General features: G+C 37.7%; 2 protein-coding genes across 3 annotated transcripts; both read right to left on the reverse strand.

The window, feature by feature from the left end:
- Nucleotides 1-5117: 5117 nt before the first annotated feature.
- Nucleotides 5118-68780, reverse strand: MON2 (MON2 regulator of endosome-to-Golgi trafficking). Of its 2 annotated transcripts, XM_088530373.1 has the most exons (35): nucleotides 68619-68780; nucleotides 55723-55786; nucleotides 51981-52108; nucleotides 51071-51202; nucleotides 49326-49455; nucleotides 48685-48782; nucleotides 47904-48029; nucleotides 46901-47095; nucleotides 46224-46348; nucleotides 45758-45897; nucleotides 42852-43005; nucleotides 41223-41455; nucleotides 39595-39676; nucleotides 38648-38829; nucleotides 37383-37495; nucleotides 36576-36680; nucleotides 36233-36313; nucleotides 36072-36145; nucleotides 35903-35993; nucleotides 34366-34467; nucleotides 31801-31911; nucleotides 30839-31014; nucleotides 28093-28255; nucleotides 27311-27604; nucleotides 26410-26608; nucleotides 24181-24809; nucleotides 19940-20083; nucleotides 19375-19392; nucleotides 18980-19108; nucleotides 17573-17763; nucleotides 10786-10846; nucleotides 9911-10034; nucleotides 9068-9275; nucleotides 8472-8554; nucleotides 5118-6411 (listed from the first exon to the last, which is right to left on the reverse strand). In XM_088530373.1, exons 1-35 carry the CDS (start codon nucleotides 68727-68729, stop codon nucleotides 6248-6250), a joined length of 5160 nt encoding a protein of 1719 aa, XP_088386499.1. In that variant the 5' UTR covers nucleotides 68730-68780; the 3' UTR covers nucleotides 5118-6247. The 2 variants fall into 2 exon arrangements, with proteins under 2 accessions (XP_088386499.1, XP_088386500.1); XM_088530374.1 differs by lacking the exon at nucleotides 19375-19392.
- A 10949-nt stretch (nucleotides 68781-79729) lies between these two features.
- On the reverse strand, nucleotides 79730-139711 carry USP15 (ubiquitin specific peptidase 15). The gene is made up of 22 exons (XM_088530376.1): nucleotides 139559-139711; nucleotides 124380-124507; nucleotides 120981-121111; nucleotides 118550-118676; nucleotides 114714-114859; nucleotides 112033-112094; nucleotides 102592-102675; nucleotides 95678-95822; nucleotides 91655-91828; nucleotides 90675-90833; nucleotides 89735-89959; nucleotides 87744-87827; nucleotides 87560-87654; nucleotides 87229-87417; nucleotides 86294-86409; nucleotides 85881-86156; nucleotides 85528-85598; nucleotides 85084-85199; nucleotides 83871-84020; nucleotides 83420-83523; nucleotides 82704-82792; nucleotides 79730-81633 (listed from the first exon to the last, which is right to left on the reverse strand). Exons 1-22 carry the CDS (start codon nucleotides 139645-139647, stop codon nucleotides 81448-81450), a joined length of 2946 nt encoding a protein of 981 aa, XP_088386502.1. The 5' UTR covers nucleotides 139648-139711; the 3' UTR covers nucleotides 79730-81447.
- Between the last annotated feature and the right edge of the window lie 1205 nt (nucleotides 139712-140916).

Genomic DNA, 140916 nt, shown 5'->3' on the forward strand with positions numbered 1-140916 from the left:
AGTTATTGGTATCGAAGAGATTTTTTGCACATCTCTACCTTCAGCATATCTCTGTGTTTTCAGCTGAATAAAACTAAAAGGCTCTAAGGAACGGAAGTGTGAGTGCCACTGCAATTCACAGCCAGGAATAAGCAGCCTTGTCTGACAGGCATTCCCACATTTAACAGGGTGATACTGAAACTGCACCTGCTTACGTCAGTGCAGCAGAACTCTCATTTGTAGCTGCAGCTCACTTGCGAACCCCGAGAGTATTTGCTCCCCAGCGCAAGCGCTGTGCCAAGTAACGGTCACAGTCATTTTTATCCGACTTGCGCTTGCCCTAACGAGCAACGTGCAGACAGGTGCCCCTGCCCCCAGAACGGACAAGAAATGCAAAACCCAGAAGAGCAATCTCATAAAAACTGGGGAAGGAAACCCAGGGAAAAACAAACAACACTGGCATATCTAAGCAGTGTCTTAAAGAAACGCATTGCATGGGAAGCACCGACAGGTAAGTGATTTAAATAGATGAGATCAAATGTCCATGAACAGATCTTAATCTTAAACCACTGCCTGTAACTAGTTTAGGGAGAGAGAAAGGAAATGAAGTATTTACTGGGTCTATCTGCTTTGTAAGCAACCTTCATGACTGAATGGTAACTGGCTTTTCTCTGAATAAAAATAAAAAAAATAAATGCACAATGCACCCTAAAAATTAAGGAGAAAATAGCAACTGCTTTATTAGAATGAATTCCTGCTTATGTGCATGGCTTAGGAAGTTCTGATCTGAATAGCAAAGTGAACAAACCTCAAAGAAACAATTTTATGCTGTCATATAGGGAAAACGTGACAATGGTCTCAAAATACAAGGGAATAATATATATATTTTTCCCCCTTCCAAATGAAGTTCATTCTGCAGCTCAGCTTTCTTACTGTCTTACTCTGCTTTCCCAATACAAACTTTGTCTTCCACTAGCTCCCTATCATACAGGATAGGTGGTTGCTACCACAAACAGCAGGGTACTGTTATGGAGCTCATTGCTTTTGTGACAAACACCTAAATGAAATAGGAATTCTGAAGAATTTACTTCTTTCCCCCCACCGCCCTGTGACTATAAAAGGTGACTTTATAAACTTAAGCATTTTTTAAAATGTTTACTCAATTTCATATACAGTAAAAATCCCAGAATCCCAGAATGGTTGAGGTTGGAAGGGACCTCTAAACATCATCTAGCCCAACCCCTCTGCTCCAGCAGGGACATGTGGAGCACGTGGCACAGGGTCAAAATGCTACCTTCAAGAAAAAACAAACTAGAATTTCGGTAGATCTCTTACAGCTACACCTAAATAAATAACATTAACAACAGGACTAAACAATATCCTACAATGTGCATTATGATTCCTTAAGGGGGAGAAGAGAACAGATAGAGAACTTGTCTAGAATTGCTACACTGTTACATTAAGCAGGTCTCACTTTAATGGATATAAACACCAAGGCATACGTAGCACACTATAAACCCAGAGCTACATTCCTCTGTCTGAACAAGTAAACTTAATAAACATGGAGAGGTATTTTATGAGCACAGTGGCCTTTAAAGATCCTACAGAATAATTTTCTTTTTGTCTCAACTGCAATATGAGACAATTACAAGTTTTTTCTTGCAGTTATCAGAAAAAAAACCCAAAACAACCCATCAGGAAAACAAGAGGAAGACCGATGAACTCACCAGAATACATAAGGACACCGCTGGGACAACTTTGCAGTGTCAAGATGTCACCGAATATGAACTTGTAAGAATTCTGTACTCCAAGATGTTGGATGTGAGGCTATACCCTTCAGATTTTCCAAAGCATTAGGTATACTCAGATCCTTTAAAGGAGGCACAGAACAGGCTGCTCAGAGAGGTTGTGGAGTCTCCTTCTCTGGAGATCTTCCAAACCCGCTTGGACGCAGTCCTGTGCCATGTGCTCTATGTGACCCTGCGTGTGCAGGGGGTTGGACTAGATGACCTCTAGAGGTCCCTTCCAACCTTAAGCGTTCTATGATTCTATGATTCAGTCAGCACTGATCAATATATTTTTTTCCCTTTAAGAAGGTAAACATTAGAACCTCCATTGACTCTAGTGAAGTTTGAATTATGCTAACTCACTGCTTCTGAGGACACTGTAAAGTGTATTAACTTATCCACGTTTCAAAGGAGAAACAAATTTCGGACATTATCAGTCCACATTTTAGGAGGAAAGTCTTTTCACCTGTTTTCAGCTAACTCCCTTCGGAAATTTTGATTTCCTCAAGGAATGCAAGTAACCAGTCTATTAACAGGTGCTGATGCAAAATAAATACCCTATGTGTACAAATACAGGCAATACCTAGCCTTTTGTCCAGTCCCCAATTTAAAGAAAACCCACACCCCAGTTACCTTCTTGTGACTTTCTGACATCCAGTGTGACACTGTGAAAATCCATATGCTCCAGTCACGCAGCCTTATGGGGATGAGCTAGTCCCTATGGCCAGCACATGCAGGTCGGCTGTGCAGCACTTCCTTCCATGTGAACCCTCCTAAGGAGGGCTCTACCTGTGACAGAAGGTTGTAGGAGGTGCATGGCCACAAAGCAAAGGAGCAACAGGCTGCAAATTCAAGGTGAACACGCCACAAGACATGAATTTGAGACAGAAAAGGAGGAAACATACTGTTGTTCAAGAACTGCGCAAGATTCTGAACTTTTAAAGAACACCTGTAAAATATGTCAATTACTAGGGCTTGTGTCCACCACATGTAGAGATACGTTGAAGGAAAAAAAAAAAAAAAAAGGCAGTAACCTCACCAAAAATATCTTGCTGTAGGAGTTCAAGGTCACCTATGACATGGTTTGCCACTTTGCAGGAAGAATTAGCTCAACCATCTGTTGGGGGAAGAGCCCACCTGAAGAACCGTGCTGACGGCCAGCGAGGTGGCGCAGACACACGCGCCCGCAGACGAGCGGCCCCGGCCACGTCTGCTCCTCGTCCGGAGCCGCCACAACTCACCGAGAAACAGGAGGAAGGAGGCGCCTGTGCACGGAGCAACACCCTGCTCGACACGGATCGCTGACGACAGACACCTCATTGCTGCGTGTTACCTTTCAGAATAAAGCTCTTCCTAGGAAGCTTCCCTAAACCTAAACACATCGCCTTTTTCCTACAGCTAAAATCAAGACACCCCTTACTTAGATTGAGACAGCGTTTGAGACAAGTTTTCCCAAATAATCTGGTATGTTGGAAAGACTGTCCTGGTAATCTGTACGCTTCCCAAATTTTCACTTCACACTCCTAAACCAAGGTGTTTTTTTGTAAGGGAGGGAAGAAAAATAAAACATAACAGGGAAGTGGCCACACTCAGTAATTTATATTTATCTTCTAATTTCCAAAATACATATTTTTATACAGTCAACTGTTCCCCTTTCTATGGGATTTCAGTGACACAGTACATGCCCCAAGTCTAAAGGTGCCCATGCATCTTACAGGCCTAAGCAGCCTCACTCGAGAACAACGAGGACATGGACTTACAGGATAGTCAATGTCCTTCCTTTCTTCAAGGACACATACATCTATTTCAAGCAAGGTAAATCTTGTAAAAATGGGGCATTTTGCAAATCCAAAAAAAGCTGTTGGCATCAAAAATATTTAGTAAAAGCTATAAATAAAGAAAACGCTACTACTTGAAGTTAGAATTAATATTTGAGTGAGGATCAAGAAGGCACAGGAAAGGGATGATTCTTATTTACAGACAAAATTAGTCAATGAAAAGCCTCCCCTGTAAACCAAGTGACTCTGTAGTTCTCAAACATTCAGAAACATTACAGAAAGATTTAAAGATGGTCAATCTCACCTTGCACACCCCAACCTTGCCTCAGAAAGCACACGTATCATTCATTTGGTCATTAAGAGGAGAAGAAGTGAAGCTAACTCATTGGTATATTCTATTTCACAGCCTTAAAAAGATTAATGCTGCTAAGTATACTAAACTCTGAAGTTTCAGAGAAAAAAATATATATACACTTATATGCTAGATACGCCCTTTTAAAATAAAGACAAAGCTGAAGGAGCTTACTGAAGATCTGATCCATTAGATAGAATATATCCATGCTACCACTGAAGAAAAACAGTGGAACAGAAATGACCTCATCCACAGTTTGGTCTGCATGCCCCTTTCCAGAAGTTCTGGTTAATATGGCATAAACAAAATTCAGACCTTCTCCCACCAAACTCTTTGTTCTTTTAAATGACCTTACAGAGCGTGGTCTAATCTCCACTGGTTGGCACAGCATTTGCCAGGTTTTCACTTCTCCAGAGCTGATAAGATTCTTAGCTGTAGATGGGCCCCAATTCTGCAAAACACAGGGACTGCTCCTCCAAATTAGCTGTTCTGACAGAAACTCCATTCACAGGAAATACTTGTTTCCTTAAAGTGAAATGTGTGTTTCTCTTAAAAACTACTCACGCTTAAAGACCAGGTTCCACGCAACTTTGGTCACAGAGAAACACACAAATTCTTAAAGCTCCTTCATTATTTGTTGTATTTGTATTCACGTAGAGAACCTTTGGAAGGGAGCAGAACAGGGAGGCTAATGGGAGCAAGCTGTTAGCAGCCCTGCTTGCACAGCAACAGTCACACACGGTGCTTCTAACCCAACCAGCTCTTCGCACTTGAGGCTCCTACAACTTTTATATCTGTCACACATACCAGTGAATGTCCCTTTAGCCAGAAAAAGGCTCCAGCCAATGGATAAAATACCACCTCCTATGCACGATAACTGCTTTTACTATCTGCCAACAATCTGAAGGAACAAGAACCTAAAAACCTCTGAAATCGACTCCACAGAAAGGCACCTACCTCTGTCTTAAAAAAAAAAAAAAAAAAAAAAAAAAAGGCATTTGTGCCTTCATATCGTGGTTTGAAAGTACGTGAATATTGAAAGCATAATTCATTAAATAAAAGTTTAACATGCTAAGCTACAATTTAAACTTTAAAAGGAATACTGTTAAAAGTATTTTGGTTCAATAGTGTCTTATGTGAAAATGAAACAGGAGACCTTTACTTAATGCCAAATTTTAGTGCACTCTAAATGAGTAACTATCTTCAAAAATACACTTCTCATGATTTTATATCAGACATAGTTTATAATTAAAATGTTTGAACAATTTGTTTGGTTGAAAAGACATTACAAAACAAAGCACTTATTGAACAAAATATTACAGACAAGTATTTCAGATATTTGAAATCACCTTTCCGTCATAATTCAAAGCCAGTGACACCTGTCAATATGGGCAAAAAAAAGGCAGACAAACTTAATGTATTTTTTTAAAGCAAAGCTACAGCTACAAAGATGGCAAGAGTTGAATAAAACAAACATCTCGAAATACGTATTTTATGAAGTGAGGTATGGTAGTGTTCAAGTGCTACAGTGGACTTCTGCATATTCAACCTTATTTCAGGTCAGCTATTTTGAAGTTTGAGATCAGTTGATCTCTGTTTGCTGCAATCTTTTGTCATAGGACCTCTATGTTTAAATGTCCAATGGCCACAGAGAAGATACATTCAATTTAGCAAAAACTAACAACACCATCAGATATGAATAAGCATATCTGGCAATTAGAAGGCAAACTTTAAGTAAAAATGCAAGCATACAACTTATAATAAATACATTTTCAAGCATGTAACATTATTGGTATTTTTAAAAGAATTTAAATAATAAATGCAACTATTTTATACAGAACTGTACCATTTATTATACACACAAGTATATCAGTTCCCTTTGTTTACAAAGGCTGGTTACAGATAATATGGAATGTTACAGTACCATCTTGCATAAAATTTTAGTACAATTCGTACTTCAAAAAAGGGTGCAAAACACCAGCCTAATAAATCTGACTGAATTGAAATATTTTTAATTACATCATTAACATCATTAACACATACACAACAAGCTGTACATAAGCCCACTTTTCAATCACCACTTCAAGATACTGTAGCAAGTACATTAGATTATAAATGATTCCACTATTCAGTTAAATTTGTTAAAGGTTTGCACTGCTACTCACTCTGGAACCTTTGAGATATAGTTTGTAGTCATGAATTACTGAGCTCTTGTTAGTGCAGTTAAAAAGGCAGTCAACACTGGTTGCCAAATACTAGCCACAAGAGATTTCCTCAGAGAAAGATCATCTGGGAACAAACATTTTTGGATACTTTTTTTCTTTCAAAAATTTAAAAAGAGTTTTATGGGGTCAAGACTCTCCATTCTGTACCTTGGATGCTGGTGGATGCATGAAGTCCTTGAAGGGAACCAGTGCCTCTTTCAGGGCAGAGCACACCTCTGACGAGGAGCAGGTGATGCACTCCACTAACGTTGGGTACAAGGCGATCACCTGTGCCCACGTGTTGGCATCAACTGCAAAGAAGTAAAGAATAAAATTATTTCACTTGCTGATTTCCTACTTTTTTTTTTTTAATAAAAACTACAAAAATCTAAAGGAAGTAGCAGGAAACTAATTCTCCAATGTGTCGAGTAGACCTCCCTTTGAGAAAGCAAGCAATGGCCTTGGCAATCACTGTCATATACTGAATGGGAGAAGCATTTCTCATGCCAACAGGAATTGGAAACAGTCCAGCTGAACCGAATTGGCTACTCTATCCCTCCAAGGAAAAGGCCCCCTCAGGAAGAGCTTTCATTGCCTTCAGGGCACCCCAAGCAGTTGGGGTGCCCTGGCATGGCACTGCCTTCAGGTTTTCTGTCTCCAGACAAAAAATAACCCTGCCTACCCGCTCACACCGTGAGTGAGGCATTACGTTCTCAGGAAAGCCCCCTGGCCACGTTCTGCTGGAAAGGCCAGTTTGGCTTGGGATGGACAAGGCTTTCCCCCTGCCTCCCAAACTTCACTGATAAATGAAAACATAGGGAGATGGAGTGAAGTGATGGGCATGTTATTCTGTTAGAGTTTCAGAGTCCAGTGCAGCTAACTTAACAGAGAGTCGGCATTAAGCAGCATAATGACACTGCCTAATAAACATCTGGCAGCAGCTGGAATATCTGAAACTTTGGGAAAACAGGAACAGCCTATTAATATGGACAGAAGAATATTTATCCAGTAGAGTCTTTAAAAGAAAAAAAACATTATTGACTGTAAATTTTCTGGTGGGAACCATCTATGCAGTTACAGGAGACAAATTTCTTTATTACAAATGAAGTTGTCACCTTCCATTTAATTCAGCTGTTCAAATTCACCCATCAACTACCTAGTTGGGCATCAGTGAGCTAAGGTATCTTTCCTTCTCCATGAGGGAGGCACGGAAAGTGTTGGTGGCACCACTGCCATTTCTGGTCTGGCAAAGACAGTGCAAACATCTCCACCTCTTCCTTCCCATACATTTAAAAATAAATAAAGGTCAACAAACGAGATTGTTTTGACTGGCTGATAAAGAGCCTAAGTTCTGCTTTCAAATAAAAATGTACATTTTGCTTTCTTGGGACAAAAAGAAAAAAAAAAAGCACATTATATTTTAAAGGTTTATCAAAAATATTTAATATGTTTTTATTGTGAAAGGCCTCGACAACACTGCATTAAAATGCTTTCCAAGAGTTTCTTCTCTCTGAGATCACTGGAACAAGGCAACATAATGTTTAAACTAATCAAAATGCCAATGAATTACTATAAAATATCACAAAGTTTCATAAGAAAAAATAAAGCAATCAAAGATATTCAGGTCTGTGTCACTCCAGAGCTTCAAGTAAAAAAAATACTATGTTAACTTGAATAAAAAGAAATTATCTTGAAGAAGAAGAAGAAGAAGAAAAAAAAAAAAAAAAAAAAACACACACAGTTTCATTAAAAGTAGTTAATGAGATTCACACTTGTTATATATGCTGTTTAACCCAAACTCTTGCTCATTCATAAGAAAGACCTAAGATTTGTTTTTCCTTTATTATTTCTACAAATTATTATATCAGGTGTGGGGGCAGGAGGTACTAGAACAGAAAGGGATGGAAGGCAAGACTTGGGTATGAACAGCCCAGGCATTCATTTCACTTGTACTCCCCTTTAACTGCAGGCTGCAGCTGTGGGCATGAGATCCACAGCAACCTAAAAGGACACCATAAGGGGAAAAAGGATCCGGCAGGACTAGCAAATATAGCTATATATATTTAAAAATTCTACTTCTTTTTTTTTTAAGAAGATACCAAGTTCTTTTTAATAACAGAGATAAGAAATGAAAATCTTCTATTTTATTAAGCACATTTTAGGATTTTATACTGTTAGATAAACAGGAAAAGCTCTCCCCTGGCCAGTCTACCTGGCATGTACATATACACAGAATTACAAAATACTGAGTCTTACTAATTACACTTTCCTTTCCAATTTGTGTGAAAATTCTACAGAAAAGAATGAACACATCGCTGTAGTAGATATAATTTTATTTTACTTAGAATCATGTTGTTTAAATGCAACTTACCATTTTCAGGCTGAGTTTTTTTAAGTGAGTCTATCAGAGTACTGACAGCTTTCAAAACAAATATGATTTCTGTTACTTGTTGCCTATAAAAGGAAAAATGCAAACAGTCAACTATACAATTTAATCTCAAGAATACAGATTTTACTTGAAACTTACATTAAAAAGCTGCAATGACGCCTACTGAACAGATATTATGTAACTGTCGTTATCACTGGTTCTTTAAATTTTCCACCATCATAACTGTCACTGGCTAGGATGGCTTTAAATTTAATATTAGAAAAGCAACAGCATACAAATCTCAGTCTAAAAAATACTGATGTACACGATTAACTGGAAAATGAAAATAATTAATTCCATCAGTCTTGTGGATTTAAACGTTCAAAAACATTTCTGTTGAAATTAAAACATAACTAAGTTCACATTTTAAAGTATTTACTCTATTTGACCTAAACGTAGGTCATTTTTTTGTTTCAACAACAGTTACTTGAGCAGTGACTCCCAAGAGCGCTCCTGGATGCTTCATCACCCTTTGGAGGAGACTCCACGTTGCAGGTCAGAGGCTGCTGCCCTTGCCTGCGCGCCGCTGCGGGACATACCGTGGGAGGGGACACTTCCCGCTCAGTCTCTCGTCTTCGATGTAGCGGTGCAGCACGTCCTGCGAGCGCTTCAAGAGCACAGAAAGGGCCATTCTAGAGATGTAGCCTTCCTGAGGAGTCGTGACTTTGTTACTGAATGAAAACTGCAGCAGCGTTTCAAAACACACTTTGGAAAACTCCTCTCTCATCCGAATATCTATTTCGGCTTCTGTCAAAGCAAAAAGTTTTATTTAATTTTTGCAATGTGCATGCTAATATACCAAATGTTGCATCTCAATTAACTTTTTTTTTTTTTTTAAATACAATTAAAATAGCACTCCTATAAATTTTTTTAAAAAATTAACATTGACAAATATTATCAATACATTCTAAGAAAAGGTGACTGGAAAATAATCATAATAAGTGCCCTAAATAGAACATAAAATATGTAACAGTTATTAATGTGCAACCCAGTTATGTCATTAGTTACACCATGTAGCTATGCTAAGATAAAATTAGTTTCTGAGGATTTTATGTCTGTCTTATAATTGTCTAAAATTACCAGAGCTATTTCAACTGGCATGAAGAAAAAAAATCATGCATGAAGTCCAGGAAAGACTAAAGAAATACAAGTACAAAACAAACACAGTACTCATGAGAAGTAAAGAAATAATTAAGAAAAAAAAATCTATATGAAATGCTCTGCAACCTCTATGAAACGGAACGTAAGTTTTAAAATCAGTGATTTAAACTGAATGCATGTCATGAACCTTCAAGTTTTGATAAGAGTAATTACTGTTGTAATTTTCTTTCTAATAGATTTAAAAACCCTTTTAAGTATCTTTTGTCAGTCAGGTACCGTACCTGTAAACGAGGATGACTGAGAATGTATTGAGCCTTTATTGAGCATAGTCATTATTTGACCAACAAATTCCTTAGGAATAAAATTAGCGTACGGCAGTATCTCTGTGCTTATAAGCTGCACCACCTAAAATATAAATATATTTATACTGATTTGTTGGAAATTAAAGTTTATAATTCTAGTACACAGAAGACAGACATATTAAACAAGATTCAATGTTCAAGAAAAATCTGAATATCCATTTCTAATGAAGTCACAAAAATATCTTCCAATGCAATAACCCCCAAAACTGTGGATTTTTGTTTAACAAATTAAAGCTGAACCACTATTTTGAGGGGGGTTCTGTCTGAGTTTCTTAAGCATTTGCCATATGTTCCTCAAATTAAATTCAGCTTTAAAAAGAGAAAATAAGGCATTCAGAGCTGACTTCCATGCCCCTCTCTCCATCCAGTGCAGCATCCTCACCAAGACCCACGTCACATGGCTATAACACGATGTCTGCAAGGAGCATGAAAAGTAATCATCCAAACAGTAGGGGCAACACACGCTAACTGAAGTGCTTTAAATCCCTGGCCTGGCTGTTTCCAGTCAGGAGCGAAGTGGTTTTAACTCTCTGCTTGTTCGTGTACCAGACCTCACAGTCCTGCTAACTGCAGACAGCACAAACAAGACAGCAAGAAAAAGTTTTTAGCAAGCAGCTTCCTACTTTTTGCAAATTCTGGGCTTATGAATTTGTCATCAGTCTTGTTTTTAAAAAATGTTGCCAGAAATACTGAATTAATGATTTTCAAAAATAATTTCAAGAATACACAGACTCTGTTAATGTCACTACCTTGTATGTTTGACAGGATAACATATTTTCCTTTATTCTCCTTACCTCAACATCAATACTCTCATTCTTCTGAAATTCTTGAATTGAGAGATTATCAGGTGGTGTACTAAAAATAAACACATCATATTATACTTTCAAATTCACAAAGTATATCAGGAAATAAAATATGGGGGGCAAAATGCATTTAAAGATCAGTTATTACATATGTCGTTTGCACATTATTGTTATGGTAATGACAAACAGTTTTGAATTAAATATTTTACGAATAATGATGCAGAAAATGTTTTGAAAGAAAAAAAATTTAGTTTAAGAGTTAAAACTGATGGATTGGATTAAGGACTTGGCAATACCAACACCATTACTTTTCATACCTGTATTAATAATCTCCTGTGTCATATATTCAGAAGTTGCAATACCTGCCAGGCTTAATGCAGGAAGGTAATGCCAAGGGATCAGAGTTTATCATAATTCATAATATTCCCAAGATTATGAAAAATTTTTGTAGTTCAGCACTTACATTTAAAAAAAACACCATAACTTTATATCATTTTCCTTCTACATCAATATAATACTTCACATTCATGAGACAATACTTTGTCTCTTTTTTGAGAGCTCAACATGATACATTTGTTGTCATTCTTAACTAACTTTAAAAAGAAATAATCCCATTTTACAAGCAATGATTTTGAAGAATTTCAACATTTTTTGTCATTTATCCACTACATACAGAAATTTATTTACAGATAAAATGCCCAGTTCTTGAACCATGAAATTTAACCACTGCTCTACAAAATCTCACCTTACCTGATTGTAACTTTCGAAATCTTACATTTTTTGATTGGAAACTTTATGCCAACTATCAGTCACACACTGTTTGCTTCCAGGTTCTCTCTCATCCACTGAGTCATTCCTTCTGCTTACTAGACCATCTGGTAAGTTGATCAAACTCTCCAGTCTAACTGAAAATTAACCATTTTTTCCTTTTCTCCATCATGTGTCTGCCAAGTTAACTGATATCCCAAGAGGATCGAGAGGGACCTCCTGTATTGAAAACAATCAGCTACTTCCCAGCTTCTGCTCGAGAGTTTTAGTTTGGATCACATGGTGGCTTTTGAGGTGGCTCCTTCAGACACTTCCCTTTACCAAACCGTAGCTTGTCTCTGGTCTCAGAGTGCAGAACTGGATTGCTTGTCAATTAAAACAAACCAGTAGACATTCACACCACAGGAAGCCAGGCTAGAGCTCCTCTGAAACGGGGCTCAAAGGGAGCGTTGTGTGCGCGAAGCTCCTCGCCACGAGCGGTTTCGCTCCGCACATCTGCCTCGGCTGCACAGCGTTGCTGTTGCTAATCAAGACGCAGTATTTCACGTAGCACTTCTGCCTCCAAACAAGAGTCTGAGAGTAGCGGGCTGAGTGAGAGCTCCGGGCGGAGGAGGGGAATATGGAAGGTGCTTTACTCAACATACTCAACAGACAGTTGAACTCCAAGATTCCGTGTTTATGATCCCACATCGTGGGATTATATTATAAAATATACAGATTCAAAATGCAGTTGGCCAAATTATATATAAAAAAAAATACTATGAATCAGTGTCCTAATACGAACCAGAGTCCTGTATCAGCCTTTGGCACAGGAAGCTTCCAAGCAGCACAAATTGGGAGTTTGGAGGAGCAGCTGAGGAAGCCACCACTACAGAGGTGCTTTGCACTCTTCCTTGGATATCCACTGTCTATCAGAAGCAACATAAACAACATACAGGGAGTCTACATATCTACCTGATCTGACCTCATTAGACTGTTTCTGTTTGCCTGACATAGTGCAGAAACCAGAGTTCTCATGCTCATGTTCCTTTGAAATTTAAAAACGATTGTGAAACCCATGGTAAACTGCAGGTGCTACCTCTCCATCATGACTTGCATAAACACTAGTTTGTGTAGAAGATAATATTCCATCAGAGCTAAGATAATAACTAGTAATATTAACAACAACGATCTGAGGCAAGGTTCTATAAAAGGTCAATACAATTCTAAACAGTAAATTCTCTTCCTTCTTTCAATTTTCTGTTTATCCTTTTAAAACAACTACATATAAAATCTCCAAGCAAAGGAACAGCTTGGGAATTCCATTTGTAAGGAATGGATAGAAATACTGGATTCATGATTGCTTGTGCTACTTCAGCTTACTGTTGTTGTGCATTATTTGTATGTGTTATGATGCATCTTAAATTAAACATTTTTTTTTCTTTTTCCAGAGAAACTGTCCCATTAAGTACACAGAAAGGTCACTCCTGGGGTGGCAGGCATGGATGCATTCTCACATTTCCTAATTCCCGTGCACTGGGCTTGGAGCTCTGGGTTACTTTAACGCAGTTTTATGACCTATCTGTCCCATCATCCATACTGGGTCTGCCCTATATGACTTACTAATCTGGTCATCCACATTTCGTCTGATACACAGGCTACAGACTGCAAAATTCCTGTTAGGTAGCAGGTTCCTCCCAAGTAAAGAGATTTTTGTATGGTTTCAATATGAAACACATGGGGGCCCACTGCTTCTAACCACTGCCTGCACTGGCCAGGGAAGGCTTCAAAGCATCTTGTTTTAAAGGCTATAAAACAAGGAAAATGCATCGTGAGACCTGCTGTGCACAGCAGAGCCCTGCTCTTGAGCAGCTCTCTGCAAAGTATTGATTTAATTCCCTCATGTGAGCACAGACTTCTGCTCTAATAAATTATACACATGCACATTTGTTGAATTTTATTTTATATAATGGCTTGACATGTTTCTAAAAAACCCTCTGGGAAAGAAGCATGATATGAAATAATAAGCAAACCAGTCTTTTACTCAAGACAATTTTGTGTAAATGAAGTTACATGAAATGCATTAATTTTAAAATGTCACTATGGTTTATAATAAAAATCAAGATCGTTGTGACTCCTCAGACATAGCTTGCTAGGAAGAAAAAAATAAAGCTGCACCTTGTTTCTCAGAAGTTGTTAATTCTCTGGCAGTAAAATTTCACTTTATTTACATCAACCTTTTGCTGTATTTTAATTTTCTTGATGCACAAAGCTACAGAGCATATTTCTGCTGTTCTTTGCACCTTTTAAACATCAATGTCAGATTTCGGACATCAGACATTGATCTCCTCTCACGCAGCACAAAACCTGGCTTGAAAAGCTACTCCAGGGCAAAGCCCAGGGCAGGGACAGGCCGGTGAGGATCACTGCTGTAGGCCTAGAGGGTTCCAAGGGCTGTTATTCACAGAGGCCTTTTGCCCAAGCACTGCCGGTTCAGTTCAGTTTCACTAGTGGCGGAGAAATTAGCCCATCTCCACGCACACAATTGCTGGACCATAATGATTAAAAGAATTATGAGCTGAATTGGATGAAAAAGAAGTGTTTAAAGCGCTGGCTAAAAATTGAAAGCATCAGTGAAAAATATAGTTGTATCTATTCTAAGAAAATTTCTGCTTCCTCAGCCAGCTAGGGACTTGAAAGATAGAAAAACAAGTTCACACTGGGATATTTTAATGCACAAGGGAAAAACTAGCTAAATGTGCTCCCCACCATTGACAGGACTGACTGAAATAAGGTATTTAAGTTTTGCAGAGTAGACAATTCATATTTATAATTACACCAGCAGTGCCAAGTCAGCTCTAAAGAATAAGGTTCGAAGATCAAAGAGGAAGATATCTACCTAGTTTTGAATAAAGCCTGGACTGATAATAGCATGGAACATACAGAAACTTAAATAGTGGAAAGTATGGAATATGAAAAGGTGTACAGGAGTAAAGGAGGAAAGGCAAGATTCTTGACAAACATTTCAGTTCCCTTGAAGAAGAATCAGGAAAAAAAATGGATAATGGGAAAATGAAAGAGTTAATTTTCAGTTCTAACTATATTCGGTTCTTAATCACAAGCAGTAGAAACAGCTAGACATATTGTATAGTGCTAAAAATCCAGGTCATGCAGTAATTCAACTAAGTCTTCATCTCCTAGGACGTATCTAAACTGTGTTTTCCAAATTCTCTGAGCCTTTTCAATCCATGCTGGTCTTAAGCAGAGTGACCAGACTTGTGCACTTCTGCATCTGACCTAATAAACCCCATTGAACCAAAGCTCCTCCTACACGACATCGTTGCAGGTTCGAAAGCCATCAAGAGACAAGTGAATCACAGTAAATGACAGTCAACACCACAGACAACAAGAGTAACTAAAACCGAGTCAATCTGACTTAGACCACAGGGATTGCTTCTCATCTGTGCCTTAGCTAATGGATTTTGGCAATACAAACAAAAAATCTAGTGCATACTCCAAAACAAAACAACAACACCCACACAAGTCATTGTTAATAGAAATAGGCCTAATAATACACCTGGCTGAAGAGAAGGACCAACACAGACAGTCTTTAGCAAGTATTTCCCCAATGCCTTTTCCTGGAATTTAATGCCTTGATTTAACAGATACACTTTGGCTCTTGCTTTCAAAATTCTCCAAAATTATTCTTGAACAAGACACCACTATATTTACTGTGTAATTTCTACCAGAACCATAACCAAGAGAGAAAAAAAAAAAGTAATTTTTAAAATTCTGAATTCGATTCACTTTGAAACAGATGCAAGACATTGTACTGCAACTTTAACCAAGTCCATGCCACAGTAATTCAGAAATTCCCAGAACAAAAGGGACATTTATCCTGTTTGTCAAGGCTAGCTGCACAGAAGGCACCTTGTGGAGAAGCGCGGAAGGGGATCAGAAAAGAATTACCTCAATGTGAGGCACTTCCACAGCCATCCCTAGAACGTCCCTTCCATGCAAACGGCAGGAGCGTTGAGGGGATGAGGGGGAGGATGAGGACAAGGAGAAATGGCTGCTGTTGAAGCCATCCTGGCACGAGGCAGGCGGGCCCCCTGCCCTGGCCCCTACGAGGCCACGTGGCTCAGGCTGGCACAGACGGGTCCCCTGCGAAAGGCTCCAAGGCCACACAGGCTCCAGCTATAAGAGGAGCACACACACGTGGGAAGACAAAATTTATCCCATTTACCTTGTATGTAAAATTATAGGATATACCCTGGTATATCCTAGTCAAGACCTGGACCTTTAGAGAATGCAGGCAAGTGCCAGGGCATCATAAACAGCCACAGGAGCACTCTCTTTCCTTTATCTACAGAGAATATTCTCCCATGCAGGAGAGCTGGCAAACACTGCCAAAAATAAATACCAACAAAGACTGTTTTCAGTAAGCAACAATGTTAAAATGGAATTTCTGTGGTGGGGACAACTTTCAAGAAATATATCAAGCACTCAGTGTAAACTAAGAAAACAGACGATATTTTTGGCCAAAAAAGGCAGATGACAGCAAATTATCTTGAAATGCATTAAAGAACTATGATAATCCTATTTCCCCAAACTCCAGCAGTAATAACTTTGGCCATTTAAAAACATACCAAACAGATGTTTCATCTGTTTTGCAGATATGTAGGAATAATTTATTTACTTCAAATAGTAGTACCTATTCACAAAGTAACATCTCAATGAACATTAGTTCAGTACACATTACTGCAGTAATTTGAGAAATCTTCACTGTAAACCCAACACTATTGATTGCAAGCTGTTAGCTGATTTCCTCATCTCAGAAGGGAAGTAATAGCAGCCAAAACCAAAACCAAAATTACTACAAATATTAAATTAAATAGCATCAAAACAAAAAAGTGGATGACTAAATTGTAATTTGCATAGTCTTGATGAACTCTTTAGAGTTCCTCCTACTTACTAATATCTTTCATATATACACAAAGAAAAAAAGTTTTTTTTTTCACTGACTTATCCTATAAGTAAATTTCAAATGTACTGATATTGCAACATTTACAAAAATGGATGCATCTCTAAAATAAAGTCTCATTTTTGGTTGTGTTCTTGGGCAAGCCGCTACTTTATCACTGTTGGTAAATACAGCTGTGGTTGTTGAATTTCTGTGTGTTTAATAAGTGCACACACACAGACCCACACACAAAGCCTATTACTTTAGGTACATAATCACCCTACTGTTTGTTATGAAAAAGAGATTAATTTGTTACTGAAATCAACATTCATGCACACAGCAGAAATCAGGGTGTGTGAGAATTTAATTTTTCATACTCCACATCCTCCCTTGAGGCCCAATTAAACTACTCTTGAAAGGTTTTAATCCACAGGTGTTCATAAGAACTTAGAACAGAAACTCCACATCTGTCCTAAGCATCTTCTGTAATACCCAACCTTCCTTTCCATGCCCTCCTCCCCACCCCTGTGTTGAAAAATATTTTTTTTTCGTAATGTCTACCCCAAACAGTCTGTGCTGTACTGAAATCCACTTTTTGCTCGTCCTCAAGGGAATATTGCTCTAGCATAACTTTTTACCATGTGTTATAGACCTACCATGTCTTCCTGAAGATATATTCTTTAGGCTGAATGGACTCACAGGCTAGACTGATCATTGCAATTGTTTTCTTTGGACTTTCTCAACATACCTGCACGCACAGCTATCAGTTTTTGAGAGATTATGTATGTATCTATATAGCCATGTGTCTAACTATAAATTCAAGTATTCAGCCATTCACAGGAAACATTCTTGGGAGTGTGTACAGAATTCCATGGCCTGATTAGAAAGCTGTGCCCTGTACTCAGAGCTCAGTTGAGCTATTCCTTTTGAAAGCTGCGACCCCTTTTCACTCATTCATTCATTCAAATCACTGCCAGAAATCAAATATCCTCCAACTAAGACTACTAAGGCCTTAGTTAAGGCAAATTGCTTAAGAATGTTTGCCAGATTTCTTAAGAGTATTCTTACCTTTTAGTGAATAAAAAATCTTCAAAAGTATTGGCTAGCTCTGGCCACATACTGTCAAATTTTCCTGAAGATGCATGCTGCCTTGCAACTGGGAGTCCAATAGAAAGAACTTTGAGAAGAGAAGACACTGCCAGTTTCCATGTGCTTTCAGAAGGACAAGAATATTTCAAACTAAGAGGTATTCTCAATGTCTGCAAAAGAAAGTTCAAACAAGATTTATAGTTGCTTAGACAGATCTCTGCAGTACAGCTCAGTAAGTATTTTCATGGGTAACAGTACATATCCTTATCTCACCTCTTTTTAAAATATAACTATAAAGACTATTTGTATGCTATCTGGATAAAGCACGGATCTGTCACCAAACACAAAGATCGGAGCCAGAGTCAATTCATTACTAATTATATTGCAAGTCGTCTCCTAATTTTCTTTTTTTTCTATTACCATCTACCATTTTTATTAACCTGACAAACAGGCTGTCATAGCATCTAACAGATTGCAGGCAGTTCATTATAATGAGTACACTCTGGAGAATTCAGCTTGCTTCCTAGAAAGCTATCCCAAGTGTTTCCAAATAAAGAAAAAGAGAGAAATTGAACATTTTGTAAAATGCAAAAAGCTGAATTGCAGACATCACTGTAAGATATTTGGTCATTACTGAATGTAAAACAAGATGACACATACAAGTTTAAAAAAAAAGGTGGAATCCTGAATATTAAGTCTGCACTATAACTTAAACATACATCAGAGAAGAATAAAAAACAAAAAACAAAAAAAACAAACAAAAAAAACCCACACACACCCAAAATCTTAAAAACCTGTTACACTGCTTTAATATCTGTAGAAGAAACTCATTAATGATAAAACACGTAGCACACATACTATTTGCACTGTTTTTTTGTTTGCTTTTAAACTACTTTCATTATTCACTGAAATCATTTCCTAAAATGGAAATGCAGCCAGAGAAGTCTGGCGATTCCCTCCTAAAAGCCGACTTTTGCTCCCACAACATTCCGCAGCGACAGCAATCGCACGGGGGAGCACTAAGCACACACCAGAAGTGACGGACAGGACACCCGCTCACAGACGCTGCCACAGCAGGGAGCTGCTGTCAACAGGTCAGAGTCTGGTCTCCACTGTCCTCTTCATAGGGTCAAACTAAAGGCCCGCTTTTCAGATACAGGTGCATAAGACTCAAAATCGAAAATCATTATTTTGGGGCCTGATATATCTTTTAATTTTTATCTTAACTTTGGAATACTGGTGCTGACATTATTGTATTATCTAGCTAAAGTACAAAATGTACAGCTTAATCAACAACATCATCAGAAAAAAAATCCCCTCCCCATCTTCATGAAAAAGCATTAAAAAACCCCCCAAAAAACAACAAAAAAACCCCAACTGCTTTACCTTAATAACGTTCTGAAGAACCTTCTCATTCACCACAGCTTTATGGCAAGCAGTCTTTTGATACAAGTCTACAACAACTTCCAATGATCTCTCTGCAAACGGTACATAATTCAATGCTACCCATTCAGCCTAGGGGAAAAAAAAAAAGAAAAATTAGTGCCCCGCATATTAAGATGTACTAGTTAAGGAACAGTAAAGGTGTATTTTGAATCAAGCTCTCTGTTTAATGCATGCAAGGTTTGCTAAAAATATAGTCCAAGCAACAAAATTTAAAAAAATGCAGTCCAACTTTGCCAATGTACTCCACAATAAAGTAAAGTACATTCAAGTAGGAGAAATGTTGCAATCTATGCAAGACAACTACTTTAGGACAATCTTTAAGGAAATTAACTCACCGGTGCAAATAGTTGTATCTAGTGTGATTCCATTGTGTTGCAGGACAAACAGAATAAGAAGAATTAATACATACATAACATTTACCTCTTAGATTACACTGATTGAGATTGTCATGCTTAGTGAAGGGCAGAATAGACAGATTTAAAGAACTATTGAACACGTTCCGCTTCTCTACAGCGCGTGCAATACAAAAATTGGCAGCTTGAAGGAATTACCTCCATTCAAAATTATCATGCCTTTCTATTAAATTGTTACCAAATAGAGTACAAGGGTTTTTTTAGATGAATTCATTGGCTAAATTCAGGCAGAGTGAATGTGTGTATAGTGTCCATGCAAGACTTTTCCTACAGGGAGGAATACAAAAAGTGAAGGAAGGTAGAATTCAAAGGGCACAGAAGAGGGTAAGAAAACAACAACAACAACAACAACAAACACACACTCATTACACAACACACACAGCAAGCTTTTATACGTGGAATAAATGTAGTTTCCTAAGCAATCTCTATCCAATGCCGAATTGTGTGCAGAAGCCAAATAAAAGAAATGAGATTTATTAGAAATTACCTGATTATACTTTGCATTGGCAATATGTTTGGTTTCCAACTGTCCATACTGTGGGGGCTTACAGGAAAACTCTACAAATGCCAAAAGCTGATCAAAGATTGCAGGGTACATTATCTGCATATTCTCTGAGCCCATGCATATAGCCTATACCAAAAAAAAAAAAAAAAACACAGAAAGAAGGGTTAATACATATCTTGAGCTTCACCTTTGAAGAATTTGCCTCAATACCTCTAAAGAGTAATTCCCAGCAACACAAAAGGGAATATATTATAAAAAATACAGGTTATCAGTCTCTTACCTGTTTTTGCTAACTATGAAATCTACTGGTTTTAGCTCACACCATTTTGATTTTGCTGTGCCAGCCTAATTCTAAAGCTGCAAGAACACAAACAATTTTAAAATAAACTGACTGTATAAATGTAAGATGAATACAGTGTTACCCTGCAGAAACTGGACTATGCAAGACCAGGCTCTATAAAACAAGGTGCATAATTTTAACAGGTTGAAGAAAAAATATTTTGTCATTTCATTAAACCAAATATGTTGCAAGATGCCTAGCTATATATAGTATAGGAAATACAGGCATCTCATTTGGACTAATAGAATATAAATGTTTTCCACACAAACTCTGCTGTACCATCACAGCAGGATGTGAGGAATATTTACATCTCAGAAGTTAATTCATAGAGGTTTTTTCATAAGTGGTCCAAATTATCTTACAGGAAGAAACATAAATCAAGTAAAAATGATATGGCTTTAGCTTAGCTGAAACTCAATCTTGCTTTAAGATGGAAAACATTTTAGGAGGGGTATACTTCAAAGATGTCAACAGAATATCATGTTGTCATAAACTAATGATTTCCTGCTGCAATTCAAATCCCTAGGCAAAGCAAGAGCATTTATTTTCGAAGTCTGATGCAAAGTCTGATCCTATGAAGTTATTCCAGTTATTTTCTTTCAGACTAAATGCTTTGCTCTTCCTCCCAAAGTCCTTCCTCTCACAGCTACAAAAAACAACAACAAAAAACCCCTATTGCTCCATAAATAAAAGCCTTGATTGTGCAGTCTTTTTTCTCGAGAGAGAGGTCGGAATCTTTTAATGCAAGGTTGTCCATGACCTGTTGCAGCCAAACACAGCGAAGATGCAGAAACGCCTGGGCGCAGGTCGCGCGCTGGGCTATGTTATATGAGCTATGAGGGCAGAGGGCAGCAAACAGCCCAAGATCCCAGCCCCGAGAGGGAGCAAGCAGCAGGGGCAGGGAAGACCAAGCTGCAAGCTACAACCTATGGCAGGGTGTTCTCCAAAGCCTTAAAAGCCTTTCCCCTTTTCCTCAGCTTTCTGTACGAAACGTGTGGTTTTTGGCCTGGTGTGGGCCTAATGCTCAGGAACCTTAGCCAACATCATGAACGTGGCGGAACACTCCTTTTTCCTGAAAGGACAGGATGCTTTTCCAGGGCTTGAGCCAAACACTTTTCTTTTAATGCAAGATTACATATAGGGAAGAAAAAAATAAAGAAAAAGAAAAAACAAACAATTCCATGGATGCATGGATTAGAAAAAGAACATCCACAAATCTCTTCTTTGCTCTCACACAAAAGTAACTGACTTAAGCAGATCTTTTAAGAATACCTTGACAGCACCTACAGATGACTATCTTAATATTTCTAATGGCAAAATATCAAAATATATTTGCCATTAATGGTACTTTTCCACTTTATTATTGAAGATAAGTGGCACTACTTACACAGGGTAATTATTTACCTAAGCACATGAAGAGCTCAGGAGCAGCCTGGCATAGCGTGTGACTAAGGATGCTGAAAGTATCAAGAGCTGCTTATAAAACAGACTAGTAACTATTGTATTAAGTTCATTAGTTTATATCTTTAAATAAAGAGATATCTATAAACCAAGAATTAATATGCTGCAACATAAACAATATATTCTGCAGATTGTTGTTTGTTGTTTTTTTCCAGTCCCCTGGGTCTGGGACTGTAGTTTTAGAAATGTGTTCTAGAAAGCATTCCATGATTATTTTTTCAATAGTCCAGATCTATTTTACAACTATTATTGCAACAATTACCATGAACAACTGTTATTTTTACAGATCTTAGTGACTAAGCCTTTACTGTCACTGCTGGTGTGTCTAAACAGCAGGCTCATGCCCATCTTGCCGAGAGTGGCAGAATTCAAGTTGTCTGCACCTCAATTACATGCTCGAAAATGAGAGGTTACAGCAATAAAAACCTTCAAAGAATCTAAGTTCTAAGGAAGAATATGAAGAAAACAAAGAACAAGATAAAAGGTCTAAAAGGGGCTCAACACAGAAGTCCAGGAAGAGAGCAAAAGTTCTCTTCTGGTTTGATATTGATAAGGCCCTTTGCAAGTGCAGACAGCCACATCATAAAATCTCTTTATTAAAACAGTCAAGCTTCCTCTTAAAAAGAAAAAAAAAAGACGACGAGAAAAATTTCATGCTCTAATTGCAAAGCTGTTCCAGAATTTCTTAGAAAACCAGAGTCGGCCCAGCCCTTCCTATTACAGCAAAGAAGGAAACTTCATCTGAATCCATATGCAAACATGTAATGAACATTTTGCTTAAAAGAACAGGGCAAATATTAACATAAGCTTTAACTATCAGAGTAGCTTCTCTGTGTACGCTTCAGATTGCTCATTCATTTCAACAGAGGAAAAAGAGACTGTTGTGTCCAGCAAAACTAATTTACAGATGGCCTTGCTCCCCACGAGCCCGGGCTGGCTGCCTTGCTGTGTTAATTCCAATGTGTTACATGACCTAGAGGTCCTTCACAGGATTGACCAAGACCAAAATACATTTTATTTTTTAAATAACATTAGTGCTGCTCTGTAAGTAATATAGCTACAGTGCAGCAGGAAATATTAAATAAGCTTAGAGTACCCGAGACATCCAATTTTAAGCCCATATTTTCAGAATACCATGTTACCCATTTAGACTGCGGATGGATGCGTCTGTTTTTCAAGTTTTGTTTGTTTGTTTGTTGGTTTTATTTTAAGGAAACTTCAACTAAAATAGTTTAAAATCTTGATAAGGCTTTGGGAGCTGAAAACATCTGGACAAGATAACTAGAAAAGAAACACAGAAAACTGAGGAGGGATTAAGTGAGGAAACCAGGAGAGAAGCGAAGAAGGGAAGGAGGGGAGAGCAGGACCTAGATAACACTGGCCTGCAGGAAAGGGCTTCAAGACTACTAGGTTAGGACTAAAATTTAGCAAATATGATTGGTCTTAAAACTCTGTATTATTTTTCTAACCCCACTTCTAAAACAGAGATTTGGTATCAGCTTCTATTCTACACAACTTCTAGCTCTGTTCTCAAAAGGCACTTATGAATATTTGCTAAACATGCATACTACAGGAATGACAGCAGGATGATGATTCTGCCTTGCTGGAGACAGGCCACCCCACGCTAAGCACAGAGAAAACAAGATCCTCAATTGCTGCTTATTAAGTAGCCACCGTGTGTGCTGGGAGCTGAATGAGGCAGCGTCCTGTCTGAAGAAGGGGAAGGAAAAAAGAGACAGCATAGTGATGGCTGCACAGTTAAGTAGAACACACAAAAGCCCTAAGAGGATGAAGTCAGGTTACATGGGTAGTTTTAATTCCAGCATTTCCCAAATACTTTCTTTGAAACAACGCTTGAACTAAATATGTGATATAACAATGTTATTTCTTTTGCACGAAAACATATTCTGAAGGAATCACTACTGCAAAGAGATGCTTCATAATTCCAGAAAAATTCTAGTCACCCTAATTTCTGTATTATGGCAAGATGCTGCACTATCCTTCAGCTACTAGTGATTAAGAGGTAAGAATGTGGTTTACCCAAGATCTTTTGTTTGTTTGTTTTTCATTAACATCAAGATCTTCAAATCAAGATCTCCATTCTTCTACATTTTGTTTACAGCATGACCTTTCAGATTCTCATAAACTTGCACTTAAGCATTGTATTTAAGCAATAGAAACATTTGAGGCATTTCTTCAATCAAGCAAAAGTGCCTTTGATAGAGATTGCACCATTCACTTTTAGGTAGAGCAGCTGGGGACGGCTGCACCAGGAATGGAGTTCCAACTGCTTTAGAATACTCGGTGCCATTGAAAGTAATTAAACAATTAATGTTTAAGTCACTACACTGCAGTTCCAAGCAGAAGAACTGAGACACGACATGGTTTACCCTTCACTATGGGTTTGAAATCACATTATTACCTTTTGTAAAACATCTAAGGCTGTAAGCGCTGCTTCCTGTAAACTTGTCAAAACTGCTTCGGTGTAGGATGGAAGGATGAAAGGAGAAGCATCAGAGCTGATGGGAACTGAAACGGCGCCGTGTAAAATGACACCCAGCTTTTGGAGATCATCCATGCTGAAACCAGTTTTGATGTGTTGGTAAAGAGCTGGGAATATCTGAATTAAAGCTGTAAGAAAAGGCTGACTGGGAATGAAAGTCAATTTATCACAAGTAATTGGAGGCTTTGTACTTTCTGAGCCAATCCTGTACCAGCTGTTCCAGGCTGCCCACCAAAGATTCAAATCTTCAATTTCATCTGTTATTATAGGGGGTTCAGATCCATTATATTTTCCAATTCTTTCGCCTATGGAGTCAGTTCTCATGAAGGATCTGCCAAGACTAGTGGCAGTTGTTGTCCCCACAACCACAGGCACAGAAACGTTGATAGCGGGTGGCGTGTCGGGCTTCTCGGAGTCTCGGACAGGAGAAACAATCTGCAAGATTTCCTGGAAGCTTTTCAGAGCAGCCAAGGAAACTTCGTTATTTTTGCTGAGTGCTGCTGATTGGATATGATCAAGAAGAACATCCCAGGCTTGGGAAAAGTCTCCTATTAATAAAAAAAAAATAATAATAATAAATCAACTTGGGGCTGGCTTTTTTTTTTTTCCTTTGACCTGAGGTCAGGTGACTGCTTCACTGGCTTTCAGAGTATAATACTTCAACTGTAACCAAAGAGAGTTAATGCAATAGGCAAACACACAAATACGAGGATTAAGATCACTCCTTATACCAAAATCTTTTATCTATGCATCACATACCACTACAAGAATTAAGTTTTCTTTATTCTGGAGTCTTGAACAGATTTTTCTTATGCATAGCAAGTGTCTGTTGATTTCAGAAAGATTTAAGCACATACGAGATATACAGAGACAGGCCCATAGTCATGCAATTTACAAGGAATTAATTTTAAAATGTTATGCAAATTATACTCGAGTAAGATTTCATTTGGGAGTATATAAAATTTTTATCCTTTTCAGTTGATTTAAGATTTTCATTAAATTTAGCCCTAAATTTTCTATGCCACTAATTACCAGTTTTCAATAATTACTGCTTCCCTGCAATGTTTCATTATTCATTCAGTTTTATCTCTAGTTTAACATAGTCTCAAATCCATTGCTTTTCTTCAGATAACTGATGATCTTCACAACTGTTATACTGGTATCTATAATCAGTAATAGCCAAAGACCATGATATTAAAAGAAAAAAAAAAACTCATTTTTAGTTATGCATATATTAGCCACATACTATGACACGGTGAAAACACCGAATTGTTTTGAAAATTTATCATAACATCTCTGATATCTATACTGAAGAGAAACATTTGTTCTAAGCAAAACTCACTCGAGGTGATACTGCATTATACATTTACATTGTTCAAATTGTACTTAGCAATAAGTGATAACAATATCTTGGTAAATAACCTGATGCTTAATTTTTATCAGAAAGAAAATATAGGAACTTGAAAGAAAAAGTGAAGAGAAAGAAGTAACAGTATCAAGAGAAAATAAAGAGTACAAAAGTGGAGAAAAAAATTAAGGAAGAAGTAAGCTCACTTCAGTAGCCTTTAGCTGGGGAAGGGACAACAGCATCGTAACTGAAACTAACAGCTTTGTCTAAGATTGAAACAGTGGTTAAATGGGGGCATGAGGAGGGGAGAAACAATCAAACAAACCACCACACTTGAAAGAGCATAACCGTAACAACTTGTATGGAATGAGTCTCATTTTTTCTTTAAGAAATTCCCTTTCTTCCGTTTTAAATGGTTGACTGATAGTTTTGACTTTTTTTTTTTTTTTTTTTAAACTCCACTGACTTTACTGCAGTTCTAGGCACATATGCTGTAACCTTAAAAGAGGAAAAATAGGTTCTGGAAATTTTTCTGATCTTTTGATTATTATGTTACCAGGCTATGATAAACAAAAATTACTTGGTACATAAAACTGTGAACAGTGAGATTTAATCTCAGCTAAAGTGATATAGAAGATGAATTTGATACTTCAAATTTTGGGCTCTAAGGAACACGGATTAAGAGCAGCATGATTTTCATCTTATTTGAGGCAAGACACAACAGAAAGCACTCCCAGTACTCTAGTTGAAAAAAGTATATGGATCTAAAAGTACACTATTGTATCTTTCAACAACTTTACCTAAAGGCTGCAATAAGTATCTCCTGGTGTTAAATATTCTTGCGACTCCAGCCAGGGTTAATACCCATGTCTCAGCCCACTGTTTCTCAGCTGTATCCCTTGAATGATGGATGAGGATGTTGCCTCCTCCTGATTCAATCTTCTCTTTGTCAGCTGTGGTAGAAGATTCTCGAACCCTATCCAACAGGTGAAATAAAACCTGCAAAAGTCAAAAAAGGGGGAAAAAAGCAAGTCTTGAAATAATACATTTGTGTTCCTGCTAAAATAAAAAGAAAATAAGAAATTTATTTTCTATTATCCTTTATATCATTATGAAACCTGGAGAGTTCCCTTATTCTAAACAGCCTCGTCAACAGCAAAGAGGAACAATCAGCCAGATGATCAGGTAAGGGTTACACGAGTGTTCACCTAAGAAGGCTGATGAGAAACAGTATGGTCAGAAGCACGGAGAATAGTGTTAGTACTGATGAAAGGCCAACATCCATTGAACTGAAATAGGGCTCAGACACAATGGGCAACAGCTGATTCAGCTACAGCCCAATTTATCCATAGCCATCACTAACATGACCATGATCCAGAAAAGGGCATTTGATAAATCAAATAAACCCACACACACGACCCTCAAGTGTCACCAGATTTTCACACAAAGGAAGGAGTAATTTATCTGTGCAGGAAAGGAGCATCCCTTTTATACTGCATTGGTACAAGAAAGAAATAACCAAGGTACAAGAACAATGTTTCACAAGAGGCTTTAGGAGCCTCTTCAGGAGCCAAAGAAAGTGCTGTTAAAAATACAGGAGACAGAGAGGCAACTTCTGCTACTGTGCATTGTCTCTAAAAACACTTAAAAGGGCATGCTGTTTTAAAACACGACCACAACACTGCAACCCGCCAGTTGTACCTTCCATATCACCGTGTGCCACGTCGAATGCTGCAGCAAAGTTCCGTGCGCAGCAATGGTGGAAAACAAGGTCTGCCCAGCACTTTTCCTGACTGCGGGGCGGGGATCCACGCAGAGCTCCCCGAGTTTGGCATAGAGACACAACCAGAGACAATCAAACGGCGGCGCGGGATGAAACGGTCTATTCAGCATCACTCCCTTTTCCTCTGCCTGCTTCTGCAAAACTGCTTCTTCTTTGTTTAGCTCCTTTTCAATTATTTCACCTCTTTGGAAAAAATAATCTGAAATATTCCACTACAAAATAAAGAAAACATATTGTTAGAAAACAAAGATATTCTCACAGAAATGTTCTTAATGATAATGAAATACATAATTTATGTTTTTTATGTTTCGGAGTATTTTGCCAAGTACATCAAACACACTCATTGAAGAAGATCGGCATGTAAATACTGCAAGATGCAGAAAGCATATTTCTTAGTTGTAACTTAGTACATCATTATACATGAACTACTAGAAAGGGAAAAAACATTAGAAATAATTTATTGGTGGGCATGTTTGCAACACAGTGCTATTTGTTTTACATAACCATGGTGTTACACAGCATTAAACTGCTCACTCAGGTTATGTATGATTCAAAATGAGTGCAAAGGGAGTTCTGTAATAATTCAGAAAACGGGTTTTGGCTTTCATTTGTAGAACAGACTACAGATTAATTTTCATTTAAAAAAAATTAGAAAACAAAAGCCAGAAGCAGCATCACTGTAGGTTAATATAAAACTCACCAACAAACCAATTGAAGTTAAGCTAATATTTAGCTCTTGATTGTGAAGTCCAAAGCTTCCTGCAACTTCAACAACTATCTGCAGACAAGTACATGGCATTGTTGGAAGAAAGTCTGTCACAACCAACTGAAGACACTGGAATGCAGTCCGTATTAAGGACTCTCTTAAGAAAACGAAAGAAAAAAGACAACACACACACACACTCATTTCAAATTTCTTCAAGAGCACAGAGACTTTTTGAATACAATACCTCAGAATATAGAATTATTTAAAAAGAAAAAATCCTTTTAAAGTTTTCATGATGAATTTGAAATACTTTTAAATTAGTTTTTTTTTGAGATACAATATAAAGCTGAACATGAAGCTTCAAATTCTGATAAAGTATTTTAGTCATATTAACTACTGAAGACCCTCCAACAGTCTTCATGTAGTTTTTTTTATGCAAAGTCTGCTTCTCTGTTCTGAACCTCTAGGACTTGTTAATTTGAAGGTGTAAGCTAAGACATTCTAAAAAAACCACATTAGGCAAAAGAAAGCTTAAGCATTATAAACTTCCAAAGAATAAGCCGCTCTGAACAGTTTCAGGTGTTACAAAATTGTTCAGAGTATGCCAACCAGATGGAAAGGTAAAATAAATGTCTTTACTTTCTAGCAAAAAATGTGTGCCAGCCTAATGGCTGCTTGTATATACGGTCGTACTTGCTTCAGTACAGTACTACGTTAGACAAAGTCTTTTGAAAATCTCTGCCTCTAAATATAGCTTCAAAAATATTTCAGTTTCAGAATTGGATTCAAACACAGAATAACACTACAGTGGGGAAAAGATTTATGACAGAAGCTCTCACAAGCAGGATGATCATCTATAACCAAAAACTTGCTTAGTAAAAGAGGAAATGCAGAAATCAAAAATGTGTGGTGAAGTGCAAATAACACAAAATAAGGACAGCAAAATGTTGCAGCTACGTTAAAATTCATTACAGAATTAAAAAAAAAGTCTAATATTCAACCTACAAAAAAAAAAATCCAAAGGCTTGTAATATAGAAACCTTGTGTCCTTCAGAATATATATTCCAGGAAAAAAAGATAGAATACAGGTGTGAGAGTTATATACTTAAGAACGTTAAATAAAAGAACCACTTTTTCTGAGTAATTCAACATAAAAAAAATCACCACTGGGCCTGTACTGTGTCTCCATTTCTACTCTATTGCAACAGGCAACACAAGACGGAAGTGAGGGGAATGCACAAGAAGCCTCAGGTGGACAATAACAGTGCAGCTAATTGCTCTCTGTTAAAACATGGACTACAGATGGACCCCCATCCTACTGCTGAAAGGCAAAGGATTTCTCTTTGCCATATTCAAGGAGGAAATGCTCAGACACTACCTTCCCTCCTTTCCATTGCACGCATTTATTATGTGAAACGCATCTGAAAGTTCTCTTTTCATCTTCAAAAGCAAGGCCACTAGAACAACCTCAAAACCCAGCTCATTTCCCAATTAGGTTCCTTGCGATACACTTGTGCGTTTGGAGGAAGGCTGCAAAGTTCCTCACACGAACGGCAACTGCAAGACAGCTCTTCAGAATGTTAGGTTGCTCTTAATGCTATGAATGGACACAAAAAGAGGAAATACAGATGCAAGAAACCTAACTTTAGCTTTAGAAATCATTTACAGCTTTATTCATCAATTCTGAGAGAGACAGGGATATCCCACTGAAAAGAAATTCTTCAAAGAAAGAATTCTCTTTGCTTGGCAGGCTACTATGGTGCAATCAATAAGTGACTGAAGTTTCACTGGTGCTTCAAACACCATCTTCTGGCAGCCTGGCAAGAGAAATACAAATGAATCTCTACTCTGGAAAGCAGGATGCCCACTGATCAGAAGGAAAACACTTGGAAAGGAAGTCTAATGATCGATAAATTTAAAACATGGCAAGAGTGCCCATATCTTGTGATCATAACTTCAGGCAAGGCAACATGTTCAGTTGTTTTCCAGGGAAAAGAAGTGGTTTGCCTAATTTTTTTTCCTACTGCAGTTGACATTATGTGGAAAAACAGCGCTACATAGTTGAAGGACATTCTATCATCTTTGTTCTATGAGACTAAGATACAACACAAGACCTTGGTAACATCATAAGACATTTGCCAAGAAGGTAGAGATGTGAGGTCTGAAGGGATCTGAAGTCTGTCTTGAGAATAGGTCAGTGCTGGTTAGAATCCATCAACAACAGTGAAAATGAGACAGCAACCACAGAACACTAACAAATGTGGAAGCAACATGTACCAAAAAAGCATGGTTAAGATGGCACTTGTAAAAAAATAATTACATAAAAATAAAGTTCAGAGGAAGACACATACTGATTTAAATCTTTAAGAAAAAAAAAAACAAGAGAGAAAAATAAACAGCTAAATCATGCAGAATTCTTTGGTGGCACGAGAGATGTGTCCACCATATGGTTGAGAAACTGAATTGGCACAAGAAGTGCCAATACTCCTTGGTGTATGCTGCACGCTGACCAAGGGACAAGGCAGAATATAGCAATACCTTAGTTTTCTGAAAGATCAGTTCACTAAAAGACACATGCGCTACAGGAAAAAATACCAAAACTAGTTTTCTGTTGAGTAAAATTGTTCATAAGCTAAGAACAACAATAAAAAAATATGATTATTAACAGAGTGGTTACGTAAAACAGTAAAAACAGAATTCTTTCTGCTGTTATCTTCATTGTTTTTTTCAAATCACTTACCCCTGATCACTTCGGATTGCCCCCATGACTCCGAGCACCAGTGGCCAACCGGGCCCCAAGCTGTCACCCTGGCTTTGCAAAATCTGTAGCACACATTCCAACTGCTTAATCCTGATATCAGGGTGACTGATGTTTGACAGCTCCTTCAGTGGATTTAATAAAAGTAGCTGCAGTCTCTAAAAGTAAACAATATTTTTAGCTTTAGAATATGCTTTAATTATTTTTATATATAGTACATAAAACCACACAGTGCCAACCAAAGATTCCTACAAGGTTTTTAAAGTTACCTAAACAACTGAAATTCAGTGGCAGACTGCATCTTCTTAAAAAAAGCTGTTTATAAAGGATCTCAGCAGGAAACTTGTATTTTTTTTTCCCACCCGTCATCCAGGTCCTTCAGGGAGGGACCAGGTAACTGCCAGCCGCAGCAAGCGCTCACAGCTGGTATAAAACCAGCATGAAACTTCATAGCGACGCAGCAGGGCTAGACTAAGTGTCCTACTAAACACACCTTCGAAACGACGTCCACTGAAACTCAGCAAGAACATTGGGATGCTTGTTACAAACAGGCTGATTAGCTGTAATTTACAAGGTAAGAAAATGTAATTTTTGCTAGCCACTAGATCATATATTTGCTTCCGAACATTCTGAAATTGTATTGCACTCATGAGGGTGATCCACAACTTCTTTTAATGAATGGGCGCAATGTGAAACAACATCATTCTTGTTAGGCACTTGCAAAAAGAAAGCAGGGAGGGTTCACTGGAGGCCACGAGCTCACTCTCAAGAGGTACATCCGAACGTTACAGCTTTAGGGTTTATAAATCCAACAGTACCATTGCTGTGTGAACACCACCTGCTCGCCGAACTGTAGAACACTTCCCCTAGGAAAGATTTTGGTTTCATATTGATGTTGTGTAAATTCCAGAAAAGTAAAGCAGCTCTTCATAAACTTACTATACCTGATTTTGTGATAAAGGTGGATCATGGCTGAACGTCAGTCCTGCTTTAATAAGAGAAGTTAAAGCTTCTGCTCCCCATTCTCTCATTCTGGAGTTTGGATGCTGACAGACCTGAAAAGAAAACAGTATTTTGTGTAAGGCCATTTTATTTAATTAAGATTTGAATATATTTTATATATAAAAACTGGATATATCAGTTAGACTTTTACAAACAGCTATAATAAAATATTATACAATAATAGAGCAAATATGGCAGTTCTCTAAATTATAAGCATTATGTTTGACAGTCAAAAAGAAAAGTTGTCTTTTGGACAGACATACCTTCTGAATAAGGAAGCAATAGGAAGCAGTGAAAGACAGAAGGAAGCAAAATGAAAATCACAGTAGTTCAATTAGAAACATTCTCCAATGTCAATGTACTAACTGCTAGCTTTGTTTATAATATATTAAAAAGTACTAAAAAATCCAATGCATGCCTGAAACTGTTAGGATTAATTTGGCCTTATGATACTGTAAAATTCAAGTTTCAACCTTTCACATTCAGTTTAACATACCAAGTGCAGACGCAAGATACTAACCACAGTCCAAGCATGTGTTCTTAAATATGCTCAAACACAAGAAGTAACTACATGGTGAATGTAAAACAAGACTTACAAATCATTATTTCAAAAGCTTGACAAAATAATAGTGAGCAATGAACATCTGCTTAAGTTTCAAATGCATTTTTGTTTCTTTTTGTTCTCTGCATCCTCATCAACACAACCTAATGGTTTTGCTATTTACCTGTTGCAGAACAGCGAAACAAATGCACTCCACATATACAAACATAATATGAACTGTACTGCCAAACCTGATATATTTCTGTCAAACAAGACTAAAAAAAGTTGTACAATCCCACTGAACTCTAAACGATTATTTCCACCTGCCCTTCCAGCCCTAGCTTAGGTGATGTGACAATTCAGACCTTCTCAAGGCCTGAGGCAGGGCCATAATGATAGGCAGGTGGTTTAGGATAGTGGATAGTCTCTTCATTAGCCACTAGTCAAAACATGAAGGAGGCTGAAACACAGTTTCTAGCTTCATGTTAAAATAAAACAATAAACAAAACGATGCAGACAAGTAACAGCTACTCTCCTGAATTACTCATTTCTCTTGCTCCATATTAAAAAAGAATCACAGAATCACAGAATGGTTGAGGTTGGAAGGGACCTCTAGAGATCATCTAGTCCAACCCCCTGCTCCAGCAGGGACACCGGGAGCACGTGGCACAGGGTGGCATCCAGGTGGGTTTGGAAGGTCTCCAGAGAAGGAGACTCCACAACCTCCCTGGGCAGCCTGTTCCAGGGCTCTGCCACCCTCACAGGAAAGAAGTTCTTCCTCACAGGGAGATGGAACTTCCCGTGTTTCAGCTTTCACCCATTACCCCTTGTCCTGTCACTGGCTACCACTGAGGAGAGTTCAGCCCTAAGAAAAGAACGAAAGGAAAAAGTTCCTTGAAGACTTAGATTTAAAAGGAAATCTGACAACGCTTTAAAATAGGTATTTTCTCTAAAACTTACTCTTCCTAGAGGGAACATGAATTCCCAGGATGTGGATGTGGGGGTGGAGGAAGATATGCTTTTACTTCAAGCAGTTGGGACTCCTAAATGTCCAAATTTTCTCTTCTGAAGAAATGGTAAGAGTACATGGAGACGAGCTGATTCACACAAATTAATTTAGAGATGACCAATCCTTTACATTGCTTGAAATAATTTTATTACAATCTACTCGTTAAAATATCCAATACTTTATAGAAAGTGTCCATTATTTTTAGGGACCTCTCTCCTTGACCCACTTAAAAATTCAACCTCATCTTCGATTCCCACTCTTCTAAACATCATTGAACAGGCTGAAAACAACTACAGACCCTCACTTGTTCTTAGTTTCCGATTCAAACTCAAAAATTTTGACTTTTTCCTCAATGAAGCATATTTTTCATAGGAAAGCTTATTCAAAAAAACGGAAATACACCTGAAATACAAGATTTGTTTCTATGAGACCAATCAAACTGTTAATTTACATTTACCATTAACAACAACAAAAAACACACACAAAAGAAAACGTCTAGGGAATCCAATGGCTTCAATCTATTTGGCAAAGTTAAAAAAATGTATATTACAGTTCCCCTAGCTAATTGTACAATGTGAAGCCAATATAAAACCTTTTTGTGCTTTACTGATTATAAATCGTATCTGAAGTATTGTAAATTAATATTTTTCACTGTGTTTATAAAACATAACACCAACAGACAGCACCATGAAGAGAAAGCTAGCAAGAGCTATAAAATACTGGGATTTAAGTATTTAAAAGCACCTTTAAATTCAAGCAGTGATGTATTCAAATTGTACAAGCAAACTGCATAAAACATCTAAATAGGATTTAGATTAAACTTTTTTTTTTCTGTTTAATACTTGTGGAAATGCATTTCCATGAGAATTTTATTATCAAAAATTAATTACAAATTAATTTTTAGTCAAAATAGTTAACAAATTAACTTCTGGCATGACTAAGAAAGCAAGCAGTTACCTCCAGAAGATGGCCAGTCAGAGGTCTCCAAAGAATCTCAATCCTGTGCATGTTAACTAGTCCCGTTTCCAGTAATTTAGCGACAGCAAAAAGCGATGGCTCCTTTGTAAAACAGGAGTGGAACACACGATTCTGAGTGAACTGCAGTAATGTTAATGGACTTGGTAAGTCAGAATGCAGCTAGCCTGCACGGCTGTACTGCTGAGTTTCATGAACTGCCCTGACAACATTCACAGCGCGAGCAGCAGGACTAGGCGGCTTCCACAGCACCTGCAGTGCTGCAAGGGAAGCCACAAGGGGGTAGCAACAGAATACCAGCAGGAATACTCTTCTCAGAATACTCTTTTCAGATCTTTTCACCCAGTTTTCTCCTAGTCTGAACAAGGATTCAGAGGTCTTAATATTCCCTTCAAAAGTCTCATTTTTATAAAACTGGTATGAGAAGCAGTGCATACCACACTTGACTAGCAGGACCAAGTCACCATGACTTCTGGAATCAGAAATTATATGTAAATGAACACTACAAGGGTCCCCTTTTGTTTTATCTTCCCTCAGATTTATAAAAGCCTTGCAGGAATATGAAAATTTCCATTTATCAAACATATATACAAATATTTACAATAGACTTATAAAAAGAAAAACAATAATAATAAATATATCTCATTCTGTGATTCACAGAATCTAGTCCAACCCCCTTACCCAAGCAGGGACACCTAGAGCACATGGTACAGAGCAGTTCAAAACTACTGCTGTACTGTAAGTATTCTGCTCTTAGTTGCTGGAATTCACTCTGATTTTCTCTTCTCTTTTTCAACTGATTTTAAACGCCAGCTACTTATTTTAATACATTTTCCTCTCTGCCTTAAAGAATTGAACTAATGCTATAATTATCACGTATTTCAAACAAGTAAGTGTTTAAATCAAACTTTTTTACTTATTTTCTGTCACAATTATCTCTAGTGTAAGTGATCAAGCAACAAGGTTCTGAAACCCTCCTCTGAGATAAGATTACAACTAATAGAAGATACTGCGATTGAAGAAGATTGAATGTATCTTTAACCATGCTGGGCCAAAAGTTGCTTTCTAGGCTGCCAATAATTCTATCATTTTCTCAGGTAAATAGGAATTATCAGGCTTGTTTAATATCAAATTGTCATGCTTATTTTTGAAATGTATTATTTAAAAAAAAAAGTAAAATATTAGCACCTGGGAGAGTATACTGTGCCTTTCCTACCATCTGAGTGTAAAACAGCTTATTCAAATTTTAATCTATCTCTAATCTGATTAACGGAAACACACAGAATTCCTTAGTTAACAAAAATCAAACCAGAAATACAATCAAAATGTTCAGAGGATTTAGCAACTGTATGAACCGTTATAGACAATGTATTTCTGGTTCTTAATTTATTTTATAGTCCAGAATATCAAATATAATACTGTCTTACTATTGGAAGCAGTTGGCTTAAACAAATAGACAAATCTTCTATCTGTCTCACAAAAAAAGACAAGTAAAACGAAAACAAAAAAGTCTTTCTACCTTATTGTTTCCATAGGCCATATCCATGGCTTCCAGAGACAAGGAGCAAAGGGCATTTATTAAGTGATGTAAGGACACATCATCAAGATACCTGAAAAATAACAGCTATCAAAGCATTGCTAAGTTTGATACATACACATTACTTCAAATATAAGATGAGGTCTCTTACTGTGAGCTTTCAAACAGCCTTGAAAGTATGTTGGATATAACTGGCAGATCAGTCATAACTGCTGTAGTAAGAACCTTAAAAACAAATAGAAATTTGTCTTATAGATTGCAACAGAAAACACTGCATAATCACCCGGGTACAGAACGAACAATCGTGCTTACTGTACTGGGCCCTTCCACAGCTCTGCCGGGTTTTAAGGCACCCCCAACACCTGGCTTCAATCCCAGAATCCACACAAGATGCTGAAATACAAAAGGATAAATTTCAACATAGATTTCTATAAAGTGGCAGAAATAAACACATTATTTTAGATTTATTTACACAAAAATATTTAGGTTTCCGATATTTGTGTTTCAGAAAAACCTTTTAAGAGAGGGAGAGGAAACTTAACACTCTTTGAGATAGCGGGCAGCCAGCTGGCCCAAAGAACTCAAAGGAGATACTACAGTAGGTATGCAAGGCAACTCAAAGTGCACATGAGTAGAATCAAAGGTTTTACCACACCTGAAGAGTAGCCAGGACAAGCTGCCACGATGTACCAAGAACAGCTCCATGGCAGTGGGCTAAGTTGAGTAATGTCCTCATGCACTGGATATTTTTTGAAGTCAGCTAAAAAGAAAAACATATATATATATGTATATAATGTTTTATAATGTTTGCAGGAAACTTGCCTTTTAAGTTTAACTAAGTAGCTTAAAGATTACGTTTAAAGTTAGCACTGGTGCAACACATCTATTTTACATAAGTAATTCAATAACTCTCCATCTCTCAGTCTTATCTTGCTGGGGTTGAATAGAGGCAGCAAGAAAATGATGCTACTTCACTGAACTAAGCAGAGAACGGGTTACATATAATAAAGGTCAAACCAGGCAAACTCAAAAGCAAGAGATGCTCCTGACCAAAGAGCAGTCATAAGCAAGACAACCACGATATGGGGAATTGTGAAAACTCGCAGGGAATTGGAAGATCAAAAACACAAGTTCAAGCTGGAGAGCTTTAACGACATCTTGTCTACAACATCAGTCTGTTTTGCAACAAAATTTAGGGTAAATTTTTGTACACAGGCACAAAACAGAGCTGAGATCCAAGGGCTTTCAAACAAAGTAGGTATGAGCTAAACTAAAATTCAGATAAAAGCCCAGAGCAAACTTGCTTTACAATTACAGAGCTTTGCTGTCTAAATTAAGAGCCTATGAGAACACATCAGATGAACAGCACTTTTACAAAGATTATCTGTTGTCTCTTCTGAGACATACTGAGACGTACAAAGAGTCTGTTAAGCAAGACAGATCATTCACAAATTGCACTTACCATCACTGTTCCCTGGGGCTGAAGGGCTAAGGGCTGACCTACTGCTACAACTTGCTGATGAGACTCGCTTGAGGGACTGATCATTTGAACATTCTGTCCCTGAATAGAATATGCTAGAGGAAAATGGAAAAAATCCAAAACTTAACAGCCAGTACTCACTGGAGTAACAATCACCAGCTTCTGACAAACAAATTTATGTGAATTTTAAACCACAGCACTAACTTTACAGTAGCTCATTACACTGAGATCTTCACATATATTTATATTACTACAGTATTGCTTTAGAGGGTTAAACGAATCAGTATTAATTTGTCTCCCATTAACTACAAAGTATGGCTTGCAACTTGTATGTCCAAAGTGAAGTATTTGTGCAAGCACCTACAGGCTGAGTATATGCCTCAACTCTTGTTATCTGTCTAAAATCAGTCGTGCTACTGCTGTATTTGTGCAGTTTGAAAATAAGGGTGTTATATTTGCTATGTTGTGATGTTTTTCCAATACAGGACTACAAGTGACCCTTTTTGCAACTTATCTGTTACCTGTAACTTATCTGAGAGAAGAGTAGCATACCAACCTAACTATGGTAAGATGAAGCTCACTGCTTCTCTCCCTTCAGAAAACTTAAGGAATGCATTACAAAGTAAGCTAGATCTTGCTATTTTTATGTTTATAAACTACATTTGCAACGTGCAAAACTACTACACTTTAGCAGGGAGCAGCAGTTACTGTTAGAACAGTTTCTCCCCTACTCACAATCTAATCACATCCTCAGCTAGGGGGCTGAAGAAGAGATTCTGGTCCTCATTTCCCAGCAAGTGACACCCAGAGGTCTGTATTAGAGATCTACTGTTAGACCAATGTGCAATTAAATTTCTGGCTAATAACAATTCAGTTTGTAAAATCAGAAAGTGTACAGCATCATCTGTACATATTTCATGATTGGTGTAGCATCCACAGGATGGGGAAAGCAGCAATTCACTCTTTTGCAAGCTGAACAAAGCCCAGAACTTAAGACCTGCCATTCGCTCCATAAGTACTAGAGTCACTAGACAACTATAGAAAAGACTGAAGAACATGACTAATGAAGGAAGCTCACACAAAATTAATACAGCCAAATACTTTATGCCAAAGAACACTATATTTACTTGGGTTAGAAATCACATCTTGAGAAAAAAAGTTGGGTTTTGAGTTATTTTAGCATGGACAATACATGAAACGAAATTAAACATATATGAACATATAATAAATGAAATGCAGATGCTTACATTTGCTCGAGAGAGCTGCAGTTGTGCTGTTCAATACAGTAAGGGCATAGTGAGGAGGCAAGGACCCTTTGCAAATGGCAGTGATAAAGGCATCTCTTGACGTGACGAGACCTAATCTTCCACAAAGCGCAGCCATGGTCAATTCTGCTTTTAAAATATTTTCAGTGGCAGCTTCATCAGTGCTGAAAGAACATGTATCATTTAGTAAGAACACACACACACACATATCTGCAGAGACAAGAGCTAACCAAACATGAAAGCTGTGAGAACTCAGGGCTTAAAACTGGCAGCACCACAAATGCTGAAGAGCAAGCATAACTAATCAGCAAAATTCTTTAAAACTACTTCTTACAAAATTGGTCTTTAGTTCTGAATGACTTAGTGCAAAGGAGCCTACAAAGAGGTATTTAACGCTGATTTGAAAAAAAAAGGGTTTGATAAATAAAGACTCTTTGAAAGGGACAATTAAGTTTCCAAAGTTATCTACTAAACAGAGAATCCACTTCAAAGGAAATATTGTGTAGTCTTAACAAGCACTGAAAAAAAATTTTATCACTTTATCAACAGTAATTAAGACTTGAAAGAAAACACTTCAATACAGCAAAACATTCAGTCAATAAATAAATAAATGAGTTTAAATAGAAATCTTTTAAAATTACTTTACTGCTCTCTATATGTTAGAGCTCCATGTATATCACATGTACGTACAACTATCTACTATTGATTTTTATGCTACACATTCAGGGCCTTCCATGTAGTTTACTCCTAACAGAATCACACTCAATCTACCCATCACTAACACACTCTGATATTGACTGCTCTGTACTATGAAGAGCTCTTTCCCATACTCTCTTTATCATATTCTGTCAATGAACTGAGTTTTGAAAGTGCTCACAAAGTGTAACTAGGAGTACATTCTACGGAAGAGATTCCAAAAGACAAAATACCTTGCGTCAAGCAGGAGGGATAATGCAGCAAGAAGACCACACCAACATGCATTCACCATTTCTTCCCAGACAGCTCTGCTAACTTGAAAGAAACGCATACCAAGTTTGTAGCAGAAAAAACAAAACTGAAAATTTTTAAATGAAATATTGGCACCAATGCACAATGCTCATTTAACACCATTTAAACACCTGCATTTGATCAGTATCTATAAGTACGTCAAGGGAGGCCGTGAGGAGGATGGTCCTGGCCTCTTTTCACTGGTGGCTACTGAGACCTAGAGGAAATGGCCAGAAACTAAAGCACCAAAAGCTCCACAGCAGCTTAAGGAAAAATTGCTTAACAGTGAGGGTGACAGAGCACTGGAACAGGTTGTCAGCAGAGGTTGTGGAGTCTCCTTCTCTGGAGATCTTCAGAACCCCCTTGGACACAATCCTGTGCCACGTGCTCTAGCTGATCCTGCATGTGCAGGGGGGTTGGACTAGATGACCTCTAGAGGTCCCTTCCAACCTTAAGCACTTAAGCATTCTATGATTCTATGATTTCAAGCAACAATGCTGAAGTAAAAAAAAAAAAAAAAAAAAAAAAAGTCAGGTGGCATTTACGATTCTCCCAGTTCCCAAAACCGGGTGTTTTATTTCCCTAACGTGGCAGGGCTACGACTTGCTCTCGCTGGCCGCGCTGTCGCCCTGCCAAGGCCTGCGCGCCGGGCGCCGCAGCACCACAGGGAGCTCCACAGCGCCGCGCCCATGGCCACAGCTCCCGCCTGCCCGCTCCTGGGCCTGGGACACGCGGGAGAGCCGCTCCAGGGAGCCGAGCGTTTCCCCATGCACTCATACGGGCTCCTCGTGCAGCAGAATCCCAAGCCCCTGCTGTTTCTGCTGCTAAAGGAGGTAAATTCTTCCCAAATCCTTAAATGACATCTCTCAATTAAGACATCTTGTCTTCTCATCTTGAAACAGGATTTTGTAATGTGATTGTAACTGCCACGTTTTTTGCGTCGGGATCTCTGCTGTGGCCTGTGTGGATCTCAGTGCTGAGCAGAGCTAGGAACACAGGAAGGCAGAGCAGCAGTCCTGCAGAACAGGACACCTATTAGCAGTGCTCTGCCGTTCCAACCACACACATACATGCAAACCAGAACTGCAACACCATAAGGAGACAACATTTAAAATGCTGTATGTCAGAAACGGTATGTAAGAGTCAAGTATCTTTTTACAGCCTATTGCTGTTCTGCTAAAAAAGCTATTTCAGAGACAGTTTATGAACTATTTCCAAATATTTGTTCAAATGTGACTAGAAATGATAAAATTCTACAAATTACTATTTAATGGAAGGCTTTTACATATTATTTCAAAACAATTAATTTAAACAACAAAGCATGAAGTATTTTGGCTCTTCTTTGCATAAAATTCTTAAGGATCTTAATGATGTAGCTGCTTAACGCTTAATCTTAATAAAATGCTTAATCTTAATGATGTAGAATTTCTCCATAATTTCTCCAGAAATTTCGCCAGAATTTCTCCATAATAAACAAATAATAAAAAGGATCTACATATATTACACATACAACTGTCCTAGTAAGATTGTTTCTTGTGTTATAATTTGTGTTACTTGCATTTTCAAATACCTAGGTCTTTCTCCGATTGATCAGATGCAGACTGCAAATCCTGCTGCTCCGAGGAGTGTGCTGGTGATGAGGTTGCCTCTGCTGTGATCTGACCAACTGTTTCAGCCTCTCCCAACTCTCCTTCAATCATTGTTGTGATACCACGGACAAGATCCAGCAAACAGTGAAATGCTACTGACATGGCATAGCCCTCAGGAATTGTAGGTGGCTCTACTTTGTCCAGCATTTCCAAACTTAAAAAAAAAAAAAAAAAAAAAAAAAAAAGGCATGACAAGCAAGTGTGTAACAGTACAACTGTGACTAAAAATCAGTATGAAAATCCAAACTCCTGAGAGTTACAAACAGGCTCAAAATATCCATCCTTGAAGAGTTACAGAAACTCCAGCGAACAAGCTACTTCACAAATTAAGTTACTAATTAAAATAGTAAATGACACTAAATACAATAGTAAACAAAAGAGCAGAAGCTGTGTATTGCATGTAGATCTGCAAATAAATATTAAGACGTTAACACATATAAAAGCGTATTACTGAATGAATTACGCTACTTGCATTTTCGCTTAACTGTTACTACAAAACTACCTTTACAAAAGTATGTACCAGAAAGAAATAAAGCAGCATGGATATTGCTATAGCAACTTGAGAGAAAGTCACATGTTCCATGATTACACCAAGTCCACTGCCACTGGATGATAATTTATAACCAAATACTCATCGCCTTCCATCAACTATGCTGAATGCAGATGTGCATGATAGAGGTTAATTGTATAAAAAGGAACTGCTGACATTATTCACTTCTGAAACCTGGAGCTGATTTTTCTTTTTAAACCTCAAAGCCAATTAAGGGAATCTCTACATTAGAAAAATACTGAGAGCCAGACTTTTTCCTGATTTCACCGAGTATTCTTAACTAAAATCTTGTGGGCTGTACAAATAATTTGCAGTTTGAACAGATGACCCTCAATGGTCATGACTGACATGAAAAAAGACCTTCCATTATTTCAAAAGGCATTGTATCCTCATAGTTATAGCTCTGTAAACTGAAAATACAGTCCCCATCGCACAAAGTCTTTCAAAAAAAAAAAAAAAAAAAAAAAAAAACGACACCTAGCAGGTCATACTAAGAAGCATTCAGAGTCTAACCTGGGTATATAGGATCAATATATTCCAATGCTTGGAATGGCAACTTGTCCAGCATTTATCAAAACATCCTTTTCCTTAAGAACTGCCATAGAGTGGAAGCACTGTGGAAAGCTATTTTCCACCCACCCCCTGGTTTAATGCCTCTCGTTTGCCATTACAGAAGCTATTAAAAGATATTCTAAGATTATTATTTACTAGAGTGAGGCCTCAAACTTAAGAGTTAACACTGCAATGGTGCAGTAATTCCAACAGATGCTAAAGCCATAGGTGATATTTGAATCAGAATCTATAACATTAACAAAACAATGAGGAAAAAAAAAAAGAAAGAAACAGATTGCTTCACTGCACTGACTAAAAATTCATAAAATATCTCAAATACAAGTAGAAATAGCACTTGCATACTAAATATTTTTTTAAAATCCTTATAGAATCAAGTTGTAAATAACTACCTTTAACACATGTTTTTAAAAGGGATGGTGGTACTTACTAGGTAGCTTTAGCACTTCCTTGTACTGTTACGTTCAGGATGGGTATCCAGCTACCTCTGTACTCAAAGGCAGGTAACACAGTTGCGCCCCCTCCCATTCCAAGCACTCCTGGCGCAGCTTGTGCTGAGCCCGCGCTGCCCGACACGTTGCTTCCTGCTCAGAGGAAGGAAATGATAAAATTAACCATCCTAGCAATTTAATTTTAATTACCAAGCATCCTTTTTCTATGCTGATTTTTCACGTTGACATATGGATCAGAGATCACCAGCTTGCTCGGGAGAAGGAATCACTATATTTGTGCTCCCCCTGCTGTCTAAAACGCAATGTTACGTGCAGAGTAAAAGGCACTGCTGGTATCAATTGCTGTTTTCAGTCATAATAAAATATTTTTGTGAAAGGTATAGCAAGCAGCAGCATTCATAACTCTCTATGAACAAACTAAACTTAAATGGCCTCGATTAAAAGTATTTTATATACTTAAATAAAAATATACATTATATACATGTTAAGCGTAGCATCTAAGACCTTTAAATAAAAAGTCATGGATTATTTGAAAAGCTACATGAAGAATTCATGAAATTATAGGAAATACAAATAAGTCACTCCAAGAATAAAGATACACAAACTCAAAAGATTTCAAAAATGCAAAAGCCACATGAGGAAATTCAGTGGCTTAAGAACTGCAGGATTCAAATATTCTAAAATTGTTCTACTCCAAGCTAGAGAAGAATAAACACCAGGGAAGAGCCAACAACATGCCAACCGATGGGCACAAGGCAACTAATTCTGATTCCACTCCAAGAAGTCAAAAAAAAAAAAAAAAGACAAAAAGACTTTAAATATGAAGAAGTCTATAAGTGATCATCAGAGAAGAAACAGAGGCATTAGGAATACTCAGACAGGAAGACAAAAAGGTGAGAAGTTAACAGAGAAAGTTATTTGCAATGATAAGCCCCTGAAATAGCGATAAAGCTAAGGACAAGGCTGTACTGCAGACTAAGGAAAAACAGAAATTTGGAAAGCGGATGTTAAGAATAGTGTATTACATGATGACAACTGCTTTTTTGATTTGCCATAATAGGTTAAAGTAACCCAGAAATAAAAAAAAATGGCTCTACCAGCTTCACACAGACAGCTACTGAACAGCAGCCACTGTGATAAATTTCTACACATAAACAACATCAACACCAACTCGGAACTCAGAACACACCTTTGAGTGAGCGCTGATGTGTATGAGAAAACACCATTTTTAAAATGTTTTTTTAAAGCATAATCTACATCCACAATCCCTTACACAACAGCAAAACTGTAATTCTCTCTAATGTCCAAGGTGGAAGAGAAAAGACCTGCTAACTCCGATGCTTCCTGGACTGCTAGGGCAATAATAAATGACTAGGAGAAAAAGTGACAAAGATGGTTCAGTTCTTAGCAGAAAGGTTTCCTACACACACACACACACACACACACACACACACACACACACGATCAGACAGTTTCCTTCCTTCCTTATCCACAGATCTTGCACATAATTTGGCCTGTCTGTGCGTATTTGTCTAACCTTGATAAAAAGTTGCATACCACTGGTGATGCACAGATTTCTGCCATGAAGAACAGGAAAATATTCATGCTCACTTTTGAGACACTCCATTAGGCAATCTACTTTCTATTGCTTGCTGTTTAAAAGTAAACAGCAGCAGGGAAATACACTGTTTTATTTTGCCCTAATAAAACAGCATTTTGAAGACAAAATTTTTCATTTTCAGGTCTCTAAAAAGAAGTAGATAAGTATTTTTTATATTACGCTTAACTCTGCACCTCAGAGCCTCATTTAGCTCTGAAGTGCTCTGAGTCATGGTTCGTAGACTGAATAAATTGAAGAAAGATAAATAAAAATCCTGAAAGCACAAGTCATACAAATCTACTTTTCCAATAAAACTGTAGCCTGCACCTGCCTTTTCTGCAAAGTTTCCCACTTACAGGAGCTGGGAATCATTTCAGACTTCAGTGATAACGTACTAAGAAAGCTTAACAGCAAAGATTTTATTCTCTTTCAGGGACAAACATATGCATTACAAAATGTTCAAGTTTATATGGTCACTCGCTTGATATATTTATCAATTTTTATTATAGATATATTATCAGAATTACTAACAAATTACTATCTTGTTTAAGAAGGTATGTCTAGAGAAACACTATGAAACTGCTTTTTGTTTGTTGGTGGGTTTCAGAGCTATGTGAAAAGGAAGAGCACTCTAACTCAGATGTGACTGCCCTCAAAAGGATTAAAGAGGAAGACCATTCCTTCTTACAAAAATAAAAATACACTTAGCGAAATGCCCAAATCCTGGCTGCAAGGAATACTAGCCAAATTTCAGTAATGAACTATTTTCTTCATACAGAAAAAGCAAAGACCATCTGTAAAGCCCAGGTCTTCCTTTCTACACTGTGGCTTTCCTAATCCAGTTCAGACCCTAAAAAAAACATAAATAACTAGCTTTGTCTCTCAAAGCTCTTACTACTTTAGGTGCACATACTCTTACATCTCAAAAAACAACATCTCAAAAATTAGGCAAGTAGAGTCAGAAACCAGAAATAATTCCCTCCATTTCCTTCAGAAAAGGAGGGAATTCTGAATCGGGAGCTGAGTCACCCTAGGAGTAGACGCAGCCGTATGGATAATGCTCTGTTGACTGGGGACTAAACCTACCCTAGGCAGGAAAGGAGGATTTTCCCCGGGTAGGCAAAATCATCCACTGTAACAGACCTAGAAACACAAGTTTATTTCAAGCTAGCTTTTCACATAAACAAACGATAAATTGTACTAAGCCAAATGTATAAACTGGAACAATTCTAAATTATAAGAAAAAATTGAAAAATTAAAACTTCAGTGAGAAAGTAACTTTACCTGCTTGATTTGGTGCTGCTGATGTGTTCCCTGTGCTTGTTACAAGAAATAGTGACTGTATGAAGGACCCCAGTGCATTCACAATATCTCGGAAAACTTTAGTGGAATGTTGCTTCATATCATAGGACTGACAAAAGGACCTGTATTTTTAAAATTATAGTATTTCACAAGTTAGACAGCAAAGGCACATTTTAACTGCAAAGATTTAGGTGAACAATAAAATTTACTTTTGGGTAAATGTTTCTTTAATACTGGTGAGGCACAAAGGCTTTGGGATAATCAGATAACTGTAATTCGGCTATTCTGGATAATAAGGATTGTCAAATACTTCCAAAAATTATCTTGATGAGTTTGTTTCCCTTTAAGTTTCAAAATATTTACAGTATTTCAGGAAGTTCTTTCCACCAGAAGAAAAACAGAGGGATTTCTTCACTTCCACATAAAAGTTAAGTTTGAAATATTGTACCTTAATAGCTGAGGCTGCACACAAAGCCTATGAATAGATTCTACTGCAACAGCTCTTAGCCACTGTGGTTTGTCTGCATCCAGAAACTTAACCAGCAGAGACAGAAAGATTTCACATTCCGTTACCTAAAAGACACAGTTTACAGTCAACAAAGTTTTTTAAAAAATGTGTTACAATGAAGAAATGAAAAAAAATTTTTTTTTTTTAGAAAATACCTAAAAATCTGGAAAATAAAAAACAATAGCAGCAATGTATGTGGCATAATAAACGAACAACGTTTTAAATTTATAAATATCTTTTATCAATTTTTTGCCAACGGTTTGTTAGCAACAATTAACAAGCATCACGATCAACATATCGAAAGTCAAAGAAACAACACGCAAGAGGATTAAAAAAAAAACTTAATTGAAAGATGGTCAAGTAAAGGAATTTTTGGCAAATATAGAAAAATCCAAAGACAGTTAACAACCTACTCTAAGAAGCTATGCAAGTAGAACAGAGCCTACAAATAAGCATTTTACAAGCAAACACAAATATATATTAAAAAGATGATATAAATTTCTTTCCTTCCCTCACTATGGGTCAAGTGTTCCCATCAACTAACACTTCATTAATTCAGTACCAGTACATACACAGAAGACCAGTTCTGTACAAATAAAATTTGAACATATTCTTACCAGTAAACTGTAAAACTGCTTAATCAAAACAGAAACTACTCTCAGCAAACGCATACAGATAGGGAAGTAAGGTTTTTCCACTGGTGCTGGGGAAGATGATGTGCTGGAACCTTGTCTGAATTTGATATTTGGGGAGAAGAGCTTTATAACAAGAGGGCATACCCTTTCTTTAAGGAGAAAACTGAATTCTTGATGCTGAAAAAGAAAAATTATTCAAATTATACAAATGAAAAATCAATTCACAGCTTATACCAATGTTCTTCAATTGCTGTATATAATGCTAAGTATCTTATATACATTTAATGTTAAGACCAGGTACTCTGAAGTGACAAAATCACTGTACAAATTACATGCTCTGGAAACCAAAAGCAAGAACCGCAGACATTGTAAAAAGGCTACCAAGAAGCACAATGAAATGACACCCTCAGATTCATACCACACACCCTTCTTGTATTTTGCAGATTATAATAATCAATACACAATAATGCATAACATTTATTACATAATTAACTTTTGAATTTAGCTACTGTCTGTTAAGATGCATTGCTAAAATATCATGGTGCATTGGAACAGATTCAAACAATTCTATGTCACAATTCCTGCTGCTGTGCAGGTGGGGGAAATTAGTGTTTCTGTGGAAATAACGTTGCCACAAACTAAGCTACACAGCTGTATTTTCAGCAGTGCCATAAATCATGCAGGAAGATAAGGAAATAAGTCTTTGGAGGAGATAAAAGTGACAACATGAAACAGACCCTACTTACAAAGCACCACAACTCTAAAAAGGGCATAAACACAGAGGTGAACAAATAAAGTGTTTGGGATAGAAAAAAAAAAGAGGTCAAAGTACACAGTTTATTTCTATGAGGGAAAAAAAAAAAAACAGGCAAAAGCTACAGCTTCTCTTAAGTAGTATACTGACACATTCCCACTAAATTAATGAGGATTTAATTTTCTTACAATGTCAGGAAAAATGCTAATTTTCCTTCCAATAATTACTTACCTCTAAAAACACTTGCGGGAAGTCATTGAGGACAGACTCAAGAAGTTCAAGTCCAAACGTTCGGGTCATTTCTGTCATACCCACGAGCCAGTAGGGAGCATCAGCATTAACTAACTGGCAAAGATCCTTAGAAACAAACACATTAGCTTTTACAGCCTCTTCACAGTCCTTTACTGGGGTAAAGCTTCAAATTTTCTGAGTCTACAAGATAAATCTAAACTGCTACCTCCTTGGTGATACGCAATTATCCACTTGAAATTTCATTTTTCTCGAGTATACCTTTCACATAAAGTAGCAAGCAAAAAAACTTTCTAACAAATTTTAAACTTTGGTTGTATCCCTATAGTAATCATTCCTGCACTCAAAAATATCTCAAGAAAAGTGTATTTGATTATAATGAATACAATCATTACTTTCCACTGTACATTCTACATTTTAATGCCATGCCAGAAACAAGAAAAAAAGACTACAGCATGGTGCTGGGTCTGGCTAAAGCAAAAAAGAACCTTGAAGTTAATGCAGACAAACTTGCTTAGTTATTAGCTACCATATATTCCATTTATTTTCAGTATTTTTTCCTAAGCCACTCTGTCTTCATTTTCCAGTCATTCCTCTGGCTGTAACATTCCATTGCCTGTCACAATAACTGTGCAAAAGGAAGTGCGAGGCTCTGGTTAAGGACCTTATCAATATCCTGACAGAATATTTTTCGAATTCCTGATAACGGTAGAAAAGCATCCAATCATAACTGCAAACGTGCAAGCACATGTCCTGCCCTTACCTGAAAAAGCATATATGCATCTTTAGCACACGGCTTCAGCGTACTGACCGATCTTCTGTTACTGTTTCCTTGAACTGCAACTGGCTGTTCCACAGCATCTGTGGAAAAGCAGAAATGAGTTCTGTGAACACGAAAGAACTGTTCCAAATCAAGGACATGCTAAGTGTTCTTACAAATGCAGATACTAGAAGAGTGCCCAGGTAATTCTTCCTCAAGTTATCATTTATACAGAACTAAAGGCTAGACTGAATACCAAGCTCTTATTTGAAATGAAAGTTCAGAACTCACTAAGAGTTATTTCATAGTGAATAATAAATGGTCTAAATGATCTGCACCTTAAATAACACTCTTGCCCCAAATTCCTTTGGGATACTAATTCTTAAAACTAGTTCCCACAACTATTTGATACAGGGACAGACAGATACAGATAAGAAGAGATCTGGACCTATGCAATAGCTGAGGATTTCATCTCCTTTTTATACAAGTACATGTATAAAATACAATAAAAAAGTTATGTCTGTTCTCTTTCAGCATCTATATGCCTTTTTTTTTTTTTAACTGTCTATCTGAAAAAGATCAATATTTGATGTGGGCTCAAAGAACAGGTTACCACAAGGAAGCAGAATAAGAAACATACCCACCTTTGTATCGTTCATCTTCAGCAACCACTCTCTCAAACACAACAGTAACTACCTGTCGGACTGTAGCTGCTGCTGTGTTATTGGTGATATTATCTTTCGTGAAGTGCAATCGAAAACAAAGTACAATTGCCTGAAAGAAAAGAATTTAATCTTACCTCTATATATCTATCTTTTAGCCAAGAGTCAAGGTAGTCTGGCAAAAAAAAGGTTATCTAAAAAAATGTATTTAATCATTGTAAGTTTGAAAAAATAGAGTAGTTTTGTGGATTTTCCCCATAGATTTTTTTTACTATTATTCATCTCCCCCAAAGTAAGCTAGAAATAGCAGAAAGGTCAAGGAATACACACAGCCTCTCACATCCTCTACTGATTTACATCTCAGTACTTCCATAATCCTGTTGCTTCTGTTGTGTCTGCTCTAAAATGACAATTTTCAGGTGTCGCTGAGGTGGCACAAATACTGTTTCCCAGTGGATTTGACAAATCTTTCAGATACTTCTTAAAAGAAATGTATACTTATCTCAGGTAGAAAACAAACACTTTGTCATTTTACCCATGCTAAGGCTTACATGTTGTTCACTAGGAAACTCTAATAAATTTACAGGGTATTTGCTCTATGACAAAGATGTGTTTTTCTTTTCTTCCCCCTGTCAAAATCTGGGCAAAATTGACAGTATTTTTTGTTAAAAAAAAAATCTAGCTTTTAATGTGCTCAAAAGGACTTGTAAAAGTCCAGCAATTACATCTTCCAGTAATTCCATCACGTGAGCATGCTTCCAGATCAGGATATTAAGACAGACTATTCTGTCCTATAGGAGGGGAGCAAAGTGCTGGCTGCTGGCAAAGACCTTTCCCAGTTACTTGTCACTGCTGGGCACATGTGCCTTTGTGTGTGGTGTTCAAAAGGAAAGATCTTCATGTTCTTAAAGGAACAAAGAAATGAGGAACGCTAAAAGAGGTGTTTGGAAAGTGTTAAAAAACGGTAAAATAAGATGTAGATACCAAGAACTCAAGAATAGCAGGGGCAAAAGGAGTACCTGGAGGCAGGAAAGGAGAGCAAATGAGGAAAAAGATGAGAAGCATACGGCCTTGAAAAGATAGGGGATATGCAGGAAAAAAAGGGGAACTTCAACAGATTGCCTCTTTCCAGAGTCTAGACTAAAACTTAATAAACCTGCAATGCTGCAAGTGAATAGAGAATACCTGCTACCTAGCTGAAGCTGATAAACCCACTTCCTAACGTATTAACATTTTCTTCATCAAATGTTATGGTTCTGCTCTCTCAAAAAACTCTTATGAAAAGACACTATACAAGGCTAAGCAGTTTATAAAGACTACAGAATTTAAGGCTTCCTCACAACTTCCTAAAGGAAAGGGAAATAAGGCTGACAATTGAACAAAAAAAAGTTATTGAAACTAAGAATCCATTGACTTTCATCTATTCATTAGAGAATGAAGGAAAAAAACCTACAAACACAAGAGCATATAACAGAGTATAGATTATGCTGAGGTCATGTAACCCTACTTAGGAAACAGAATCACTAATTCTGGTGGGCTGCAGCTTCTCCAAACATTTGCTTGTCTAATGTAAGCTTGCACTGCGCTATACGCTCCGATTTCTTCAGTTTGAAATCAGACATAAAACTAAAGTCAGCATATCAGAAGGATAAGTAATTACCCAGCATTTTAATTTAAAATACTCATTAGATATTATAAGTCCTAGAGTTACACTAACAAATTCTTACCTTGGACAGTGCTTCATCATGCACAACTGTATTGGTTGTTAGAAGTACAAGAACTGTCTGCAGCAACTTAAGTTCTTCAAGGCTATTTTCCATCAGTTGCCAAAGCATATTAATGATGTTTCCTGCTGCAGCCTACAAAATAAAATATTTTGCACATACAATTATGATCTTAAATACTTCTATGTCATGTGTACACAAGTAGGAAATGCACTTTTATAACAAAATATAACTGAATTTGAATGTTTTTCTATACCATAGTATATTCTGAACATAAAATTAATTTCATTGTCACAAGTTTCTCTAAATAGTTCTAAGAGTTCATCCTCCAACTTTAAACCCTGATTTTTTTTAGAAGTTAAGAAATTTCTTAACATGTAATTAAAATAAATCCAGCAAAAAGACTCCTCAAAATACATTCATGACAGAAAATACCGTAATTCTACATTATGTAAGCACAACTGACGACCCATTTTAATACTATTACTTTCACAAGTTTCTTAACATGCTGTATATGCAGTATCACAATAGATCACATGGCATTTCGGAAAAAAGTATCGCAGGAAATGAGTCTCCGTTATAGGTATTTTTAAATTATTACTATTTTTTTTCCAGAACTAACATACAATAAATGCATCACAGACCATATATGTTCCACTTCTGCAGCAAAAGCATGCAAACTAAAAGTGTTGTTGTGAATGTCACATATTCCCCTACAGAAGTTACTATTCTTTCCTCAACACTTTGTCTGAATGCGCAAAACCCTTTCTTTAAAATTACTATTTTTCTAAAAGTAGAAAAAAGTAAAATCTTGCAGGCTACGTTTGTTATATTTTAGCAGACTCCAAACAAAAGCTATTCACTTATAAATATTTCAGCGTGGAAAATACAGATCTAAGAACATTCATCTTACCTCTGAGACAACTTCATGGGACATGAGCCTTTGTATTGCTGCTAGGCACAGCTGAGTGATCTTTGGTTCCTTCGTTCCACAACCCATTAGAAAAGGCTGAACTACCTCTGAGCTGTTTTCTTTCAAAGCTTTTGAAAAGAGATATGGAAGCAGTCAATTTCCAATACTTTGAAGAATACAATGTAAAATTTGTTAATCATATCCATTAAACACAATAAAAAAGCAATCTCCAGTCTTGGAAATTTGGGAATTATTTTCATACCAAAAAGAAAAAATGACTGAAAAAAGGTAAAAGATTGCCAGAGCTCACCTCAATAATCGATTCAAATAAGTCTCTAACCCAAAACACCTTCTCCCTTGCACACTCCTTCCTTTCTCAATGACCTGCTTTTCACTGAGTGACTTCTTAAAACTCTCTCTAGCCTTAGAGATTCCCAGTCTTAGATGGGCATCCTTTTCTTCTGCTCTACTCCACCTCTGAAGTCAGAAGTGACACAAAGTGTAGCATGAAGAGCCCTGCCAAAGCCTATGGCACACGGGGCACGAGCCAAGCTAAACGCCACCACCAAACTCGGAGGAGAAAGGAGCTGGACTGTGTGAATCCTGGGTCCATACACCAGGTTGTGATTTTTTTTTTGAGAGAGAGAAATGGCAGCTTATTAAGATGAAAGCGTTTCACAAGAAGTGACAAGTTTCACAAATTTGTTTTTTTTTTTTTAAAAAAGAAAAAACTTCACAATTAGTTCAACGAACCACAGTGATATTTTAAACTTTTCTCCGTAAAAGCAATCCGAGACATCTGAGCTAAACGTTACAGAATTAGAAAAGAACAAAATGTTTCTACAAGATCAAAGAAAAGCACGATTCAAACCAACTGAGGGCTTTTTTGATTGTCAATTCATGCAAAGTTGTAAGATTTTAGCGTTTGTTCCCTTTTCAGGTAATACAAGTTTCTTCAAGGTTGAAAACTCATAGTGTTTTTGCACACTAAATATCTTATAAAATATATTTTAGTCTATGTGTAAAAACAGAAAATACATTCTTGAAAGTGTTTTACACACCCTTCTAGAGCATAACTCTTATCACAGACAAACAAAACGTTCTCACATAAAACTACAAGCATCAACTTCAATTTTATTTTGTCTATAGACCAACTTGAGCAAGTTTAGCTCTCAAGCAGGGTTATTATTAAGAACCATTAACAACTGATTTGAAGAAATACAATAAAACAAACATGAAATTAAGAGTTACAAAAAATTTTAATGACATTTTAAATTGAAGCAGTAGCATACCATGAGCTACTTCCTTCGAAAAGAACAAGCTAAAGCAGGTTATGAATGTCAATTTTTATAGGGTAATAGTTCTTAACACATAGGGTAACGGTTATTAGCACAGAGTCTGTTATATTACTGTATTAACCGAGGCTATAGCTATCTGAGCCTCCTCAGGAACTGTACAGGGCAGGAGATAGGTTGACAGAAGCTCAATGAGCCCCAAATTCCTAATCCAAAAGCAAAAATGTCTTCATTAATCAGACTGAATACAAGTCACTACCCATTATACGTTATGCTACAGGTCTCTCTCAATTCCCTCTGTCCCGCTTTATTTTTCTTTTTAAACTACCATGCAAATAATCCCCCTTTTTAAACTGTATCCACCATCATTATTCTTCAATGAAGAATTCCTTGATTTTCTCATTAAAATGATAAAATAAAAATTGGCTAATAAATCTAAAAGCAGAAGTAAGATCCCACTTAACACATGTAATTTAAGTATCTTTCAATAACAAGATAAAGAAAAAAATAAACTTTTAACAGTATCTTACCTGTAATAATTAAAAAAAATCCCTCAATAGAATCTATACTAGCATTTTCATTATTAACCCGAATAGTTTACATCTTAGTAAACTCTACTACTGACTAGTGTATTAGCTTCACACTACACACAGAATTTGCTTATATCAAACTCTGCTTCCATTTACTATACCAAATTTACATAGAAAAGGAAACTATACTAAAAAATAAATCTTTTGCAATGAACCACATCACAAGTTTTTTTCCTAAAAAAAAGACTATTTCATGCCATTAATGAAGTTATTAATATCATATTTATTTTAAAATAGCTTCTTTTATAAAAGTAAGGACTACCTAAAAACTGCACATCATAGAGCCTTGTGGAATATATCTGCTGTGATCTGAACTCCAAGCCAACTTCTTTTAGAAGTATCTAAAATCTTAATAAATAAATGTAAAAGCACACAGACTGCCAAGAGTGAAAATTTTGAAATGGATCAATGTGACTTTTGGAAGACAAAGAAAGAAGCCAGATCAATGACCTCAAAGAGTTCTGGTAAGTTAAACACAACACACCAGATCTTACAAACAAACATAAGTAATTTTATTTTAAGACTGCACCTATTTCCAAATAATCATAGTCTTATGTAATGCAATGCTTAACAAAAAAAAAAAAAAAAAAAAAAAAGGCAGTTCAGTTTGTTTAAAAAAAAAAAATCACAGAGTAGTTTTCTTCCATTTCTGTGAAATGACAGTGTTTTCATCAAAATATAAAGAAAAACGATATCTTTACCAAAATACATTTTTGAATTTTTTTTAGTAAATCTATTAATTGCTCCAAATCATCTAGGAGATGTATTTGCTTCACTAGCTTGCAATCAGAGTAGCCTTTTTCAGCTTTATTATTGATACAGTATCTCCTCACTTCAAAATGAAGATTAAAAAATAATAAATAAAGATCTTTAAACAGTAACATTCCAAAGAACATTGCTAGGTTCCCAAGTGGTTTACTGGAGATTGGTCTAGTATATTTGTGTATTTTGATGCATAGCTGACATTACCTGGCATAGTTTTCCCACTTATGTCAGCATTCATGACAGCAGTAAAAAACAAAGAAAATAAACAAATAAAAAAGAGGCATTAAAGTGAAATACTGAGGGGAGGGGCTGCTATGTCAAATAATTCTAGTAAGTGCCTCCTTAACAATATTTAATGTACAAATAAACATGAAACAGACTGACATTAAGTTTCATTTGGACTTTTTTTTCAGTAATTTAGCATCATAAGGAGTGTGGTCAGCGCAGACACTCACATATTAATGCAGGGACATTCAAATTTGGCCAAGGGCTCAAACAGCAACTGGCAAAAGGCCTTCACTTTACGTGCAATTTAATAAAGCTGAAGAAAGTTAAGATACTCTATTAAGTGGTTACAAAACTGCAACTCACAAGAGATCTCTTGTCCCTCAAGGCAATGGCACAACTTAAACTAAACGACCTCGTCTCAACCCGAGCTGTATTTTTGCCTGCCAGCTCCAGGTCTCCCCAGGCAAAACTCTCATGCTAAACACACAGATGGGGATCACGCTGCACATCTCCGCACAGAGCACGAGGCGACAGCGCTCGTGAATGTGCCAGAGAACAGCACGGTGCCAATCTGCAGCCTAAGAATTTTGTTTTATTTTCCTATGTAGATTAATATTTTAGAAGAGTCACCACTGAAAAAGCAGACCTTCCTCAGCATCAGCACAACATAAGATGAAACAGAGAGAGTGTAAAGGACTTCTCTGAATTACTCAATCTTTCGCTAGGTGCCAAAAAGTAAAGCATCATTGACACGATGTACACTAAAAAGTCTGCAGAATTATTATACAAATCCAAAACACTTTAAAAGTTTTGATCTGAAACCCAGACTTCCTTTTCCCACTGCATTGATATTGCAGCTATTACCTGCCAAGATATCCGTATTTCGTGCAGCTATTGTTTTCACTTTTATTATTCCTGATTCAGCAGCCTGTAAAAGAAGAGAACAATCAGTTTAGATGCCATTTCATATATCATTACCTGAAAGGAATTAAATACACTTGTTGTAAGTGAAAATGCATAACTGCAGAGCAAAGACACTTTTATAGTGTTTTTAGTAAGCCAGGCAATGCAGCAGTGAAGTCTCTGTATTTTCTGAAATTAGTTTTCAGGATTCTAGAGAAAGACATTTATCCTGTGCTTTAGAATTTCTAAAAAACAAATAAACCAACAAAAAATCATTATATTGCTTTCCAATCCTACAAATTCAAGGAAAAAAATCACTAGAAAACAAGAAGTGATAAGCAGTCTTTATACGGCTTTAAGCAGTAAAACAATTATCATTTATGTATCATCTGCCACATTTACCACGTCAAAACGCTGAAGCCCTCATGAATACCAGTAATTATATCATCACCACCAGTAACGGTATCATCACTTAATCTTTAAACAGTAAAATTCAGTTACTAGCTGAAAAAGCTCAACATTTGAATTTCAATACATTTCTTCCAGTGAACTCGGTGTATTTTCATTTCTAGCACAAAAGCCTCTGTTAAAAAACAGATATCAGAATGTGGCCCATTTTCTCCTGGATTTTGTACCCTCGTTTCCATTTGCAAATTCCTGTTCTGCCATCCCAGCCACCGCAGCAGTTCCTGTCCTGGCCCCGTAAGAACCACTGGGGCTACCAGGAGCAGCCCCCGCTGCCTGTCCCGCAGGGGGAGGCTACTGGAAGACATTATTTTGCCTAATTTCAGAAGACACTATCACCTCTTGATTCCGTTTCACATTCCTGCATATTTTTCTGTACTAAGGCTTGCCACTTTTCCCTGATTTTACCTCCCCCTTTAAAGCAGTAGGCTGGCACTACAGAAAGCAGATTGGAGAAGCAGACACTCTGCAGCAGCAGAAATATCAAAGTGATGGTACCTAAAATTCCACCATGTAGCAACACATTCCTTCCAGCACGGCACTATGCTAAGAAGATTTCTCAAGAACATGGATTGAGTATTAATTTAAAATCAAACACTGCAACTGAGACTTCATATACATACTTTATTAAATCAAAATAGCTAAATTAGAAATAGAAAACTTCTATTTTCAACATAGTTTTCACTTGCCAACACACACACAGAGAGAGATAAAGCAAAGCTGTGTCATCATTACATTGGAAGTATTATTTACTCTGTAAATCACAAATGTAACTTACATCTACTCACGAAATTTAGGGGAATTATGTAAGTTTGGCTGGGCACAGTGTTTCTACTTAAAATCTGTAATACACACACACAGTGCCTGAACTGACACACATGGTGCTCAAACGAACACGAATTGACAGGCAAATTTATCTCCTGCATAATTAAAACGAGGAATGCTGAATGCAGCCCTCATTTATTTTAATTATATTAAAGTGTTTTAGTGTCTAAGTTTTAAGTCAATCCCTGTTCTGCTCCAGTTATAAATTGCAAGCTAATTGGGGGTGAGGAGTGGGAAGGGTCTTGTCAAAACAAATTATTCCCATTAATTAATATGAATGATCTGTTACAGTCCAAGCTCAATTATCTTCAGACTAAACCTACCAGCAATTTGTTTCTTTCTTGACAGTGGCGCAAACCTCAATCTGCAAAGAAATACTAAGCCTGCCTGCCCACACACGGGGCAGTCACACATACTGCAGCTTCTTTGGATGAAGAAAGAAAAAAAAAAGTTATAACACGTATCCAGGTTAGCTGCTTCTACATTGGCTTTATGTAAAATGGCATAGTTAATAAAATAGGGTAAAGTAAAAGAATAAGCATTGTGCATTTTAATGTTACTCCGATATATATACTTTTTCCCTTTTTAAGATAACGTTCTACAATTATCTAATTTTTGCTTTAGCTCCTGTTCAGCATTCTAAATCAAAATGAATGCAACATAATTTATTTTTAATTTCAAATATCCTGTAAAAAACACTCAGCTATATATATATAAAACAATTATGTAGGAACTTTTATAAAAAGTGACTTTAGTTGAAAAAAATAACCACTCGGGGTGGGGGAGAGAGACCATAAATAGTTATCAGGCTCTTCTATTGCCATCAAAATAAAGGCGCATTCAGTAGCTTCAGCTTCACTTGACAAGCTTAAATGGGCATTAAATTTACAAATTACATGAACTTGAGAATTACTACAGCGCTCTTGAAGTCATCGTTCCAATAGGAAAGGTGATACAAGAATCCTACTGTAGGAGATGCCCGCTATGAGACTGTACATTTCATGCCATAAATATGTGAAAGCAGATTATCATAAACAATATAATGCACCAGGTTATTAAAGCAGTTGCCACTTTAAAACAGTGTCACCAGTGCTTCAGTTAGCACCGCAGTAAATAGGAAGCGTCTAATGAGTCAGTCGGAGCTCTTTATGCTTTGGAAGCAGCAGACACGGACAATTCCTGGGGAACTACAAAGTTCCAGCACACCTGAAACCTTCAGCCAGATTTTTCATTCTGCTACTTTAATACCTGTGCACTTAACTGAAATAAAACGCCATGGGCACAGACTGGCCACTATTCGTTTGCTCCACACTTCGGCTGCGGTAACTGCAGCTTTCAGTCTGGGGAGAGGGGATCTCTGCGGAGAACAGACACAGATTCTCAGTGACACCTCATATCCAAATCAGTTTCCTGGGTACTGGCAATGAAACAGTCAAAAGTCTTGTATGAAACCTCATCCTGGCCCCCTGGGTTCAAGCACTTGCCTTATCTTTCAGTTTCCATAAAACTTCCTATTTGCTTATTACTTGAAAATCACTCAACAGAAACAAAAGTAAATAAATTCCTCATTTGCTTTACAATCTAGGGATACACAGAACGCTGTAAACCTTATTTAAAAAATGGATATTACAGACAGCTTCTTTTTCAGTCTACATCTCAGAGTCGAAGTTCCTCTTCCAGCATTCAGTCTGACAGTGAAAATGTTCACAGCTCCCTGACTATTTCTGCCTAAAGCTACAGCACAAACACATGCTGTCTTCACAAATTTGAATTCCCACATCCAGATCCTCTGTTTTTTATCCAACTTTTGATAGTTTCTCTGATTCAAAACTCGCCCCCTTCTCACTGACTTCTTAGTCCAACCAGGAAGGAACTTTGGTCTTCCTGTCACTGAAACCTCGTCCAGTCTTGGAGATGTGAACACGTGAAGCACCGACCGGGAAGCAGAGAGGTGCTGGGACAAGCAGGGCGCCGCGCAGGACGCTGCAGCGGGACCTTATAACCACCAGCAGCTCCGGGACGGCCACATCTTGAGGTCTCTCTTGTGGGGAAGCGCTGGGAAAGCCCTCAACCTCAACTGCAGGTTGAGATCCATCTCAAAAGATACCACTGCAGCCAACTCTGGTGATGCTGATGTTGCTTGGCAGCTCAAGAAAAGAACGGCCAGAAGAAATAACAGCCCGGTGTGTACTTCAACATGTTACTGTGCAATGATTTAGGGCAAAGACATCACGGACCCCTCAACGCAACGTGGCAGCGCATACGGACACGCGAGGTGCCACACGCTCGACGGTGACGCGATCTGACAGCACGTCAGCTGCTCCGCGGCAACTGCCTTGGACTTGCGCTTACTCGGGGGCAAATGTGAAAGAAGTACCTTTTTTCATGGAAAATAATAATACAGTCACTAACTTTTCAAAGGGAAGGATGACACAAAATTCTAATCTAGAAAAATCCCATTTATAAGTGATCCTTCTCAGGAGGTAAAGGAACATCCATTATCTTTATCATACCAGCAATTTTAAAAAGGTGTTGAGCTTGCCGATCCTCAAAGCAACAGGGACTGGTGCCGCTCAACAGGACCAGAAGTCAGCACACAAACGAGAACAGCACCCAGAGATATTCAACAGAACAGCAGGTCTCAGCTTAAATTTGTCCTACGGCATGATCTAATTTTAAAAATATTCTTGTATATGATCTTCTAAATAGAATAGCATTGTTACCAAAAAGTAATAAAAAAGTTTTAAAAGAGCATTTGTGTCTCAACCAAAGGTTCAGAGCAAATTGTAGCCTCCAGAGATACTAAAATTGCTGAAAGGCTTACTGGTGTTACTTAGTAAACTTCAAAATTTCTCTCTTCTAAAGAAGAAAAGCATTCAGGACCCTTAGGAATAATCTGTGCTGTTACTTATATTCCATCATCTGTAAAGCTTTTACTAAGACTGGATCTTATTTCTTCCAATTCATCATTATTTGCCTTGCCAACCATTCTAAAGCTATATCCAATAGTTTAGGCAAGAGAAACTCAAAAGTACAGTTTCATACTTGCTCTGGTGTGCTGTTACTTGGGAAAGGCCAACAGGCAAAAAGAAAAAAAAAAAAAAAAAAAAAAAAAGAAATCCACACTAAACTAGTCCCATGAAAGTACTCAAGTATAACACATCTGTGAGAGAGATGTATTTCCATCTTCCTTATGAGAAATACAACCCTTACTCATACCCTCTCCTTTTTTACAGATCTATATGCTCATTCGCTGCACATCTGAACTGCTGAATGTTGTTTCTGATCTCATGGTGCTGGTTACTGACAGGAATTTATTATATTGGATGATTTACTGCTGTTGGAGTAGAGCTTGCTCACATCCTACTGGCTCGGAGAAAAGGCAACGAGCACTCCGAGTCTCTGGAAATGCAGCATCACACTTGCAAATGAAAGCACAGTTATGGAACAGATAAGCTAAATCCTTTAGCTAACTGGGCACATGCAAGTCCATGGAACCAGAGAGGAGACATCCAGGGCCGAGATCAGTGGGAGCCAAACCTCTGTCAGGGTCATGGTGACCAGGGAAGGTTACTCATCACTGGAGAGGGCAAATACCACAACTTCAAGGAGGACAGGGAAGAACATTAAGGAATGACAGGCCAGCCAGTCTCACACCAGTCCTAGGCACCTGCAGGACTATGAGATGACGGGGAACATTCCACAGAATTTGCAAAGAGTCTGACCAGCTCGGTTCCCTTCTACAATGAGGTGACAGACTGGAGAGCAGTGCACACTGTATACACTGACTACAGAGAGGCCTTTCACACAGTCTCCAGCCACATCATTACAGTCGAACTGGTGAGACAAGCAAAGTGGGTGAAAAAAATGGCAAGATTATCAGGCTGTAAGGATGGTGACAGGCACAGGGAAGTGCAGCTGACACCTCGTCACTGGGGTAAATACCACTTGACAACTTAGCGATGCAGATAACGAGACAGAGCCTGAAGACAGGAATCAAGCAGGGTTGGATGGGCGGGAGGGCTGGGCTGCTGCTCAGAGGAACCCATCCAGGTTGAGTGGGAACCCACTCAGTGGGCTGACAGGCACCCAGGATGTTCAAGAAGGCAGATGCAAAGTCCTGCACTTGGGATAATTTAACTCACACATCAGTACAGGCTGGAGGCTGACTGGCTAGAGAGGAGCTTGGCAGAACAGGATCCATGGCACAGCAAGAGGGTTCCTCTCTGACCAGCATGTGAGTCTACTGCTGGAGCAGTGCCCAATTTGGGGCTCCGCAGCACAAGTTTTTTTTTTTTTTTAATCAAAAAATTAATACATTTGCCTTTTTGTCCCGACACCTCAATTTAGCATGTAAATACAAGAAAATGGTGAATCTCCATTCATGCAGAAGACAACTTCTTTAACTGCTCATATGTACCCGAGATGCAAAATTGCTCTGGTTTATTGTAAATCATGATCTACTAGTGCTCAATGGAAGAAATAAATAACGTATATCCCAACAACAAAGACTATATTTGAAGATACCAAACTCTAATCCCAGCTAAACTCTACTCAAAATCAGAACTAGTATCAATTCCTGATGCTCCTATACTATGAAAAAATAGACAAGCTAATTGATTCTATCATACAATTTCTCCAACTCAAGATTTATGATTTTTTTTTTTGCGAAGAACCTTGTTCATTTCCAGCTTTAGTGCAACTGTATTAGTTGCCCTGATGTTAAAAGTGCTATTTTTGTTGACAGCAGCAGTTACTCTTCTAGTCTACTAATCTTCTGAAATTGCCAGCCTGCAGTATCAGCAACCAACCCAAAACCCTGAAGGTTAATCGTCAATAATGCTAGAAGAGGTGCCAGCGTTATCTGAACTGCTTCAGAGCTGTTGTGTCACCTGAGGTGGCTGTGTAGGTAAAGATAGCGGAATACAAACATTTAATATCAAGATGTTTCATTTGACACTCAAAACACCGCACCTCAGCTGGAAAACCATCACTTACAAATCAACAGACTATTGAGCTGCACTGATGGAAATGTAAAGAACGATGTTCACCAAGAGCTGATAGAGAAGAAACAACCACTTAGTAAAATTTCTTAGTCAAGCCTCTCTCTTGCTTTGTAATGTACACATATAAGTGTATATAAAATATATAAGAAATATTGTGTACATTCTGACTGTGTTGTACACTAGGCCATATGGTTATTTAATAAAGTCCATGCCAAGTATTAATGTATTTTTTGAAGAATTCATCAAGTACAACACATTTGATTATAAAAGTCACTGAAATAGAGCATTTGAGTTTTCATGACTTGTTTTTATCAAAACAATCATGATTTTACACAATTTGCACTTGAAGTTTAGACTGATTTTATATTCAGCTTGTTGATCAGAACAGATGGGACCGGAAAGGGCTTGATGCATTGCCACACACACTATTTTCAGAGCCACCCAGTCAGAGACTGTAAACCAGTGACTGCTTGCCTGGCACCTGGTAGAAAGAAGCCACAGTCACAGTTTGGACACTAGGTTAGAACCTGGGTCTCCAAAATCTATTTTCCAAAACACAGGTTTCCTGTATAAACTTCAGGGGGCCACGGGAGTGGAAAGGAATTCACTCTGAGACTAAGACACAAGAATTTAAGTATCTAGACTTTGATTACAATGGAAATTTAGTCCTTACTGACTGCTCCTTAGTTCCTAAAGGACCTCCTTACGCTAATTGAACTGACCCACCAGCAGGTGCTCAGTGCAGTTGTCCAAGACTGGGCCTCTATATCGACATGCATACGGCAGGACACAGTGCACAATGCATGGCAGATGCATTCCTTCCTGGAATTGCTGCTGCAGAACAAGCAAAACACATCAGGGCATCTCAAGCAGCAAAAATACCTACACGTGGACGGCAAGGTTCTCTGAAAAAGCCCGGCTCCACTGACTGTACTGACTATATTTCCATACTGAACAGAGCATATGTGATCAATGAAGGGACCAAGAATATGCATCTTAATCCTGCACCAAATTTTACCTTTAGAAGTTTACAGATAGACTGAGGTACAGAAAGCTTTTTCATAAGTTCTGTAAATACTGGATTTTATATTTTAGGATAGTAAGAATGATGTATTAAAGTTTTAAGATACTATATGATAGAGACATCTACAAGCATAATGTCAGCCCTTCTTGAAGACAAGGCATTTATTATCAAAGACTAAAAAGCAGAAGGAAGAAAAAAGGTCACATGAAATTTAAGATTATAATAAAAATCGAGACTTAGAAGACATTTGAACAGAAGATTGTGGCCTCCCAGAAACGTAACAATGTATTTTTAAAAAGAATTTATTTAAAAAAGTATTACTGAGCACCAATTATTTTGAAGAAAATAAAACAAACAAACAAAAAAAAAAACCCCACCATACACACGCAGCTACATTAACTGATTCCTTACATGAAGCTAGCAGACTTGGCAACTGATAAATGTGAGCAATAAAAAAATGGGACTGTAGGAAATACTAGGACTCACCTGTTTGATTTTACCAGCTCAGCTACTAGCTGGCGACCAGGGAACTCTACAGAACAATTTCCAGCCACATGTGCTAGACACATGCTTGAGTGGAAGCTGCCTAATTACAAAAATATGCATTTTACAGTTCCTCCATCTCAGGCGGATTTCCAAAAAATAGCTAAGCGTTGACTCATTAAACCAAATAAAACATCTATGTATACAGTATTTGCATCTTTCTGAATTAATGCCGTATAGATCTGAAAATTAACCAACTTGGAAAGCTCACTGCACGTTAGGTTCCCTATCGCTTCAGGACTACTTAACACATTTTTCGTGGAAAAATAAAGCAAGAAACCCCATCAAAACCTAGTTACCCATACAACAAATAATTTACATATTAAGGCTTGTTCTATGCCCAATCCATTTGTTTCCTCTTTTTCCATTGTGATGTAGAATGAACAGAGCTCTCTCAAACCCGCTAATACTAAAAACTAGCAATATCAAGCGATTCAAAGGGACAAATAACAAGGCATTGCTGCACATCTTTTTCTTTCTTAATGTCTCTCCACTTTGTCTACCAGATTACAGTCAACAGACCTGCTGAAATACCATTGCTATTGCAAAACAAATAGCTAACATTAATACACCACTTATTTTTTTACTATTCATTGCAGTTGCATCAGGAATCAAAGTCAAGATTTATCTATATGAATATCTGAAGACCACTTGAAAACTATAAACCTAATTAGCTTCTGTAATGTGCAAATATTGCAATATAACCTTACAATTGAATTCATTCTACTACCCAATAGTATCAGAAACTTTCAAACTATTTTTTCAGCATTAACACTAAATCTTTTCAGTATCAGTAAATTATTCCAGCACTATGACTTACTTAAGTGGATGTAGCTGCCAAACATATCTTCATACAGAGAGAGGTGGGCTTCAAAGAAAGAAATGCATCAATGAAACTGTGTTCTAGAGAGCACTTTCAGCGAAACATTCCAAGCTAAAGAAGTATTGCTTTACCAAGTGCCCATCTAAAGCTGGGAGAAGTAGAACTTTGTTTCATTCCACATCCACTGTTCCAAGTTACTCCAGCAGCAAACTTCCTGAAGATGCTGCAACTTCCAAACAACGAAAGGGCTGCTGAGTGGCAAGCGCAACAACCCCTTCCAGCGCTGGCCATGCATGGCGAGCAGTCACCCAAGCTCTTCTCCAACCTGCCTGCCCTTTCCTTGCCCCTCTTCTCCCCGCACAAACGTTCCTGCAACTGGGCAGAGAGCTCGGCCAGGGTTAAACTGTTTTTCAGTGCTTTGTTAGCTCCCTTGGTTTTAACTGTTAGTTAAAAAAAAAGAAAGAAAGAAAACAAAAGTCTTGTTTCAATCTAGAGGCTACAAGCCTACTTAGAAAACTCAGATGGCTGGATCTACACAGACATCATGCAGTTACAAGACTGAAAAGTCAGACATTCAGGATGAGACTAAGGTTTTGGTATGCTTCCTCCTGCCTCTTCATTTCATTTATTTGTTAAATATAAATATTTCCCACTGTATTTGCAAAGCTCCTTATCCAACCAAATCATCTAATCAAATCATATGCTACGTAGAGAATCGTAGTTTCAAACAGAATAAGAAACAGTAGCTAATTGATTTAACACACTAAATTTTCAATATTATGATAAGACAAAGTCGTACACCAGTTCCATTTCTAAGCTTTTTTTTTTTTTTTAACTAAGGATTTCTTGTTTTAGGGGAAAAAAAAAAAAAAAAAAAAGACCTGAAGCACTTCTGCTCAATTATTGGAGATGATGGCACAACAATTACTCAAGATGATGGTTTAAAGCAGGACTGCCTGCCTTGGCACACACCCAGCACAGGATATTCCACCTGCAGTCACTAGCAAGTTAGAAGAGCTTAGCCCGAGCTCAGGCACATGCACTATGCAGGTCAACCCAGAGCCAGAAGTTAAGCACTGCTGTGTATTAATAACGAACGAAGCCCAAGCCCGACCATATCAAAGACAGAGAATTAGGGCCAAATTATGCTGTCTTCCAGGTGAAGCATCACATTACTTGATATAATATGGGTGCAGCTGTTGCTGGTACCTTGCTGGCTGCTCACACTGTGAAAACAGGAGGATGTTTTTCAGCAGTGTCATTAGCTGCACATCTGCCAACACAAACGGTTTGGGCATTTCACAGACATGCAGTCACCACAACACTTGTTGGTCAAGACAAGAAAATCCTGACAACAGCATTGGTCTGAAAGCCAAGAGAAAACAGTATTCTCCATACATTAAAAAAAAAAAAAAAAAGGCAAGTCTAGCACAGGGTTACTCCCAAAACATTGCCAAGCACCATAATGTCAAATCCACAAATTCTCTCCTTAGTTCTCATTTTGCACAGCACTAAGGAACACGATCGAGCAAAACAAACGGCTCTGCTCACATGCATAACCTCTACATAGACAGCACAGATGCATCTAGGCTGCTTTGGGGGCAAAAACACATGCTGTTATTTCACAGGGAGAAATTCTTTCTGTTTGTAAGGGGAAGGAAATTTCAGGGTTTGCTACATACTTGTGGCATGTAACACAAGTTTAACCTTTAACAAGTTTAACAAGTTTAACATGGGGAGACAGTCAATAGTTTTAAGGTTTCCTAACAGATCACTAGAGCATTAGGAGAAACTTCAAAAATTTGCTTTTAGAAGTGACACGTCTTAAGAACTACATGATCTCTTCATAAATATGACTTACTAAGAAAACTTTACAGACTCAAGAGTAATTGAAACTATACAAAAGTGCTAAAAACACTAGCACTGAAGAGTTCAGGTTTCATTCCCACCAAGGTCTTAAAATCTCAATTTGGGCACCTGGATGAGAAGGTCTAAATCTCTCAGATTTCAATTATTCCTTTTCTGCTGACCTCCCTATTCGGAAATAGCTCTCTGTGCCACCTACCTGACTATTCAAAAAATTATGCGGTACTATTTTGCTTTCTATCTCTGTAGGTATTATATCTTTGTAAATATAAGACATATACGTAGATTTCTTATATCTTTGTAGATATAATAAATATGGCATTAGCTATACAACGTGCATTTTATATATAAACATACATGCGTATGTACGTGTGTAACATGTGAATTACTATGCTACATGTAAATTACAAACACATTTAAAAGGTGAAAACTAAAATCCTACACGATTAAAAGAGGCATTAGTTTTCTGATCATGCCACTTTCTAACCAACAGTACTGATCCAAGAAGGTTGTATTCTCATTAATCAGCTGAGCAGCCAGCAGAAATGAGAACTACACTACTCCCTTCATCAGCAGCAAACTACCAAGTAAATTCATTTCGCAGAATTTCCATTAGCACTGTTAATGTAAAAAAACCGAACAAACAGAATAGGCAGAAATAATTTTAGAAAGGGCTGATGATAACAAATAGCTGTGAGCAAACTTGTCTTCAGAAACTGAAAGGATTATTAGAAGCAGTTTACACACAGTGTTTATCAAATCTTTCTAACAACTAAAACAGAGCTTGTAACTATTAGTTTTAGACTGCCTATTTTTCAATAGCTTTATCACATCCTTAAGACGTGAGACAGAGACACACAGAGCTGCAAGATAAGCACATAAGCTACATGGCATGAGGTGGTAATGAGAACAGTAGTTATATTGTAAGTATACGGTGAGATAAGTTATTAGCAATCAATGTAAAGAAGCCTATGTTTAAAAGTAGTTCAAAAAACTGGCGCTGTTCCAAGTGAGTAAGAAGACCATTCAGCTCCTCTGACCACTGGAACCAACATGTATGATTCAAATACTAATTCATCAGCGGATATCTGACAGACAGAAAAGCAGGATACCAGTTTTCTTTAAAACAACAGAGACAGGAGGGGAGGGAAAAAAAAAAAAAAAAAAAAAGGCTCCCAGGAGCAGGAAACAGCCTTACTTCCTCACAACTCTACAGCAGATCCTGTACAGGACTGTGGTCGCTCACCTCAGACTGCCTTATGGACCCACAACTCGCTGCTTTCAGAGAAAGTCCCACCTCTCTCTCTGGGAACACCGGCCACTGCTGCTCCGTAAATACCCCCTATCCAAACGTCACACAACTGTGGAAAACACGATTCAAAACGTTTTTAGTAGCAAGGTAAGCTACATAAACTGCTGTCAAGATGCAAAAGAGAACACAAGAATTCTCACACAGGAATACGCTGAGCATGAGCAACAAGCAAACGGTACAAACCGTGTGTGCAGTGGTTATTTCAATCTCCTGCGCAGCAGCTATAATGATGCAGTATTAAAAATAACAACTTCAGAATTACATTGCCCATCTCCTTTGTAGATCTTGAAGATCTACAGTGCAGAAAGCGGTTCAGCAACTTAATAGCTTACAAAGCCTCGCATTAATTCATTGGAAAATGTGGAAACGGAATCTCACCCTCCCTCTAAAACACACACGGGCCTTTTTCAAACAACCACAACCTTTTCCTGATTAAAGGTGACCCACACAGTTCCTCAGACACACTGGTACTCTTCTGCAACCTGTCATATATATATGTACATATATATATATACACACACATAAAAAAAACGCTCCGCTAAAGGGTATCACTTTATGCCTTTCAAAGCAGCACAGTCACTAGCTTCAATGCACTTGTTTTGGGATCAGTTCTAATGAAGCGATAGCACATTTAATACAAACTACCAAAGTCACGTCACTCATGCAGTTCCTTCCTCCCAAACTGGCAGTGCCTTCTCCGTATCCTCACGGGTGCCTTTCCAGCTCCGCAACCTAATCCCCGTTTTTCCTTCCAACGCTGCGTGGAAAAATACACCTTAAGAAGTGGCAACTCACAAACAGCCGACAGAGAAAAAGTTAAATTCACTGTTTAAAAAGTAAACAAATAATAACACGCCGCCCGGCCCGGGGGGCACGGAGGGCGCCGCCTCGGAGGACGCGCGCGCTCAGGGCACGGCCGACCGCGGCGCCGGGCGCGCTGCCCCCCGCGGCCCGCGGCGCTGCCGCCCGGGCCGGGGCTCGCCGGGCGCTCACCTCCTTCACGGGGGGGAATTTCTTGCGGCACTCCAGGCTCAGGCCGCGCAGGTCTCCCTGCATGTTTTCCAGCAGCTTCTTCACGGCCTCGGGGCTGCTCGTGCCGGACATGGCGGCGGCGCCGCCGGGGGGGCCGCGGCGGGAGCTGATCGGACGGGACGGGACGGGACGGGACAGAGGGGGCGGCGGCGGCGCCTCTCCCCCAGCGACGCGGCCCGACACGTCTGCGCCCCAGCGCCGGAACCCGTCACGGCGGCCCCGCCGCCCGCCCCGCCCCGCGCGCCGCCGCCGCGGCCGCCGCCGCTCCCACAATGCCGGGCGCCGGGGCGGGGAGAGCGGCGCCGCTGCCGGGGAGGCTCCGGTGCGGGGCCCGCGGGGCCCGTTCGCGGCAAACGGCGCCTTGGAAAGCGCCGCGGGAGGCGGCGTGGGCCGGGGGTGCTGCCGCCATCACGGCGGGGCGCCGCCATTACGGGGGGATGGCGGCGCTGAGCGCCCTGAGGCGGGCGCTCCCGGCGGCCTTGCTTTGGTGTTTGTTGTTTTTGTCGTTTTTGTGAAGCGCTTCACGTCTCCTGCAGGTTTTCCCTTCTGCTGGCCGGTGGGTGAAGGCTGCTCCGTGTTTGCCCGCTCGCCGTGGTGAGGCCAGGGAGAGGAGTTGGGTGAGGCGCATTTAAAAGCGGTAACTCAGTGTGCAGCAGTCGGTGCGGGTAGGCTGATTTTGTGCACGTTTTACTCATGCTTAACGAAAAAAAAACCGTATGGTAAGCAGTCGACTTGGGTAGGGGACTACTGCTGTACCCTTATGTTGTGAATGCTTCAAAAGCTAACTTAAAGATAGATGCTTAAAAAAAAAAAAAACTTAAAGCCATAGCAGCAGATTTTTTTTTCTTCACTTTTCCTGTCAGAGAAATCTCTTTATTTCTGAAGCTAAGGGTACTGAGGGCATAGGCTCAGGGGGCATGGGCAAGGCGGATGCACCCGTGCAGCTCAGAGGAGGACACGGAGCGTGTCCAGCTCAGGCTGCTGCGTCTGCCTCGGAGAGGGAGGACGCGGTGGCCTCTGGTTTGGGTAAAACTTCACTCTGCCGCTCTGAGAGGAACAGCTAGAGTAAATGTGATGAAATTCTCTTAGAAATAAATGCTTTTTGTATCTGTGTGTGTTTTAATTAATACTGTCTACTGGATTCTAAATTAAAAGCAGATTCCTTTATGCTATTACTTATTTTATCATATTAGTTTGTACATTATAGTACTTGCTGCTGAACTGTTTTATTCCAAACGTGTAGTGGCACAGCATTGGAACATGCTGTAGGTGCTTTGCGTTTACAATGATTTGACAGCAACCTTGTGACCTGTATTCAATGCAACATATAAGTTGTGTGGTTTTTTTTTTGTTGTTGTTGTTGTTTTGGTTTTTTTTAAGGAGTTTTAGGCTGACCTCCCACCCTTTTGGTTAGTCATAAATGCCTCAGTTCTGCAGATCAGGAAAGAAAAAGGACCAGATGCAAAAATTATTTATGGTCTTTATTCCTAAAGACCTTTATTCCTAAAATCTGTAGATTTTTTGAGCATTGTTTCCTTGCCCGCTCCCCTCAAAGTCTTTGAACTTCTCCCTGACAGTGTGATGAAAAATCTGTTTAATTTTTATCATTTAGAAATTGTTTGCTCTGTAAAACAACAAACCTTTACATTATTGTTAGACATGTCCTGTTTAATTCTTCCATTTTTTTCATGTCTCAATTTCCTTTTAAGTCACTTGAGTCAGTAAGTGGAACAGCTTTTGTGGATGTCTCTGAGGGCCTGTTTTTGACTAGCATGTGAAAATGATAATTAGCTGTTAAGCTTTGTATGGTGCTATGGTTATTATATTGTTATTTCCTTTGTTATTAAATTACATGTTATTTTGCGATGGACAGTGAGTGATGGGAATAATTCAGAGTGGGTTTATGACCTTGATTACCATCAAAAATGCTCATGAGACTTATGATTCATTCAATTACCTCTTGGGTCCACTGTTCATGATAATTCCAAATGAGGTGCATCACTCGTTTCTATCACATTAGAAATGGCCTAGCTCTAAGCTAGGTTAATACCGGCCATCTACTCATAGCTACAGTCCATCCTAATAGACATACACAGCTTTAGACTTAGAAAATGGGTGTCTCGCCAGTGAGCAAGGACACAACAATATCAGACTTCACTGTGGCAATAGAATGGGGACTCAGGATGGTGGAAGGACAATATTTTTTCCCTTGGAGAGCCCCTTTCCTGTTTGAATCTCATCTGAATTTTCTAATTGTGTGTGTTGTCCTTTAGAATTCTGCTCTTTGAATCAGCTGAACCTGCTTAGGCTTTCTCTGAGAAAGCTCTGTGGTCCCTGCTTGCATTAATTTGCTGATGGAGCTGACAGTGCAACAGATACACGATATTGGCAGGGAGTTAGCAGCAGCTCCCTTGCTCTTCATGTCTATTTTACTAGTGGGGATGAGGGAGAATAGACTATGTAACTTTTCCCGGCTGTACAAGGAGCGTGTGCCTGACTTGCCAAGTAAATTGCACTGTACCCATGAAACTTGCATTCTCTTACACAGTAAGTATTATCTTACTGACTAGATAACTGACTTATTGTATCTGTTCAGGCAGCACCTGTGAATTTTCTCTGCAGACAAAGAGATGCAGCCTGTAACACAGTAGGTACACAATACATTTTTTTTTGTGCCAAGTGGAGGGAATGGAGAAACTGTGTTACAGATGACACGACAATTGCTTACATTGAGAAATCTCCTGCTGAACATCTGGGCTGTGGATTCAGCTGCACTGCCTCGGGAAGTCTTTCCTTGAATATCTTATTGTGAGGGAAGAGCACGTGGTGTAGAAATGCCTGTCAGGGATGTCAGAAATAAACATTTGTGCTGCAGTCTCTTTGTTCTGCTCCTCTCCCAAGTATTTGCCAAAGAGAATTCCTCAAGTATTTTTAATCTTTTACTTTTTATCTCTTCTTGAGCTTGCATGAAAGTACTAAAATATTTCCGGACGCACAATAGCCAAGAAAAGCTGCTCCTCGCAAAGCACGAAAGGGAAGGGGGTTCCCGCGTGCTCCTGCCACAGGGAGGAGCAGCCGCTCTCTGCTTTCCCAGGCGCATCCCCAGGGACGTCTCTGCACTGCAGCCAGATGCTGTTAGGACAGGAGTTCCAGCTTCTGGGTGAGGTGTTGGGCCCTTTGCAGGGAGAGCACCTGCCCGGAGCGGCCTCTGCGCCGCACACATCTGACCGCGCGAGTGGCGCGGAGGCCGGCGCTCTGCCTGCCCTTCTGTTTTCCTCCTCACATTACGCTGGCAATATGACCTACTTCGTCTGCAGCACCCTCAAGTGGGTCAAGAAAAGACTCAATGTAGCCAGTTACGTGTGGTCACCTCCAGCCCAGCTGGCCCCACAGCTAACTGAAATGTGACCACTCCGTTACTATGGGCAGGTCTCTCTAAGTTAAATGGATTAGGGAGTTATCAAGGGCTTCTTGGTATATCAAGGGCCCTCTTGAAACGCTCCCTTTTCTTGATTTCATGCAGAGGACTTTGCCATTTGTGTAAATATTTGCGTGGCTGCGCGTGCAGTTGTTTTTTTATAAGCAACAACGTGAAAGAATTTTGTTACTGAGGTTAAGTCAAAACAGAGACACAAAAAGAACCTACTTCACAGAGAGTTTGGAAGACATCCCAGAAATCCAATCATAAACAGCCGCCAGCTTTTCTTCGTGGTAAAATAATTATAAGGCCACCTCCACATGTAAGTGTGTGTCATCCCAAATAAAGTAGGTCATGGAGAAGCAGATGCACCTGCATCCAGGTATACATGCTGCAATTTCACAGTTATCATTAGAATTTGGGGAGTATTTCCAGCTGTATTAAGTATTTCACAGATCAGAGCCCTTTTTAGGAGTTAGTGAGTGGGGTGAACTTGGCTGCCTCCTCGCGCCAGTGGCCGGACATGTTTTTGGCCTCACTCAGGCAGAGGAAATTCCAGTTCTGGCTCTTCCTCATTCCCACCAAGAGCCAAGCCCAGGAGCTAATTCTCAAGTCGTGTGCAGGGAGCATGGGCACCCGTTCTCCCACCTGGCCTCCTGTTGGCGGCTGGATCAGCAGGAGATTCCTGTGGCTCTTTGTGTTTTTAGGAGACTGTGTTGACTAATCCCACTAAAATTACACTGTGCTCACGATCAGTTCAGTCACATGTTGGTATGGGGGGCTCGAAGGTCTTACAAAGCTCTGGACCAGTGTTACTGGTAAAGTTAGTGTTTCAGAGACCATAACACTTCATTTTTAGCTCTTCAAGACATGTGGAGCTTTCCCTTGTAAATGTGTTCTCCAAAGTATGTGTTTGCCCACACTGCAGCTCTCCTCAGTACGTCATCCAGTGCTAGGAGAGATAAACAGCAGTTTTCTAGATAATGATGAGTGAGAGCTCATGTAAAAAAAGTAGTGAGACTTTTCTATATTCCATTATTTCAAAATACCCTCGTAACATGTTTGAATCACCTGAAAATTGTTTCATTTCTAGTGTGTTTGTTTGTTTTTTCGTGTCTGCTAAGAATTTAAATCCACTGCTGGGAACTGCACTATGTTTTGTTTTCTTTCCCTACAGGACAAGGCACATTTCACTTCTCAGCTGCCTGATAGTCACTTTTTTAATATTTGCTTTGTTTTTAATCACTGGATTCTGCTTTCATGCCATGTATTTGAAATCCTATACCATATTCTTATTAACATATTACAGCTACTTGCTAGTTACATTGGTCTTTTGTATTCATGCTGTCTAGTCTCTTCCATACTCCTGCCCTTGTCTTCTTAGCTTTGATTCATCGTTTTCTCATTAATTCACATTTCTGCCCCACTTCTTTCTCTTTGCCATGAGTTGTTTTGCTTTTGTCTCCTGCTAGCGTGTAGGAGACATTCTGCGCACTACTACTACTACTACTGCTACTGCTACTACTACTACTACTACACACCATGGCTGCCATTTGAATGCTTGGTGTATCTATCTGCTCCGGAATGGATTCTTTATATTCAATTTATGTGTTAAATGTGCTTTGCTCTCTTTTATCTGTATATTTCTTCTCATATAACTTTTTTTTTTTGGAAGACTTTGTTGGCTAAATAAATTGAGTTGATATCTCTATGTGAACATTTTATTTCAAAGAAAGAATATCATGTCAATCAAGTCCTAATAACATTGTTGAAAGCTACTGGGAAAACATAGACACTGTAGTCTATGACACTTGATAGAGAGCAATTTACATAATAAAAACTGCACTTTCTGTGTGACAACAACTGTCTGAGCATGAGGCTCCAAACAAACAGAAATCCAAAGGTTACATAGACAGGATAAGCAAAAGCTTCCTTTAGTAGATGGTTCTACAGATTGCTTTGGTTTGTCTCTTAATTTTAGCCACCTTATCTCAAAAATATTACAGAAGTCTCTCAGGTTACATTTCTTTAAGGCAACTTGTAAGATATTATTTCCTATATTAAAAAAAAAAAGTAATATCAGACTTTGTAAAAATCAGTTAATTCAACACCTCAGAATAAATATTTTATAAAGAAAATTCTGTTGTGTTTATCTCATTGGTTATTTGTGACTTGTGTTTGGAGCTTGGAAATGTGAATAATCGTACTAGATCAAAATATCTTTATTAACTGTCCATAAATAAGTTTGATTCATCTAAAAAGTTCACAACATTTATTGAGTGTTTGGAAAACAAAACTTTTTTTTTTTTTTTTAGCACAGAAATGCTTTTCTTTTACAATAAGACAAAAAAAAAAAAAACATTCACATATATGAAAGCACATTCATGGTACAGAATTATTTAAAGGGAAATAGAAGTGAAAATCAAACTGCGATTATTGCCAGTCCAGATACACTTTTGACTCCAGGTTCGAGCTTTGTAAATGCTGGTGCATGAGAGCATTTGTGCTTAGGTTGCTCCTGTATCGGTGTTTGATGGACAAAAGATGCTGAGTGCTGGTAGGCTTTGAGACCCGTTCAGGAATATTTTTTTTTGTTTTTCTAACATGCTGCTAGGTGAGCCTGGGCAGAACTCATGTCCAGCCTAACAGAAACTGTTCAGATTGGAACAGACCCTCTGGTCCATCCTCCTGCTCAAAGAAGGGTCAGGTGGACACGTGTTAGCCAGGGTCACGTCCAGTTGAGTTCTGAGACCTTCAAGGAGGTCCAAGATGCTTCTTCCTTTTTACTAAAAGTCACATGTTTCTTCATAGGCTTGCTTTATTTCTTTTTGACATAAAATAAAAACTTGTGATACTAAAATGATTGTAATGAGAGTGGTGTTTTACACGTTAAATTTCTATAGGATCCTCTAGTAGGCAACGTTTGGTTGTTCAAAATAAGCTATCATTAAAAGTGTTGTATTACCTTGTTATCCCAAATCAAAGACAATTAACAAAAGCTGCATTGAAATTGCTTTTTGCTTTCTCCCCACTTGGCTTCAACCTTGTCAAAATCCTTCCAGCGTTTTTAAATCTGGTCTTGCCTCTTAAGCCCTCTGGTCACGAGTGCGTTAGAAATCCTTGCTCTGAATGATTGCTTTGAGGTCAGTGTGCAGCTGCCTGGCGCAGAGAAACCTGGGGCAGATCCCCTCGTGCTGCCGAAAGGAGGGAGTGCGGGGGAAATCCACGCGAAGGAAGCGGAGCAGCGCGTCCGCTGCGGGACGGGTGGCCCGTCACCTCCCAGGAAAGCTCAAATAGCAGCCAGCACCAAGTAAAATAGGCAAAAACTTTCACCCGTATCTGCACTTGCAAACCCATAAGGCCAAGGACTGAACTTGGGGCTGTTTCAACTTGCTGCTAGAGTTGGTGTTTGGGATGCATGACATTCATGGCAAAGTTACACAGGACATTAGTCTCACCTGATGAATAGGTTCACGTGGATGTTTACCTCCCTGAGCAGCAATTAAGTCATTCGCAATGAGTCTGCATGCACGGTGACACTACATTTGATTTGGGAATTCAACTGTGTTTTGCAGCTTTTATTGACATGTTCACATATAGCAGAGTTATATTAAGTTATATGGAAACTGTAGTTTCCATAACTTTGGAATCAGAGGAGCAGAACTAAAATAGGACTCAAAGATCTTTTTTATCTATTCAGCAAATTGCCCAAGAATACTAATATTGTATAAACACTATTAGACGGTATGTTTCTTGAATACCAATGAGAAACTACAACTTAGCTGGCAGAAGATACCGTTTTGTTTGTATTTGCTCTTATGGAGCCCAGCTGATGCAGAATTACAAATCACTGTCCCGTGTATTTGCAGATTTTCTCCTCAGTTGAGAACAACACTGACATTTAGCCAACACCCCCGGAGTGGGATGTATTTTGCAACATTGACAGATGTTAACAACTCATACGACTCATCTGAATTCTTCCTCCCGCACACTCTTTCACTGAGTTCTGAAGAAAAACTGCTTCCTGCCCTCAGATCAGGCAGCAGACTGCATTTTATTTGTGTGATTTGTAGTTTTCAATTTTACTTTTGGAGGAACTGTGGATTTTTCAACACAGACCTGTCTGAACTTGTTCATTAGCAGAAGTCTGCAGCACTTTTTTATCCAGCAAGGATGAAGAGGAAGGCTTGTGTTTGAGTTTAGGAAGTAAACTGGAGGGAGAGCTACACCGAGGAAATGGCAGTAAATCACAGAAGTCATTCCAGATGTGTCTGGTGGTGCTTCGTGAATGGGATTTTTCATGTCAGTAGAGCCAGCACTCAAAGAAAGAAAGAAAAAAAAAAAAAAAAAAAAAACCCTTTTCCTATATTGAAACAACAGCTCAGGTTTTATTCCCATGCTGACAAATGGTAATAACACTTGTGAGTGAAGGCCTTGTCTCAAAACACATTGGCCTCAGAGGAAATTACCATTCAATCAAACATTTGATTGATTTATTAAATGGTGTCATTTGGTCTGAACAGGCAGGAACATTTCTCTGAGGAGAATGAGGTAATGACAGATTCAGAGATTCCAAAGCTACAGCAGATAATTCAGATTTTGCCTTCATCCTGGCAGTAGAAGGTTATTACATTTCACACTATTTAGTCCAGAAAAGGTTTCAGCCTGGATATAACACAGAATCCATCACTTCCCCGTGCTGGTTGTTCCATTGTTTTTTTCCTCTCACTGCTAAAAAATTATTTACATTAAACATCAGGACGCTTGTCTGTGTTTGCAGTTCGTCTTGTTTCAGTTTTGAACCACTAATTCTTTGAACACTGCTCTCCATTCCAAGACCCCTTCTAGAGCAGGGGAACAGCTGCATGTAGAGCAATGCACACGCATTGAGTCACTCCTGAGCTGTTCTCAGAGAAAACAGCTGTTATGTCTGTTAGTGCAAATGCATTTCCACAGGACTTGGAACTTCTTTCTTCGATGCCTCCCAGTTTTCACCTTTACTTTCAAATGGCAATAGCTCAAATGGTCTGTTTTACCAGTATGCTCCTTTCCACTGATCTTGGAAGATTAAATAAATTTATAATTTCTGCTTATGTAACCAAGGACAAATGCTTTCACTAGGAACCTCTGCACCACAGCTTGTGCAGCAGTGAAGGCTGCACATGATTTAGGAACATTTGCTCCTTTCTGGTATATGAACCACCATCCTATAGTAATGCATTCCTAATTCCTTTGCTAAACTTCTGCATTGTCATTAGTAAGCAGTTTAATTTTCACAGAATCACAGAATGGTTGAGGCTGGAAAGGACCTCTAGAGATCATCTAGTCCAACCCCCCTGCTCCAGCAGGGACACCCAGAGCACGTGGCACAGGGTGGCATCCAGGTGGCTTTGGAAGAATCCCTCTGCATGGAGCTGCTTTCCATCAGGCCAATTCCTAATCTGTCCTGGTGCCTGCACCTCCCAGGTGCAGGACCCTGCACTTGTCCTTGTTGAACCTCATAAGGTTCCTCTCTGCTCACCTCTCCATCCTGTCTAGGTCCCTCTGAATGGCAGTGCAGCCCTCGGGAGTGTTGGCCACTCCATCCAGTTTGGTGTCATTTGCAGAGTTGCTGAGGGTGCACTCAGTGCCCTCGTCCAAGTCATTGACCCAATTTACTCAATGAGTTAGACAATACTTCATTCTCTTAAGATTATTTCTAAAACTGCCACCTACTGTTTTCCTATACTTCCAATAAATACAAAAAAGATTTTTGCTATCACTATTTCAAGCAATCATAGCCTGTATCAGATATGGCCTCATTCATACTTTTCCAGTACTATTCTACATCACATTTTTTTCCAAAATAATGATGAAGCTCCCACAGCGACCTGCAGCATAAAGTGCCGCATCCTTTGGGGGACAACCACTCACACAATCAGTGGAGCAGCCTTTGCGTGGTGCCGTAAGAACCAAGAGCTGAAGCTTTTTTTCAAGAGACCAAGTCTCTCTACTGTAACTTGTGATGCCAGATTGGGTTTTAAAGACTTTTGTAGGAAATATTAATACTAACTTTAGCAGATTTTTGCCTGCAAGACAGATTATGAGCTATAGATGTAATCATGATGTCTTAATCATGATATTCAGTAGCAAGCATTATGTTTAGATGCCACTTAAATAATTTGAATATCCTCCCCTTTTTCTAACAAAAAATTGACTCAAGATTGTCATATTTAAAAGCAAAGTGAGAGTTTATTTGTTTTTGTCCTAAACTTGAGAAAGCCTCATACAAGCAGCAGAAATGTTACAGCTCGAGTAGTCTAAAGACGTAAACTCCACATAGAAAGATTTCTCATAAGGTCAGCCAATACAGCTGCAAAAAACAAAGAAGCTGTGAGGGTCTGTAGCTATACAAGCTCTCCCTAAGGTCCACCACAAACAGAAATTTTCAAAGCTGATCATGGAGAGTTAAAAATTGCTTTGAGATATAACGTGGTTGTGTTAGACCCACAGATATGTCAACAGGCTACCCTGAAGCAAGGCTGGACAGGATGGAGCAGCAGACACAGCAAAGCTGTGAAGGGCTCATAGCCCTTCTAGGACCAACCAAGGCTTTTTGGGTATTGAAGTTATGTGGGGCAGGTGGAAGGAAAAGGCACGGATGATGATTCTTCAGTGTTGCAAAGACAGGTTCTCTACTAGAAGCACTATCAGCCCGAAAGATTGCCAGTCCTGATCTCATCTTTGGAAGACAAAGTAACTCAAATTCTGGGAAATCAACATGTTTGGGCTGAGGATCTGATTTAAGGCAGAGTTTATAGGGGTATTGTGGAAATGCATGGACGCGTTTTGAGCTTTTCCTCAAGCAGAGACTACTCCTATTTGGTGTATGTGGACGTGCAAGGAGCTTGCTTTGCACCAGTATGGACACGCTGAAGGAACTCATATGACATTTGGCAATGCAGCTTTTAGAAATTTTCATTCATAAAAAAGGATGATGCAAACTCTTTCGTTACTTCCCAAGTCCTAGGCTAACCAGATATGGAAAAATCCACGTACATATGAATGCAAAGCACTCTCCTTGTAGGACAGTAGACGTGTAGCTGGTATTCAGAGATGCATCTCCCTTCTCTAGAGTTATTGCCTCCAGTTCACAGATAATTCCTCTCTCAGGTGGTCTAATATAACCACATTAAACCCAGAAGCTCTATTTCTATTTTGTATTTACCTTTTTATTTATTTATTTTTGTATTTCAGGTTTGGATTATAGGGTCCCTGCCCAAAGGCTCATATTATTCTTTTTCCCCAAACTTATCAGATGGTCTAATATTTAATACATTGTTTCCTTCCATCAACCATGCCAAAGATAATAGCTTTTTACTTGATCCTTATTTGACCATTCATTATTGCCACTGCATTTTTTTTGGAGTAATCTTGTTTTTCTTGACCTGAAGTCATTTTTCTGCTGCTTTATAAATGTTTTAGAGACAGGTAATAACAGAAGAGAATTCATTTTACACATTCTATCTTGCAGAAATACTGCTAACCTCACTCTACGTTGGTCATTAAATAACCATTTCATAACCAAGGATAATAGAGCTCTTCTGATTAAACAAAGACTACACATTGCACAAAGGCTGCAGGGAAAGAATTTGTAAGAAACTGGAAGACTGGATAAGGCCTTGAATAGCTTTATTGAAATCTGTATAAATAAACATGCACATTTCAAATGTAAACCCAAGTGAACTCAAGTGCAGACAAAATTTTAACCTCTGTCATGCAGGAGGTTAGTTTACATTAAAAAAAAATTCAAAGCAGCTTTAAAATACCAGGATGAAACACCAGTTTTAATATCAAGGTATAAAGCAAAGCCATGTCCAACATACCTCATTTATATCCTGGTCAAATGCATTTTTTTAAACTTTTAAATGCTAACATAAATAAATAATTTACCAAAATGTGCACTCACAGAGTGAACTTTTATTTACAATACACAATTTATAACCTATTGTATTTGATTAGTTCAAGTGAAGAACATCATACTTTTTGCTTTTATTTCTTTTTAATTATTTGTTTAAACAGTGGGACACAAAGCAATTCTCCAGGTAGCAGATATGTGAAGTGCCCCGCACTAAGGGGTTCCTCTCAAAGGCAGTATTGTATCCGAATCAACAATACATTCTTCCAACTGGATCAAAGGGAAAGCAGCAAACTAAAAAATGTTTCAAACTGTCACACCTATTTTGGCATCCTGGACCCTTGAACGTAGTCAACTAAAATCCAATTCAAAGTCTGTATGCCTTGTATGCCTCATACACTGTACAGGTGCTGACTTGAACGTGCCAATCCAACTCTCCTCATGAGTTAACCCTTTTTAGAGACGCTGTAAGGCTGTGGTGAGTCCATCAGGAACACACAAAGAAAATTAACAAGCCTACTTTTAAAACCAATTCGTCCATTAGCAATTTAAAGGCAAGTTATACGAAAAGGAAAAATGTCTCATCCAAGCCCAATACATAGTCATTACTATGGATACAGAATACTATTAAACTGACCCTATTACAGAGTAGTTTGAAAGCTGTCAAACTACCAAAACCGGGGAAAGAACTTACAGCATATTTTTAATTTTTGGACTGACAGATTAAAATTATGCATGTCTTATAAGCAAGATAACAGGAATTATGTCCGCAGAGTAGATCCAACAAGCAACAAAGGATACTTACATTTAATTGAAAAACTTTTTGTTAATGCAGCATGAAATCCAGAACCTGTTCCACAGCAGCAATAAGATGAACATATTATTCTGGATGCTCAACTATACCACAAAAGGTTAAAACACCTTTTCAAGCTATTTTCTTCTATCATGATTGATTTATTTTAAATTAATATTAAATTTAAGGGAAAAGCATAGAAATTTCATGTTTCAAGAAAACCACTGCATTTATATTTATGACATTTTTATTTGTCAGTGTGACAGCCTAATGAACATGAATATATTCATCCAGAAACTAGCTTTGGCAGTAGTATTCTTGCAGTACTAAGAAAACAAATGTCTGAAGTCCACAAATTTAACATTTTAGTTATCAACTCACATCCAAAACGAAAGAAAACATAATCCATCAGAACAGCAGCAGAAAACTTAAAAGGGGTTTATTTGTGATTTCCTATATATAGCTTGTGAATACAAGACTGTAAATGCATTAGAGACATTTTTTGTTAAAGTTTTTATTGTTTCACTTCAAGTACTGCACATGTTAAAATGTAATAAAGATTTACATTCTATTATCTGAAATTCCCCGTCTCAGATTTTTGTTTTTAATTTGGTGGGCAATTTCACTCTTTCAATAGGTATCCCCAGTACGAAAGTCTCTTTTATGGCTTCTAGTTCTTCCATTAGTTAGTATGCATACAATTTTCGTTTTCTATATCATTATCATTTTCGTTGCTGTCTTCATCACTCTCCAGCGGGATGCCCGTGGCTGCCGTAGCACCTTGTTTAATTTCCCGGTCAAGAAGGAAAAAGCCAGTTCCACTGATTGTGTCCTGTCTCTGGTAGAAGAGCACATATGCTGCTTTGGACTGTAAAAGAAGAGATACAAAGGCTGGTGACCGTCTGAAACATTCACAGGCAGAGAATCCTTTCTCTTTTGTCAGAAGAAGCGGGTATGATTTCAATATCTTCTCCTCTTGAGAGCTCTTTGCTTCTTACAAATGAATTGAAAGGTGATACAGTTAAAGGAAGAGCACGGATTCAAAGCCAAAAAACCCTTCATCGCAGTAAAAATAAAAAGCTAATTATATTTTAAGGAAAACATTCCTGTTCAGCTATAATCAAAGCCCAAGCAAGCACAAGACACCAGGATCACATTTTAGTAAATGCATAGTTTCAAACAACCTCCTCTAAAAAGCAAAGCAAAACAAAACCAAACTCATAGCAATCCATGGGGGATTCCTAGAACGCTGCCGTGTAGATCCTGCACCCTGAGCTCTGCACAGGCTTCACTCTTCACTATCGCCATATGGTCATAATTTTTTTATTTTTCATGTTTAGCAAGGCCAAGAATTCCAGGATTAATTGCACTTGGCAGACTGTGAAATTAAAAATTTACCACATAATTATTGTAGACAAGGATTTCTCTTTTTTTTGAGAAACTTACTGAAAATGAACTCAAAGTAGAGTTGTTTATTAAAATACATCTCAGTACATCACTGATTTTCACTATTCTTAGCATTTCTTTGATGCTTTTCATTTTTTTTCCTTCAGTGCTATTTATACAGTTTGTACTTTTTCTGAACTTAACGCTTGCACACTTTTCCAATGTCTACTTCACCAAATATATGATAAAAAAAACAAACCAACCAACCAAGCCAGAACTTCATGGTTGTTTATCTAGCTCTGAAGAAATAAGGAAACACCAAGACAGTATGCTATGAAAATTTGCTACTAGGTAGAAGTACACAGAGTTCTAAATGTACCATGTATACTCTGAAGTAAGTTTTTCCCCCTCTTACTTTTGTTTTTCACTGTCCTTTGAAAGAAGACAAAATCCCAGCTACAAATTTATTGACTCATGATCTACCCTTTATCTTCCTTCGCTCAGGCTATCTTCAATAGACCCATTTTTAGAAAAAGCAAAGAAGGTACTTGCCACTATTTGGTCCTCAGATGCAGGTGACACACTACTGTCATCAAAGTAGTACCACTTTCCATCATCCTTATTTTTCGCAAAAGCAGTATCTAGGACAGAGAAAAGAGTACAGTGACTAAGGACTTCGCACCTTTGTAGATTTACCACAGCCAGTTGCAGGAGTTGGCTCCACTTGACATTTGGTACTTAACGACTGAAAATCTATTACTGCTCTAAGAGTCATAATCTCACAGATTTTTACTTTTTAGCTAGGAGAGATTTAGCATTACCTTTCCCCATTCGCAGCACAAAGATGGTAAGTTACAATTACACTCCCTTTCTAGAAGAAATGTTCAGAGAGAAAGAGTAATTGAAATAAAGTTCTTTGGTCACCGTTTCATTTTGCTCTTCTTCCAAGGGGATGTGCAAAGTACACAAACACAGACCAGTAAGGCAAATTAAAGTTGTCAGAATATAGTATTCTCAGCTTTTATATTTTCTCTTTCCACAATATGCATAGCCAGAAGTACAAAAGAACCTACTACTATTTTTGAAAGCTCTCTTCATATAGGTATTTGTAGGAGAACAGTTACGAAAGCATTAAACTGGTCCTCTCATGCATTTCAAGGTAATAAAAAAAACCATCCCTTAACCATTAGAAAATGTTACTCGTTCAAAATGATTAGTAATTAAAAAAAAAATGATACGTAAAATAGCAGTATTTAAAATCAACTTACAGTGCCCTCCTCCCATTCCTCCATAGTGGTTTGAGACAGCAATCAAGTTATAGCGGCAAGGCCCTGCATTTGGATTAATAAGGAACTCTGACATGTCCAAGTCACTGTTGCATTAAAAAAAAAAAAAAGCTCTTATTAATTACTTCTTTTTAGCTATTTTGCATTTTATTTATTCTTGAACCTTTATCTTATATTTTCCCACAGAAAAGCACATATACCAGAGCACACCGACAGTGTGCAGGGGCACAAGGACTCTGTCAAACCCACCTGGAGAGTTCCGCCAAGCTTATCTACCACTGCTGTTTTTAAGTTCATACTTCTGGCCTCCAAATATTTTCTCATTAGTATATACTAGAGCCATGTATGGTAGCTGAGTATCACCCATTTTGCACGACTTGCATTACGACCTACATCCTTGGCATGCTAACACCAAAATATTTAGGTTTCTTACTTTATTGGAAAGTCAACCAATGTATCCAATTTGTCCCTCATGTATCTGCTGTAGGAAAAGCGCTTTAGATGAACTACCAGTACTGGGGGCAATGACCACAAGTCTAACTTTTTGGTAGCCTGCTGATGTTCTTTACAGTTTGGACAATACCTAAAAGAAAGAAAAAATATTTTAAATAACTGCAGTCCTTATGCATGCTAAAAAATATATTATTAGAAAGAAAACTAATAACATATGAGGAACTGAAGGAGCAAAAGCTGAAGCAAATACACACTTTACATCTTCTGCTACTAATACCATTGATATCCCTTCTAGTATAAAACATTAGCTGTTAATGTGCAAACCAGTCACAATAAATCCTTGACAATATTTTAAATACATTTGTGGCAGCCAAAAATATGGCATTCTTTTTTTCCCATGTTAGCCATACAATTTTTCTAACATTTTATAAAGAATGATGAAGGGTTACGGAAAAACTTCTGCAACATTGTCTATGTGAAGTGTCAAAAAATAGCAGGAAACTCTGGTTCTTCCAAAATTCAGCTTTTAAATCCATACATCCCTGATCCTCTCACACCACAGTGTGAGAGATGCAGAGTGACCGAGATGCACAACGCAGACAACAGTGACTACTGGAACCTCAAGAGCCCTTTACATGTCTCCTGTGAGCAACAAGTGGTAAAAAGGATGTGGCATTAATATGCTTTTGCTCCCTACAAAAGTTGAATCTTCCCCAGATAGTTGAATCTTCCAAGAACCAAGGCATGGGAGGGAGACTGAGTAGTTTAAAACCATAAAGCAACTTTTATGTGAAGTCCCCTACATCTACTCAGTGCCTTGATATGTATTACATATTGCATTGCAATGCACATCAAGGCACTGTATTGTACTTGGCATGATACTTAGTAATTCAGTGTAGTCCACAGCTCACAGGTTATGATTATGGATTCTTTCTCCTGTGCTGAATGCATGAATTACCTCCTGTACAAACACAACCTCAAATACATAGCAGCATAATTTATTTATATAATAAAGCAAACGGGAGAACATCTCAAAATTTAATGCAATTCAGCTCCTTTTGAAATTTAACATATGAAAGGATGCAAAACACCCTGAAAAATCCATTACTTATCTGTGATAATCAGAAGTGCTTTTGGACTACCATTTGAGAAACACACTTTATAGATCATGAATTTTAACTTTTTATCCTTACCAAGGGTCTTCAGCACCTAGTTTTTCCTTTGTTGTGAACAGTTCAATGCAGTCTTTTAATTTCACAAAGGGTTTTTTGGGAGGTTTATATTCCACACTTTCATGTTTTTCAAAATCCTAAAGAGAAGTATTTCTTGAGTTAAGAGAACAAATGAAACAAAACTCATTTTAGTAATGTCGTCTTAACAGTAACTAGAAAGCTCCTATACATGGGAAAAGCTCGTCAGAAACCATTTATTTCTAAATTGGCCTCAGAGTTGGTAATTACTTACATGTATAAGTGATGGTCATTTAATATAAATGACCAGGAAAAAAAAAGATATCCTCATAGCTTCTTCTTTGCAACATTTTGAACTTTCTTTTGAAATTTCTATGTCACACAAATTATATTTTTCACACTTATGTGTTATTAGCCCATGAAAGAGGAGTGACGTAAGCAGCTTACCTCTGCTGCACTGTCATCAAAATATCTCTTCTTCAATTCAGGATCCCAATCCAAAGCAAGGAAAGATCTTTCTAAGATTAAAAATATAGTTTCTCTTATTATTTCTCTCTGGCAAAGACGCATCAAAATGAATTAAATGACATTGGTATGAATTTAAGGTGAGAAACAGACGTACAAAATTTCTGTGTTTCCCGTAGTTACAATAAGATAATTATTTCTAGAGGATTTGCTCTTGGGAAAAAGGCAGACTTCCAATAGCACGTGTCAGGCTTGAAACATTACTCCACAGCAGTACAGTCAGGAAAAAATAACACTGGAATCACAAGCTGCCAAATTTGTTCTCCATCACTTACCATCAAGCCTGGGTTGTCTGTCATCGAATCTAATATGTCTGGTATCATCTTTGATGTAGTTTATGTCAGTATTGCCTAAATTATTGAACTGGAATGTAAACAGTCGCTTTTTGTGTCCCGTGAGTGGTTGACCTTTGCAAGTGTCCTCAGTGCACAAGCCATTCTCAGAGTCATTGTCACCTCCAACAGAGTCTTCTGACTGGCTGTTTTCATTCTCTGAAGGAAGCTCCTGATCCTGGCTGGATTCATCATCCTGTTCATCTGTCTCCATTTCACCTGAAACAATTCATGGAATAAGGAGGGAGAAATGAGGCAAAGCAATAGCTGAAAGAGAAAAACAGAATAACTACAGAATAACTTCAGTTTTATACTGAACACAGAACACTAAACAAGTTTAGATATTCCAGTCTTACTTGGAGATCCTTCTTCGTGTATTCCATTTGGGCCATTACCATTGATACCATGGTCCTTACAGCAGTGTAGGGATCCTTCAGTGTCTTCACTTTCAGTAGATGTTTTTACATATCGGCTAAACATAACAAATAAAATAGCAACTTATTATCAGTGGATTTTTTTAAAAAATATTTATATTGAAGACAGATAGCTAAACAGTTACAGCAAATATTTTCTCATTTATTCAGAATAATTTAAATCATCTAACATGTCTGCTGTTAAAGGCTGAAACTGCCTGAAATTCGGCATGTCCATTGTATTTGTTTTGGCAGTTACTTTATTTTATGAAACTTGGTTCTTTATATTAGTTTCTAGTCAACCAGAAATATCTTATTTAACTGTTCATTAGCTATATTTTCCATAAAAGAAATGTACGGGGTCACTTACAGGGAAAAACACATCAATAAAAGATAAAGGGCAAATTTAAATGAGGGTTATATGACTCTTAGTTCCTCCATGTGATGACATTCTTTCCAGTTTAGTCTCAAAAATCTACCACATAGTTTTACGATAAAAACTAGTACATTGAATTGCATACTAAATACAGAGGCTTAACTATATCAAAACAACAACAACAAAAAAAAACCCACACAACAATCAAACATTTCCATTTTACCAAGCTGTAACAAATAGCAGAACTAATTCCCTTAAACTGCCAAATAAAGATACTCTTCATTGATCTTTCAAATCATTTTGGATGAGATCATGTTAAAAAAAAAATCTTACAAATTGACATCTTAAGCATCTAAAATTTGAAATTTACTATATTTAACAGAAAGCATATAAAAGATTTATAAAAACTCAAACCTAACCGGTTTGTTAGTAAAACATGTAAAAACAAGCATAGGTGTATTTTTCCACAACAAGCACAATTGTCTTTAAGCAATTATCTTACCACATTCTCAGCAGCAGCAGATTATACAGTTTTTCTTCTGTATTGTTTCTAGGCACTGCTATGAGGAAAGGTTGCCCAAACAGTGAAGAACCACTATGGCTGTAGCTAGTGTGCCTGCACTTCTCTCTCAAACAAACAGGAATTATAACTTGTTCTGTATCTTCTGTTCTATTGATAGCAATTTCAAATCTAGAAAATGTGAAAATTGGAAATACAAAAGACAACTTGTTTAAAAGGCTATAAGAGGTGGGGGAACCCAAGATTTGTCTTTATCCTATGTTTAAGTTTTAATTTCATGCAAGCAACACACTCCGGAATAATTTATACTTACACATAAATGTCATCACGTTCCATAATACTACTCAGATTTTCATCCATGGCAAATATTCTGTGGAACCTGTGATTGTATATATCAGTAACAATCATCTAAAAGAAAATGGAGTATGCAGGATTAAGTCAGGCTAATATTTGTTAGAATTTTTAATGTTCTGCTTCATGCAAGCAGCTTCTCTTACCTTATCTGCAGCAACACCAGACAGATTTGACAATGCTGTGCAAAGATCCAATATATTCCCAATTTTTGGAACAACTACTTTGTACTAAAAAAAAAAAAAAAAAAAAAAAAAAAGTTGCTTTAATTCTTAAGAGACCTGAAAAAGACATCACATGTTTCACACTTATCACCTTTATCATCACATTTAAATCCTATGCACTTTGAACATGCTTCTTATTTGGTGAAGTGTGTTTTGGAATGCTTTTTTATTTTTTCCATAGGACAATTAACAGCACTTACTAATTTGTACATATTTAAATAACATGCACACTCGTGACTACATTTTTAAATATGTGTTTTTCTTTGGAACAGAAAATAAATGGTTTAAAAGGTATTACTTGAATTTGTTTTTATTTTACCTTTTCCAATACTTTAAAAAGGTGGGGGGAGATAGACAAAAGTCTCCCCCCATCCCATACAACAACCAATAGAAATCATATTTTGTGTTTTCTTAAAACCTGTCAAAAAAGATAGGTTCTTGCTTTCTCTTTCGGATGGTTATGCCCTGGAATACCTCCCAGGTTACTGTCTTAGCCACTGCTTTGTCAAGGTATTTCAAAGACCTTTGCTCAAAGTGCACTGAACTGTATTGTGGAATGGACTGTTACTGTGTGGACAGTTTTTTGTCTGACAGCACTTTCAGCATAGGAAAAGCAAGAGAAGGTAACGGCTAGTGACTGAATGCTAGTTTCATACATAGTGAGAATGTGATGATTACCACAGAAAATGTTTCCACACGTAATAGTCCTGCAGTGGGTAACAAAATCCCAGACAGGATTTATAGCTGTTCTTTATAAAGAAAGCTAAGACAGCTGTTATAATAAAGACAAGATTATTTGGATACGACTTCCTAACCTTGTAATTAATTGTCAGAGAACATGTGTTTGGTATCTCTTGAAGTCTTATAGTTCCTTAGGCTCCCAATAGCTCCACTGAATTCCACCTCTATCCAGCTCCACTGAATTTCCAATCTCTATTGATTCTTGCACAGCCATCTCACCTGTCCAACATGGATCATTCTCAACTACAGAGTGATCCTTGTGCAAATCCTGTATGAAAACTCTGCTGTTTTCTCATTATCGGATATAATCAATTCTCAACACTAAATAAATTCCTAGCAGGCTCATCGCCGTCTAGTTGATACATGTCTCAATCTTTCACTACCCCAGCTCGCATTGCCTTTGGGAACAGAAATAAATCTACTGTTCTGACCACTTTTCCCCTTCTCCCCCTTCCCTCTCTCCAATTTCCAAATTCTAATGCTCTGCTTTCAGGTGCTAAAGCAATTTGCAGATCTTTTATTTCATCTATCCTATTTTTATCCCATAAGGTACAGATAGAATCATTTAATTATTATTTTGTTATTATAAATTACATATGCTCTTTCCTGTCATTCTTAGGTGTATAATACACTCTTCCTAAGAATGGAGATTCTTTCAGAGATCTCTTCTGAATTTGTTTTTTGGCTACTTAGTGAAAGCACAGAAGAATGACAGGACAACCTAGTATATTTAGCTGTGCTTTTCTTTATGACCTATCACCAATCTTTTGTTTTTTGACACTAATAAACTGAGGCCTGAGGCTTAAGGCTATTTTTATTACAACCATACAAATAATTCATTTTGGTGGCAGTAGAAAGAAAAAAGAACACATTATATATTTTCAAGATTAGGAAACCTTATTGATGTAGCCATAAAGAAATCACCAACATCTTCCTTGAAACTGCTGAGAATCCAAGAAGATATATATATAGCTTTTCTTATATATTCAGAGAGGAACTTCAGAACGTGTTCTAGAAAACTAAAGCTTCTTGGATTTACTTCTTAAAATAAAGCGAGCTCATGTTCATTCTTCATGGCATAAGAATCAGCAGTGACATATCTATCTATCTGTATATATATATGTATATATACACACACACATACACACACACAGACACGCAAAGATACTTACCTGCATAGGCTTAACGAGTGGATCCATTCTAACTAAATACACTTCCAAAGTGCGTTCTTTTTTCATGGGCAATGGAAGTGTCAAATAACAAAAGGGATCAAAGGTTACAGAAATCTTAGCACATTCAGGACAGACCAGGGTGGATTTAAAAAGACCATGAAATATATCAACAATGATTGAATCATTTCTTTTTAAATGATTTTCCCAGGCTTCTTCAGCAACCACCTGTAATTAGAGCACAACTCCAGTTAGGATAAAGTAGTAGGAAATAAACAATGAGAACTACTAGTAGGAGTACTTGGCAGAACAAATCTCAGTGACCAGCCAGGTAGAGAACTCTTACTTCAAAGGACTCACAAGTATATTACTATTGTCAGGACCACGGGTCAAATGAGGTAAACCTTTTCTAGAACAGAGACTCTGAGAAACTAGTTCTGACAGTTTGGGATAATACATTTCCTGAAGAGACTTCAGGTTACTCAGGGCAGGATGAAAGGAAATAAAAACATAAAAAGTTCTCTTAAGAAACTCATACTGAGAGAGATGATCAGGAAGTTTGCAGCTCACTGCAAGTTTCCCAAGAGAGTACTTGAGAAAGACAGTAAACTGCATACTGCCCACATGAGAATAAAAGAAACAAAAGAATGAACGCTGTTTCTTTTCCAGCTGAAGTCAGCAGCAATTTGAATAGAAAGCATTTAAAGCCCTTAAAACTGCCCCCTAGTAGGACCTCTCTTCTAGGTAAAGAGAAAGTCACCTTTATATACAAGTAGAATCTTTTAACCATTTTAAGGTCTCAGCATTTTTTCTTAAATCTCTTCCAGAAAAAAGTGGCACTAAATCAGTGCCCCAAACTTCCAGTATATATATATATATCTCTCTCTATCTTGCAACCTACAGTTTTGGCTAAAACCAAAAAACCCAACGCCTAGAACATTACCTTATCTGGCCTCCCATCTGCATCCTTCAACTGAATATAAGGCTTTTTCCTAATTCGATTCAAATCCTCATGTAAGCCATCCAGGAGAAAAGCTAGTAGTTCTTGACAATCTTGTTGTTGATAACCAGAAAACTGTGGTGCAAATCGTCCTACTTGTGTCTAAAAAGATAAATACAAGTTTTTAGTTTAGAAAGTCTAGGGTTTGCTTTAACAATAACTTACCAATAGCACAATGCCACTAGAATCCCAGAATCCCAGAATGGTTGAAGTTGGAAGGGACCTCAAGAGATCATCTAGCCCAACCCTTAGCACAGGGTTGCATCAACCCACACAGTGGGTTTTCAGTATCTCTAGAGAAGGAGACTCCACAACCTCTCTGGGCAGCTAGAACTTCACAATAATTACAAATTAACATTTCTGGTGTCTTAATTATTATAAAAAATATTAGAGAACTACTCTAAAATATAAATATCCACAACCAGGACCTATGCAAGACAGAGATATCTGAACAAAAGATACGAGGGATAGCAGAAGTGTCCTTGTTGAACAACAAGTATTAACAGGTTTGGAAATATATAAACATAGTATTTAATTCAGGAAAGAGAAGCGCAAAAAAATGAAATACTGTTGCTTATGATATATATGTATGCATCATCTTAGAAGATCCTCAAAACCAGGCTGTCTTCTGAGGAGACAAAGCTTATTGATGTCTCGTCCAACATCTAGTCAAAAGACTCCCAGAATAATCAAAGGTAAGCTTCGATGGAAACAGACAGCCCCAACTAATTTACAACAAACAAAGCACAATGAACAGCTGACTTTTTAAATACTCGTGTAAGTGTTTGAAGAAAAGCTTATATTAATAGACTAAACACTAATGTTCAAAATCTTGTTCTTCTTATGACAGAGTATTTCCGTACGTTTCATATAATATGGGAACAAAACTGACAATACACATTCAAGTTAAATTTCATACTAACCTTAAATGCTCTTGGGGTAACATAACTATATTTTCCTGACCACATCTGCTTGATGAGCTCAGCATAAGATTTTGCTATTTCACCTCTCATTCCTAAAGGATTGTCAAAATTCAGCTCTTCTTGGTATTTATCATTGAGGAAATATTCTGTAAGTGGAGGTGTGTTGCTCAGACACTGTAAAAAGAAAAAGAAATTTTTAGACAAAAAGAACTGCAATTTGAACCAACTCTGACAAAAAAAAAAAAAGTTTGAACTTCGTTAGAGCACCTGTAAACAATACTCTAAACTGTAATGCCTTGTTGCTTTCCTACAAGAAAAAAGGATTTTTTTTTTCCCAGAAGCAGTTATTTTAAACCAGGATTGGCTGCAGCTATCCTTATAAGTCCTTCAAGGGCAATGCCTTTCAAAAGCTTTACCGTAGAATTTGACACAGTAGTTCAGTCAAATTACAGCTTAAGTACTGTGTATGAAAACTGATACTTTTAGACAATCTCTCTTCTTGTATGCCAGTATGATGACACTATTTGCATTCAAGTTCAAACCAAAAAAGTTTGTTCTTGACAAATGAATAGTAGTTTCATGAAATTCCTCACTAAAGGACATTATAAATGCACAAAGTTCGCAAGGCCTCAAGGAGAAGCAGCCTAGGTACTTGGGAGAAAAAGAGAGTGTTACTTATTTGATCAGATTACATCACATTCAGAAAACCCTGCAACCTGAAAATAGTCGGAAACTGATTTTTTTTTTTTTTCAGGCGCAGGAAGGGAAGGTTTGTATGTTTGTGCTACTCCTCCTCTTGGGCAATTTTGTGAAGCTGTTCAGAGCCTAAACTAAATCAGGGAATGCAGAGGCCTTTGTTTAGGCTCAGATAATCATTCATCCTCTGTACCAGTTCATTTATTTTGTCAGCACTTACAGATACCAGGATATAATCATTGAAATACCACTTACAATTTTAGGAAACCACTCTGAATTTGCGTATGCTACTCCTCACATTCCTTTAAGCAAAAACTTCTCCAATAAATCAGAAATGATCCATATGGATCCACTTGGCTTAACATATGGATTTATCAAAGTTTCTTCATTATGCATTACAAACTTTTCTGCATTCTTTCTTCTATTAAAGGTTCAAAGAAAGATCAAACATTTCATCCTTCATCTGCCTCCCTGCAAAGAAGGGGAAGAACAGTAATTTTGGGTCCACACTCTCTTCTGCTTAAGATGCAGCCACTGAGGGTGGAAGAATTACAAATTTATTGAGAAAGGCAATAAATTAAAAGCTTTCTTTCTGCCTATTATATTTGAGGGATACATGTAAGCAAAGTCGGTCTTGTGCTGTAGGCAGCTCTCCATATAGGAGTTGAATTTCACAGCATATCACAGTCCTCTGAAACACTGCAAAAATATCCTGATGTTCCAGGACCTTTTGGAATAACAAAAGCTGAAGCTGGCTCTTTCCTGAAGTAAATAATTTTATTCCTTCAACTGTCCTTTGATGACCACTACTACCTCATGGATATGTGCTGCCAATTCCAAATTGTTCAGCACAGCCAAGAGGACAAATCCTTGGTCTCTCGGTGGTGCGAGAAGTGGTCAAGTGCAGAGTTGTCAATAGACTGTTTTTAGTATTAGCCTAAAAACAAATGGAAGAGCATCCGAGTTCCATCAGTTACCCTGGAACTGCTCAGTGCAAACCAGGCTAAGCTAACAGATTAATTCAGGTAAAAATCTCATGTTCTGTGTGATATGACAAATAACTGCTGCTGCCCAAAGACAGAAGTCCTGCTCCATCTCTGCTGGTTCTGATACTCTGCTGAAGTGCTGTTATCCAGTGTTTTCTCCTCCTCAGTTTTTCACTGGTCTATATTATTATTATTTGTTTTTAGACTAGTTTAGCAGATCAAATCAGCCTAGCTGACTAGCTAAGCTCATCATGCTGATTAGCAGAATGGCAGTTCCAGAACAAGGAACCAAGTAACGCCGAAACAGGCAATTTTTCTATAGGTTCTTAGTAAACTTAATGGTTGACAATGTGTTGTTTCACCAGAAAGACATTTTTAGGTTGTCAGTTCTCATCTGAAAAGACAGTTTCATCATTTCCTCAGAATATTCACATGTATTTGCATCCATGAGACAGGAAGATCACTTCAGATCACTGCCCTTTCTTTGTGTCTGCTTTGCCATTCCAGGATAGCAAGACATTAACGGCAGAAATGGAAAGCACACCCATCTATCTGGACGTGGCCGTGTCTGAGGCATAGAGCTGTTACCTTTGCTACCATTTCAGACAAGAGCTTATGAGTAGCTACTAGAGGATCTGATACTGTTAGACACTGATGCATAATCTTTTCAACATACTTGCCTGTATAATCTCTGTTCTTGCAAATACTCCAAAGCTGATCTGAACCAGGCCCTGGGGGCTGCTGCTTTGAGCAGATGGCTGTGCCAAATAAAACATTACGAGGTCCCTTCCGACCAAAGTGATTCCGACACATACAGAAGAGACAGCAAGTCTGCACAGACCACCTCAAAGCAACTAGCCTTTATATTCTAGTTGCATCTCATCCACAAAATAACAGCTATTCAAAAGGCTGGGGATGGGGGAAATATTTTGAAAGGTTCCCAATATCCTAACCTAAGTGTAGGATACCTAGTTAGAAATAAAGGCCAGGTAATCCATTGAACTTTCCATGACCAGTATTCAAATACGTCTCAAGAAGATAAAGTTTAAGTGTTTATCAACCACAGAAGGATATTAAAACCCCTCACCATATTCCAGCAAATTTAAGTGCAAAATTTAAGGGCAAAACACATACACATACAAGTTATTTAGTTCACTTCATTAACAGGCCAACAAAAATGACATCAGACATCACAGAACTAGCAGTGTTCCCAAAGTGATCGCTGCAGGGTGGAGAGGTAGTTTTATACTATTAATTAACTAATGATAGATCTCTCGTATGTTAGAAAACAGGGACATTATAAATGCAAATTTTTCTTTTCAGAGAAACAGAGAGGCATAGTTTGCATTGCTCAGTCACTTCATATTTCATATAATGAGGTCAGGGAAAAAAATCCATGTAATTCTAAGTAACACAACAGACAAAATCCTGCAAAAAGATTCTTCTGTCTTCTTCTAACCACAAAACTAGCTTATTACAAATAATTGAGCTGTCTCCTCTTTAGCACGTAGAATATCACCTTGTCAATTGTCAGAACATTTATTCTAGCAATGAACTCAAAACAGTGCAAAAATATTCTTCTCTTTTATAAAATATTCTTATTATCAGTATCAAGAAATACTCTTATTTCAATGACAAACATAGTTCAGTTGAAGAATATATCACAAATGTAGCAAAAAAAACCAATCTTTCAAAAATCATGAAACTTGCCTTGGGCTTGTTATTGGAGAAGTGATAGATAGATGTGCAATAGGATTAATAATAAATGTGTAAAGGATTATTTATAACATTTCAGAAATGAAAAATTAAAGCTTTAGAGAACATTTTGTAAAAAACAGTCATAGCATTAACCAGCCAGTAAAACTACTATACACTATTTTTTTCATGTACTTACAAAAGTAAGTAGTGGTAGGCAATAATGAGAACTTAAATGCATCTTCTCAGAATTCTGCCTTTTTTTCCTCCCTACATTTTGCAAAACATCACAGTAAAATCATTCTGATCTTTATTATGTGTTCTCCTTATTTCCCTCTCTGTAAAGGAAGCGTAGTTCTTTATAGCTGAGTACATACAGTTAAATAATAAAAAAAGGCAAAAGACTATAGTTTCACAATAAGTATTTCACTTTGTTTCTAGTATTTTTCATGACATGAATAAAAACAGGGAAATCCTCTTTGATCCATTACGTAAGTCTACTTTTCCACAGTACCAATACTAAATACTCAATATTATCTTGCCACTTAGTAGAGTCTCTTAATGTTAGGTTCAAATGCGACAAAATATCATAAAATATTATTTTTAAAATATTAAGATAAGCTCATTTGACTACAAAAGTACCTACCTGAATTGCTGAATTCATGAAACATGTATTCCCCAAGTTACTCAGACCACACAAGCCTGGCTGCTCGTTGTGTCTTCCTGGCTCTGAATAATCGTAGTTTTTATAAGCAGTATATGATGGGAGACAATAGTTTGAGTTTTTCACACTGCAAAAACAAAAAAAAAAGGCAAAAAACCAAAACCCAACAACTTTCACCATGCAAACATGTACTCTTTAGTGCTTTAAAACATACAAGCACTTTATAAACTTAAATGATTTGGAGTTTCTAAGAACTACTGTGAAGATTTTAAAGACGCATTTAACTTTGTGTTTTTTTTTCTCTCTCTTCTGAATTTAAAAAGTTACCTTTTCAAAGAACCAAACCCTGAAGCGCCGCAATAACCGTAACTATCACACCTTTTTCATGACTCCCTCCATTCACTGCTCCACCACAATTAGACTCAGACTTTAGACATCACCAGCAGCAATAAATTGTTTCTGCCCCCTTGACATCCTGCTGCTGTAAGAGAGTGAGGACAGTGCGAATGGGAATGCAGAGTTACAGGTGAGAGCTTAGATTTCCAAGGCCACTGGGGAATTGCTGCCTTACTACATCAGACACTATTTACGCTTCCCTGCTGGGGGAGCACAATCCAGCAAGCAAATGCAGGAAAGCCTTGAGAGAGAAAAACTGTACAAAATGCCTTTTAACAACTTTCTCAGAAATTCCCATGATGCAAGTATTTGCAGAAACTGGAGAAAGTTGAAGCAGATAAAATGGTTAGATTTACAGTAATATATTACCAGATGATAATTGCAAAAATTAAATATAGATGAACATCCAGATACTAAAAAGCCAACCAAATAGAAATATTCTCTTTCTTAAGAAAGATTAAGAATGATTTATGAAAGATTCCCTTTCTTAAGCTATGCCAGTCTCAAAGTAGTCATCACACTGTAGCTTGGGCTTAAGAGCCCCAAGTCAAGAGCCCTAACTGCTACTCACATTAGAAGAAAGTTGAAACAAAAATGTGAAAGCCAATTACAAGGTTGAAAACCAATGACACAGGAAAAGTTAAACAGTGCCATGAATTAATCCTAACAAATAATCAAGATTTACAATCTTAGAAGTAAGAGGATGCAACAGTGCCAACCAGTACACTAGTCACACTGCTCCATTACACAGTGCAATTGATACTCTCCACACCCACCTGAATTTCAGCAGTCACCACAGGTCAGGAATTATCCCTTTAATAACAGTGGTTTTGTTTTCATGAAGATTTACTCAAAATTTCAAGTGCAAGGGAGAAGAAAATTCCTCCTCCTTTTCAATGGGATTAAGAACCTGTACAGGTCATATCTCCACCATCCTTTAGAATTCTTTTTTCACAAACTTCCCCATCTAACTTTTTAAAAATTTTTTTCTCTGCCGAATTCCCTTTCGGCCCTTCTCTTCTCCATATGTACGAATATTCGTCTGATTTGCCCCAAACCAGCTAAATGGCATTATTTTTACTGGTCATTTTCCACACAAAATCCTGCAAAGCATATTGTGTGTGTTCAATCTATTCCTAAATTAAAATTTTCACCCTACTTTATATAAGACATTTTCCTAACCCTGGATTCCCTTCAACTTCTCTCCACAGTGTCCCCCCGTTCCTATAATCAATCCTTGGTTCATCCATGTCTCTTTTTGCAACTGCAGCACAGCTTGCTGCAGTCAATCCCAGCTGTCCTAAACTCTCAAGCCCTGGTTCTCCCAGGAAGCAGCAGCACAATCCTGAAACTGGAGCTAGCGTGGCCTTCGGAACAAAAGCCTCGGCTCTGCTCAGTAGCACATGAACGGACCTTGTACGAGTTGCACACAAACAGGGTACACGATAAATTTCAACTTTGGCTCTGCTTGCTTCCCAACACATTCTTCCTTTGACTTAAAGTAACACTTTTCATATGGTTATCAGAAGACAGAGTTATGTTGGAATTTTAGGAGGTACAGGGCAATAAACTAGTTGAGAGCAATTTCCCTGCGGATTTTCACTCCCTCTCTTCTTCTGTCTCCAAGACTCCCCTCCCACTCAAGAACTGTCAGCTTAGGAGGGACACTAGAAAGTGAGAAATCGCAGAGCCTTCCCATTAGCTGTAGTGCACGCATGGGAAAGACTTCTTCCATTTAGCTGAGTAACACCATGATAATTTAATTCAAGAAAACTGTAATGCAGACAGAGCCTCAGAGCTAGGCTCAGAGCTATATGGGACACAGATTGTCCCAGTTCATTTCTCAGAAAAAGAAAATCACTGCTAAGCTCTTTCATCTCCCATGTCTGCCCACAGAAGTGCATTTTAGAGGTTTAGAGAACAGGGTTATCACATTCATCCCATGAGTCAGGCCTATTCATTTGCTTTTCTTCTCACGGAAGAAATATTCTTTCAGTTGGTAAAATAACTGAACTCCCCAATTTGGCAATTATAAACCTGGAATCATAACGGCTCTCCCTCAAGAAACTACAGAGAACATGAGGGAACTGGCAAATTCCTCTTCTTTTTCAGTTAAACATTGGGCACACATGCAGAAACTTTCAGGTTTCTGTGGAATTTTATCAAAAGGCTTCAGGTGAAATACAGTGCCTATTTTGTGTAGGAGACAGCATATTTAAGAGTTATTTGTTTGATACTAGGGAAAAACAGCAAAAGAGAAAAGGGGTTATACAAATCAACAATCCTTCCTGCAAGAAAAAAGAATGCTTTAGATTAGTTTACCTCTCCTTATAGCTTTATCAGTCTGCAAGTGTCTTTTTTGCCTGGAAGAGTTATTTTTTATTTAGATTACATTTTGCCTCTGGCTTTTTGTGCTTTTGAAACTGGACAAAAGTGACAGCATTATCAAGAGTTAATAGCAATGGCTAACAATGGAAAGAAAATCTACACCCAAGGCAAGTGTATACAAACTTCTATTCAAGCAGAAATGCCCCGGAAGAAATAATTTGCTAATCGGCTTTTCCTGGAAACCTTTAAAAGGTGCCTGTAAGGAAGGAACAATACAGGAAAAAAATCCATGGGGGTGGTGTTAGAATGCAGCATTCTGGCTAAATGTAAAGGCATGAAGAGGACACCACCATCTCTTAAAAGAAACGTTGCTCTTCCAATTGAGTCTGCTGCTCAATCAAAATGCAAGACAAGACCGGAGAAAAGTAAATGACCTTGGGACACTTTAACAGCTGGACAGAGCTCCCGGAGTAGTGAAAAGGGTAAAGGGAGGTTTCTGAATGAGATTTTATGACCTATAAAATCTACACATCTTGCGTTGTGCACACAATAGTTGACCTATGTGCCCTATCCATGGGACAGCTGGTGTTCTGGGAAGCGTGCAGATGGTGCACAGAGATTTGGAAAAGCATTTGAAAACTGCACGGTGTGACAGCGGGGTCCCCTACCTCAACAACGGGTGCAGTAAAAAGCAGCAAGACTGATGCCAGAAGATCCCAAGCTTGGAACTGAACTGAGCTCGACATATTTAAACTACTACAATGCGCTGGCAAGGTGTCTTTGTGTCCAATCACTTTAACAAACCCGTAATTGCCTTAAATCAATTTTTAGACATGCCTGATGCATCAGGAGAGGCTCACGCCATACCCAGCGACTACTCTGTTATTTCTGATGAAGATCATCTGAAGATCAAACAATGACATTAAAATCTGTTTAGAGAAGATTACAAAAAAAGAGGTCCCCTTCTTCATACTATGCTGCAGATGTAGTAAGAATAAGCTGTTCCTACAGGTGACATAATAATTATACTTATTGAAATATTGGTGTATTCACCAAGCATGTGAACAAAGATGCCAGCTGTCCATCTTCTGACAAGCTGAGGCTGTTAAATGACAGAGCATGTAATTTTAAGAGTCTGAAGCAACAGTTACATTTGGAAAAAGTTTCTCACTGAAATCCCTAAGCAAAATCTCCATTCAAGTGTTTTTTGTCTTCCTTTCCACACATAATTAAAAAAAAAACCTATAGATTTCATGAAATGTACTGCTTTATGACAGACATTTCATTAACACCTTAAATGATGCATTTCTCTCCTTGCTCTGAGTCCACCAACATATATTATGTTAATCCTCCTATCTTTTTTTTTTTTTTTTTTAACAAGATCACCTCTAAAGGCAAAAGAATACCAATGATCAACTAGGTGGAATTGTCTGTTCCATCAAGTGTGCAATTTAAACCTCATACTTACAGAAATGAAAGCTGTTGTCCTGAGAAAATTTGCACAAGCTATTTCTATTATTTAATAAATGAATAGCTCAAGGCATACTCAAGAATTTACTCATCTGAGGCTTAACACCACGCAGATTACTTCCTGGATTAGGCAAGTATTCTAGAAGCATATACTTCACAGGGGGAATATAACATATTTGTAAAGTTTTAAACTAATTTGTACTCCATAGCCAAGCTATGAATTGCAAAAACAGGCTTGCAACTAGCAGCATTTATTACTACCATTAAACAATCTAGGTTTTCAAATTTCTTGTGCTAATTATTACTTATCTGTTAGCAAACAACCGATTTATATGACTATTCTTATTTTTTTCTGCCCAGAACTCAGTCTTGTCAACTAAGATTATTTTCAAAATGGATGTTGGCATTTCATAAGAAACACAGCATCTCATGTCCATATGGAAGTGCCAATGGATCCTGAGAGGCCCAAAATATACCATTTCTCTGCTATATTAAAGACATAATACAACATAAGATACAATGAGGCAGAAATATGAAAATAAATTCCAGTCAAGGCTGACATAAATAGTTAATTAAGTAATGAAAAGAGCATTAACTAGCATTAACTAGTGGAAAAAGAGGAAATTATTGGGGAGAAGAGTGGAAAACAGAAACAGATTTTATCCCAGAACGATTTAAAACAATTAAAATACATTTCTACTTTTATCATCTTTTGAAGTCAAAAAAAAAAATCATCTCAGCTCAGCATTATATACTTCAGAAAATGATCTGTACATAAATTAATATGACTTATTTAGTGCTAAGCTACTTCGCCTTGAATAAGAATTCCATAAGAATGCTGTTAAAGGTTTTCTTTTACTATATATTGTAGTGAATTAAAAGTTTTTTTTTAAATACTTTTCATGTCAAACTTAATTAGATTACTGCATTGAAAGGAAAGATACATTCCTCTGTGTTGAATATCTGTGTTGCCTGATATCCAGATATACGGTGTTCTGAATTGAAGGAGAAAAATTTCTTGTATTTCACAAATCTACAGAGAACATACTCCTAAGTAGTTTCTAAACATTTAGATTTTACGTGGGACACTTGAAAGGCCAAAATCTGCATGCAGTCTGAATCTATCACTTCATCTTAAGCATTCAATTCTGAAAATCCTTATTAAAAAAAAAAAAAAGGAAGGAAAGAAAAACAACAGACCTTCAAATTCTAAAAATTTTCATTTTGGCCTCAAACAAAAAGAACAGTTAAAGCAAATGAGAAAAGTATCTTTAAAAGCTGTAGAAGATGGCAACAGGCTTCCTAAGTGCTTTCTAAAACTAGGTACAGTATCACCTGGGAGATAATAACGTACATTAACAGACACACACAAAAAAGCCCCGAAACAAATGAAAAAGGAGCTTACTGATTTAAAATCTGGTCTCCCTCAAACAGTGACTGTTAAGCTTTGCTGGAGGCATTACAACTGTCTTTTGCACAAGTAATGGGGGAAAGAGATTAGTTGTCAGCTAGAGGCTCAGCTCTGGTCAAGTAATTTTTCATACAGTCATAAATACATTAAGCTTTGTGCTTTTTGTTTTTTGTTTTCTTAATTTACTACACATTCACACACACAGTAAAATAGACTGAAGTTAAATATATGGATTTGAACTGTTTAACAGTGAGAGTTGGAGCTGCTCACAATTGGTAGAAGCACAAGTGAAAAATCACTTCTGATAAATGCAGTATTTAACCGGAAGATACTGTATAAGATATTTAATATTTATATCACCTTTTTAATATTTAACATCTTCAGTTTGATCACAAGTCCCGAAAAATATTTTAATTTCAATTTGAATGGTAAGAATAAGCCTCTTCAATTTCCTCAAGCTTGCCTTAAAGATGGGTGCTTTCTGGTTTCAAGCACTTGAAAGATGTTCCAATATCTGTTAAGTTAAAGTGAAATAATTCCATGTTTTTCTATATTTGCCAACTTCTCATAGCTGTGTAGAATAAAAAGGATTACACAGAAAGTTGGCCACTGGATTTGAAAGAAGAGTTTTACCACATTAAGCAACGCACACATACTTTTATACCATTTTGAATTTGCATTTTAAAGGAGAAAACCCTTAAAAGTGAGAAGACTCTTTGACTAATTCTCTGCTCTGTAATGCTCAAGTGTCCCAAACAATCTGATCTCTATAAAACTAGTGGTTAAGACAGAAGTTTAACTGCTGGAAGTTAATGGCTATAATCAGCATGACAACAATTACAACTTCAGTTTTAGTGGTCTCAAAACAGTGTGTGGTATCACATATGCTACTATAACAGCTTATCATCAATCAGTAAGAGAAACCTGAACACCTTAACTAAAAACAGTTTATACTTATACACTGGTTATCTCAGAGAGGAGGACAGTGTTTGTAATACTTTGTATTTTTAATTCCATAAGCACTGAATCCTAAGTCCTTTTACCTTTTCTTACAGCGCTCAATACTCTTTTTAGTGTCTCATATACTGAGGACTAAAATTTACCAAGCATCTTTACCTGGAGTTTTGTTTCCTGATATTATGCGATACAACACCTATGCTATAAAATACTGATAATAATACCACACACACACATACAAACACTTCTTCACCTAATAACTACAAAACAAGAACATTTTCTTATGACATATTTGATTCAATTAAAGAAATATTTTTTAAGATATACTGCTTACTTTCTGTTGTTCATGTTGTTATAATTATTTGATAGAGATGGAGAGATCTTTGGTAAAGTTGAAAAATTGGATGCACCTGGGGACCTTTAAAAATATAAAAATGATAAATTAGATAAAAATGTTGAGATATTAAAACTATGGAAGAAAGCTAATAAGTGAGCAGAGTTCAACAAACATGAAAAAGATTTTTTTTTAAAACTCAGGTACACGCTAAAAATAGCCATGACATGCAACTCTCAGAATTAAACTTTTAAAAGCAGAAATACTTTACAAAACTTTAAAGTTTCTTATCATGCTGAAGAGACATCTCTGATCAAAACAAGCAAAAAGATCACAGTACTATAAATTGTTTTCAGTTTATGATATGACTATACATAAGTTGTTCTAAAACCTACAATGTAAAATTTCTAATATGGTAATTTTATGAATTTTTCATTTAAATACGAGTGGGTGTTGAGATATGAATATGATTAAGATACATACTCCGAGGTTAGTTTAAAAGTAGCATGAAACTATTTAATTAAAATTGCCTTATTAACATTGTTATAATATTCCATGGCATTATACAGATTATCAAGCAAGCTTTAAAGCCTTTACCCGAACGTTAATAGAATTATTATTCAACCCCACTGCATAAGCCTATTTTTAAATATAAAAATACAGAACATCTTAAGCACAAAAGACCCTGAATGTAGCAATTAATACAACATACAACTATCTTGCAGTATATTTTAATTTGCTAGAGCAAGTCTTATAAAAGCTGCACTGAATGCTCAGAGATGTTGAGCCACCCTTATGCTTCTTTGAGTGGACCCTACACAGCTCCAGCTGGGTTGGATGAAGCTACGGCCCTCCATGTAATGCAACAACTGTAACTCTGTAATATATATATTTGTAATACATCTCATAAAATCGAGGCAGCAAAAACAACGAAACAATCTGTATGTTCAGGATTTTTTGTTTAAACACAGATCCACAGGCTACATAGGTCCAGTTCTCAATTGAGGAAAAAGGAGGGGAACTTCATTCTTGAAGACGGCAACCAGTAGATTTACTCCTGGTTGCGCACTATTGTCCACATGCTAAAAAAATCTACTTAAAATTCAGCATTTGCTATCAAATACAAACAGATACTGACACCAATACAGAGAAATCCCTCTTCTACATGCTTACGGCTACTTATGTTCATGCTCACACCATTAAGTCCTGCAGAGAAGTAATGTGGTAACTCTTCCCTGCATTTAAACATACAAAAACTAATAAGATTTTAGGATAGATTTTTCTGTTTTTAGAAAAATAAATCAAATTGTGCCAAAAATAGTGAAATGTTTGCATTGTTTAAACATGTGTGTTTATTGAGGGCGTTTTTCAAATCAGAAAATATTACAATAAATTATTATAACCAAACGGCAGTATTCTTTTACATCTCTATGTATTTCAATGTTTGAGGCAAAAGTCAACTGAATACTCACATATACTTAATGTTGGTATAAAGAATGTTACATTTGGAATTCTTGTATTATGAAGAAAATCCATAATTATGTTCATAATTCCTTCAATTATGAAGAAAAATCTACTTTATTTTGTCAGTTAGATTAACCGTATTCTGTATAATTTTAACATTTGAGCCTTTATTAGCTAAATGATATTCCACATCATGAAGATACGATCAACTACTACGTCTGGAGTTTCTCAAATTAATAAATATGTTTTAAGTTGTGTGGGCATAAGGCATGCGTCATGATTCAACGCACCATTTTAGTAATTACAGTCTTTGTTTAAGGTTATTTTAGAACATAGATCACAAGGAGTTTAAAATTTAATGATATTTTAGTTTTCACCTAATTTTACCTTGTTGCAAGAGAAAAGAAGCATTAACAGTTTTTTCATCATTTCATCTCTAAACAGAAGCAGTAGCGAAGAGAAATACGCGTAACGTTCAACAACCCCATCCCAAATTTGTAAATACCTATTTAGCATCACAATCTACCTGAGCACTGAACTCACACCTGTACTAGAAAGCTTTCCTTCTTTCTGCTCTGGGGAACAGCCAGACCCAAGGACAGAAAGCGATCAGAAAAGTCTTCCGTTTGGTGTGCAGAGAAGGCCCGCTACGGGTCTCACGAGTTGTCTGAAGTGTTTCACTTTTACACCAAACATTTCCTTCCGTGTTTGCCTACAACAGCAAAATGAAGCACGTTCCCTGAAAGGCCAAAGGCCTGCTGTCCAGTGCCTGCGTATGAGCTGCCAGGCATCTTGAGAGTCTACCACCCTCTTCAAACATCCTATGAAGCTGCCCAATGCATTTCACAAATAACTTATTCTGTTCATCCATATTTATAAGCACGTCGCTCTAAATAAACGAAGAGCTGCAAGTGGGTGATTTCACCACAGTACTCCGGTAATAACGGAGGAGTTCTCCTCACATCTGAGGAGAATAAAGCCACCCAGAAGCATACACAGGGAACAAGTCTGCTGAAGTAAGAAACAAAAAACAAAAACCAACATAGGCAAACAGAAGATAGATATTCTAAGACCAAAGCTTTTCCAAAGCCCTACTGTACTTCACTGAGATGAACCTTTAAAAGGAGGAACCACTGAAACAAGAATATCACATGTACTTATTACTGCACACTTCTCGTTCCCACTGCCTCAGCTGTAGCCCATTTTCCCCTAAAGCTCTGGTTTGACCTGTTCAAAGGTTTCTGCATTTTACATTACATTTTAAACAAACACAAGGCACACACAAAAAAAAAAAAAAAAAAGAATTGCTGTTTCAGATACAGGATAGAACCTAGCAAACTGTATATATTTTGCATCTCAGTGTTATGCATTAGGGGAACTCTGGATTTTCCGCTATATTAGACAGTCAATTCTCTTATCTTTATTCCTAATAACTGATCAACACTCCTTTCACCAGGAAGAAGCTGGGGCTATAAAAAACAAAAGCATAGTGGCCAAAGCCATAACTGGATGCAAAGGAGGTTTACTAGAAGACTGCTACAACAGTATTCAACAGTATTTATTAGTAATTTGAAAAACTTTAACAGTCAAATTCTCTCTACATAAAAAGGTTACATGCTTAATAGAAAAAAAATGGCAGCACCTACATGGAAAAATCTGTAATTCTGCCCCTACCCAAACCTACCAGTAGTGTATTGGTAGCTGCTGTTCATCTGGTTTAGAGCAGATCTCTCAACAAAAAATTCATAGAACCATTATGATTGGAAAAGACCTTCAAGATTGAGTCCAAGCGTAAGGCTTGCAACATAACACCTGTTAGACCAAGTCCCTAAGCACCTCACCTACACGTTCCTTGAACACTGCCAGGGACGGTGAGTCCCAAAATCCAACCTAAACCTCCCCTAGCGCAACCTGAGGCCACTTTCTCTTGTACTAGTGGTAGTTACTCCAGAGAAGAGACCAACCCCTACCTCACTACAACCTCTTTTGTAGTTGTAGTTAGTTAGGTAGGTATATGTAGTTAGTTGTAGGGAGCAACAAGGTCTCCCCTGAGCCTCCTCTTCTCAAGGCAACACACATAAGAATGAAGTAAACCAGTGAACAACATGAAATAGCTAATATTTCAAAAAGAGTTTTGTTCTAAACACTCATGCATCATTGGTGATACAGTATGACCATAATGTATGTTCTTTGCCTAGTTCATTCAAGCTTGCAGTTCAAATCAGAGCTGGCACAAAGACTTAAGAAATCCAATGCATAAAGAGAATTGCCGTTAAAAGCAAGGTCAAGGCTATCTCTGCATAGCCTATGGCAAATAACCATCTTGCTTATCTTAAATCAGTTAGTGGAGTAGGATAAATAAAATGTAAAATTTTTTCAATATTTCTTTACTTTCTACAATCACATTTTTTCCACTAAGCAGTAATCCATGTAACTAGATGCACTTGAACACGGGCATGGACATACCTAACTCAAGCCTAATCCAGATCTGATGCTTGACAAAGAGATATATTCCAAAAAGCACCCAACTACCGAAAAATTCCCTCACAGGATGCCGTTCTGTAAATACCATCTCCTAGACAAATCCTGATCAGTTGAACATGGATGAAAAATCTGCCCTTTTTAAGCAGATTAAGTTGATTTTACTATCCTGAGCTTACAGGAAAAGCCCATGGTCTTACCCATAATAAATAATACAACCTACAGTCTCTTCTGGAAGATACCAGGCATAGTTGATCACCGGCAAAAATGCATATCGACTTCTTAATTTGTATGAATTAAGTTATTGACTTGACAAAAAACATCAGTTTGAAACTCTGCTTGTCAAAAAAAAAATCACTAAATGGCCTTGTTTCTCATATGGACAAACAAACAAAGACAACAAACAAAATTCTCAGCCAATAAAATAGCGGGAACCATGTAACAATTTTGAAATGTTCATTTTTCTGTATTGCACTAAATGATCTAAAATTCTGGTGAATCTTGTAAGCTTGCATGAAACTAAACTTTCATCTCGCTGAACTTATGGTTAATTTATACTGTATTTTAACTCCGGTAATGTTCCATAGTAGAGGAAATACATAAATACAGACAACATATTCAAACCACTGCAAGCAGAGAACAACTCTTTCCCTCCTATATGCCTTGATTTGCAGCTGTTTAACACAAGATTCAGATTTCAGGTAAATTTGTGGTTTTGTTCTTTCATTCTGTCATATTCATGTTTATAGACTGCTGAATTTTCTTTTAATCATTCATCATATGCAAAGTACAGTTCTAGAGAAATAATTCTGTGACACCTAAGATCCATGAAGGTGTGGTTAGAATTAGGCTGATACACAATTTACCTATTTTAAAGTTGAAAGTTACACCAACTATGGTGAAGACTGTTCTCTTAAAGAGAAAAAGCAACAACAAAACACACGCAACCTAATTCAGTTAATTATATTTCTTCGGGAGAAAGAAGAGTGAACATTCGGCCATCATTTTTTTTTTTTGATGCTCAAGGCATGCACTTGCCGAGGTTTCTCAACCCTGAGTTAACTGATATCAAACAAATGCGTGTGTTAAAGCGAACATGAAAACATTCCTGCTGAACGTTATGGATGCTTGATGTTTACTCACATGTGCTTAGACACACGGTTATCACAGTCTATAAGTCATTATCCACCAGCAAACTGCACGCTGGCTCCTGGTAGGGAAGCTTAGGCAGTCTTTATGATTTAAGGCCCTAGAGCTAAGTCCGCAGCTGTCAGCTCTCTCCTCTACGATTATACTTCTTATAGCAAAGTCTGTAGAAAGGTATATCTATCTGCACATTATTTGTATCAGGAAAAACAAAAGAACTTCCAGGTTAAATTTCTTAGTAAAAGATAATATTTAGGCTATACAAGCAATTAAATATTTAAAAAGCCACCTTCATCCTCTTACGAAAGGACAGGTCTCTCTCTCTCATTTAAAAAAAAATAAAATAAAAAACACACACAAAACCCCCAAATCTTTGCTTAAAAACTGTAGAGGACCTGGCTCAAACAAATGGAGCGAGTCTTTAGTGATTTTTGTTTACAGTTTTGAAGCATCTTTTTCCTTATAAAATTCATCATGTGATATATTTTAGCTATTTTACTACAATGGTTTACTCCATAGCTATGCCTAAAGACAGATCAAGCAAACCAGAATTAAATCTGTTACTTTTATTAGATATACACAGATGTATGATAAATAGATTCTTTTATTTTATATGGTGAAAAACTAAAAACAAATAAAGAAGCATTACTACAGAATATGATTTAATACCTTTTTACCAAGCTCTCTAAAAAACAGCAGACATCCTTTTAAAATTATAAGGAAATAATATAAATAGCTTTTTTGTATGTTTCTTTAAATTGATTTTATAATAGCACATAAACAGCTAAGAACTTATTAGTAAAACTACTGATATAATTACCACAATCTTAGATTTTTTAAATCTTAGTTTAAAACATCCTCTCAAGCCTTTCAAATAACTGCTTTTCTGTGTGGAGTAATCTCCCCTTGATGGATCCAGACATTAAAACCATTCTCTGCACTCTCATTTCAAGTTCTCACTTTAAAACTGGGATCAGAGTACTGAGTTACCAAAGAACAACGGGGATCATGATGTTTGGATGAGTTTGCCACATACATGGCATTTGGAAGAGAGTTATTCACAGAAAAGCTTGTATAATGCAGTGCACTTCTGCAGAACCCACCCATTAATGCCAAATAACATCTAATTTGGGAGCAATGACAGTAAAGACATTCCAGGAGGAGTCACTATCAGCTCCCTAGAAACGGTTCCACAGAAGCCAAGCTTCCTGAGCAAGAAACATCCAAGTAGCCAATATAAACAGAACCTCTCAGAGGGCCAAAAATCCAGCTATTCTCAGGATACCGAGTCAGAAGATTGACCCTGAATGTATTTTAAGAATGTATCTTGTACATTTAGATATTTGAGACAAAAGACATTTTAAGCAGTGTTAAGACACAAGAGAGTAATGGATATAGTAGATTTAAGAGGGATGTTTACAGGGATGTTGCAATTACTTACAAAACTAAATAAATGCGAACATATAAGAAATCCAAGCACTGATAAGCTTGGACATAGAACTGAAACTCTCGCTGCACAGCAGGGTCTTTAATCCTACACAAGGATGACCCGAAAGTTTAATTCATTTTCTATTTTATTTACAAGAAAAGAAGTTTGCTCTGCTATGCTAATAATCTTTTCACTTATACTGCTTCATAAAAGTCTTGAAAATCATAAAGGCATAGCAGTCCTTTTCCAAGGTGTTCTTTCCTCTTCTCAGCTGAGCCTTCAGTTTGACCATTTTCAAAATAAGTAACTTCTTCTCTTGCTGTAGAAGAGACGAGCAAACCTTTTAACATGTTGCTCTCAAAAACTGTCACCAATCCCCATACACAATAGGAAAAACAGTTGCCATAACCAGTATCAAGCTTGCTATTCTGGTTCAGCTATCAAGAAAGAGGCAGGGGACAAGCACCACAAGCAGAACAACTTGCTATCTTTCCTTTTAACTGACACCACATGGGTTGTGCTTCAGCCCAGAGAAACCCTGACAGGCTGGAGAAATGGGCAGAGAGGAACCTTACAAGGTCCAGCAAAGGAAAATGAGAAGTTCTTCATTTGGGTACTGGCAACAGGACAGGCTGGGGACTGACCAGCTGGAAAGCAGCTTTGCAAAACAGGACCTGGGGATCCTGGTAGAACACAGTTGAAGAGGAGCCAGCCCATGCAGCAAGGAAAGCCAGCAGCATCCTGGGCTCCATTTGGATGAGCAATCAGGCCTTCACGCTACTTGGCACTGGTGAGGCCTCATCTCCACTGCTGGGTCTGGTTCTGGGCTCCCCAGGGTGAGAGAGACATGGAGCTACAGAAGCAAGTCCAGTGATGGCCACTCAGACCAAAGCACCCATCACACAAGGAGAGGCTGAGAGAGAGGGATTGTTCAGCCTGGAGAAAGAGAGGGCTTGAGGGGTCTCTTATGGATGCGTATAAACACCCCAATGAGTGGGAGCAAAAAACCATGGAGCCACCTTTACTAAGTAAAGCCCAGTGAAAGGACAAAAAGTAAAGGACAAAACTGAAATATTTCATTTTTATTTTTACTGTGATAGTCATCAAATGCTGGAGCAGGTTGCCCATAGATTGTGGAGGTGTTCAAAACCCAACGGGATGTGGCCCTGAGCAACCTACTCTAGCTGATCCTGCTCTGAGCAGGCACAAGACTTAAAATGTACAACATATCTTCTTCTAAAACAAGTACTAGCATGGGGGCCTGGTACAGTATGACCTGGTGCAGTAGGAAAGCGTTTGGAGGTTTGCTACTAGTGATGACAAATTAGTAATAAAGTAGTTTAAATTCCTAATGCATCTGACACGCAAGACTCCAAAAGCAAGTGTTTTACACATCTACTGTTTTGAAGATTTATGTTTCCTTAAAGTTTTAAGCAGATGTAAAAACCTGACCCCATTACTGCTTGTTGCTAGCTCATATCTGTTTCTATTTAATTTTGCAAGGCATCAGCATTTTTTCCAACTAATTTGTTATGCTGACAACTTGCAAACCTCAAAAATATACCTCAGTTTAGCGACAGAACTGTTCATCCTCATTTGGTGCTTTCCAGATAAGCCTCTTCTGATACCAAATTCTCTGCTAGCCTTTTACTTTTCCCCCAAATCATTTTTCTCCAAAAGATAGGCTTTAATTTAAATGCAACTTTTGATCTTCCATATAATGGAATGAAAAATTGGCAGAATAAAAGCAGGCACCATCACCAAGAAGACTTCTCAACCAAAACGTTCAAAAGGAACCAGCACATTCAGTTAAGTTCTATTAGCTTTCAAATATGCCTTTAAAATTTTGACTCAAAGGTTCTATTTCAGGGAGATTCATTCCAAGGCCAGGTATTAAACTTCAAATATTCGGCAACCTGTTCTTTTTACTGCTCTTCATTCTCTTCATGGAATAACATCCTGCTAAGTAAGGTTACACTGTTCATAAAAGCTTAAATTGGACAAATCAGATTTCATTAAACAACATAAAGCTTGTAATGAAAATGCTGGCATATAAAATGCCAAAGTTTAAGGATCTGTCCTTCAAATGGTAAGAGACAATGTTATGTTTTAAAACCATGGTGAAACTTATTTATATGAATCCAGGATGCCAAAAGCAGTAAGAGGAACTTTTTAAATGAACATTATGCTTATTTACCCAGCAAAGGAGAAAACACTGTTAACTATTTGTAAGGCTGAGATAATGTCATAAATCTGCTAGTAACTAGTTTCAACTGCTGCTCAAAAACCATGTAAACAATGGACATCTCAATTCAGATTCCAGAAGGAATAATAAAAAGTTGAGACAACTAAATTTAAAATAAACAAACAACCTTCCCACGAGTCATTTCCTATTTACTTTCCACTATCAAGCAGCTGCTGATAGTGGTAGCAGGAGGAACAGAAAAGACAAATAACATCATATTATTAACTGAGGAAGCCCCAACCCAATAAAGGCAACATGCTGGTGATGCAGACTGCAATTAAAAGAAAAAAAAAAAAAGTTTGTGTGAATATTATGCTCTGCAGATAAAAGGATAAAACACCTGAGATTATCTAATAAAAGTACCAACGAAACACACATATCCATGTTCTCCTAACAGACATGCTATGCTTTAAAACAGTATTTTTTTTCCATTTTTAAACAGGACAAAGTGTATCAACAGAACTATACAATGTATACGTAGAAAGCCATCACTCTAAGACCCATTCTTCAATGTTTAGCGTTAACAACGGTGTTATGCATTTTTTTCAGCTAAAACTTAAAAGTCAGAGTAAAATACCACTTGCAAAAAATCACTTATTTTTAAAATAAAATAACAACAAATAACAGTGAAAACACTTAAAATATAATCAAGCTACATGGCAAATTCACAACTTACTTAGGAGTCGAAGGACCTCTTGGCCATGTTCCATCCTCATTCTTCTGTTCTATCACCAGTACCTATCACAAAAAGTAAAATAAATTGAAACAAAAATCTCAGTAGATTGCATTCTGTTCCAATGAGGATCTTTTTACCGAGTTTGCTGACTCATGACCAAGAATGAAGATACTGATGCTTAAGTCTCAGTTCCCTGAAGTTCAAGAATACACTGTTTAATTGCATGAATTTCTTCTTGCTCTAGTCCTCTTTCCCCGGCAGGTTTGTGCAGCTTTGGGCAAATCATTTATTATTTCTGAGCTTTAACAACTCCCCATGAATAAAATGGCAAGACCTCACCTGTCAAGAATGTAGCAAGAATTCAGTTAAAGAGATTATGATTTGAAGATACCATTACAACTGGGATGTCATGTAAGTATCTAATGTAGACAAACTGTTTTGTCTGTTAAAGTTAAGTTCTTAATGGATATTTTCTTAGGTAAAAACAAAGCAGTGGAAAAAACTGCAGTGACAAAATGGAATCTACAGCAAACACACATGTGCAGCAGCCCTGTTAGGGAAGGGGCATTACCGACAGTTTTGCCTCATATGCTATACAGATGGAAAATAATAGGTACAATTTTAGGGATATCAAAACAATTATCTGGTACAGTTCCCCATACCCCCTGTATTTTCTGAAAAAGCATTCATATAATATTTATTTCCCAGCATGGCAGTTGGCTCACGAAATTCGTTGAATTCAAGTTGTTACTAGTACAAATGGGAGTACAGAACACTCAGTCCCAAGCACAGGCACCGAGTGCCATTTGAAACGCATTGGGTATTTGAGATATCTGGCCTAGGCTGACAGATATGACACAGGACCTACAAAAAGCTCATGCCTTTCTGGATTGACAGCTGAAAGCTAGGCAGGCCAGCCTAAATCATCTGAATGGCAATTAGATTAAGCTGAAATTTTGGAGTCTATCTCATAGGTTTAAAAGAAACTAATTCTGCATTAATTGTACATTCATATGACAGCATTATAACTGCCAAACACTGGTACATTGTGTCAGTGCATAGACACATTCACACATGTAACAATTCTTAATACTTTATGTATAAATCACACTTCCACTTGAAGATGAAATCACATTTCACACTGAACACATGAAATTCTGCAATAGCTCCCTAATAGGACCACCTTAAAACCTGGAAAAAGAATAGTTTACTATCTTTGGTCATAAGTGCTCTAGACAGCCAACATCTCCGTTCATCAGCTCTCAGAGGCAGTTCATTAAATGGAAGACTTAAACTTAAGAGTTGAGTGGAACCCTTAAGAGCTCACTTTAGAAACCAACTTGTGAATATTAATTAATTCAATTCCAGAACATTAATTTACTTATCAATTACCTACAAAGTTTGGGATTAGGTGGTGATTACTATTAGGCTGGATTACTATTAGACTAGATTACTATCAGAACGACTAGATTCGATAAAACTTAAGAGTCAGAATAACTATTATTGGACTAGAAAGCTCAAGAAGAAAAAAAACAACCATGTCAGGTGTGTCAGCAAGTGTAGCTGACCCAAACAGACACGGTTTACCATGACATTTAGCATTTTCAGAACCCATGCTGTTGAATAATATTTGTTTTGCTGCTAGTACAGATGTTACCTGCAGATCTTTTTATGGCTAATTTCAGGCCATGCTTGCTTCATAGTTAATGTTTCACTGGTATAGAGGCAATTTACAAGTTATATCTTTGACACAAATTTTTCATGGAAGAAGTGGGCTCTTAGAGCAGGACCTGCATGTTGTGAATACTAACTGTGTTAGGCCTTAAGTGTGAGCATTATGAAGCTAACAGGGTACAGCAGCTCAAGTCGTTATTTTCGTACACTGGTTATTTATCTTCCATCCCATAAAAGAAACTAAAGCACTGCATAAATGCTACTGTCAGGTAGGCTAGCATTAGTTATTTTAAGGCAGAGGAAATATATTTATATAATTTTGCCAGTAAATACTGCCATCAGATTTCATCTATTCATATTTGTAACAGGTCTGCATCCAACTTAATTTGACATAATACAGAAGCAACATAATCATCAGAAGAATTACTCTAATGACGACACCCCTCAAATCATCCAGGCAGTTCCCATTTACACTTGCATAGCTTTAATGACAATATTTGTTCTTATATTAAGCTGAGAAGCTAAAAATTATCTTGTAAGAAATTTTCCCACGCATGTCTTCCAGAAGATATTTTTAGGAGATGACAGTCTCATGGTAAAGCAGGTCTTCCAGTTCTTTAATCCCTATAGATCTATCCTGAAAACTTTTCCATTTTCTACTTTCTGACACTGGAATCAGAGCAGAGGATTTATTCTATCTAAAAAGTTACCTAAAACTTGGTTTGCATGACAGAAACATATCCCAGATACTCTGGACATTTTAGTTCAAGTTTTACCAAATTCATGTCAGCATGAGAATAAAACTCATTTTCAATCCTGAAAAAGTTAAAAAGTACATAGAGATGATTTATTTTGATGAATTTGTTTATAAAATCCTGTTTCTCAAGCACAACCTACTAGAACAGGACATAAACATCACTTAAAAACAGGAAAAATCTTTGAACACAGTTACATTTTCATGTGTAAAATATTAAGCTGTATAAAAAAGAAATGGTATTGCATAGTACCTGTCCCTGGTATAAACCAGCATCTTGTATGGTACTGTCTGGTTTATTCAATGGTTCAAAAGTATTACTCATGTATTTGTTCCACAGTCTGGTTTCCTTTTCACCTGGAATATTGAATATTTTTCTTATCTCTTTTTCAATAGTATCTGTTTTAAAAGAGAAAAGAACACAAATTTAGCATCATGGTTTACAAACACAGTGAGTTTTGAATGAAGCACAAGAATCACCTACTCTTTTCTTACACTCAGAATATGGATAAAAGTGTAGAAACACACTTGTAATTATATTATGTTGTAGGAAAAGATGAAATTTGCTAGCTGAAAGGCCTTTAAGTAAATCAAAATAGCCAGAAAACCATTTTATTCCTGACTGATTCTCCTTCACCAGACTGCTGTGACAAAACAGAGCAAATAAAGACAGGTACACAAATAACAGATGACAGATTCTGCACAGAAATCTATTTACTCGCTTCCCAAAGAGCGTGGTAACACAGGAAGGTAAACAGGAGGTCAAAGAATAGAATTAAGACTGGCAGCAAAACAAGGGGCAAGGAAGGCAACTCATTCTGTTCTTCTCCCCAAGTAAACCTGTTTGGTTTTCACACACTTCGGCTACCCCTATCACTCACCACTATCCATATGCATAAACTCTGACTTGCATGCTATTCTGCAAAGACTATTCTGTGCAAGCGGAGTATGTACACTTATTTAGAAAGCATCATGAGAGATTTGAGCTCCTTGAAAGATTTAACACAAAGGTCTTAAAGAGTTCCTGCTCCCCAGAAATATATTCAGCATTATATAATTTTGAGATAGTAAAACTGTTGTCTCAAATTGGAATTTAAGATCTTAATGATTAACTCTATTCTCCTCCTACAAAAATGAAGTTTTTGAATTTGATCTTAAGTCACTACTACACCATAGCAACTTTGCTGATATTATTTTAACTGTGTACCCATAAAACCCCCAACTGTCAAAACTCTTAACAGTTAACACAAAATAATCAAAAACTACACTAAACAAATTGTATTTCTCATGATCTCTAGCATTTCCCTCTACCATACCTACGCATATTATCTTTTCATCCAATACTTCTATGACAAACAGAAAAAGTCAAAACAAGAACTACAGCTTAGACATATCTTGTAAAAATCTAACCAATGGCTTGTGAAATGCATGGCACAGCTGGCCAATATAGTACTTGCAGATACTCTAGGTAATTAACTACAAGTTTGGCTTATACTGGTTAACTTAGGCTTTTAGTGTGAAATGAAATGTTGAGAGGCGTCTCACCATCACCTATAAAGGGATTCTAGAGTTGTTCTAAACTTGTGATAGTCAAATTGAGAGTTAAGTGTTATAGTTCCAGTACAGGACATACCCTTATTCTCAGAAAGGAAATTGCTCCCCAAAACCCCCCTGCATGATTAAACTATTTTGCACAACTGCACAAAAGAGCCTGGGTGAAATGCTAGAGATGCTCAGGAGATCCAGGTACTCGTATTCCATGATCCAAGATCATGCACTCGTAAAGGCTAGTGCCCTCTGAAGGAAACTGAAGATGTTAACATGTATTGTGGAATAGCAATCTCTGCTTCAGGAGGAAAAGGAAGGATCCCACATAAAGTGTCCTCAAGGACAGCACGTTTATCATCCCTGTTTTGTTCTGCAACAAATTAGAAGAGACGAATCACAAAGCCATTTGCCAAGATTATTCACTAGCCAAAGTCTAAAAGCATCAGATCTATACATCATCAGATGTATATTCATGGTGTAGTCTTGTAAGAAGTGTATCACTTCAGTTTTGGAATTATTTTTATGGCATCCCAGAACCTGACTCCCCTCTGTCCTAAACAAAAGCTGCATACCCTCTTCCTGTCATTTAAAGTTAGTCTGTCCTAAACAAAAGCTGTATACCCTCTTCCTGTCATTTAAAGTTAGCACATACTGACTCCAAAATCAGAGTCCTCTGGCAGATGAAAATATCTGGTGCTTAGGGTATATAAGCATCCCCAAGCCTTTCTCTGCGGATTAATGAAGCTCTTGTCCTGACCTCCAGAGGGTAGTAACTAATATGAACAATTACAACGGGAGGTGGAAATATTCCAGCCTCCCAAAAATATCTTAGACCCCTATACCCACTCACTGCAACGGGGTTGGTATGGACTCTTCTGTGCTACAAACCTTTGCAACCGTAATGAAACGGTGACACGTATCCCCTTCTCACTGACGTATGCAAGAAAGGGCAAGAATTTTTCAAGGTTCTGCAAGATACCCTTTTGCATATTTGTTATTGACCAAATGAGCATCTTTGCTATACATTTGATGAATTCCAGGAATACTTCAAATATACTAAAGGACAGAAAACCAAAAGCTAAAAAACATCTCTAAGAGCATAAAATAAAAAGGGCCAGGATGGCTTATTTTTTCACCCTTGAAATTGTTCTCCATTTTTCTACTTATTTTTCTAAGACAACTTTGTTTGCATGGCGTCTCTTTGATGGCTCTCTGTGCTGTTGCACATAAGAGGATCCAGCTTCAGAAAGGGCATATTTTTAAGGCTTTTAAGAACATTTCATTCCATATCTCAGGAAAACAAATATGATCAGTGCTTGGAATAGTTTCCAGCAAGCTTGACTCCTTCTTATTGCCCATCAAGAGAACATTCTCATAATTACAATTGTGTCTGTGATAAGAAAAAAACAAGTACACCTCTAAAGAAACAGTCATTTTGAAATGCCCTGAAAACATCAAAAACACATCCACTATCTATGTTACCAATAATACAATTTAATTCACTATCACTCAAAATAGCTTATATTCAGTCCCCTTGAAGAAGAACATTAAATCTTTTTATTTTCCCTAAATTTCAGGGTTTGCTTAAAAAATAAAGTACATATTCTGCACTTAAAAGTCACATCCCAGAATTGAAGGACAGATTTCATAATTTGTAAGCTTTTATTTTAGCACAGGCAGATGCGTACCTGTTTGTCTAACCTATAGATTAAACTCAAAGCAAGGAAAATGATTCTTTTTAAGCAAATAACTAAGCAAGAAATGACTGTGACTACTCAACATAAACAGAAGCATACAATGAAAAGACTACATTGCTGTCAAATAACAGTAATGGCTGGGCTTGATTTTATGCTTTTGGCAAAAAAGAAAAACACTTAGCTGCACAAATGCAGGTGGTTGAAAGGCTCTTATCTCATATACAAATACATAAATACATATCAGTAATATCCTTCCACATGTTTTGACTATTGTTTTTATATATTTTGTCAAAATAGATTGACATATGATACTCAGGAAAGAGGTAAAATAGCTACAGTTAAAAATAACAGAACTCAGTTACCATAAAGCCATTCCACAGCTCCAAAAAGTCATCTTTATATGTTACCTTTGGCCATCAAACTCAATCCATTCCTGTGTTTCCCAATATACCTTTCTAAAATAACTGGAATTATTAGATATTGAATAACATCAATAAGAACACATGCAAAATATTTTGTTCTTTAAATACACTTTAGAAGCCAAGAAATAACACTGTGGAATCCAATAAAGATCATGAAAATGCTCACTCTCTGAAAAGCACAAACTACAGAGTTAAAACAGAGGCCTAGATAATAAAACTTATTTTTCAAAAACTGTATTAACACTCAAAATGTGTCAAATTGACCCATTCCTACTTTTGACCCAAATAAGGTTAGTCCCATCCATCACAGTGGTTTCAATACTCATATATCAATTTCCCAGAGACAAATTTATTCAGAACTTGCTACCTAGTACCATTTAAGGACACAACAATCTTACATTTTTTAAAATAATTGTACATACCTATTGTATCAGCTTTACTAAATCTTCGTGTGACAACATTGTTCATATTTCCATTTTCACAAAGCTTTAATTCTGTTAGATATACTTCTACTTTGCAGTGCTTTACAAACATACCCTGTTCAACCACCTGAAAAACAGTTTGGCATTAGGTATCAGTTCAAGTGTATTTTAATACACCCAGTTCAAAATATTTTAAGAGCTCTTCAAGAAGCTAAATTTCAGGTAGCTTAAGAAACATAATAAATGCCAAAAAGGAGAACTAAAATACACTTATAACTTTTTAAAAAATATAGTAATCTGAAAAGTAATTTTTCTCATGATCATCTTTCCTGTCTATAAACACCATCATGCCTCTCAAATTTTAAATACAGTGGAAAAAATATCAAACACATAGACTTAATCAAAAGATATCTAATCAAAAATGAACACAATTTTTTAGAGTTTTTAAACACAGTGTATGCTATTTTCTTAAAACATGAAGAGTTGCTTTTTATGACAATTAACAAACACATCAAAAACACAGACAAACTGCTAAATTCTGGATACCGCATAGCCATTTTTTAAACAAATACTTGCAAATTAGATCTTTCAGCTATGTTCTAAGATTTAATATTTTAGTTGCAATTTCTATCTCAACTGTTTATTATATGTCTTCCTTGCAACCTCTATTACAGAACAGTAAAATACACTGGAATCATTTTTATAAATGTAAAGCATTGAAAAAATATTCAGGGTCACCTCTTAAATGTTTTTCCCTTTGATCTTCCCAAATGTAACAGCAGCACTTAGTCATGTAGCCTGCTCTGAAAATAGCCATCAGCCTGATATGTGATACAACTGACAAACATGGTGCTTAAAAAAAAAAAAAAAAAAAAAAGAACCAACCAACTACTTGCTAGGAGAGGACTGCTGGACAAATATAACTTTTATGCATGTGCCATAGGGAAAAAGAAAGAGTATACTGTTATTCAGTAGTTTGCCTTACCTATAATGTCTCCCAAACTTGACATCTTAAAATTAAATGCATCTTAATTTGGGCAGCTTACCAGGATTTTCAGCTATTAAAGTAATAACAAAATAGCTGCTCTAAGCTGAACTGTGCAGTAGTGTCAAGACAATTCTGGGATAAAACTGATATTCACATGCTATTAAAATGTTTAATGTTAACATTTAACATTAATAAGAAAGTTGCTGTGACATATGGGATGACAGAGAAGCATCAACCCACCACTATGAAAAAATACTGGCAAGAGAAATCAATGAACAAATGAGAAAAGCATAACATATTCCCATTTTTCTAAATTTGTGATCTCGCATGATAACTACTCTTCACACTGGCAAAAACTAATAAATCTATGCCAGTCTACCCGGCTACTCATTACTTCAAGTATTTTTTATAGTTAGTTCCTCCTGAGTAGGAGGAGAGCTACTGTAATTTCCCTTCTCTCTCTCCTTCCATTTACCCCTATGCTGATAGGGAGGAAAGCAAGAGCGAAAAAATTACAGAGCTTGTACTTTAACCAGGAAGAAAGCAGGAAACTAGTTTGGTGAAAGCCACTCTCCAGAACAACAGTAACAAGACAAGTAATAGGTATCTTTAAAGAAGGAGAGTCATCTTAACAGACTTCAGCTTTTACAGAACTAGAAGCAAGCAGACATTCTTGGGATGTCTCTTTAAAAAATGCATATTTTATTATGTAAAAGAGACTATTAAAAATAATAGTTATGTTTTCAGATCTTGACTTGTTTTTTCTGAACAAATCTTGAAGGCACAAAATTCCTTTTACAGCTAAAACTGGCCCTTGTTCAGAAGTTACACCAAACTAAATTCTAATTAGAAGATTAACCGCTCAGTAAAGAGGGAAATAGGCAAAGGTTGGAGCCAGCAACCAAAAATATTAATATTTAACATCCATACATTAAAAATTCTGTATGTCAGCTCACACTAAGGAAGGGCCACTGGACTAAGGATTACTGCCTGTATCAAGATTGCTCTTTCTTTGAAGAAAAACTACAAGCAATATGTTGAACAAGGAAGACTCCTCTTTGCAAAAGGAACGACTGAATACTCTGTCGGTATTAACACTCTAACAGCTAGACTTTTCATAATGTCATCAATATAGTTTTAGGGTTTATATTTATTTTACAAAGTTATTTGCATTTTCAGACTAAAAAGCTTCTAAAAACCTCTAATTCTTCTAGAATAACTTATTATTTCCAAAAAAGCATCACAGTACTTTGTATCCTTCTCAATTTTCAAAACTTAAGTCTAATATTCAATTAAAAATTACATCTTGATAAGCAACTAGGACCTATGATCTCCTAACAATCCCAATACCAAACAGATTTCAGCACAGTACCTCTGTACCTACTATCTGCAAGATATAAATACAATTATATTCATCCCAGGGAGTAATTCACTTATGAGTACCTTGCGTGCTATTGGCTCTTGACCTTCCATCAGTGTGTACCAGCTAAGTAGCCTATTCCAGCCTTCAGTTGGCAAAAGGATGTAGTCCAGCTCATCGATGAGATGTTCTTTGAGAGACTGAGAATCACCATCTGCAAAAGAAAGATAATTTTACTTGAATGTTAACAACACTTTGTATTAGAATTAGCATTTCATTTTTTTTAAAAAGTACTTTCCAGGTCATAATTAAGTAATGAGCATAATGGCATTCAAAGCAAAACTATTCTGAAACTATTTGGGCAAGCTATGTGGTACATGCATGGCATTCTCATCACATACAGTATTCCTGCTTTCATGAGTCTAACAGGACTACACAAACTCCTGCAATCATGGGCTTCTGCCTTGTTATCATACACCATCAGGAGAGAAGTATAAAAACAAACAGATTCTGTGTTTATTTTCATTATTTTATGTGAGTGAATCACAGAAAGCACACAATTGAGTATAACAAGGATCTTAAATCATCTCATACTGCTTCTTTTATTGGCCATCCTCTTAGAAGACGACTTGTAAATAATGCTTCCAAACAAAATAAATTGTTACCCACCTTTTGCAAGAAGAAAAATAAGTCCATCCTATATGCATGTAAGGCTCCCTCACTATATCCATGTAAGGTTCCCTCAATTTGATCATGTTTATACTTTCCCCTCTGTACGTATCAGCAAACATAACATTACTTGCTTCAACTAAGCAAAAAATAAATTCTAATCATTAAAAAAGCTTACATTAAAAGGTCCTTTAATAATTGCTATCTTAAAATTCTTGCACCAAAAGTAAAGTCAAGAAATGTGTTTCCTTGTGATCTTTTCTGTAGGACTGCATCACTGCTGAGAACACATAGAATATGCTTAAGTGAAAATAACAGTTTCTGATTCAGAAAATCAAAAAAAAAAAAAATTCAGCACACCAAGACTCTGACAACCTCCTCATTCTACCTGCATTTGCTGTATGTTAAATTGCTTTAAAGGGGTTGTGATCTGATGGGAAAAACAAGCAAGACCATTGCTTTGCCCCTCTAATCCCTCAAATGCTGCAAGGATGCACAGTGCTCTCATCCCTATTAGCTTATCACTGCGAACAGACTAAGGGTACAATATCGTTTATGTGAATTTTTTTTCCTACAATAAAAATTATATAAATGACTTAGTAGGAAGATTCGAACATATAACTCCACCAACAATTACAATATTGCTACAAGCATCTATAGGGAAAAGATGTAATTTGGATTCCACAATTATGTCCTTCTAAAAACATTTTTTTTCTAGTATGAATTTTTCAGATCCTTACTTCCACTAAAGCAGCCTCTGACACTGATAACTGAGCCTCTCACATGCAAAAGTGTTTTCTATGTTAAGCAGTCAACTGTCCTGAATAGCAATTTCCTTGTGCATGTTTTTCTAATCTAAAGCTGACCAGACATCTATCCTTTTGAACATGGTAGCCCTGCATTTCTTTATACTCAGCATTATGTCCGAGTATGCTCAGATTAGCAGAAACCTATACCAGTTATTTTGCATTCCTCTCACATCATGCAAATGTTCTGGAAATAAGGGAGCAGTATTTAAGTAATATAAACATAACATATTACTTCAGTTTGCTGGAATCAGTATTTTATTGAAATTAATAATAGTTTTCCCTCATCAGTGCACTACACCAAAGAATATCTGAGAAAGCATGCATATTTTTATTTTATACTCTTTATATCGGATGACCATTTCCACTGTTACCACTTCAGGAAAGGAGTATGAGAGCAACTACTGTTTTATTAAGTGCCAAAGATTAAAAAGTATGAGTTTCAATTTATGCTAAGAATCCTAGCACAGAGAATTCTTGCTCTGCAGCATGTGAACTACGTGGCCCCTATTTGCTGAGCAACTATGCTTTTTTTTTTTTAATGCCTTCACACAGGAACAACAGATGCCAGACGGTAGTTGAGTATACACTATCACTGCCAATGCAGAGCTAGACTTTTAGAACGATGAATAATAAAAAAGATACTAAGACAATAAACCCTGAGGCTGTGCTTACTTTGAGAGGGATGGGGTGCAGTTTGAACACTGTGGTAAGAAAAGTGTATTTCAGGAATTTTAACGCAAAAGAGTTAATACGATTTCCGATTATTTGAACCTCAAATGCACAGTAACTTTAAACATAATCAGAACATGTACCCAGATTATAAAAGTCACCAGCACAGCACCAACTACCATGGTGTTTTGCACATCTAGAAGTCACCTTTCCTGATTGGACAGACATAGAAGAGAATAATGTGCTACGGCCACCTCTTTGAGGCTAAAAATCTTGTTATATCTGATTTCAGCTGAGAAACAAAGTACTGCTTCATTACAAGACTTACTACAGAAATGTACAAAGTACTGAACCCTCGCAACACAGAAAAAAAAAACATGTCATCCACCCAGAGAAAGAACAAGTCTGTATGAACACGCATGGGATAATAAAGCAACTTCCTTGAAAGCACTGCTACTAGTCACTGCTTACTTAAACTGACAAGTAGGGCAACAAGGTATGACAAGTCTTATGAAGGATATGATTGTCTCTAGCACACAACATTAAAAAATGGGACAGGAATTCAGTTAACAGGTTTTGTACGGAGAAAGTCATAGTTCACTATAAACCCCGTAAGGCTGTAAAAATTTATATTCAAATATGTAAACAAATTATGCAGTAGTTATGCTATCAGTAATTAGGAGGGAAATTAATTATCTACTAGATCCTGTAAGTCACTATATTTTGCAGATTAAATATTAATAGCTTTCATAGTATTTCAATACTTTAATATTAAATATAAAGATCCAGGAACAGCTTTAAAAATCTGACCATATTCAGTAACAGTCAATGTAATTTCAAAAATGGCAAAATTTAACCACATTCAGAACTCCACAAAAGATGACAAGATCATCCTCTATCATTTCAGAATGTTTTATACAATCATTGAACTGTTTAGTAACTCTTCACTAATTGGTCAAGAATCAGTGTAATCGTTTGGAGCTCACTGACAAAAGAAATCTTACTATTCAGCTTTAAAAATGTACTTCTAAACTGATTCGGTTCAACTGAAAAGTTTAGGTGAAATTAGGCTACTTACTTGTGAATTTGACTGACTTCCATGCCTCAAGTACCATTGCAAAGTTACACTTTATACATTATTAAATATTTTGTTACCATTCCAAAGAAATTCCAATATTAAAAATCTCTCTATTCCAGTTCTCTTGTCACTGAAAACCAAAAAAGGTTCATCTGCATAAAGCAGAGATTCATCTATATTATGAATTACAAAAAAAAAACTGTGAGAAATTTCCACTAAGAATTATGTTGGCTTAATATAAAAACAGAAACAGTTACCTTTGAGAAGTCCAGAATTATCAATAGGACCAGGGTACACGTTCTGATCCCCCATCTGGTATTTGTCCCAGCTGTCAAAACCAACATATTTTTTCCACTGTTTGAACCAGCGACTGTCCACCAGATACCTAAAATAGAAAAAGACAAATAATTATTGGCAGATCTAAAGCAAAATTGTCTTCTTAATAATAATTTTGTATTGTAATAATAACAATTGTATTGTAAGTTATGTATGATGGTATACTTTGATTCTAGAAGGACAAGTTCACATATTTTAAAGCACATCTGATGGCACCTAGGGTTTCTACTCCAGTGGCTAGGCCTTTTTGCCTTACATTATAATCAGATATTAAAAAAGGTAACAGCTCAGAAGTGAGTGTCATTTGTATGCAAGATACAAGGCTGCCAACGGAGCACACCAAAAGTTCAAGAATGACAAGTTCCAAAATCCTTCCCTTTAGCATGAAATATCACCAGCTTTAATTTCTGTTTTCAGTTTACTAATTCAAAAGATTCAAGTTAAATCTTTATACAAAAGATTTATTATTGAACAGATATTTTAAAAATAAAGAGCAACTTTTGGTAAAATGATTTCTCTGATGTAGTTTTATTTGTAGCATTCATATGCAAGCACAAAGATTTTGGAAGGCTGATATACACCAAAAAACAAAGCACTGAGGGATTTTGACACTCTGAGTCAACATCAACACATGCACAGCAGCAAATGCTCTGATCTTGAAGAAGCACTAGATGCCTCTCCTTATGGAACTTCACACTTTCATATGAAGTGATCTCTCTGTAAATTCAGGTCTACAGTATTTCTTCTGAGTTTAAATTCTTGATATGTAGGCTTTTACTAAGTTTAGCAAAACCCACATTCTAAATTTTCTTTCCATATTTTATCCAATTTTAAAGTACCTGCTTTGTTTTGAAATTCTTAAAGTTTATTTTAAAAACTCTCCACTTTCATTACTTTTTCTCGCTAAAAACCATCAAATCCTCTCTAGTCTGTACCAACCCCTTGGCTACCACCCTCTCATATGCCAGGAAATCATGATCTGGATGAAATGTTAGGGAAAAAATGAAGAGCCAAGTTAATTCTTCTTTTCTTTTCCAGTATTTGACTACTGAACTCTATATTTGTAGTATAACAATAATATGTTATTGAGCCTCTGTGTCAGGTCTCAAAACTCTCCTGCTGAGTCAAATACCAGCCCGCTACTGCATGTAGCTAACGTGTATGTAGGAGTTACTCATGAACACCAGGGAAGGGATAGATAACAAAATATTCATCCATACAATCCCTCTTAAATAAAGAAGTACAAATAAATTGTTGGGGTAAACATACTATCAATTAATAAGAGCATAAATTTGTGTTTTTAATCAATGTAACTACGTAAGAAACCTAAGACATCTAAGTTTTGACTTAAATCATGGTTCTGAATTCAGTTTCTCTTATTCACAGAGACCCAGCCTGCAGCCAGCCTTTAGAAGCATCCTTAGCAAACCCCTGCTAAAGGAGTAATTACTGCTAAGGGTTGGCACTTAGTAGCCTTTGTAGTCAACTTACCAGATTCTCTTCTCGCTAAGCCCTTGTGGTTCAGCTGTCTGTATAATGTACTCTTAAGCATCTGAATCTATAAGGCTCTTTGGCAAGGAAGGGCCCAGCTTTTGGGTGCCTATTTTCTCTATCTCCTTTCAAAACCGCCAAAGACTAGAAGTCTTCTAAAGGTAACTTCGCAACATCAATGACAACACCATCCTAATTCACACTGCAAATAGTCTTGCTCCAGAATGTGTTTACATCCCCAGTGAAGAAGCTATTCCTAGCATTAAATATGACTAAAGCACCAGTTTGCAACTATCCTAAAGAAAACAGCACATACAGCAAATGCAGAACTCTGTCTCAACTGTCACAGACCAGACTCACCAATGCCACCAGACTCTGCAGCAAGTACCCTGACCATCCATGTCCCAGTGCTGCCTCATGTCTATTCCACCACCCACAACCTGTTACTACTGTTCAAGGGGTGTCAGTGCTGCACAACCTACTAACTCTTCTCAAACGGATGTTGCACACAAGCACAAGTTTTTTTTCAAAAATTTGAAGAACTTGAACAGTTCAGAAAATGGTCTCAAACTGCCTTCTGAACCAAAACTGTCTAACCAAAGCTATCTTTTAAGTAACATTAAAGAAATTTGTATAAAAAGCATTTTTCTACAATAATGACCTCTTACTGAAGTCTTACTAAAGTCAGGAAGAGCCTTACCGGGGTGTTTTGGGTACATGCACCTTGTTGGATCAGTCTGAAACAGAGCAGCGGAAAGCCCTACTCCAGAATTAGGAGATCCTTAATCCTGGTCTTTAGGATTGAGGCAAAATTTCCTTAGTATGTTTCCTCTTATATTCAAAACATGCTCCAAATATAACAAAACATGACCAGATAAGACTAAACCGCATCACCAAAGGTGAAAGTTGGGATAAGACAAAACTGCAGCCTTTTAAACAAATAAAATAAATGCATAGATTTAAACTTTATTAATCCTTAAAATAAAACATTTAGTTCAAATCGGAGTTCTAGCCCCACAGATATTCTGCACTTCAAAAAGAAAAATCACACTCTGTCAGTAAGATATACTAAACTTCTTGACACTATGCAATTGGCTCCACTGTTAAGTGAAATTACAAGTGCTACATGACAGATCAATGAATTTCCCAAAACATTTTATACCTCTGCATACAAAATCCCTTGTTCTACAACATGCAAATGCATCCAAGTAAAGCACTGTTCTCCTATGTTAAAGTCTCTTCTGATCTTTTCAGGCTTGCTAACACAGTAATAGATTTAATGATCACTGCAACAGAATCCACAAATCTCAAACACCTGTAAAACTAAACAAAAATCAGCTTCAACTACCAAAAAAAGACCACCTTGTGAAAACAGATGTACAACATGATGGTCTAAGTGCAGTTTGAAATTTGGTAGTCAATTATATAAAAAAAGAATTCCATAAAAAAAAACCAAAAAGCATGAGTATATTTTTAAGGATCAGAGCAGCAAAGATATTAGCTTTAAACATCAAAAATTCCCTTCTAAGCACCATGTTAGCCATCATACAATAGCTTCAGGGAGCGAAGCAAGATCAGATGCAGATAACAGATGTCTAATATGCTTTAAAATATTTTTATGTTTGTTTTCAACTGTATTTTACCTAACATCTTTCACATAATAAAGATGGGATAAACAGGTTTACATTCTACAGAATTAACAAGTGTCTCCTTTTCCAAAAATCAACAGCTATACACAGATGTCTTCAGATGTGATCTGGTTCAGATGCTAACTGGTGAAGTGAATACAAGAATGATTTTGGACATACAGACTCAAGAACAAATCTTGTCCTTTTAAGCTGCCTTTACAAGTCTCAGCTCTTTTACTAGCTACCTCTAATTAATTTATCCTTAATAAATGCAAAAAGGTGATGGAGTTTGTTTGTCCTGACATGCCCTTGCCTTTCGCTTTATAGGCAGTTTTCCATCTTACAAACATACCAGAGGCCAATAGCATCTTTCTCTGCTTATCTTTCAAACCTGGCACCCTCCAGCACTATTTCACAAAGGCCACAGCTGTGTTCAGTCACCTGCAGCCATCCATTCTACCACTGCACCTGCCATCCTTGCTCCTTCGCCATCTCATGACCTGCCTTTCTGGACCTGAATTTGAGGAAATTATAAACCCTAAAAAGGAGCTATTAAGTCTACATAGAAGGCCAATTATCATATGGGCAAACCCACCCACGCTTTTAATTAATTACTGCTCCCAAGGTAGTAGGCGACAGCAGGAAGCTGTAGAATTGCACTGCTTTGTAAAATTGCTGTTTATGCAGGTAACATATTACTAGCAAAATCTTGATGGTTGGGCATACTCACAGTACAAGAAAGCTCAGGAATGTGCTCTTCTAGGTTTTTTTATCTTCAATATTACCAGCTCAATACCAGCTCAATCAGGTCCTTACACTTCACGCAATTAATTTTGCACTGACTAAATTTTCCTCTGTAATGTCTCTTTACAATTCTCCTAACTGGAAAGTTCTAAAATTTCTGCTTCCTAAAATAAAGTAGCAGAACTTGCATCTCTCTCCTTAATATTTAGGAATTTGTATCTGCATGCTCAAAAAGAGAAGAATTTTTCTACCGCAGAAACAGTAACAGGCCATTTATAAAACATGCAAGCGCATCGATGTATAAGAACTGAAGAGGGCAGCTGAGGTTCTTTCTGGAAATAAAATGCTAAAACCACACTGAAGACTTACAAATTGACATGAAATTTGAGATTCCTTGAACAATGACTATCCGGTAGTAAAGCAGAAAAAAGGAAAGTGAAGAACTGCATGCCCAAAATTTGAAAGCTATTCAAATAATTTAAATTTTTAATATTTCTTTCCTTTTTTTCATTTTCCAGTTTAATTCACACCGAGCAATACTCTGTAAGCTTGACTTATTTTGGACGTATGGTCAGAGCTAGGAGGACTATATCACTGGTAGTTTTGTTGCATTTTTTTTTTCAGTCAGTAAAAAAATGTGAAGCAAAACTGTTGTGAAACATTAACATTGACTTGTGCAACTGTAAAAAATAAAGTAATATAAAAAGAGTGTAATTAAAACTGATTACTTTGTCAGACAAATAAAGGACTACATGCATTTTTTTTAAAGAATCTTTCTACTAAAGATTAATGAAAAGGCTAAAAACGCTTGTAAAACCTCACAGCACTCAGGAACAAAACTTAATAATTTAAATAAAGCTGCTTGTAATAAGAAGCAGTATTTATAATCATTTTTAAATAGAGAAATACTAACAAAATAAACTTCCTGATAAGTAGCAAACAGTCCACAGCCAGTTCTTAGGACAAAAAGATGTTACAGCTTTTGACAAATTCTAACAGATATTAGAGCTATGAATTCTTGTAGTGGTAAATTCTTTCAGACTTTACTAGATATGTATGTATAAATATTTTTTGTAAATATATACGACATTTGAATCAGCATAAATTTTTTTTTCCAACAAAAATCTAGTACAGGCGAGAGCATTGCTTCTGATTTACTACAGAACGCTATCACAGCAATGGTAATCTTGCACTTTTACAAGAACTTGTTCTCAAGCAATAGATATGTATTTTTCAGTAAGTAAATGGATGGTTATATGCAAATGTCATACAGCTCCCCCATCTCGATGAAGATTTACCATGTTAAAGTTTCTACTGTAAAAAGAATAGTGTAATTTTACCATGCTAGACTTAGGGGATCAATTTACTAAAGCATTTAAAACACATAACCTAAATCCAGACTTTTTAACATTAATGGAAAGAGTAAAAATCAGATATTTAGAGAGGATGAATTTTAATCCTATAAACATGATCAATTTGGCATCCTCAAAATCAGCAAAACCAGTCAACTACACAAAATGAAGCCAGGAAATCACAAGAAGCTGGGCAACTTAGTTTGCCTTTTCATTGATATTGCATTATCTGTGACACAGTAAAGCATCTGAAAACTAACCTATGAATTGGTTAAAAGGAAAAATACAAACTTCAAATAAATAGAACCACATCTCCTGAAGCCTCATTTCTTAAGTAAGATTTGACTACTTTTTAGAGGAAAGGTATCAAAAACTTGCAAGATGCTCTTGAGACTAGATAAACTACACTGTATGTATTGTGCGATACACAAATAACATACCATACATTAATAACAGAGACAAACGTCTGCACAGTGTATTTATTACATTGCTTTGTTATTATTTTTATTACTCTTACCTAATGCCAGAAAGCTCTCAAAAACTGCATTATATATTTTGGAACTGTGGTTGGACCTCATTTAGACAGCTAACCCAGGGCATCTTAGCAAATATGACCAAGTGGTTCTTGAAAACCACTATTAACAAATGATTACTTTCTACCACTAATGGCATCAAGATTTCATTATGCTACTTTTTCAGTTACCAATCAAGCTAACAAACAGGCTGGTCAAGCCAACTTCAGGGGCAAAATGCACATGGATGATTTGAAGCAGCTCCTGAAGAAGAGAAGTCTCAAATTTCTCAGTTTGCTCTTTTGAGGTGCAAATTGAAAAACCAAGACAAACTCAGAGTCAGGTAAACTCATTAGTTTTTAAACGATAAACGCTTAACATTCACAGACATTAAATAAATCGGAGTCACTACAATAAATTGCTTGATATGAACAACATAACCCAGTTTGTTTATAATAAAGTCTCCTAGAGCTGACCACGAATATTCAAATAGCCCCAAAGTGATACCAAAAAGCAATCAGAAAAATGCATGTCTGGTATGCTGGAAGTTACATTAAAATGGCATTTTTGCTAGATCTTGTTATTGGAAATATTTGTACAGTCTAAGTAGTTTTAAGAATTTTCCCTTAGTTATCTTGAATATGCTTAAGGATATCTATATTTTAACAAGCTGAAGCAGAGCCATGAAACATATTTATGGCCAAGTTCCAGTTATGAGTCTGGCCAACTTTGGGACTCAGTGTTTACTTCTGACTAAGTTTCAGATCTCTTTGTAAAATATATCTGCTGTCACTACTAAAATGTTTTTTGTATATTATAATCTGCTTCAGACTAACAAGAGACAATTTATACTCTTAAATCCATCCAGATGCCAGATCAATAATAAAACTGTATACCCATTCAGAGCACAAAACAAGCTTGTAGAACCAAAGCCTACACTATGCACACCAGATCAGTCACAAGAAAAGTCAGTCCCTGCAGACAGACATGTTCCAAAGATTTGGAGAATCTATAAGGTTTTCTAATTTATAAGGTGTTCTAGAACATTCTGATAACAAAGGCATGGAAAACTTTTTGCAACGGTGAAGATTTCCTTGCACACGCGGCATCATGCTCTTTTTGCCTTTACTACCTTATAGGCTTTCAGATCATGTAGACTCAATGTTATCATCACAGGTGATGAAACAGAAGATGAAATTCTGAACTCTGCAGTGTAAACTCCATCAATATCCTCCTTTCAGCAGCTGATGATAAAAGTGATAGGCTTTATTTGAGGTCTGAGAGTCCCTTCAGATTACACCTGCTTTTCTTGTTTTCCAGTTTTACTTCAACCTAGAAGTCTTCCTTCAGTAAGGTGAAGAGTTGAAAAAATTATAATCAGAATGCCTCGTGGTATCCTCTAATATTGTATATCACTTAATTTCCCTGAAAAGCAGTAACTGCTGGCCATATCTAGCTCATCCCATTAAGAACCTATTTTTAATACTATCTTACCACTTAGGCAGAGACAGAACTTTTAAGTAATTATTTATTTGAATGATTCCTTGAGACATACTGATAATTACAAAGCACAGTACTTAATATTTCAACCTACCTTCTTCCAGCTTCTCTATGTTCATCTTTTTTATTTTTCCCTCTCCAAGGCAGCAATTACTTTTCACCTTAAACTAAATTATTTCCTTGAAAAATTACATAATACTCAAAGTTATATTAAAAGGTGATATTCTACTTCATTCTCATGGTTAGAAAGTAATAAGATTTGTTTAGAAACATTGGAAACCAACATTAAAATCCAAAAGACAATGGTATAAAACCTACTTTAGCTGAAAAGATTAAACAAACTATCCTTATGATCACTGTAGATCAGTTATTCCAACCTCAAATAGCACCTAAAGACAATACAGAGAAAAGAGTTCACTGCGGACAATATTGTACTTCAGACTCCAGCAGAGTGGTCTGAACTAGTGACCATTTCCAACATTTACCAAGGTCTGCTGATACCTGTGATTAAGGGACACCAGTAACAGTCTTATACTTGGCTGTGTCCTCATCAATTACTGGACTTCAAGTTTCTCCAATATGATGTGCACATCAGTGAGAGCTTTGTCAGCTGTCCTACTGTAGCTATACCAGCAATAAGTATTTTGGCCCCTGAACTACTAAGTAATGATGTATTCAAATATTAAAGCAGTTATCTGTTCATAGCCATTCATTATATCCAAAATATGCGTCTTTATCAGGTAAAGCAGTTAAAATTACCCACAAAGACTGTGCCCTGTGAACGATCAAATGTAGAGAGTTAGGACAATCAGAATGGAACAGCTTAATAGCTTTTGTCCATTAATTTACAAGAACAAAAGAAAAAATATTACAACTTTTGGAAACGTGCATCATATCGAAATTCAACAAACAGAAAAATCCATCAATAATAAACTTATACCACCTTTAAAACTTCACACCTGCATGACCACATATGACACCATCTTCCACTTCACAATGGCAGTAGCTGAACAGTTGTTGCCCAATTTCTAAAAATCTTTTGTGGTCTTCTCACTTTTCCATATAGTTTAACTTCAGTTGTGGTTTACTGTCACTTTGAATTCACACGCTCTTAACGTAAGTATGACTCCTCCTCTTAACACATAGGTTAGAGGCCCAGGCCCAAACCTTTAGAGTCCCAGACCCTGGAGACAAGAGAAGAAGCCTGGAGAGAGGAAGACTTGCCCTGGGTAGAAGAAGATTGGGTCAGAGAGCACCTAAGGAAACCCAATACCCACAAATTCATGGGCCCTGATCGGATGTACCCCAGAGTGCTGTGGGAGTTGGCAAATATCATAGCTAAGCCACTCTCCAGCAACTTTGAAAGATCCTGGAGAACGCGGCAGGTGCCAGAGGACGGGAAGAAAGCCAATGTCACACCAGTCTTCAAAAAAGGCAAGAAGGAGGACCCAGGCAACTACAGGCCAGTGAGCCTTACCTCCGTCCCCGGAAAAGTGATGGAACGGCTCATACTGGCTGTTGTCTCCGGGCACGTGGAGGACAAGAAGGTGCTCAAGAGTAGTCAGCATGGATTCACCAAGGGGAAATCTTGCTTGACTAACCTGATAGCCTTCTATGATGGAATGACCAGCTGGACAGATGAGGGGAGGGCAGTGGATGTCGTCTATCTTGACTTCACCAAGGCTTTTGACACCGTCCCTCACAATAGTGTGAGAAAAGTGTGGGATAGATGAGTGGACAGTGAGGTGGATTAGGAATTGGCTGGATGGCAGAGCCCAGAGGGTTGTGATCAGTGGTGCAGAATCTAGTTGGAGCTAGCGGTGTCCCCCAGGGGGTCAGTCCTTGGTCCAGTCCTGTTCAATTTATTCATCAATGACCTGGATGAAGGCACAGAGTGCTCCCTCATCGAGTTTGCTGATGATACCAAACTGGGAGGAGTAGCCGATACCCCAGAGGGCTGCGCTGCCATCCAGAGGGACCTGGACAGACTGGACAACTGGGCGGTGAAAAACCTCATGCAATTCAACAAGGCCAAGTGCAAGGTCCTGCACCTGGGGAGGAATAACCCCAGACACCAGTACAGGCTGGGGACTGACCTTCTGGAGAGCAGCTCTGCAGAGAAAGACCTGGGCATCAAGTTGACCATGAAGCAACAGTGTGCCCTCGTGGCCAAGAAGGCCAATGGGATCCTGGGGTGCATTAAGAAGAGAGTCTCCAGCAGGTCGAGGGAGGTGATCCTGCCCCTCTACTCAGCCCTGGTGAGGCCACATCTGGACTATTGTGTCCAGTTCTGGGCTCCACAGTACAAGAGGAATGTGGAGCTGCTGGAGAGAGTCCAGCGCAGGGCCACAAGGATGATCAGGGGCCTGGAACATCTGCCCTATGAGGAGAGGCTGAGGGAGCTGGGCCTGTTCAGCCTGGAGAAGAGAAGGCTGAGAGGGGATCTGATCAATGTCTGTAAGTACCTCAAGGGAGGCAGTGAGGAGGATGGTGCTGGCCTCTTTTCAGTGGTGGCCACTGACAGAACTAGAGGTAATGGCCACAAACTGAAGCACCAAAAGTTCCACAGGAACTTAAGGAATTTTTTTTTTTAAACAGTGAGGGTGACAGAGCACTGGAACAGGCTGCCCAGAGAGGTTGTGGAGTCTCCTTCTCTGGAGATCTTCAAAACCTGCTTGGACACAGTCCTGTGCCACGTGCTCTAGGTGACCCTGCGTGTGCAGGGGGGTTGGACTAGATGACCTCTAGAAGTCCCTTCCAACCTTAAGCATTCTATGATTCTATGAAAATACCTAAACAGTATTACCACAAACTTAGTCTTTTACCCTGATGTCCGCAGCACTCCAAACATACTCTTAAGTTATACAGCATGAAAATTAAACAACAGGTAAACCAAACTCATTTATAATGACAGGTCAGTCCCTGGACATCAAAAATCAAAGCAGTTCACTTGAAATTGTAATACAGATACTTCATACAGAGGCACTCGTTCCACCACTGAATACTGCTAGGACACACAAGCTTCTGAACACAAATCGTTTCACAGTAAAACTGTGCAAATTGTCCAGAGAGATGGTTCATTTTTCTCCCCCCTCCTTATTGTGAATGAGTACAGATTAAGCAATACCGAGGACAAAGTGGAACGACTGTGTTGCTCAAAGCTAATTAGGACTCCTCTTTAAAGGCTCAGCATCCCATTTTTGTTCTTGCAAGATTCCGAGACAGTACTTTGTAGTACAAAAACAAGGGGCTTATACCTGTATTTTTATTCTAAATGATTAGGCCAGCCAACATTGCTGGACCAGGTACATTCATGATTAAGAGATGACTTAAAATTCCAATTTCTTTTGAATCTTAACAAGCTCTACATATAAGAAAGCCAAAATCTTATGAGTTCAAAGGAGAAGAATTATTCTACTTCCTTGGGTAGAACTGAAATCATGGTGTTATTCAAGGAGTAGACAAGCACACAAGAAAAAAATCCAGGGGTCAAGGAAATCAAAAAATATCACTTAGTCTCCAGTTTTAAGAAATCTTAGCCTAAATATTTCACATCTCAGAGATAAAAGCTTTGTTGAACTACATGCATCAAGATAATTCCACCCCAACTAATTAGATTATACCAGTCAACAATCTAATGTAAGAGGTTGGGCAATAAAATCTTAAAAACAGAAATTAACAACCTAAACCTCATTTGAAAGCAAGAGAGTCCAATTCTACCCTTGGAACCATGAGCAGTGCTCCTTATTTCCAGATGAACTATGTCATCAGTTGAGAATATTATTCAGAGTGTTGCTGAAGTACAGACCCACAATCCCAGATCATGCTCTCAGAAAAATCAAATAATTTTCTTTACAATCTTTCGTTAATGTTCAACCTGGATTCCACTTGTGTACAGCACATTAATGGATGACCAAACATGGAAATCAGCTGAAAGACTAGAGTATAAAATGTTACTAAGGTTCACTTCAATATCAAGGTTATCATCAATGACAGAGACCACAGAATTATCATGTAGTGCTACATATAGTCACTCATTAAGGTTCAGCCAAAAAGTGAAAAAGGAAGAATATTTTCTTTAGGTCTTGTAGAACATGTTTTGCTGTACTCCCTCCAGACTCAACAGAATTTGAGGAGCAATGTTTATCAGAGAAAGAACACAAGCTACTATAGTTCTGCAGTTTTTATTATCTACAGGTTTTAAAAATCCAGACCAGATGAAGCACGTATCCCATCACTAGGTAAATGGATGCAAAATTTATTGACTAGTAATGCTGGAAATGAACATCTTCCTTCTGGTCTAAACTTGACTACCTTCACTTTGTAGATATTTTAAGTCTTCATCTGCCTAAATTCTTTATCCCACAAAGATACTGTCTATCTTATAGAAGTGTTTGAACACAGAATTAGACATTCTATCGGGACAGACTGAGCCCCTTACATTCCTCTGGGCAAGAAAGGCTTTCTCCTCTATTAAACTGAGATTTTTGAACCTACTCCAAATCAGCACCTTCTGTAACATATGAACATCCTACTTGGACATTACCAATTGTTTTACTAATACCTTACTCTCTAAGGCATATCATTGTACTGTGACACAGAATTACAGATTTAAATATTTAAGGATTGGGTGTTCCCTTAGCCCTAGCCTTGTTACAGTTATTCGTCCCCCTTGACAGCCTAATCTGTTTTCAAATTAGTGTTTTCAAGAAAACAAACGTCTATATTCACTCCTGCTCACAAGTTCATATAAGCAAGAAGTATATGAAAGCAGAGTGGGGAAATTTTGGGAGAAAGAGAGAAAAACAGATGAATATGACTAACAAACATGCTGTTTGACATTATTATGCATTAGTATTAGTACTCAGTGCAAATGAACTATTTATCAGCAGATGATACCTGAAGGCGAGAAATGCAGCCTCCCAGTCCAGCCTGTGGGGGGAAACACGCAAAAGAGGTAGAAAAGTGAAGAATGTGAGCGCATTTATAATTTCATATTTTAGTAACTTCCGTAACATTGTTGACTAAGCCAAAAACAGATCAGGAACTAGAGGGAAAGCAGGGCTGAAAGACTTGAAGGTAAAGACAGGAAACCTGTCCTCCACGCAGGGAGAAATTAGAGATATTAAGAAGTCACACAGAAGAATAGACAGTGTCATCATCTACTGAAGCCAACTGCTCCAAGACCAATAACCTTCAGCGTTGAAGACTGCATCTTAGCAACACTGCAAAAAACAGAAAAGCTGTGCGGGACTGCAGCTCCAAAGGCACTAAACGACACCATTAAGGCTAGTGACTAGTAAAACCATGAAAATCAACAGTGCTCAATTTTTTGAGAGTATATTAAGAAAAATACTCCGATCATGTCTGCCTGCAACTGTCATGACCAAAATTTTTTTCCTCTAAAAGAGAAGCTAAAATCTGCACAAACAGTTAAAGCTCCCCACTCTTGTCAAGAATAGGTGGAATTTCAAAATATTAAGAATTAATCTTATCAGATCCTAATGAGATATAAAGCCAAATACAGCACTTTTTTTCTGTTCCAAAACAGAATTGAAGGTTCTTTCTGCCACAGAATCTTAAGATTTTTTGGACAATAATACAGGAAGAAATAATTAATACATAATTCAAGTTATGGGGAATGCCAATATGTTGAATTCATTAACAAAACTAGTGAATTACTTTTAAGCCACTGGCAATCCAATAAGGTTTTGCCTTGGAAAAGCTTAATTTTATGTTTAATTAACATACCTGTTTAGGAAAAAAAATAGTAGAGTTAGAAGAAACCTCAATCTCTCCCAGTTCAATCATTTAATTTCTTAACTGCCTAAGAAAACAGAAGTGTAAGAATGCAAAAAGGCCAAACTCCAGACAAACTGGCCCAAAATCCTGTCTCCAAGGACTTGACAGTCAAAAGTCACTTACCTTGCCCATCCCTTGAGAGAGCATGTTTTCATCTATGTTATGTACAAGTTTCTCTTAAGAACATCTGATTAAACAAGTACTTCAGCTCACTATATTGCACAACTGTTTCACTATTATACCATTTTTACGTAACATCTAAATTTTATAATACTACATTTGAAGCCAGTTTCATTTTCTTCCCTCTGCAGCGAATATGAAGAACTAATGAAGAGTTCATTGCCCTCACTGTACATAACGTCAGATCTGCCTCTCTTCACCCTGTTCTTTGGTTTCCTCTTTTATTAGTGGAAAACTCCAAAACTTTATATTTTCCCTATGTAGTTTATGGTTTCCCTCTAAACTCTACATTCTGAATAGCTTAGACAAAATTTTCAGAATAAGCTGTTATTTTAGAAGTATATGCTCTTTTACCTTCTCAACAACACTAGCTATCAAATGAAACTGCAATTCCGAATCATGACTTAAAGCACATTAGTTATTATGTGTCCTTGCTGACTCCTTACGAGATCAAAAAGCTATTAGCAAAATACCTCTGAATAACATATCTAGACTAAACATATTCCTTAACCTGCTAACGCACATCCATTTTTGCCTCTATATTTACTGGAATAGAGCTACTAAGATTTTACCATAGTCTTTTCAGCTCGAAAACGCCCAACTAATATTAGAATATTAGATAAGTATATTTAGCTGTCATTGTTAATATAAACTATTTAAAAATACTTGTTTAGAAGTTTATTTCTCCAAATGATTTTATATATATTAAAATATATTATGTATTAAAAATGCAGCCCAATAAACTTACTGGTTTTAATTGTTATGTAAACAGTCATAAAGTTATTTTCACTTTGAGTAATATTAACCGTTTGAGAAAATTTTCAGTACTTGGAAAGCACCCAACAGACTCATAAAACAAGAATCTCTTAAAATAAAAGATTTCAAGCCTAAACAGCCTTGTACTACCAGTGGTCGTTTTCAACACTGCCATGTGAATTGCTTTCCTTTTTCTAGTTGCTTATATTTCTCAGTTTTAAGAGCAGTCTGTTCTTATGCCAAAAACTGAACATACACTCAGCAGTATTTGAATAATGCATCAGAATATATGTATGGCTCTGACACACACTGCAGTATCAACACCGTTAAATATAGTCTTTTATAGAACTGGAACAGCAAGTGATGACAGCTGAAATGAGGTGGGCAAGTTCTACTTGGGTGTATTTGTAATTTTCAGTCAAGTTTGCGTTGCAGTCTTTGTCTCGGGGTGCTAAAATTTTGCAAGGGAAAGAAAAGAAGAGGGTGGGTGCTGAAAAAAAAGTGTCAGTTCCTTTTCCTGTTTTCTAGAAGAAGGAGAAGAAAAAAAAAAAAAAGCCTTGCTTCCTGGCCTCAACGGCCTCAATTACAGGAGCTCCATTAACCAAAACACACCTAGGGAGAGATGCTCCCTCGCCTGCCTGACGCTTCTCGGACCATGCTGCGGGCAAGGCGCACGGCCCAGGAAGGGGCATCTCGCCGCGGCGCGCCGAAACGCGCATTTCAGGACGTTTGTCGCGGACGAGACGCCCCAGGGGCCCGCTGGCCCCTCCCAGGGCTCCTCTCCGTGCCCTCCGCGGGGCCGCCGGGACGCGAAGCTTCCAGCGAGGCCTCGGCAGTGTCTGGGGGAGGGACGCGCCGACACGGCGGACACGGTTCCGAGAAACTAAAGGTGACGCCCGCGCCGCCGCCTCCTCGCCCGGGGCCCTCCGGGACGACGGCGGAGCCCGCCCGGCGGCGCCGCTCTTCCCGCCGTCCTTCTCCCCGTGGGCCCTCCCCGCTGCCAGGGCGCTGACCGCGGTGCCGCGGCCGCCGCCGCGCACGGAAGGAGGTCGCTCCCCGCTGGCGGCACCGGGGGCGGAGGGAGCCGCCCGCGCCCCTCAGCCCCGTGCCCCCCGGCCGAGCCCTGCTCCCTCACCAGGTGTCGCCCTTGCGGAGGGCGGTTTTGAGCAGCGCCGCGATGTCCGTGCGCTGCGTCTCCAGATCCGCCGCGCCTCCCTCCGCCATCTTCTCCCCCCGGCACCAGCGGCGGCGGCGGCAGGGGCAGGAGCGCGCCGCGCTGCATGCTGGGAGTGACGCCGCCCGCGGAGACGCCCTCACCCCCCCGCCCTTCCCACAATGCGCAGGGCGGGATGCGGGGGGGCCCTGCCCACGGCAGCTGCCGCCTTGGCGGCTCCTCCCCCTAGCGGGCGGGAGGTCTCGTGGCAGCGCGCAGCACGCATGCGCGCACCGCCGGCCGCGAGGGCGGGCCAGGGAGCGGTCTCGCCAGGCTCCGCCCCTCGGACCCTCCCCTTGCCCCGCCTCAATCAGGCCCCGCCCCTCCCTCGCGGGCCACGCCCCCTCGATCCGGCTCCTCCTCTGGCCGCGCCCCTCGCCCGCAGGCGCCGCCTCGGGAAGCCTCTATGGAGAATTCCCGAAAACTGTTAAATCTGTGTTTTTAGGAAAGTTCCTGGAAAGCTTGTTTCCAAGCACATTTATACTACACAGTCCTGGGTGATCTCCGCATCTTAAATCATTGGATAAACAGCACTAGTAGTGGGGATGCTGACGAGTGCTCTCCCGCTCCCTCTGGTGAAAAAAAAATCGGTTTATATCCTGCTGCTTTGGGGATAATTGAGTTGCGGACACTGTTAATGTAGCTGAGGAAGGCGGTGGGCTTTCCGGTAATCACTGGGCCTCCGTGGTCACCTGCTTTTAGTGCTACCTGATGGATTCTTGTAAACACGGTGCATTGTTTTTCTAAGCATGGATCAAAAAAAAAAAAAAAGGAAGCAATTAAAATAATGTATAAATGCTCAGGCATCCAGTAAATGGGCTGCAGGTAACAGAGCGTGTGAGCTGCTGATCCCACTGATTCCCAATGCAGCACAACCTGTGCTCTCAGTTCCCATCTCTGAGTCAGTTAGTGGTATTAATTTCAGGGCTTTGTCTCCTGGGATAGAAGCCCCTCTGCTTCCCACTGGGAACATGCAATAGGAAGTGTCACCTCAAAGGTACCACAGAAAAATGTGCTTGACCTCTTTTCCTCCTAGACTCCTACAATGTAGCTGAGCCTTTATGGAGCAGAAAATAGGGTTTCAGGTTCCTTCCCCAAAGGCCTGTTGAGCACTCGAGGTCTAGGGCACTTTGCTGTGGGAATTTCCAGAGTGGTTTGGAGGCAATTCACACATACAGCCTGACACAGCAGTGTGAATACTGGTGGGTACAGGTTTTACATACAGCATTCACACATATAGTCATGTGAACACAGTGGAAACTTCACTTGTGGGTGAGAAA

This window comes from Tinamus guttatus, unplaced genomic scaffold (genome assembly GCF_059628265.1).
Source record: "Tinamus guttatus ecotype Peru unplaced genomic scaffold, ASM5962826v1 Tinamus_guttatus_pri_ptg000368l, whole genome shotgun sequence".
In the NCBI taxonomy this organism is placed as follows: Eukaryota; Metazoa; Chordata; class Aves; order Tinamiformes; family Tinamidae; genus Tinamus; species Tinamus guttatus.

Bases quoted from the DNA above. Each gene is read 5' to 3' on its own strand.
- MON2 (XM_088530373.1), bottom strand. From the start codon at position 68,729: ATGTCCGGCACGAGCAGCCCCGAGGCCGTGAAGAAGCTGCTGGAAAAC. The intron at 48,783-49,325 runs GTGGGTATGTTT...GCTTTTCCACAG, and splicing joins TGAAGATGAACGATACAAAG to ATGCTGTGGAACAGCCAGTT. The intron at 28,256-30,838 runs GTAAGTGATTTG...CGTTTTCTTAAG, and splicing joins GCAATCCGAAGTGATCAGGG to AGAGTCCTTAATACGGACTG.
- USP15 (XM_088530376.1), bottom strand. From the start codon at position 139,647: ATGGCGGAGGGAGGCGCGGCGGATCTGGAGACGCAGCGCACGGACATC. The intron at 83,524-83,870 runs GTAAGAAACCTA...TTAATGCAACAG, and splicing joins TTGGTTGACTTTCCAATAAA to TGACTTGGACATGTCAGAGT. The intron at 82,793-83,419 runs GTAAGTTGATTT...TCTCTGTCCTAG, and splicing joins AGGAATGGGAGGAGGGCACT to ATACTGCTTTTGCGAAAAAT.